General features: G+C 31.4%; 1 protein-coding gene across 1 annotated transcript; it reads right to left on the reverse strand.

Moving 5' to 3' along the window:
* Positions 1-7,036: 7,036 nt before the first annotated feature.
* On the reverse strand, positions 7,037-87,181 carry LOC113398313 (acid sphingomyelinase-like phosphodiesterase 3a). The gene is made up of 10 exons (XM_064215345.1): positions 87,070-87,181; positions 25,869-25,995; positions 21,239-21,304; positions 16,698-16,851; positions 14,304-14,509; positions 14,061-14,227; positions 13,776-13,974; positions 12,459-12,568; positions 7,941-8,113; positions 7,037-7,544 (listed from the first exon to the last, which is right to left on the reverse strand). Exons 2-10 carry the CDS (start codon positions 25,936-25,938, stop codon positions 7,334-7,336), a joined length of 1,356 nt encoding a protein of 451 aa, XP_064071415.1. The 5' UTR covers positions 25,939-25,995; positions 87,070-87,181; the 3' UTR covers positions 7,037-7,333.
* Between the last annotated feature and the right edge of the window lie 56,998 nt (positions 87,182-144,179).

The raw sequence follows: 144,179 nt of genomic DNA on the forward strand, positions 1-144,179 counted from the left end.
TTGGATTAAATTTAACATTTCAACACTCATAAGCGTAGAAGATGAATCGTACGTGTTAAGTGCATAGGTCATGGGGTCACGACGCTCAACTGACAACTTGAGCCGACAGTCAGACAGAATGTTTGCTTAGAAAGCCCGCAACTTAAGGGTGTCATGTTGGATGTAAATTGGGACAAATGTTTAAGCCAAGTATTTCTGCCTTTTTATATTATTATTTAGAATATGGAAAACTATTTGTTCGATAAATTTCAATGTGTATATCTCTTATAATGTATGTAACGTATTGAAACTGTTTATACAATTTGAAAATCTTCTTGTATGAGATAGTCCGTTTATTGAGGCAGTTTAAATGATAAATACGCATTACACATCGTAGGTCATTTTGTTGCGGCGTGGAGTAATTTTGCGCATGGTAATATTAAAACATAATCTATGTTAACAGATACAAAATTACAGTTACTAACGGAACGAACTCAATAGCGATTGCTTTGGTCTTGAAGACGTACCATTGCCAGTTACAGTGGCGTTTATATATATATAGAAGATTAGTTTGTTATCAATTATGCAACCATGTTAAATATAATGATATAACATTTAATGACATGTTTTAATTTGGTTAGGTAACATTTTACGCTCCAAAATGAAAAGTGTCCGTACATTGTTGATTTAGCTTTGGGTATAATACAATTAAACTTCGTCGGTTTGTTGTGTGTTTTTTTTTTAATTTATTTTCATGGATTCTATAGTCATTACATAATATAAAACAAAGTCGCTTAACGCTGTCTGTCCCTATGTATGCTTAGATCTTTAAAATTACACAACGGTTTTTGTTACGGTTTTTTTAAATAGATAGATTGATTCAAGAGAAAAGTTTATATGTATAATAAATGCACAATATAGTAGAGGAACTCGGATAATTTTAGAACTTTTTAAAGTGAGGTCGTAAACAAATACATCTTTTGCCTTTACATTGCAAACGCTGGCTGAACCCTACAAGACAGATCAAAATAATGTACTACAGTATGTAAGACATTCTGTAGTATATTTAATATCAGTACTGCACCCGTGCGAAGCCGGGGCGGGTCGCTGGTATTAAATTAACTGCTTTTGCAGGATTTTTGGATAAACAAAGGTTTGAGTTTACAGCGACTTTGAAATGTCCAAGGTAATCGTGTCGTCGCTTATTCACACGTCACAACTCCAGGTTCGCAGGATTTATTTCATAATAATTTACGCCGCGAAAACCAAACCGAGCTTTTCTTACGACATTAGTCGTGTAATTGAATAACAACGAGAGTGGGATGCGACGGGGTCAAATCTCATTAATTTTGCAACGAATTTAATTACAAACGAGGGTCAGTGGGCTAAATGTGCGTAATATAATAAACAGGGCTCTCGTAAATATATTGTAGTCTTTTATACATACTAATTAGATATCAGATGCCTCCGGCGTGGGGTTTCAGCTTCAGTGTTTGAATTTTAAATAGATTTCATCCTTTGTTCGTTCATGATATATACTCGCTGTAATCGTTTTGTAAAGTTTCGAAATTAACTCCTTTATACCTTTACTGTGTGTAGACAAATATGTTTTGTATAGGGAACGTTATATTTATATAATTTAAAACATTGTTCTCAATTTTCGTTGGTTTTAGGGATTTGTGCCCGCCTGGGAACCTAGTCATCAGATATTCTACTGCCATGTAATACTTAGTATTATTGTAATTGTTGTATGCAGGCACAAGGGATATAATGACTTAGCTCCCAAGGTTGGTGGCACATTACCTATGCAAGGAATGTTATTTAATATATTCTATAATATTATTAGCGCAAGAGTATATAGGTAAAGACCGCGTACTATCAGAGCACATTTGTTTCCACTTAACTATATTATAAAAAAAAAAAAAACAGTTGGAGTACCACGTATTACAAAGTCGAAATCGTTATTTATTAAAATAGAGCTATTATAAATAAGAAAAAATCGAATGTTACCACAGGACACGATCGTCAAGTTTCAGACAGTTGCAAGCAACATTGATTACAATAATTAAAAGCATTACGTCCGCTTTCAACATATCACGACTAAGATCTCTGTGTGAGTTCTGACAGAATATTTAACAACGAAAATAAACAAAAAACAAATTTAGTAACGATTTTTGTAATTCCATAGCATGAATACTGACGTTTCATTTACCTAGAAGCATAGTGGTATCAATTTGTGTATATTCATGTATGTATATATGAATACAATATTGTAATAGGTCATGTTTACCCACTTAAACACTTAATACCACGTCTTATTGCTTTCCGTAGCAACAAAAGACTCAGCCCAACAATACGATTCAATAATTTAATCCTACCAACATTCTTTCAACCATGCAACCATCAATAGTTTAATTTTTTTTTTAACTTTTCTTCTCAATTGATTCATTATTTACACACACGTATACATATGTAGTCTATACATAAGTTTTAAGGTAAATAAACCAACAACATACACACAGTTGCAAACGTAAATGTACTTAATACAAAGAGCAGCTCTTACTTTGAGTTTAAGTCTAAATTCTATAATCATAGACAAACTTGTTCTCAAAAATTATGTTGGAATGTTAAATTAAAATTAACTAATCTTTTGTTTTGGAACTCAACTCCTGAGATTTCATTTCGTTTTTCAACATGCAATATTATTAAAATTACGTCTACTAATAAGACACGTAACTGTGAAAAATTTAATTAGAAACAAAAAAATATTTCTACAAACAAATTATTATCACAAATATTCGCAGTTAAATTTTATTCTAATTCGAAATAACAAAGAGAGAAAATACGTACGACTCTATTTTATATATTTTTCCACACATAAATGCTTAGTAGCTTTTTACTGAATATACTAAGCCGTACCCTTCGTCCTCGAATTGTATTCGTAACGTTCATAGTTCCCACATGTTGTCCAGTCATTTAGACCCTTCGTCTGGTGCTCCAAGGGTCAATTTGTTCAAACATGTTTTGTTGCTCGGGGTCTTTGTAACTGGATAGTTATTTACAGAAAGAGAAAAGGTTGATTCGAAATATTTTGTAGAGGATTAGAAGTCATTAGTGAGAGCGCTCCCTAAGAATATTACTTTAAAAATAGCAAAAAACCGGCCAAGTGCAAGTCGAACTCGCGCACGAAAGGTTCCGTACCATTGACTAGGTAAAAAACAGTACACAAATTTCATATTGCAACCTTTTTTGAGTTTCTCTTGTCCCGGGGTCTCTCTGTAGCCATGGACTCTGGCTGTAGTCAAATCTTGAAAGCAAAATTTGACTCATTTCGTGGATTTTGGTATGAGAAATAGGTTATTAGGTAATATAAAGTAAATATTTATCAGATGGAGGTAAGTATATAGTAGGACCGCCCAGTTTTGTTTATGTATTAAAAATTATTACTCAATTTGAAATTGTATCCATAATGGGCTATAGTAACTAAATAGTGCACAGTATGAGGCAGCATTTAACTCAATATTGCTAAACATACAATTAAGTATTTTCATACATCGCGTTGCATTCAAGATGATTAATCAATTATATATTTCTATTTGACTAATATTTTATTTGACTTATAATATATATATATAAATTAATCGATATTGATATTGTGGAACCTCTTTTATTTAACAACATTAAAAAAAAAATGATGTATTAAATTTATTCGAAATGTGATACAAATTTTATTTTGTCAGACGAAGGAATTCAATTATTCAGCCACAGGCTAATCGTTTGGTATAAAAGGCAATAAAACAGTACGTAATATTATATATCTTTATTCATATACTTAATTACAATGGTTTTCAGTTCACTTATAAATAAATATATACAAAACCTCAAATATCACATTGAAATCAGCAATATATTTTCTAAAGACGAATATTTAATACATTTAATTATATTATATTCAAAGAGATTGTTTGGAAGAAGATTTTCTTTGACAATCATTGATTTTATTTGATTACGTTTATGTAATTTTGGTTAAAAAATTTGGACATTGTATTTTTTTGTATTTGTTTTTACGTATAATTTAAATAAATTTACAAGGTCGAATAGTTGCTGTAATTTTGGTCGTTTTGAGAACTTATTATCCATCTTATAATTATGTTCATTAAGAATTTTTCTTTTTTTTTCTTAAAGTTCTTCTATAATTAAGATAAGATCAATAGTTACGCCTACATATTTACCAAGTTGCATCGGAGCAAGGAGGTAGAATAAGCTTCAAAACCTTTTTCCGAAGACACCTTGATGAAAAAGATGCAAAAATGTGACGTTTACAGGTAGATACTTACTAGGCTACCGTTTATTTAGATTGATTTACTTGGGGGTAGGCCTTTGTGTAGCCTGTCTAGATAGATACCGTTTACACAACATATCCTACCGTCGAGCAGTAATACTTAGGTAGTATTGTTAGGTTTGGAGGGTCAATGAACCAGCAAAATTGTTACATAATATCTCAGTTCTCAAGGTTGTTGGTGCATTGGTTATGTAAAAAAAATATTAAAATTTTATACGGCACTAATATCTTTTGCAGTGGTGACCACTTACCATCATGTTACCCATGTGCCGTCCACCTACTGGTGCCATTTAAAAACAAAGATTACAACGTTGATTATTCTTCTAGCTTCCAAGGCGGCGAAAGTCAGTAAGAGTGGATTAAATTAAAATGATATACCTATTATTTTTCTAAATCTCTATTCCGAGAATTTATACTTTTATATTATTATATATAAGCCGAGGGTTTGTCTTATTTTAAATCCAAGGGTTTTGTATGGCGCAATTACCTACATATATATCAACATCGATCGTTTGTCTTTATTAAATGTATTTAGGATTTATCATTGAATTATTCGTATATGAATCTCCATATTTGCTTCTATTTTCAGTTCTTTTTTAAAATCTCTTAACTCACACGGTCAATACTTTTCATCCTCTTGTGGTACAGCAGGTACATTAACACCTTAAATTCTTATTTTAATATGAAGTTTCTCTCTACGATATATTTTTCAGATTTACAGAAATCCATCTCTTATTAGATGGAGATATCTCGTTAAAGTCAACTCCACGTTTCTTTAATGCACGCATTCCATATTTTGTCTATTATCTTCACTCCACACGAGCATCTCAAAATGATCTTCAACAGAATGTTTGATAAAGATGAGCCAAGATTACCGTTATGTTAGAACACATGAACTTATGACAACACACAACTCAGTTTTCATGTGTTTAATTTGTGTCTATACTTTATGAAGAAATCTGCAAGTGTTCGACGAAATTTTATCAAATTTTTACTCCTAAACGGTATGTATACTAATTTTATTATAATTAATATGTATATCTTGAAAAGGTACGGTCCTATTTAATGTATTAAACGTATAGATTGGTTCTGTACATAACTTGCCTTCATTACGTCATAGCTGTAATCTTTCCGCCGGCCCGACATCTGCTTTGATACTATTTTCGAATAACGTTTTTTACGGCAACATCTATCCTTTTTATGTTCACGGAAAACGCTGGCCTTTTTACTGAGGCCGTAATGAGATTAACCTTCAGCGTAACGAGGGGGGTGTACAAATTTTAGCGATCAAAGCCTGCTTTTAGGGTACCTTCTATATTATGTTGTAAAAATGTAACGAACCCGTTTTTTTGATGTTATATAATTTAGAAGGATTAATTGTCACATCTAATATAATTATTATAGATTTGAATTATAACTGTTTTTATGGAATCTATTGAGAGTGCCTAGAGCGTAAGTGTTTCGTGTGCCGTGATGGCAAAAAGCTGACTCATGATTTTACGATTCCTAGTCTATCTACCACAGCTCTGTACTGTCTATAATGTTAGGGACACGTTATAATAACATAAATGTAATTATTTTAGTAACCCCGAAATCCTATTAATTTCTCTGTTTATTTATTATACTCTGTATTTATTTGTTGGTTTTCTTTAATTATTTTGATAACCATGTTCTAAAATCTTACTTAGGTCTTTATATAAACCAATTGGAATACTTTATTTAATCGATGTTACCATAATTATAAAAGTTCTCAGGCTAAATTGAAAAAATATATTCGAATCTTGCACCGTTGCACCAGCTAATGTAGTTGACATAATATCATCATTGAATAGATTTTGTATTTAAAAAAACGAATATTTCAATTAATATTTATTTAATAACATTTATGAATTTCTTACAGAAGGTCGTGAACATTTTTTTTTAAATTAACAAAAATATATAAACAGTGACAGTAATGAATGATAATGGTTGTTTTTTAAAAAAAGAACAAAAAAGGTCCTCTTGTATAACGCGATCAAATTTGTTTTTTTCTTTACTAAGTGCCTTGTGCTGTTCACAAATTTCGTACAGTATCAAAAGAATTCTAATAAAATTCTAAACAATCTCTCTGAGAACAAAAGCTTTGCTATGAATATTTACTATTAATCATATTCTTTTCGATAAAATTTACTTTACGATAAAACTGTACATCGACTTAGTCTATGTAGATATATTTTTCTTTATGAATATTACTTTTACACGATTTGATTATAAATAGTTAAATTATTTACACTCAGCTGTCTTGAAGCTGTAATTTTACTACAAGAGCTCTAACCGTGGAACAAAGACTACAAGAGGATGTGCACAATAATATCTGAGGCCTGATGCTAAATGACCCTAAGTACATTTTTGAGTAAAATTCAAACGACATTTTGGCATTGGCCTAATCATTAAAAAAATATGTATATATTGAAGCTGAATAAGCTTAACTTTTTTCATTCAAAACAATCCATATTGCTTCTATTAATGATTGCCAAAAGTAATAGTGAAATTGGTACTTTAAGTTCGAGGCCACAGATATTATATTACACAAAATACAAAATTTTTGAAAAATAAAAAATGTAGACGTATTGAAGTTAAACATAATTAATATTTACCATAAATCATCTCTGTTTTAAGATTGTAATCTATGGTATAAATTGGGTTATTTGTAGGTAATATTTATGTTCAGAGATAAAAATAAAAGTTTTTACTTTTACATAGTAACGGTCATAAAACATTAATACGCAGATTAAGCTTATTTACAAAGGTTTGTCCTGACGTTACATATTGCTATTTTTTACTATTACTCAATATTATAATATTTTTTTTAAAGCATACCATATATACATTGCAATTTCACGAGATATTAAAATAAAAACAGTCTTTAAATTGTAACACGAATAAAAATATTTTATAACTTATATAAATCAAACTTATATAATTATATATTATACTATAATATTAATAATTTAAAAAAATATCATAAAATATTTATGACGAAATCAAAATCAATATGGCGTAAAGCAATATGGCGGCGGAGTTGTGACACGCCCGTGACGCAAGCGCCGACGCGGGATTATGCACACATGTACGAAACTCGTGAAAGTCGGCGCGTGTTATCGCACAGAAGTGGACGTGTACGCATGCGGCGTCGCAGTCGGATATGTCTGTAGTGTGACGAACACGCAGTGCTGTCAAGTACCTGGCAAATGTTTAAAATGTGACCATCGCTTAATACGTGAAAATTACAGGCCTATATATTTTAAATTATAAAAAAGATTACAACAATTCTACCTTTTTAAAATTTGAAATATCTACAATGTCTCAATGTCCATATGATTAGCAAACACAAAAAGAAAAACATAACCCACTATCAAATGGCAGATTACGAAAAAAATCTTTATATTTATGTATTAAATAAATATAGCAAAATTTTGTAATCATCGGTCGAATCTGTTAAGCTTAAAAACAAAAAATGCAGTTTCCTATTTAGAACATAAGATTCAAATTGAATTTTTTTACAATGTAAATGCAAGTACTGAAGAAAAATAGTCAAGTTTGAGATATTTAGTATTGCTTAATTAATAATAACACTTACTTGGCAAGCAGCCCACGGTCATGGTAGTTCCTTATCTTCTCCGCAAGTGTATCCAGACTGACAGCGCTTACTTCCCTAAGACCATAGTACTGTGTCACATTGTATTCTATCGCCCAATGCGCTTCTCCTCTCGTATTCGTTACGTCTAGATAATACTGGGTATAGTCCAATACCTGCAAAAGTAATATCTTTGTAAATAGTGTATTTAATTAGGGACTTTATTGCCAAAAAAAACAACAATTTAATATTTTTTTTCTGCCATTTTTTAAATTATACATATTCGTTTTACATATCTAATTTTGTTTTTAGTAATAGCTTACTATCACAGAATCACACACAATCTCAGCTGAGAAAATCAGAGAATCTTTGTGAAGGCTTAAGGTCAAATTATTTGATCAGATGTGGTGTCCTAGAGTTGCAAAATTTCTATTGCCGTATTTCAGCTTTAACTAAGAGTAAGCCGGCTAGAGTATTTTTTATTACAAGGAGTATCACATAATGAACAGTAATTGATTATGATTTGTGTTAACTGTATATATTAAAGATATCAGCAATTAACGCCTTAATGATCCAAGTATACCAACAGCAAATGCATACACAATGCGAATCGGCGTTAGGTAGGCCGGCATATAAAGTACCAAATCACTCAAACTGATACGATATTCCCATCAATCGAATGATGAATGATAATGAACGTGAAGTGATATGAAGTATCGTCAGAGCTAAAACAGTTCAGTTCAGTAATATAAAGTTATATAGCATATTTACACAGCAAAACACACTTAACTGACTCTCGAGGCGGAATTAGGTATCATTATATTTTTACCCTGTCAGCCATAAAAATTACATGATTCGTAGACAGTATTTATAATGGCTCGCGGAAAATATGTAAAGGGTAAAAAAAATGTCAGTAAATGTGAAAATCGAGTGTAGACTATGATCGACAGCTGTCGATATTTTGGATAATAATATTGTACATATATTTATGTGACTATTGACGATTTGTAGTCTAAAAAGTTACCACCTTTTAAATATTTCACTGCTTGAGAGAGGCCTTTCGTTTTGGGAAGGTTTTTGGCACATATTCCATAACCACCGTAATGCTGATTGGAAACATATTTTAAAGATGCCTTCTTTACCAATATATTTGTAAAAAATACATTGGTAAAGAAGGCATATTATTCGATACAAGATCATATTGATGATTAAAAAGCGTGGAGTTAATGCTTGTTGGCATCCAGACAGGAGACATAACATACATATATAATTATATTTAACTAATATGACTGTATTTATAGATGGTGAAAAAGAGTAACTACTGAGTTTCTTGCCGGTTCTTCTCGGTAGAATCTACATTCCGAACCGGTAGTAGCTTTACTTTAAATAGTTTGTTAAATGACGATTCAAAAGTGCTTGTAAAAGCCTACTTGAATAAAGTATATTTTGATTTGATTTGAAAGACTTACATCCAGCGCAATCCGCTTTCCTCAAAATAATTTCCTTGCCCGATTTTATTATCTCAACTCCAATATTAAAACAAACGCCAAAGAAATCATTAATTAAAAATTATAAAATTAAACGGAAACGTATTATTGAAATCACTCTCATAATAATTGTCGGGCGTTTATTCACAATCATTTGTTAATTAAGCGTCAATTAAATATGGAAATGATATTTTCAATTGGATTCGAAAATAGAACAACAATAAATCTATCGTCATATAATTTCAACACGATTCAATGAAATTAGATCTCGCTTTGAATATATAACATGTCGCTAATTAATCTTCGGCAATGGTTCAAATCTTAGTCGGATATTTGTATATTTTAAGTATTTAATCGATTTTGTGTAAATGCTATGCCAATAAACGGTGTGACAGATCAAATTTAATTATAATTATTTAATAATTCGCTGTTTAGTAAGTTAAAATTAGTATATTTTTTGTATTTCATACTAATTTTAAAAAGTTTTTTTTAAAATAAATAGTTTTGTTTTCAGTTATAATAAGGATTGATAAGACTAAACAAAAGAAAATAGGACCATTATTTAACAATCTAGAAACGGTAAAACAAAAAAAAAAAATCTAGAGCAAATTAAAATTATTCTATATTCAAAACATTATACATAAATTATATTATGGTTTGTATAAATTAGGTATTGTACAAAAAAACAATGATTTCATTACTTCAAAACTTATTCTTCACTTTCAAAAGGACGTCAGGAAGCTAATTTCTTAAACATGATTCGGGCGGAGTAGACAGCAGTTAAATATAGGCAGTTGGTTGTTATTTTATTAATCAGTCCTCGTAATTTGTAAGAAAATAAAACAAATAATTATAAAGTTTTTACAGAAATTCTGACTTATAATACAAACTGTTGTAATTAATAGTGTTAATTTTTGTTTATTTTTCTAACCGTACCAACCTTATAGATTTTGCTGCAATAGTATATTCTTATATTCTCTATATTTCATGATTCCGTACAAAAACACTAAATACTATAATTATTATTTGCACAAGGTCGTTGTTACGAATATAATACAAGTTGTGTATAATTTTTTGTGTTATAATTTTTCTGTCTGTACTTATTTTATGGACTAGTTTTCTTACTGGCAAGGAGATGAGCAGGTATCGTATGAAAAATTATTAAAATTACCACTTTAATAACATATATAAGCTGCAATATAATATAAATAATCCCTAAAATATGTCATCGAAAATGTTAGGCCGATGTTACCTTGAATGCGACGAGTTATACTAGTACTGGTTTTATATATTTCCTAGTAAAATCTGGCAGTCGATGTCTTGCTTGAATATAAATACAATTGTCACGGGGATCAGTTGGGCGAAATCGAAAGAAGTAAGTGTGCTGTACTGACATCTAATAATTAGTAGAGTTGAAATCAAGAAAAACTAAGAAAACTTTATCCATAAAAAAACACTTGTAAGTGCCGAATGTCATGGTAGGTGATCAAACGATGTCGAAATCTGTTAACCTCAAATACTGAACTGAGATTTAAGAATACTGGCTCGCTAAACAGTTATTCCGGAATACAATTTATATTAACTACAGCACGATCGAGTATCTTAATAACTGGTACCAAATCAAATCAAAAATACGTTATTCAAGTAAGCAAGCACTTTTGCATCGAAATTTTATAGAACTTTGTTAAATCTACCGGTTTGGAATGTAAATTCTACCGAGAAGAACCGGAAAAACGCAGTAGTCACACTTTTCCAGGATTTAAAATACAAAGTGATGTCAATCGAATATATTAAATTTATATAAAACATCTTGAAAGTCTAACACTAACTCTACGCTTTTTTATCTTCTTAAATATTCTCCTTCTGTAATCCTATGTTGAGTAATATATCTTATTTATTAATTTTATGCTAACAAGAGTTTATATTTTTATTAATGATTATACTTTAAGTTATGTTTTGTCCTTATATATAAATAACCTAAATTATTCAATACATTTCGCTTTTCTTCGAAGTTTGAACAATTACAGAACAATAATCCGACTCCAAATTTAAAACATCTTTTTATTCAATTTCAACGTGTGGTTAAAAGAATGTAGAACAAAAACATAAAATCCCATTTAAAGCGATCTCTGCGCTGGAAACTCATAAAGGGGTCGCGGTAAATGCTTAAATGAATATTGAACCGTGCGAAGATTCATGCCGGGAAAGGTTTAATAAGGTGAACTTTTTTTGCTATTCAGAAGAATAAAAATTTCGGTTTTTAATCATACTTAGCACTATCTATATTATTTAAAATAATAGAGAGAAGGCAAAACGGATCACATCATGGTAAGTGGATGATAACACTGGATCTTTCGACCCTTCAAAACTATTACACAATAATACTAAGTATTCCTAGATTAATTTCTCTATGTTAATAACGCTAAAAATAATAATAAAATAATCTATATATATATAAATGAGCCGTTACTAACAATAACTATAAGCCCTTCAAACAACAAAAGTGGTTCATATATATTTTCACGTTTTATTATAAATGATATCGTCATTAGTCAAAACAAATAATTCCTTGAATAACCAAACATAATTATTTCTATTAAAATTATAAAAAAAAAAAAAAAATTGTAAGTGTCTACGATTAAAGGTTTTACCTAATTAAAACTAAATATCTACTTCGATAATAACACTTAATTTTGAAAGTATATTTATTTATAAACCAAAAATATTTATAGCTGGGAAGTAAAGGTATTTAGAGGTGGGCAGCAGACTGAAACCTCGTCGCGCCCCGAGAACAATGCTGTTGTTTGTTTAAAAATAAAATATAAATATCCGTTCTGTTCAAGCAAAAAGCTTAATAATAAAGTTATTTTGTCGTATACTGAATTACACTAATTTGTTGAAATAAAACATTAATTTTTATACTTCTGCTTTAAAATACTATTAAGTGTATCTGCACCTTGCGTCTTAGCTGCGGTCTATCACCTTGACGTGCAACATCGATTTTCTAACAATGTGGAATGAATTAATAACTCACCTTTCCTGTATTCGACTCGAATTTGTAAAGTCTTAATCCAGGGTTTGATATGCTACCAGCACCACGGGGAGTCAACGAAGGTGCTAGAAGGGCCCAGGATACTGGTCGACCTGTAAAGAATGTGCTTTATAATTTCTAGTCCATTAAAGTACAAATAAAATTACACCCTGTAAATATTCAAGTACTACGCAAAGATTTCTCTTCTATTAATAACGTTACCATGTTACTCTTGGTTGAATTGGTGCTGAAGGAAAATATTATGAGTTAACCTGTACGTATCGGATAAAATTGTACCACATGAATACCTACAAAGCCGCAATGAAGAAGCGTTGCGGAATAAGCTCCAAATCCTCTTTATATAAGAGGGCGCCATTTTCTAGCAGTACGGCATTAACAGGCTTGTCACTTAAGTTTTAAATTTTAGGACAAAATATAATTATTAATGCCATATACAGATATTATTATTATTTAAAAATGTTTCATATGAATTATAATATAAAATACACAAAGTAAATAACATAATCAAATTATAAGATGTGACGACCTCCGTGGTCGAGTAGTGTGTATACCAGTTTTCATGCGTACGCCACTCCGAGGTCCCGGGTTCGATTCCCGGTCGAGTCACTTCTGATTTTCCATAACAAAAGTACTTTAGCTACTTAAATTGAGATCAGAGTAATGTATGTGATGTTGTCCAATATTTAAAAAAAATATATATGGTTTTAATTATATAAAATTATTACTCGTACTCATAAAAAAATATCTTAATTTATGTTTCCAGAATACTATTTCAATAAAATAAATAATATTTCAGAATTACTCCATAAAATGAATTAATTAACGTGTTGTTTGTGAACACGTCAAAGCTTTACTTGTCATTGTATTGCCTGCGTGACAAGCGAAAATAAGGATTTGTAAATATTTATTCGAATTCGAATATATATTTTTGCTTTTTAATGTTCACTGAAACTTCTCTAAAAAAATCTAAATAAGATTTACAGTACGTTACCATGACAGGAAAACTTTTTATTTAATCATTTGAAATAAACATAAACATAAAGCCTAGAATACATCGTATCATTTCCAATTTGTGTAATAAGTAACATTTAACGCACACACATATGCTAGTAATTTTTTTTTCATTATAATTTTAATTTAATTTTATTTTTATTGGTTTCTTGGTTCCTGTTGAATAATGTATAACATTATCCCACAATAGAATTACCAATCTTATTCATTGGCTAATGGAGGCAAGAAATTAATGACGTAATGATTAATGCATAAATACATACTAATTAAAAGGATCACATTACATACCTTCACTATAAATAAGTCTAAATGTATCCGCATGCCGGTGGCCATAAAATTGCCCAGCAATAACGTCACTGAAGGCTCTGATTACATGCAGCAGTCTTGCGTTTGCGGTCGGCGTGAGTTCACCCCCACCTGATGCTGAAGAACTACCAGCATTATGCCGTTCTTCAACACCAGGTCCTGCATGGGCTACCAGGTATACCTATGAAAATGTATTAATGATTAAAACACTATACCATATGTATATTACCATAAAGCTTACATGATTAAAGTGATTAGCAGTCTTACCATTTCATTTTTCCTCCTAGCCTTGCTGAGAACATGTTCCAGCCATTCCCACTGTGATCTTCCTCTATGAGGGCCATCAGTTTTTGTGGCTCCACCAGCCCAGAGCACACTATTTAGTACTACTATTCGTAATCTGCTATGTGACTGCTCAATTGTGTAATATCCTCCTAAAAGTTCAACATAAAATCTTAAAATGCACTTGATCTGTAGAAATAATTCCATTAAAGTTGGCGATAAGTTTACCAGTTTCAAAAGTCTGCAGCGCTTCAGTTGGCAACCACTGCATCCACATATCGACTAATTTTCTAGATGGTGGAGGATCGTTATGCCCTAAAGCTGGGAAAACGAACTGGCTGCTAAATGTACGACTGAGAATGTCGGTCACATTTCTGACAGCCTCCAACTTAATTTCCTCGTTCAGATGCTCCATCGATGAAGATAAGATGTCTCTGCGACAAAAAACATAACTTTAAGACTTCAGAGACTCAACTTGTAAAACTACTTGAAATGTTTTTACTTATGGCTAAAGTTTGCTTAAAGTGTTTCACAAATAGGTTTTGATACCCGTAAAAACTTTGCGCCATCAAACAAACTTCTCGAAATTTTGACATAGATATCTTCTTAGTATTCTGATTTACATAGTTCGGTCTAGATTTTACCCTTCAAACTGCTTAATTATTTTTTGTTTAATATAAACAAAACAGAACAATTTTGTTCATAAATAATGTAAGTCATATAACTTCATAAAATAAAACTATATGCTATTTTTGTTATTTATAGTATATTAATTCGCTTATGAATGTATTAAAACCACGAGATAGCCTCCTTTTGTTAACAGTATATTAGCTACCACAAACGATCGCATAAGCGGTCAGAAGCCAGATGTTGCAGCGACCATTACTCAGAATAATGTCCGTAATTGTGTGACCAAACATTATCGGCTGAATGTAGAGATTTATTAATGAAGATAGTATACTGACCATTAGCGAGATAAAGCTACGCTGGAGTTGGGGTAATTATTCTTTGGAATTGTGCTTGGGGTTTTAATGCTTACCGAATGAAATTATTTCAGTCGTTCCCCTTTTAACAACAAAGGAGCGAATGTAATTCAATATACGTCATTGAAGTGAAACGTTACATAAAGAAACGTTGCACTAAAATTAAATCTTGTAATTTTACTTTTATACGTTAGTTTTGAAACTAAATAAATTAGGTGACTTAATTATATCTTACTTCTCTGTCATTGCTAATGCGCTGTGGTTGGAAGGACATGGACCCAGGAGATACCAAAGTATACAAGTGTCCGGAACATCAAACACACGTGCACTTTTAATTTCATCACTCTCATAATCCGGTGGGACATCAATTCAGCATGACCGGAGACAGATAAGACTTTACATGATTTTCGAGGATGGGATTGGAGGGAGGGGGGGGCTTTGAATTGGGTATTTTAACCTACTACTGAGAATAACATGAAACAATTTTCAACTCTACCCAGGAATCGAACTCAAAACCTTTCACTCTTTGAACTTTATCTACGATTATATAAAAAATATATGAGAATATCTGTTGTCGATCAAATCATCACAGATACTTAGATGTAATAACTTAATAATAATAGTAAATATAGTTGTATCACAATACAATAAAATCAGGTCATTGTGATACTAACTACTTATTCATACAATGGCAATAGTAATCATATCCGTTTCAATAATATAACAATGCAGCATATTAGAAATACTTATAAGCTATACGTATTTTGTATTGCAAATAATTTGTCACGAGCAGGAAACCGATACGTAACCCTTGTCATTATGTAATGAAAATAGATCATCGACATCAATACTTCACTCATTTCATTCCGTTCATTCTCAATTTAATGAAATGAGTTATGTTATGTTTGAGAATGTTTTGTTTGTAACAGAGTAAAGCTAATATATTTACTAATGTTTAACGTCTAGATTCTACATTTAACCTTTGAAACTAATTTGGGTACGTTTATTCGAAACTAGCGGCTCTCCCGCGAAACTTTGCGTTTAATCAAAAGATTTTTTAGGAATTTCGAAACCTGAGACTGTTTTTTGTTTGATTTAATTTCATTGTAAATTGCAAGTTCGTCATTTACATTCGACGCCAATATGATGAAACCTCTTTAAATGATTTTTTTAATATTAAATAGTATACATTAGTTCAGTTAGAATTGGAGTTAGTCGAAAAAAATTTTCTTTAATTTTGTTTTATTATTCAGCTGTAGTAGTACCGCTCTCTAACCGGCCAATAACTTTTTTTTTCGCTCTGAAAAATTAATTCTTTGTTAAATCATAGCAATTTAGTAAATTTAAATCAAGAATCCTCTATAATTTTCTGCACATCTACGGCTTGAGCTCTTCAAAATGAGACTATAACCGATTTTTTTATATGCAGCCATCGTCTTATAATCACTGGGACAAAAATCGGCTTACGCTATTAATATATAAAAGATAGTTAGAAGAACGAAAGATCGAGTATTAAATTAAGGGATAGAGATATTTGCACACATTTTTCTCAGTCGGTTAACAGGTTTATATTTATTTTGTAAAGATACTTAAGGGTGTTGAGGTTCAAACGTTTTTTGAAGTGCATTATTATACAAACCCAGTCCACAACACAAATTCTAGTGTGTCCGGATGTCGCTCCGCCATGAATGCAGCGGCGCTTTGTATAAGTGGCCACGAGCTGTCACATGTGTGGTCGCGGTGGCGTCCGTTGCGGTGACTGTGTTCGCTATTACCACGATTGTGTTTACAACCTGGAATTCCACGTTTATAACTAAACATCTTAGTTATTATCATAAACTAAATATATTTTTAGTATAATTGGCTTTTAGATCTAGAAGATTTTTTAAATAATAATTTTACATGCTTAAGATAAATATATTCCACTCAAAAAACTTCGTAATTTTAGATTGCAATAAAAAATAAAGCTTTTCATTTGAAAACTAAATGATTTTTTTCTCTTATTATTATTAAAACTTGCGTTTGAAATTTATGACACATTGAAAGAAATGAAATACATTTATTTATTCAAAGATCTTTAAACACTGACACGAATCTATTTCCTTATTACGTACGATCATTTTTGCTATGTGAAAATATTGGGGCAAAATACCTCGATTCCACTTTAGGGCCGGATATTTCGAATATTTTGCAGAGGTTGTGTCATGCGTCATGAGCAAAAGTCATGCATTTGACATCATATTTATGTCTCAAGCCAAGAATAACATGGAAATATTTTATTTATGTACGTTTCTATAAAATACTTAACATATTTTATAGGAATATAAACAAGATTTTATAAAATTTGAGTTCCAGTAGAAATATTATTTGTGTAATCGTTTTGATATATGTGTAAACATTTTTTTGTAACTTTTGAGCAATTGTATTTAATGGATAAATATTTTTTATATCAATTTTAACTTATATCTTTCATTAATTAGTTTATATCAAATACAACGATTGTCGTATTATATAATCATATCTGCCTAACTATAACGTATCTATATTATAAGTAATTTACGAATTAATATTGCTCATTATGTAGAACTTAAAAGAGTTTTTCAAAAGAAATAAGTAGGGCGACTACTAATTATTACCTGTACATTCTCAGTTCACTAAAAACACTTAGACTCATTAAAATATAATTATATAATAAATGTATTTAGTATAATTGCCTAAAAGTAGTATAAATGCGTTCAATACGGTTGATTTAAATCTCCTGCTGGCAGTGCTTCGGTCGATTAATATCTCTTCCGATGCATGTGAGTGGTTTCGTAGCTACCTGTTTGGTCGTCAGCAATGTGTACGGATTAATAATAAATTATCCAGCCTCCAATCTCTCTCATCTGGTGTTCCTCAAGGCAGTGTCCTCTCTCCACTTTTATTTTCCATTTTTATTAATACTGTATCCCATCTCCTCTCGTCTTCCTTTCATCTTTATGCTGACGACTTGCAGGTCTACGTTTCTGCTCCCTTAACAGGTATCGGAGGGGCTATTGAGAGGCTGAACCAGGAATTGCATAAAATTTGTACTTGGAGCAAGACGTGCGGGCTTCTTGTAAATCCAGATAAATCGCAGGTCATTATTATTGGCAGCTCCAAACTACTTACTAAAGTTGATTACGCCAACCTACCTGCGATCATCTTTAACAATACGCCTTTGTCACTTAGTAGTTCCGTTAAAAACCTTGGTCTTCTTATCGATAATACATTATCCTGGACTGTGCAAGTTGCTGAAGTCAGTAGAAAAGTTTTCGCCACATTTCATTTGTTAAAACGTTGGAAACACTTTCTGCCCATTAAGACTAAAATCACGTTATGTCAAACTCTTCTACTTCCTATTTTGGACTACGCAGATTGTTGTTACACAAACATTACTGAGGACCAACTCAATAAGCTAGAAAGGTTACAGAACGTTTGCATCAAATTCATCTTTGGTCTACGGAAATTTGATCACGTCTCCGAATATCGGGCGCAACTTAAGTGGCTTACTATTCGACATCGTCGCAACTTGCACATGTTATCTCTTCTTTACTCTATCCTCTATAATCCTCTTCTTCCCGCGTATTTGAAGGAACGGTTCTGTTTTGTGGGTACTGACATCAGCTATCCACATGAACTGCGGTCACGCTCTGACAACAAACTGTCACTGCCGGTCGCTCATACCCACTTCTATAGCGAATCCTTTACGATGACAGCTGCAAAGCTATGGAATACGCTCCCTACCGATATTCGTCAATCTGAGTCAATTTATATATTTAAAAATAGGTTACATAAGTATTATTTATCTATTCAATCTGCGTAAATACTATTTCCTATATTATCATACTATTAGTATTTATTTATTAAGTATTATATTTTATGTACGTAAGTTTTATTTTTATTCTATATGTTTAGTATAACTTTCTGCTATATATATAATTTTATTTATATAATTATTTGGTATATATAATACATATGTATTTATTAAACTTATATATATCTATTTTGTTATATATTATTTGTATTATTTAAAGTTTAATTTTTAGTTGTTTAAGAATAAAACATGCTTGTTTGCACCATCCCGTTTCCCACAGACAAATTCTTACTCTAAAGGGTTGTCTGTAAGAGATTGCTTTAAGCAATAAGACCGCCTTTGCATGCTTCTCTTTTTTGTTATATGTTCTTGTAATGTTATGTACACTGTATCTTTTGTCTTTTGTGTGCAATAAAGTGTTTATAAATAAATAAATAAATAAAATAAATATTTATTTAGCCACGTCGTTCGATATATCTGATTAAAATTTATTTATTTCATATCGTTTATCTATTTAACAAAATGTCGAATAAATGAATCGAATGGTATAATGTCTCAGTGGACTTTGAACGAAGAACGAAAAGATCGTGATATTTTATCGCTTATACCTTGGCATCTGTATCAGGCTGCATTATTGGAACGTCGCTTCGACTTAAGTTAAAGCAAATCTCGATGTTACGAGTCAAGTTGCGCCACAACGGATACGTGTAATGAATGGAAAGCGTCGCCTTCTGACGTTATTGCTTAGGAATCTTTCACACACGACGGGTTAAAATTTGTATTGAAAATTTATTTCTTTGACTCGCTGATTGTGTACTGAAGCTAGTTTAATACAAATTTATTTCATATAAATTGACCTCTCGTTCTATATTTAAAATTGTAAGTAAATTCACCTTGCAATTTTTAATTCATTCAATTTAAAATACTTTAGTATTTTATCAAAAACCTAATCCTCTAGTCCTCTAATCCGTAAGGGATATTTGATATATTTATGTGATATTAAATAAATTAATACTGGTGACAGGAGGGCTGGTTCAATTTTTGCTCAGAGGATCGTAATTGCGATTCAATGAGGAAATCCTGTTAGTATTCTTGCCAACATTCCACGCGGTCAAGATTTATAGAGTAACTATTTTTAACTAATTTTTGTATACATTTAAGGACTTAATGTTAATAATTCTTATGTAAATAAATATATATTTTTGTAATAAACTAATGCTTATATATTATTGCATAATATATATTTTATTTCAGACAAGAAAAACCGAAAAAAAAAATCAACAGGCCATATTCAGGTTTTAGTATCAAAATCGAAGTTATCATACAAATATGGCTATGTTTTAAATTTAATGACGATACGATCAAATTTTAATATTTTTATCTTTAAAATGAATAGTAGAAATAAAATAACGAGAAATATATTTTCTGTGATACAAGTATATGTAGATACTATTACTTTTTGTTAGTTTCAAACTATCACAAGCGATAACAAGTACTGAACTTTCATAACAAATACTTCGAAATAAACAACAAAGAGAAAAACTAAAAATAACTTAGCAGTATCTATTTGTATTTTGTTAGTACATATTATATGTATTCGGTTAATATATACATATTTTTAAAATAATAATTCATTTTCAAAGTCAACGAAATTTATTTATTTTTAAACGACGACACGTGCTACCATTTCCAGACGTAATTTGTATTAAAAATATGTCATAAACCACAATTTTCTTATAAACATAAACGTAAAGTATGACAAACTTATAAAAAGATAATTTCCTGCGCTTCAAAACGCTCAGTGTCATTGATTCTTTACGCTTGAGTTGCTACAAGCGCTACAGTAAATTGTAGCGTCGCTACGTGATTTGCTACGAGATCGCTACGAGTGCCTTTTATACGTCCTTAATCTTACATGAATTATAAAGTATTAGTGAGCTTAGTTACTCTTAAAAGAAATTGATTAAATCCTGCTTTAGTTAAGTTTTAATATAATTCCAGTATTATTTTATTGATTAAAGTGATACAAATACACACCATTTTTATGTATAATAATTACATTTTAAAAATTCCGTTATTCAAGGATTATATTAATCGCTCACTAAAAGTTAGAACAACAAATAATTAAAGCATAATTTAGATTTAATAAAAAATCTTATTTCAAGATAAATAAAATGTTTTCACATACATTATGTGTTAAAAAATTATCATTAGTTAAATTAAAATTTGAATTCCTCCCCGTAATGTTTTCCTCTTTAACTCGCTATGAAGTTTACAAACAAAAAGACAATAATGGGATGGAGTTCAGTTAAAAATTTAAACAAAATTTTGAATTCAAAGCTTACCTCTATGTAGCTCCTGGGAATTGTGGAACGGGTCATAATGAAGATCTGTGATGTGCCAAAAGTACCCTGGGAAGAAAATTTGAATTTAGTACAAACAAAGGTCGTTTAGGTATATTCAACAATATATGGACTTAATTTAAATGTTTTTCTAAAGTTAATTATATGTATATTTATTTATTTTTTTATTTTCGAATGTTAATGTAATGAAAAAAATATTATGTCGTACTGATCCATTTTGGCCATGGTGTCCAAACTCAAGGGAGACCAGCCAACTACACAGGAAATATTAAAGTGCACACACACAAGTGTATGCGCAAATACAAGTGCACTCTTTTTTCCCTCTTTACACTCTTTACACTCTAAACTCTTTACAATCTTTACACTCTTTACACTCTTTACACTCTTTACACTCTTTACACTCTTTACACTCTTTACACTCTTTACACTCTTTACACTCTTTACACTCTGTACACTCTTTACACTCTTTACACTCTTTACACTCTTTACACTCTTTACACTCTTTACACTCTTTACACTCTTTACACTCTTCACACTCTTTACACTCTTTACACTCTTTACACTCTTTACACTATTTACACTCTTTACACTCTGTACACTCTGTACACTCTTTACACTCTTTACACTCTTTACACTATTTACACTCTTTACACTCTTTACACTCTTTACACTATTTACACTCTTTACACTCTTTACACTCTTTACACTCTTTACACTATTTACACTATTTACACTCTTTACACTCTTTACACTCTTTACACTCATAATTCTATGCGACTGCAAATCTAACATTAACAGAAAGAGTTCAGGCGCGTGATCAATGGCTTTACGTGCTCTCCGAGTCACTGGAATGTACACACGTCCAACTTCCATATTCCGGACTGTTAATTAGAATATTTCGGTAAAAAAACCCAATAACTTTTAATCGGACCAACCTGGTATTTGAACCCAGAGCCTCGGGGTCTGCACTCTTTTATCTAGACAAAAAACCAACGAGGAAAAAGTAATATTCTTTTACAATAAGTGTTATATTATTATAAGTCACTTTTTTATCTCATAGTTGTAAAATTTATTACATCTGCCATGAGTATGAACTTACTTTCAGATTTTTCTATAGTAAATCCTTCTGTAAAAGTAGGAAGAACGCCTTTACACAATAAATTTACCAACACAACAAAAAACGAGCGGATATATTAAATAAAACCGACTTCATATAAGTATGATATATTCTGTATTTCAAGTGTAAATTTAAAAAGTGATATTTTCATTCTAAAGTCGACGTGAATGACGTCGCGAGAACCATTTATAATAATAATACTACGTCAGAAATACAGAAACTCAAAAATGCTTCAACTTATTTGAGCAAGAAATAATTATTTAAAAAAAGAAAAAAGCTTTCTCCTTCAGTTTATGAAACTCCAAGTCAAATTAACTTATTTTACTTGATCTGATTGGTCGATGACAGCAGATGTCGCAATAGGCGGCCAATGAGCGTTGAGCGTTGAGTTAGATTAGTAAATCTGATTTTAATTTAGCGTTTCAGAAACTGGAGGTTAATTATTCGTAGAATATTACACGCATCAGAACTCTGTATTTTAACTTAAATAATAATTTAATAGTTAAATTAAGATAAGAATAATATATATATTCTAAAATGTAGTGTCATTTAAAAATGGTCGGTACACTTTCAGAGAATAACTTCGAGACAGATGCGACAGCCGTTAAAACAATATATTTACTACGCCTTAAGAATGCCAGATGTTTCTTAGTCATTTTATAAAATTACATTTTAAAAGAGCGTTATAAAATAATGTTACTAAATTATAAAAATAAGGAATATGCATTATACATATTTGATAATTATTATGTATATGTTTCTACGGTATGTAGTCGTAGAAACATGTAGTTTTTGATGCGATAGATTTTGATTATTTATCGTACTCAGCTGGCAAAGTCAAGCTGGAAGCTTGAGCGGGGTTGCCAATGTGTCAGTATGACGTAAAGAACATGTGACACCTGGAAAGTGTCATACTTAAGGATCGTCGATTGCGTGCGAACTGTTGCGTGCGAGAACTGTTGATCAGACGAACTAGATTCGTTACCAATCTGAGCTGAAACATGCTCCGTCTTGTCAGTTTTGTAATATTTGAAGTTATTGTGATTTAATTGTCGTTATACATATATGATTCTTATTGTTAAATTTAACATAAGTTTTACGCAAAATTAAAGGTAATTGGATAATTTAATTTTCTAATGTTTCCTTGCTTGCTTTTCTAGAGCGAAATTAAAATATCCTTATGAAATTTTTAAGACCATACTGACTCGTAAATAATAAGAACTAGATTTATAACATTTTCTTTATTATCACAAAAAGGTGACCTTCTAGTAGTAACATATACACGCGATTTTATCTTTTCTGCTAATATATAATCTATGTATTTTATGAGAATAGCTGGCTATAGACTAGAATTTATTTTTTGATTATTTTTTCTTTCGACATACTCGTATAAGTTTCCTCACTATGCCTTTCTGTAGTACCCAAAATGATATCAGAATCATTATGAGCACAATGTTTAAAATATCAATTCAATAGATATATTTTTTAAAGAAACCCGACCTCTTGTTCTTATTCGTGTGAGATTCTTAATATATAAAACCGTATATCGTAGCCGTAAAATATAAATAATTATTTCAGTATTAAAAAGTACTGCACACATAACTAAGAACTAAACTAAATAGTTTGAATACGTAATGCATAGTACTGCACTCACCCGACTAACTTTATACATTCATCTTACGAAAATCTTTTGAGATATCAAATCCTTCGTCTGTAATGCAAAAGTTACGGCTTGAATTTTAGATCGATCTATAATGTTAGTTTTATTCAATTCAAATGTACATTATTAATGTGTTAACATCCAAACTAAATACGGAAATATTAGTTATAAACTCATCTGAATAGTGAAAGCCTTTAAATTATTTTAAATAACATTTTAATATATATATAAAAAAGTATAAAACCTCGCTTTATTGCCTCCACTGGTGACAAGAGAGCTGGTTCGTTTCTTTCCCAGAGGATTCAATGAATTCACCATTCCACGCAGTCAAAATTTATACAGTAATTATTTTTAATTCATATTTGTATATACTTAAGGACATAATTATTGTGTAAATAAAAAATATGACTAATATATTTATAAATAATCATTAAAGTTTTGGTTTGAGTTTTTTATTAATGTAGAAAAATAATATTTATGAATTTGACATATGAATGCTTAAACTGTGACAAAAAATATAACGGATGATTGTAACAGAAACTGGAAAATATAAATCTTGCAAACTATTGTAATTGTTAATTATTCGATGTTCCCGATTTCGGAACAATGATGATGCGGACTAGCATATGGGCCACCTGATGGTAAGTGGTCACCACCGCCCATAGGCAATGGCGCTGTAAGAAATATTAACCATACCTTACATCGCCAATGCACCACCAACCTTTGGAACTAAGATGTTATGTCCCTTGTGCCTGTATTTACACTGGCTCACTCACCCTTCACCGGAACACAACAATACTGACTACTGTTGTTTAGCGATAGAATATCTGATGAGTGGATGGTACCTACACAAACGGGCTTGCACAAAGCCCTACTACCAAGTGAATATAAACATAATACAACCATAACCCCATATGAGTTTTCATACTATTGACCCTACTCCACCAATAGTCGTGATAACTTTTATCCTCGGTACATAGCTTATTGAGTAAAGAAATAATTATCAAAGTCACTAGTTTACAATTAACGTTGCTATGACGTTGAATAACAATCGAGGGACGTACTTAAAGAAAAAGACTGAATTGATAATCTTTCTTTAAAGTAAGCTAGTGTAATTTAAGTAAGTTGGATGATAAAATAAATTCAAACTCGATAATAACTGTCCAACAATTATATTTCTCAATCCCTCGCAGTCATCTCATTATTTCTCACACAGATTTATATTTTAAAAAATATATACGTATTTGTGCCAGTCTTATATTTATGCCACATAAAATAATATTACTTAAAGTTTAACAAATTATTAAACAACTAATTAACAATAATATTTTTATATATAACAATATAAAATAAATAGTTTCGGTTATAATCATTATATGTTATAATAATGTGATGTAATTCATTATCACATTCAATGCCAGAGCACCGTGTTGGAGGCTAGATTTACTCGCTAACTAACATCGGTATACATGAGGTAATGAAGAGGAATATTGTTAAAAATTATGAGTGTCGTGCAATACGAACTTGATTACAGAGGTCGAATAATCGTGCTGATTGCGCGGCTGTAACTGCAACAGTTCGTAATGAGTCGCAACTGCTTATTGCTAACAAGGTATAGCCATACCAGCATGCTATCATCATGGAAGAAGAAGTAAAGAATGGCAAGCTCTTCCTAACTCTCGGATTGATGGATCAAATGCCGTCAAGGATTTTCACCTTGTTGTTGTTCTTAGAATATTCGACACTAGTAACTAGCTACTCCAATGTGTCGGATTTTAATGGCCTTCAGGTCCGACCACCTTATTATATACATACCTACATATATAGAAACTCACCAATCTTAGCGTACGTAAGATCAAGCCAAAGAAGGCTCGTGATGTAAAGAGCGACTCTGCTTGGAGTCATGTTATGTTGTTACATCGTGATCACATCTAACAACTCCGCGCATCTTCTTCACATTATCTGGGAACAAGCAATAATATGATTAAATTTTTTAATAATATAAGCATGTCACTAGCTTACTTTTTGATGTCTCGTTGATTTCGGTCATATGCTCGTATATCATTTTAAAGAGAAATTGGAAAGGACTTAATATAGCGCATAGGTATGACCACTTCTGTTTCTTGATTCTCGTAATTTGATGGGACGGAAATATGAGTCAAATAAAAAGAGATGACATGCTTTCCAAGTCTAGTAAACTACTAAAACCTGATGACTTTTTAGTGGCCTAACGTTGGGTTTGAACCCAGGGCATTGTAATCTGTGGCCTTATAAGCGTCGTCTCATCTGGGTAACTTTTCCTTTTATTTCTCTTTCTCATTTTTTTATGTATATAAAACTGTATACAACATTAGAATATTGAATTTAAAAAAAAACAGTAAAATTAATTTGTATTTTTGTTTTAATTCACACATTACATATTTTTAATAAAAACATTGTCATTATAATATTTAATTATTTTCAAACGTTGTTAATTACATTTATCGTGTCTGTTATTTATTACATAATATAAATGTAAGCAATATATGTAATTTTATTTTATTTTATTTATTATATGTAAGCAACAAGTTCGTTCCAACCGGGGGTCCGACGATATCTTTCCGTTTTATTTTTTATTAATTGTATAAAACTTAAATATGTTAATTATTGTAAGATATATATGTATATCCCGGAGGTCTGAAGATTAATACTCGGTGATTTCATATACGCTAAGTATTATTCCACCTTTTTAAGTACTCAAATGCACGTATCTCAGTTTCTTCACAGAAATAATATACAGCCACAAATATTTTGACTTAATAGGTAAAGCGCTTCACTTAATTAAAAGCAAAATATGTTTTGCGTAAATTCCAATTTAATATGTGTGGAATATTTTAATATTTAATTTTTAAGTTAAAGCGCCGAAGCTAATATCAAATTTTAATTAAACTTTGAGTTTCAGTAGATATTTTTATTGCTTGTGGCTAACTTAATTTTACAACGAATAGGTTCCAGCGGATTTAAGTAGTTGAAGAAATCTTTATCCAAGTAGTATAACTGGTTCTTCCATTTATTTTATGATCCTTTGTAAATAATTTTAAATGTTTTGTACAAACGAATAAACAGGCTAAATTTCAATAAAACATTTAATAATTGTAAAAGTTTCTAATCAAATGTGAATTTATTTAGGATATATTAATTGAAAAGTTATAATAAATTCTAGTGAAAGACCGCGTGTAAATAGCTCCTACAACCCTTTGGAGGACAAAAGAAACTATTAAAAAGTGTTCTAATTAAACCGTCACTGTTCTTTATTTTAGAGTGTAATGAGTTTCTTTACAATGACATTTCAGACAAAAGAATATTTTAAAAATTAAACATTAATCTTTTTACGTTTGAATGTAAGAATTTATTGGTGTTTTTTTTTCGGTGATATTGTTAAAAGTTAAAACTATGTATCTACTCGTAACACGTCAATAATTTTATATGTACTTGGACACGCAAAGGTTATATAATAATTGAACAGATCGTTGTATTGTATTTCGATTCATATTTCCATAAAACAATAAAAAAACCTGTGTAATCGGATCACATAGGCTTATATTGAATATTTATTTTAATTGACGTACAATAATTGCAAATAGAATATTTATATTTTTATGAATATTCGGTATAGCTTACGATGGCTTAAGCTTAGTTAAGGTACACTTAATACAAATTACAATTGGTTTTCTTCCATTATTAGTTTATTTATTTCCTATATTGAAAATTAAAAATCAATAAAAAATATTGTTAATTAAACCAGCTGTCGGTCTTTTGCTGGTTGTTCTCAGAGCTCCGTATTTTCATTTCTGAAAACGATATTTTTATCGAGTATAACATGTTTCAACATTGTACTAAATTTACTATAAAAAAATGTATATATTTATTAGATCGATTATGTCAATAAATAATATTAAACGATAAGAATATTTCTTAAAGCATATTATAAATTGATATTTGTAACGAATTATCTCACAATAAAATATAATCACTTAAAATACACACACGAGGATTGGTTTAATTGAGATTAATTAGAATCAAGATCTCTCTGTAATACTTATATTTTTACGGGATATAATTTACTTCAAGGGCGTTTTTCATAATATGTCAGAAGTCAAGGTTGTATTCTATACATACATAATTCGTATTTTGTTAACATTATCACAGAATATGTTTTATTAAAATAATCGCGTGCTCAATACAAATAAATTATACGATATTGATAGCTTCCGACAAGCTACATTTAAATTATCGTATTACGTCACGGCAAGATACTTATCATCTCTATAGAATTTATCACTGTGGAGGTTTCCCTTGGGCCGGGCTACAAATTATAATTCCCGTATTTTTTTAGCGTCATTCATTGCTTCAGAAAATTAATTCAAATTACTAAACTCATTTATCATAAATTAAACTGGTGTTGTGTATTTTTAAATCTTGGTTTAATATTATAAGTACGTGGTTACAATAAATAAAACTTCAGCGTTTAATTTTGTATATTTTGAAACAAAACAAACAAGTGGATGAACGGGCAAATGGTTAGTGGTCACCACCGCCAATAGAAATTGGTTTTGTTAGAAATATTAAACATTCTTTACATCACCAATGCTCTGCCAATCTTCGAAACTACGATGCTATGCACTTGTGCCTGTTATTATGCTGGCTCATTCTCCTTTTAAACTGGAACATAACAATACTAAGTATTGATGTTTGGTGGTAGAATACGTGATGTTTGAGTGGTAAGCCCTACCATGAAGTAAAATCACTGTCACCAAGGTAAATTCTATTTAAAAAACGAGACTGCTATAATTTTGTTATAATAGTTTGATAGACACGAACAAAGCAATTATTGAATCGTAAGTAAAGTCAATCAGCACAAGGCGAGGCAATTGTTTTTATAATAAATTTCGCCAAAGAGCAGTTTATTTACTAAGTTATGTGTATAAAGCTAATTAAGCTAAGGAGAGCAAAACTGACTATTCCTAAAAGCAGGAGAACCCAGGACTTCATCTTGTAGAACTGATGATTTTTAAACGCTAATGGGCTATTTAATCTATAGAAGTTCTCTTCGAAAATATACCGACACTGTAAAAAAATCTAGATACACGCTCCATCCTATTAAGTTCAAAGATTATTCTACTATGTAGTTCCATTGCGGGTCAGTGGGCATAAACGTCATCTCTATTGATGTTTGGCTCTGAAATAACTGAAGCGTGGGTACGGAGCCTTAAAAAGGTAACAGCTTGTAAATGTGGGACTGTTGCGCTTATTCGACCAGGCTCCAATGCGGGCCAGTGGATAGAATCGTGACAACATTTCAGTACACATTCAAGTTTCTGCACGATGTTTTACTTCACAGTCGATTACGAAATGAATTATAAACACAAATTTAGCACATGGAAATTCAGTGATACTTACTCGGACTTGAACCCTAAACTTTCGTTAAGATTCATGAGTTTAAGCTCTGCTCACCCCAGATATATAGTACTTGCAAAGTAATATGAATAAAGTGTTTTTTTTTTTTATATTTATTACGTCTGATATTGCTACATTTACTTGTATAAATCGTGACAATGGCTGCGTATCATTCCATCTCTGCATAACATATATGTTAAGTGTTAAACGTAAATATAAACAGTAGACACACTTGAAGCACTCGAAACGGCCAGTGTGACGGACAAATGGGCCCTTGACACGAGTCAGTGGAACCACTACAACGGACACGCGGTACAAGTTATCAGAGGAAACGTTATGTTGATGCTTATATTTTATTTATTTAAAAAATGTTTTTGGAATACGAACTCACAAACATACAAAATTTAATAATAAATGCAGAATACGAAATTGAAAATAAATAGGCATTAATTGTTTTTTTGTATTTTAGCCCCACGTGGGCACAAGTAATACTTTGTCATTAACCTGATGATACGTGGTACCTTGCCATCAGGTTGCACCTGGCATTGAATAATAAAGAAATACTAATAAGTAAGGTAGGCCATGAACTTCTTCTTTGAATCTTTTCAAAAAATCGGGCCCATTTTTGATAGCGCGCTTTCACTTATGAATCGCGCCATGCATGACTGGCTCCACTCAAATAGCGATCGCTGTTCCGGCGGATCGTCGAACAACGGCTGCTGGCCACGCCTGAGTGCAAATGAGCTTTTTTGTTGACTGTACCCACTTTTGTATATGACTGTATATAGCCCGTATTTTAAAAATACGTTTTAGCATCATCGTGACAAGCAAAAATACACAATGACCGCGACCCATTTTTCAAGTTTTCCGCAAGTAAGATTCTAAATGAAAAAATAAATACGTGAAAGGAGATTGTTGTAGTAATTGAGTAGTCAAAATATTTTGGACTACATAGTTTTGTAATATTTTGCTATAAAATAGATAGTTAGTTATATTTGCTTTTTTTTCCAATCTGTTATATTTTTTAATTTTAGCATTATAGTTAACTTTACGGTTTAGCCAATGTTTTTTTTGCTCTATAATTCATAGTCTTTATTATATAATAATATTTGTTTTTATATTTGTGATATAATGCATACTTTGCTTCTGTTTTATTAATCAATGAATTATTTCACAGGGATCAATTTTAGGTCCTTTTTTACTTTTTATATATAATAATGACCTACTTTTTATGTTAAAGGTATTTCTGATATTCTGTTGTTTGTTGATGATACTTAATCAATTTAAATACATTAATAATACTTAATTATTTTTTGACAGCTAGTAAAAAAAAAAATATTATTAACGTGCCTAATGTAAAACAACAGCGATTTCAGTTCATGTTGTACAGTAGAAATCTTAGTTGACTGAAAATACAGTTCTTTGGGCAACAATACAGATTCAAAGTTTCAATAGGAGTAATATTTGTCATACCTTGGATGTAGGTTCATCTACAAAACACTTGATTAGGTAGGCTAGACAATTAACTGACATTGACACAAGTCAAATAGTAGGTAGGTTTTATACTATCATGTTCAATGGTACATTAATTATTTAGGATAATGCTGCAGACATAAAAAATATATATATTAATTCATCAAAGATAACTGTAACTATTTGTTTCTAAAAAGTAACTACTGTATTTTTGCCGATTCTTCTGGGTATGCACATTCCGAACCTTTCATTTTAACCGATAAGAATCGAAAATTAAACTTAATTCTCTGATATGATAAATATGATACAAAAGTGCTCGCTCTTGTGACCTCTTGTAGGCTCTTGACTACTTGTTTTTGAATTTTTTTATTTGATTAGATTTTAAAATATTTTTTGACTATTCAGTTCCAAAGAAATCTGAAATTACCTATTTGATAGATTTTGTTTTATTTGTAAATAAGTTAATGTCCTTGTAATTAAGTGCTAATATTAAAGCCAAATAAATATATATTCGACATAATGTTAAACCCTATCAGAACCAATACTACATACACTTTAGTGTATACAAATAATAATAAACTACATTTATAAGTAAAATTTGAATAACAATATGAAATGGCTACACCATAAAACACTGATTATTTGATTTTGATACTACTTAATACAGGAACAATTAAAAATGTTCAAATAGGAAATTAATAATTACCAAAAAGAATCACCACTCTTTGACTTCAACATAAATTTAAACTATAACGGAATACCTTTGTTGAAGTCTCATTAAAATTCTTATAAAGTACCTTCTCAGTTAAAAACTTAAACGCTCAGTTTCAGATAACTTTTAAAATATCTTAAAAAATATTAGCAGAAGGTATCCTTATTAAACGACAAAGTATTTCCATATAATATGGATTTATGACAATCCAATTAAAACTTTTCGGTCCACAATACAAAGTTTAGTATTCTTTGTAATATTTTTTTCTACTTGTACATACATGTGTTCATTATATTTTTCACGTTGCTAGTTACGGCAAAGTTTCACCTATTACGTATAAGTTCTTGAGAGCCTCGTTTACTTCTATCGATGAAGTTTTTATTACCAAGCGTTAAGATTTTCTTTGCGCATGTTTTTTAAAAACCATTATAAGAATATGTAGAATTGGTTGTCGTCCGCGGCTTCGCTCGCGTTTTACACGATGAAGACCACTTCAACCGTTATGAAATAGGCTGTTAGCCTACATCCAAACCAAATAAAAAAAAAAAACAAATACAGTTCAGTGGATTTGCCGTGAAATAGCAACAGACTGACGAACAGAGTTACTTGCGCCCTCATAACATTAGTTTATATGTAAGGAAAGCTTAAATAACTAAGATTATCTTCAAATAAGAAATGATTAAAACACGAATAATGTATATTGTATTGTTGTGATACATTTGTTAGATAATAATTCGATAGTAGTTGTCAATTCTGATTAAAAAATTATAATTACGTCATATTATTTTTCGAATTACATCGAGCCCTATCATTTGATACCTATATTGTAGAAGTGCATAAAAAATAACTATTCTGCCATCTCGTATGCTCCACCATATTGGACTTATAATGACGTCAAGCTTATCGTGTATTGTCATCCAAACTTAACGTGTATACAAAATTTCAGCCAAATCGGTTAAAGATATCTGCTTCAAAATTGAGTAGCAAGATTCCACCCGCACATACAAACGTACACATATAAACATACATTGCAAGTTAAATAGAAGCTTTTAAAATATGACCTTGTCAGTTGTCTCGCATGTTTTAAGACGTCGATGATATTTTGAAACATTGTTTTCTTGCAGTAGAATATTGTGTTCCAATAAACATGTATCCGAACTATTGTCATAAAATATGTTCATTTATCCGTTTAAACAATGAAAAATATATATATATAAACATACATATACGAGGTAAAATGTTTTCAAACTAAACACTTATGTCTACTTTTAATATTGTATGCCACGACAGTCCTTATTAGAAGTTAGCATATTTGTAAATAATGTGTTATAAAATTCCTAGAAAGCATACTCGTCAAAGTACCATACCGTACGTTGTTAAATACGGGTGTGTAGTGAATATTAACACAATTTATCCTTGATAGATTTTAAGCAATCGAATTTAGTTGTCTAAGTTAAAAAAGTCTATCTAACTCTTTATACATATTATCGAAATTAAAAGAAAAAATAATCAATCTAAGTTACTGTCTTTGTAGTGAAGAACGTCCGTGCCAAGTTTTAATAATTTATGAATTATATATACATTGTATAAATATTGAAGCTGGAAATATTTGACTCAAAAAATCTCCACAGAGTTCAAGAAGAGAATGAGAGAAGAAACACTTAATTGGTATGAAATCCTTGTCTTTATTTTTCGTAAGATACTTATTTTTAAATAATTTAGATATTTACGTCAACTTTTTAATTTAATACTTATAGATATATATAATTTTAAGATACAAAAAAAATGTTTTTCAATAAGAACTATAAGGGTTTGTAACAAAAATGAGTAAATAAATCTTATATTTTAAAAATCCATACATATCTTTTGTTGTTCAAGATAAGGCTACACCGAGTATCAATCTTATAGTCATAAAATTAACCTACATAATATATATGGAAATACTAACTCATTTATTCATGACCGAATCTACTAACGGAAATTTACCAGACATGTGTACATATCATAATCCTTTTCGTTTAATGAACTTCGACCTCTAAATTTCGTTACAATATCGAAGACAAAAATAACGTTCATGTGGTGTTTATTTTAGTAAGAGAATTTAATATAACTATGAGATTATAAACTAAAAATCCTTATGTAATGTCGGAAAAAAAGTATAGTTCAATCAGGTATGAATAAAAAAAGATAATAATTCGATTTATTATAAATACAATTTAAAAGAATGTTCCCTAGGTTATAATATTATACCATTATTAAATAATTATTATAGTGTTATGTTCTGGTTAAAATTTGAGTGAGCCAGTGTAACTACAAGTACCAGGGATACGATAACTAAATTCCCAAGGTTGGTTGTGCAATTACATTGATAAGGTTTGTTAATATTTTTTTCAGTGTCTAAAGGTGGCGAAGACTACTTACCGCCAAGTATTTTTTATTGAATACATTTGCCAGTCAGCCAAAATGTATTCAATAAAAAAAAAAACCCATTTTAAACTATCTAAATTCTACATATATAACAGTGGTTTTGAAATCAATTTCCATATAGTTTTACACACGCGGGCATAAAGTTAATACCATTTTATAACTACGAGATTTGAGATATTTTTATTATTTTAAATTGTATTTTATTTTTTGTAAACAAAAAGATATTTGTTATTGTATTTTCGACATCATAGCGTACCGCATAAAGGTTACAATTATATTCTAGTGTTATACCAAAATACTATACATAATATGCTATAATATGTATATTACGTCAACTTGCTGTATATCAAATTACTTGCCTTAAAAATAGCTTTAACTCTAGCTAACCAAGCCCTAAAGCAAATTCTTAAAACATTGGTAAGCTTGTAGTTATTAGAAATTACGAGTATTCCAATTAATAAAATACGAAAATAACGTATTTTGAAATATTAATTAAAACGGCGAGCAGCATAAATGGAATTGCGAGTAAGGGAGTAAAACGCTGGAAACAATTTTGTATTACGTATAATGCGTTATTATTATCGAGGTCAGTAATTTCTGCGCAGTCTTGGAAGTTTCGCGTTGATCTGGCTTTAAAATTACGATTTTCACAACGTTATGTAATTAAAAAAAAATGGTTTATTAAACGGTGTGTTAATATTCCACTACTGGACAAGGGTGTTCATTTATCCAAGGGACGGTATAGTCTGGTCAATTGCTTTTGGTGGTTATATATCTGGTATAATTACAACCACGATTTCCAAAGCTGGGCTACTTCAGTTCTTTACAATTATTTATTTTTATTATAAGACTGACAAGTTTATATTAACTTTATAGTAGAACGCTAAGGCGTAAGATTAAGATCTCAGAAACTATGAGTCAGTTTTGATTGATCTCTTCATAGACTACGGACTAGGTCAGCTTTCTATTCATGAGTTCATGCACCTTTCGAATCCAGAAGTAACCATAAATATCACGAGTGAAATAAGGCGATGCAGCTAGTTTAATATAATATCAAAATACACAAAAACTTCCAGCATCAGCACACAGCAACTAGTTTAAAATCCAATTGTTAGATTCGACCTATATTCACTAACAGGTGATGTTAAAAAAAGGCTTGTTACCCTTTCTGTGATTGTTGTATAAAAGTAACGTGTTTTGAATGAAAAATTATAGAATATGGTATATAAGATATTTAGTGTCTCATTTGCATGTCGCGGTTAAATTTCTTTTTTTATGTATTAGTGTAGTAGGTGGTCACCATCACAAATTTTAACCATTCCTTACATTTCCAATGCACCAACCAAAATGATCTAAGTAGTTGTCCCTTATGCCTGTAATTACACTAGCTCACTCGGTGGGTGGTGCTACCAAGACGGGTTTGTACAAAGTTCTACCAGCAAGTAAAGTATGGCTGCTGTGACCATTAGACCTCTTCTGTATACTGTTTAGTTTTCACTATTACTGTTACTGATGTTCGTAGTCCTAAATAACTAAATAAATAATTGGATACAGTCTTCGCAGATTAGGGAACTGAATTTTAAATGATCAGTAACTTAATAATTTGCTTTCCAAATCCGATTATCAAATTTGACATACGATTGATTAATGAAAACCTATGCAATAACATTTTCTGTATGTTTGTTGTACTTTAACTATTTTGGTGGGCATATACAAAACTGCATATTCAGATTTTGTGGGATCAAATCTCAGTCCAGGTGAATAAAAGGTATTTAAGAAATTTAGACAACAGCAGCTTACCTGCAACAGCAGACAACAGCCTGGAGCAGTATTAATCTTTCTTGGAGAGCATGTAAAGTTACTGTTCCTTCCAGTTGTGTCATATTACTATACTAACATATTATAAGAATATGGGATCATGGAATGTTTTTGGGTATACGCTTTTGTACTATAATATAATCTTCTCCGTAATTAGCTACTCCTTGCGATTTTCTGTCGTGGCCCGACATTAAGTTAGGGTTAGATTATCAATCACAATGTGTCAGTATTAAATATTGCAATATCCGTTGGCTGTCGAATTGTTTCCAAGAACACGATCTAAATTGCCAGATCAAATCTGAGTTCCTCAAATATTCATCGTGTTTCGAACATAGCTTATGATAGACAGTGTAGGAAATGATCTCGAAGAAACCTGTATGTATCAATTACTGTGAGACCATTGTTAACTGCCACGGATACACTAAAAGGAAAGTTTTTAATACAAAAATGTCATTAAAATCATGTTTAAATTTGTAACCTTCAAGACATAAAGGCAAGTTGAATTTCAAACGACTGTTTCAGTTATTTAAAATCTTTCACTCGTCGAAGTACCGCCTTGTGAAGACAAAAGATTTAGTAACAATAGCTTACGTTAGCAACCCTCTTTCTATTGAAGTTATTCCTGAATCATCGAACTGCTATTCAAAAGTTTTGAAGGCCCGAGTCCTTTGATCTTTGTTTAATAATAATGAAGATAAAACCACAATATATAATACTTAGTTGGTAAGTCGATGAAACACACACATTTGCATGTTACATACCTATGCCGCTAATACAATAGTGTTCAAATACGCACACATTCATAACACTAAGCCAAGAGTGCACCAACACAAACTCATTTATGCCACTACTTAAATAGCTTACAAACACATGTGTAGAGTCGTGTGTACGTCGTGTGCGATTATTAGATTTGATTAAAAACATTATTTATATAAATATGTTATGTCATGATATGTCATAAATTATTCAGTGATGTGAATAATGTAATATATATTTTTTTTAAATTCGTTATAGGGCTTTGTATAGTGTCCTGTCGGGATAGTTACCGCCCATTTACACCACCTTATACATTCTACCACCAAACAGCAACACTAAGTATTGCTTTGTTCCGGATTGACACTTATCCTGAATGAGCCAGAAAATATTAATTTATCAGTTTTACCGTATATACAGCTGATGTTTATATGATACTCCCTGTGAAGGTGAACGTCGTTTTGCGTGGATTTTAATAATTATATTATTATTTCAACGTTCACTCGCGACCTTTGATAACGTCAATCTTGGTCTTCGATATGACCGTGTATCACAATATTCAATCCTCTAATCCTATATTGCATTCAACAATGTACAGTCGGGGTAGGAAAAGGTTCGTCACCTTACGATCTATTTTCGTTTGCTCAGTATGAGCGATAACCTGCTTTACCGATGGAGTATAACATATTGCGTCGCAATGTCATTATAAGTCGCATCTAGCAAAGAGTATATAAGCGTTTAAAAGCTATAATAATAACAAGGAGAAGCCGTTAATCGGTATGATAATTACAAAGATGTTACACTATTTTGAACCAAGTCATAATACCATGTTAGTTTAATTTTATATGCAATTGTCTGTTTAGTGCTCTAGTTTCAAAAGGTACTAAGAGTTTATGACTTGATAAAGGAATGAATTTGAAAACTGACGAAGCTTTTCTTACTCTGACTGTACCTATATACGTATTTTATGTAATAAGACTTCTAATACTGAGATTATTATGTGATCTTTCGGACATCAAACATGTAGTGAAATAGAAGAAAAAAAGACGCTTGGAATTATGAGTCTTAAATTATATTACGTAGATATATACTATTTCTAAATTTAAATAAATAATTAAAAATGTCTTCTATTTAATGTAATCTATTTACTGAAATGCATTTATTATATTTTATACCTTATGTATACTATAATAGGAACCCACAAAAGTATCCCATATATTATACTTGTATAATACAACAGAATCAAATGAGACGCTGTTTCATTTGTAAGTTGTAATACAAAAAAAAAATACAAAAACGTTGATTTTAACGATACACGAGTATGTAAAATGTATGTGTCAAACGTGTTAAGTGTATGGTTTTATGTATATTCATAAATGATAATACTTTTTGTAATGCATATAAACTAAAATAAACCTACTAAAGAAATATAAACACCAGCGGCTGCATCGTGTTTTAGAGGTTTTAATATATAATAACATAGTAACAATTTTTGCCGACGTGATTGTTCGTGTGATTTTTCGTTGCATATATGTAAATACACGTAGCAAAATTAAAAAAACAAAACAATTAAACGGTGTAACACACATACAACCTTTGCACTCAATTTGGATGAAATTTACTTACATCCAAAAGAGTCACACCTGAAAGAGGTAAATAAATATAATGATTGTTTCCGTAATGTCGTAAGTAACAAAATAAGTTTTATATCACGAGGAGGCTGTTTAAAAGTTGCGAAGGGGAATATTTTTAATTGATTTAAAACAGTATAGACACGAGAAATTTCAAGTTATTTCGAAACTCATAAAGCAATCAACGCTTAATTAAGTTGAAAGTTGAATAACAGATTTCTTGAAACATCTAGGACTGAGAAGTGTCTGTGTAATTTAAAACTGACGAAAAATAAATATGCAAGCTCTTCTTGTATAATATGCAGATCTTGGGTACAGTCAGGAACTAAAGGCGTTAAGGCGAAAAAAAAACGGTCTAAAAATGGAAGCGACCATTAAGAGATAATTCTTTTATTTTCAATGCAAGTATGTTTTCAAAAGACAATATACTTGTATGAATAATAAAATATTTTTAATGATATTGTTCGCATTGTAATTCCGAAATGGTCGATATGAAATATCATATCGATATCATTAATATAATATATATAAGCGAGTAATTTATGACATATAATAATCTGAGGAATATTGGTTAAATGAAAATGGGCCGCATCTGTCTATCAATCCGCATTAGAGCAGCATAGTGGAATAAGCTCCAAGTCTTATCCTCAATAAGGAGAGGGACTTTTAGACAACAGTGGAATATTTACAGGTGCTACTGATATATATTTTTTAGTTTCATTCATGATATATTGGCAACACTTCTGTTTTATTAAATAAAAAAAAAACTCAAAATCCACACTCCTTGGCTCTTTTGAGGACATAGATTGGACTTTTTACTTGTTTCAATGCGGATTCGTAGATACATGTCGCGATATTTCACGTAAGACATGTGATTGTTTGAATGTTTTGAATACATAACAATGATTTATTAAATACCTAGTCGTGTACCCGAAGAGGTATCCCATAGGAAAAATTTAGAAATCCACCTCATTTTCATTTTTAGATTTTTTGTAACATCCAATGCCCATACTCGTGCCCAGTTAACTGCCACAAACAATAATAAACTAGTTATACAAATACTAGTTGTTACCCGCGGCTTCGTTCACGTAGAATATGAATATATTTACAAATTAACTTAAAATATTACGTAAATTTAAGACCTCCTTGTATACCACATTGGTGTGTATTTCAGCCCTTAGGGTAGAAGATCCAGAAACGCTTAAATGCGAATCAACTCATTTTTAATCGATAGCCAAAAAATAAAATGTCATGGTTCTAACTTTAAAAATGACAGACTTCCAGACTAACCTGTATATGAAATGTCAACCCAATTTCTCTCCTTAGGCGTAAAATATCCAGAAACGCTTAAATGCGAATCAACTCATTTTAATCGGTAGCCCAAAAGTAAAGTTTCCTGCATCTAACTTCAAAAATGACGGTCTTTCAGACTATCCTTTTATACGAAATGTATCTTTACAACATTTTTTCCAAATAAAAAGTAGCCTATGTCCTTTCTCAGGCTCTAGGCTATTTGTATACCAAATTTCATTGAAATCGGTCCAGTAGTTTTGGCGTGAAAGCGAGACAGACAGACAGACAGAGTTACTTTCGCATTTATAATATTAGTATGGATAGTATGGATTGTATTACACACTAGCTCACATAAGTTAAAAATTTTAAATAGTTTTTATTTATACTTCCCAAATTGATGTAACCTTTGTATATATTTCGTTCTGAACGTGGGTGCACATACCATGCATACACTCTGTATAAAAGATCTTGACTGTGTGATTAAGGAACACGCATTAATTAATTGACGCTACTTTATTGGTAGTCTGTAAACAAATGCACTCAACAATAATGATACAACTCGCACGAAGTGTTCTTTAAAAATATATCGCTGAACTTAAACAATTAGAACACTGTTTTGAAAAAGGCATTATTTTTGGAGTAACAATACATACTTTTATTTAATATCAATATTTCACGCTAAATATTAAATTTTATTCTATTCATTTGATAAATGACAAATATTCATATGAATATTTATCCCTTATTGAACTTGGATAATATTGTTTATAAAACACTGTTCTTAATATATTTACTTTAAATAGACGCATTAATTCTCCTTACTATCTTTATAATAGCAAAAATAATAAACTTCCGTAAAAAAAAAAAAAAATAGCTACATATCCTCTTGAGGGACGCATTTTTAAAAACGATATTAATTTTGTATTTAGTTCATCAGAAGCGAAAAGACCAATTGCAATATTTTTAAATATTTAACATTTTTAAATTCCAAAGAAACTTTCCTTTGGGTCAAATGGAAGAAATATTCCAAAATACACTTTTAGTGCTCACCTGTCCCATAGGAAACTCCTGTGCTAAATTTCATCTCATTAGACCCAACAGTTTAGGCCGTGCGTTGTAATTCAGTCAGTCATTTATAAATTTAAAAAATAGCTAAACACAAAAAGGTATCTTCATAATACCATAAATTATGAAGCTTGCTTCACCGAATTTGAATCAACGATCTTAAGGTAAGATTCACATTCTACCCACGAAACCACCGACCAAATATTTAGGACGAAATTAAACTCAATTTATTCATCCATCAGTATTTATCACATAAATGACTTTAAACAAAAGCAACTTAACCTAACTTTCTAAATGTTTTGCTATTGCGGGCAGTACTTACGGAGATACGAGATTAAAAATAAACCATAAAAAAAGCATAAACCTGGAATTGTTCCTGAGTACAAATGGAATGGTAGATGCGATACTGTTTGTAATAGTATATTTACATATCTACATGAATATTAAATGAATAGTAGGGTGAGGCCCGACCCTTTATTTTGCCTGAAATTTTGGGTAGTTCATTATAAATATAGTTGTCTCTATTTAATGTAATAACAATAAAATTTGACCATTTTTCTGGAATTTGACAAACATGAAGTGGAGTGAGTTACTCTGGTGAGTCCCCATGTAAGACTCACTGGCGCCGAGCGCGCTGGAACAACCACTAAAATACCGGTGGTACCCATGCTACCGTTACGATCCAAGGGTTGCCACTCCCTCCTAGGGCCTATAAAATTGGAGCCTTAGGCATTGAAACCATTAACGTCTGTTTTATTTTATTAGTTTAACTATCCTTTGAGAATCTGATTCACTTTCGGGGTGTAAGTGAAAAACAAAGAGCTATGTAATAAAAAAAAATCACTGTGTCAAACAGTATACAATTTTGAATAGGAATTTCTTATGTATATAGGTGATGTTTCCACCGAGGAAGAATTAACAAAAATACTTAAGGGAATGAAATAGGGGATGAAAATTTTAATTGAAGTTCTTATATTATATCTGAATGTAATTTTTCTTTTCAAAATTCGTCATCTGAGTCTGTGAAGTTGCTTGAAATTAATGAGATTTCTATGGAAGATCTTCATATTGAACCGAAAAATCATTTTTGAATTTAGAAATATGGAAACTGGTCTGCAACACAAGCAAAAAAACTGTCATAAATAATTAATTAAGAATATTCGGTAGGATTCGGTACCATAATATCCCATCAGGTACACGGCTATACACATATAAATAAAACTATAATATGGTAATATAATATGATCAATTTAAAAACTGGGTAAATATTTTTACTATTTTAATAGAAAAAATAGCAGGTCCTTTAACCTTGAAAACTAAGACTATTTCTCTTATGCTTGTAATTATACTGGCTCACTCACCCTTCAAATCAGAGCACAACAATAAATAGACTGAGGACTATTATGTGATGAGTGTATGGTACAAAACTCAACCGCCTGTAATCAAGTAATTTGTCTGTAACGTATACTCCACGGACTAACTTACACAATGGCTTATAAAAAATTAAACCGTACAAGTTAACGAAAAACATTATACACCAACCATGTTTTTGTAGTTCCCGTTTCTACTTATCACTTGTAATTTAAATATCACACGAAATCCGCAAGAGAATCCATTTGACCTGAAAAGCTCTAATTTTGCATAGATTCCAGTATTTTGCATATTAATGTTGCCATTCCACTAAGTAGAAAGATACTTGTCGCCTGCTAGCTAAGAAATTAACTTAAATTTCCTAGACTAGCTGTGAATTTTTGTCCCATTTTTTTTCGCTTTTTTCTTTATTGGATAATTGTATGATATTTACCGTCGAGTCTTGAAGATTCTTAAAATTTTAGAGTTCCGAGGAGTTCTTTTACGCCTCGGTTGTCTTAACAGAATATGGTCCCAGACACTTTTGACAAGTTCGTGGAACATTATTAATAGTACAGTGTTTCCAATTGGAGGTAGGGCTTCGCGCAGAGAGTACTGCTGTTTGGCGGAAGAATATCGGATTAGTACCGCAGTAGGTACCAACCAAACCAGCTGATATTCTTCCGCCAAAAATACCAATATTTAGTAGTTTTAGCAGTGTTGTGTGTTGTGTTTTGGTGTGAAGGGACATAACGTATTAGTTCTCAAGATTGGCGCTGCATTGGCAATGTTAATATTTCTTACAGCGCCTATAGACGCATTGCCTATATAAGGCTTAAATAAATAGCTCAATCGTTCATCAGTATTATAATATATTAGCGTTAACTGTTAGCTATAACGCATTTATTTAATAAAAATAAAATAAAAAAAGTTAAGGCACACTATAATGATTTAGATTCCAAATTCAAAAAGTTGTTGACGCGTATTTTTGTCATACAGTTTAGTCAGTATACTCTGTATTAGCGGGATTTCTTTAACAATTTAAGCAAAAAACTGCTGCTAGATTTATACTGTTCCATGAGTTAACATCGACCTTTTTAGGTACGGTCGAGAAGGCCTTGGATCGTTCGGAGGTCAAATTTGTAAATAGAATGAAATTTATTAAATTTTGGGTCTGTTCCAAATAATTATATTTTAACAAAAAAAAAAAGGAATTTGAAATAATTGTTATCAATGAATATATATATATTTTATGGAATTTCTTGATAAATTCTAGAATGTGAACCGTGATTATATTTAGTGACGATGCAAAACTGAGACTACTCTAATAAGATTTCTTATTAAAAAAATTGTTAATTTTATTTTTGCAAAACTCTAAGTTGTAATACCAAATAATAAACTCGCCTGCTAAATATCCGCCCGTGTATTTGATTTTGTCTCAGATGGTTTAGCGTGAAAAAATATTTTTAGAATGCTTTTACCAAGTTCCAAGTTTATAACACCACCTGGTATATCTACTCCATTAAATCTTTGTACTTCATTTCACACTCAATTTTGAAAAACATTATGTAAGCAATTTTCTGGCGTCAGATATTTTCACTGTGATTTTTTTTTTCATAAATATTTCATAAATATTGGACAACATCACATACATTACTCTGATCCCAATGTAAGTAGCTAAAGCACTCGTGTTATGGAAAATCAGAAGTAACGACGGTACCACAAACACCCAGATCCGAGGCAACATAGAAAGCCAATGAACTTTTTCTACATCGACTCGGCCGGGAATCGAACCCGGGACCTCGGAGCGGCGTACCCATGAAAACCGGTGTTTTACTCGACCACGGAGGTCGTCAATTCGTCGTGATTGTAACGTAACTAAATATTACATGAACACACATACATATAATGTTAGTCGTTATATAATTTATATATTTATTATTGCACAGGTGATGTGTATGTGTGTTAAACTATGTATGTGTATATTAATAGGTCCAGTGACACACAGTGTTTTGTTATTACATTTACGTAATATTATACTATATTGTCTTTTCGAAGATGATTATAATTAATTACGACTAGTTATGACTCAAATTCTGTGGCAAAGTCTACAAGTAATCTCCGATCAATGTCCTTTATAAATCCATTTTTATGATATTTATTCTTAAGAACACGATTGGTACATAAAATATAAATGATAAATGAATTGAAGGTAAAATAAAAAATAAAAATGTCATAAATAAATAAAATCCGTCATTCTGTCGCATTATACAATTTTAAGAACTTGTAAAGCCTGAATACGTACGTTATAAACACAAGATTTAATTCTATATAGATATTGATTAAAAAAATAAACAAGAAAATCTTGTGACATGTTGACGCGCAATACTTTTTCGTTTGTATTGTATACGATTTGAAAAGTATATACAAATGCTTATAAATCCAACGTTTATGGTCACTTCTCAATTGTCATGCCTTATCTAACTATCCTTAACTCAAGTATGTAGAGCGATTCATTATAATTAAGATCGATGGCGCAAAAACTTTTACTCGGCCCGGTCACAGGTGCTGCACCATGATTAATAATTTAGCTGCCGTCTGCACGAATACGTAAAGACCAGACTTTAGGACCACAGACTAAATAAAGGGTAGAGACGACTATTGCTTAATATTTCTGAGGCATTATTTTTCTTGTGATTTTTTTTGTCCTTTTCCACGTACCACATAGAATTACAAATTCCACCATAGCTTAAATTGATACTATTTGATATCTAGAGTTTTTTTTAAATATTTAAATCGTGTGCAGTTTGCCAATTAGACAATCTATTGTTAAGTTGTCACACACACTGGCTTACTCATCTTCAAATTGAAATACAAGAAAAGTATTACTGGTGGTAAAATATGCGCTGAGCCTCATGCCCAATTCGAGGTGCAAAATATCATACTAATTTACCTAAAAATATTTTTTTTCTATAAATCAAAAAATTTAAACACTGTGTCAGGGTAGGGTAGACAGTACGTATATTAAAGCATTTGACGCGTAAGTATTTTAAGAAGTAATACGAAACGCTGTGCCGTCCCACTTTTTCTTCACAATATCACGTGAAAAATATTAGGTTGGTTTTTATATTTTTATTTTACAATTCAACCGTTTGTGATGCGTTTTTCCATACGCTACTTCAGGGATGCAGAGATAGACATGGAGTAGTCTATCTCGTTACACGAGGTCGAGGCTGCAGACCGAAACTAGTAATTGATAAAACCGTTCATTACATATCTTATAACACTAAAGTTTTCGGTAACAGTAACTTTGTTAGCAGTTACTTCTCACCTAACTTTTAAGTGTCGATTAAAATGTATGTGTGATATGTAACGGATATAAGAAAAGGGCCTCGTAACTTCCTTATATAATATTAAAACTTCATATACAGGGCATTATTTCAGGTGTTTCGTTTACAATTTATTATTCAACGGAACAGCTGTGAAAATAGCTAACTTAGACAAACTTGGGAGTTCGCGGGCAAAAACATGAGTTGGTCGCTTTTGCTTGAATATTTTGAACTACGCTTACATTTTAATTTACTGTATATATATATATATGTATATTCGGTTAGAATTGTATTAAAATATTTATAAAATCAAGTCACATTTATTAATCTATTTATTGCGTTCAACCTGAATCCTACTAATATTATAGATGCAAGTAGATATTTGTGAGTCAATCACAGAAAAGGGGCTAAACAGATTTGGATTAAAGTATGCCTTGATTTCACACATAGGCAACCCTGATAAAGCAGCGAGTGAAAACTATCTTTACATAAACGTGCTTATAAAAAAATTGTAGAAACAGCCTGTACATCTGGCACTGCTGGGCTAAGGCCTACTCTCGCTTGGAGAAGAAGGCTAGGAGCATATTCCAACACGCTGTTCCAATACGGGTTGATGGATAGACATGAGACAAAATTTCATTGAAATTAGACACATGTGGTCACGAGATGAATTATAAACACAAATAAAGCACGCGAATTCAGTGGTGCTTGCCTAGGTTTGAACCCACAATCATGGGTTAAAATGTACACATTCTAGCCACTGGGCCATCTCGACTTTTATATACATAGTTAATATATTTTTTATAAAAGGCATTGTGTTGAATATTTATCAGCACGCAGCTCAATCTACAATATAATACAGAGGACGATATGGATATTTTGTTTCACAATTTTGCAGCGTAAACAACATGTAAATACGATCGTATGTATTCAAAAAAATATATATTTTTTATAAAATACAAAATATATTCAATATACAATTATTAGCCGTTAATACTTATAGTTTAATGTTTATTTCTTATTTTTAAAAAAAAGTTTCGAAGTTTGAAGTTATAAATCTTACGACGTTTTAAAAAATTATGAGAATTTTTTTTTACGATGCGTGTACAGGGTGACGTGCAAGCTATATGATGAAGTTTCTCACTAAAACAACAAATATCTATCACATCGCTCGAAATAGACAGGTTTACACCTCATTTTACAATGATCGTAATATTATTAAAAATTAAAATAGTAAGCGAGTGTTATAATAGAGGTGAAAAATAGAAAGAAGTAATATTTATCATAATAATTATTATGTTATAATCAGTTAGTAGATTATTATTAACATATTCTCACGCTGGAGAAGTAGAGCGTCTCACGCGCGTACATCAATCGATGCACCTTTTTTAATTTATGTACATGAATTGTTTTACATTTTATCATCTCTTATTTATTTAATTTTTTTTTAAACTTGTTTATATATTTTAGCTTATAATTTGATATTCAACAAAAACAAATACATTTGTCTAATGTTATTTCATATACGATTTCAAGTTATACAAATGTACGCCAGCAAAACTAAGTGTAAAGTTAGTAAAAAAATTAAAAGATTTTTTTTTAATTATTTACTTGCTTTAAATTAAAGATCTATTGGAAAAATCTTAAGTTGTCATTTACCATTATGATTTTTAATCCTCAGGGAAATATAGTGTTAAGTTCTAATAATTTGCTGTATTTTATGGGCTTAAAAAATGTTAAAAAAATGTTTTATTATTGATTTTAGTCCACACAAAAACAAGCAACATTGATAATTGCCGTTAAACATCAGTAGTATAAGAAACATTAACAGTGGTTAATTTTTCCAGTTTAATACATCACCATTGCGCCACAACCTTGGGGAAAAGATGTTATGCCTGTAATTACACTAGCTCACTTAACCTTCAAGCCGGAACTCAAAAACACTTATTATTTCTGTAAAGCAGTAGAACGTATGATAGTTGGGTGGTACCTACCCAGACGGGCTTATGCAAAGCCAAAAATATAACATTTAACGTAATCCATACAACATGTTACATAATAATAGAGAAAGAAACTTTATTTTAAGAAAGATTGTATTGGACTACCAAAATGCTAAATACAATCTTTATTTGTTGCGTTTATTGCTGTGCGTTTAGTGCGTAGTTGCGTTCGTTGCGATAAAAACCGAGTCCGTATTTATTAGCGCTATTGTTGCATGAAAAAGTCTATTCTATTCTCGTGCCTGTGTGACGTGTGTCCGGTGTCGCAGGTGCTTTCACGATTTATAATTTAGGCCCCCATTTGCTTGAGTTAACTTGGATGGCTTAAATTTAGAGTTGTGCAAACATTTTGTATACGGATATTTTATAAACGGGGGCTTATTCTGAATTCTTTATTTTTATTTTTATAAATAATTCAGAATTATCATTAATAATTAATTAAGCCTATAATTAATGAATCTTTTTACATTGATTTTTATTTATAGATTAGGAAAAATGTAAATCTATTTGATTCGATGTCTTAGACTACTCATAATATGTATGAATCATTGAATTATAAAAAGTTGCTCACTTCGTTAATCATACATATATGTTATTTTTTATTGTGTAATATATATTTTTATTTAATTAGATTAGTGCTCAGATTAATTAAATTTTTTGTATCTGCCTTACGTTCGTATCTTCAGAAAATGTATTTCTTATTTCATCAAATTCATTGTATGCATTTCATAACACAGTTGTTATATATTATTTATAAAAAAATATATTTAGACATAAAAAATAAGTTTTTGTAACTTATTGTTATATTTTATTATCATTCAAATTATATAAAATAAATTTTTAAAAATAGTTAAACCAGGAAGAACGTTTTAAAATTACACTTCATAACAAGTCAGTTAGGAAGCAATTACTGAGTGGAGTATAAATATTTCAAAGTGAAGCTCTCCGAAGTAATAGCAACTACTACAAACTGTTGGTGGAGCGCAAGTAAATATTTTCCGAGAGAATGTCGGAGTCGGACAGTTTCACTTCTATATACTTATATATTTTTTATTTAAAACTGTAAACTGGACGGGCAAAGGCGACCTGATGGTAAGTGTTCAGCCATAGATACTGGCATTTTATAAATTAATATGCTCTTCTCGATTGCTTAGCGGATATGGCCGCTGATCCCGAGGTCCTTCGTTCAAACCACAGATCGAGCCGATAAAAAGTTATTGGGTTGTCTATCGAAAGATTCTCAGTAACTGTCCGAACTCTGCGCGTCTGCGGCGCCGTAGAAGAAGCCCGAGATCACGTCCTATGGGAATGTGAGCTCAACGAAGATGAACGTTTCGAAATACTAAGTGACTGGCGGAGACCGGTAGAAGGACCACCATACTTTAAAGAAATGGTGAACAGCGAAGATGACTTTACAAGACTGAACGTGATAGCGCCCAAATGGCTCACTTACAATCAGATGGGTCGGTATGTAACCGGACGATGAAGGAACGGCAATCTAGCACTGCAAACTTAGCCATAGTTACTATTGAGAATTCAGAAACAATTTGGACCGATGCGAGATTCGAACCGAAGCTTCGACGTCACAAGCTAACCACTGAACAAACGACAGTTAGATATGAAATGTCTGTATTGGTGAAATATATCCTTACAATATAAAGGCCCTTTGTTGTGAAAAAATAATGTCCCTAAACACAATATTTAACTTTAACAGTTAATAATATTGTCGTATTAATGTTAAAATTATAATCAACAAAGTTTAAAAATATATTACACTTCATAAGAATACATGGGTCTGTACATGTACATGTGGGTAGTACTTTATGCAAGATGTTAAAGTAATCACTCTTGTTATTTGTATTATGTACTTGGTGATAGGGATTTGCGCAAGTCCGCCTGGGTAGGCACCACCAGCTCTTTAAATATTCTATCAAATAATCCTTATAACAATTAAATTCGGTTTTGAATGGTGAGTGAGCCAGTGGCTGTACTGGCACAAGGGACATAGCATCTTAGCTCCTAAGATTGGATATGTTAATGGCAATGGCTGTTAGTGGTTACCACATACCATTATATTTGAAAAATATTTGAAAAATGTTATTCAGCATAGATCCTATTCTTATATGTATTGTTCTTGTCTACTGTCAAATATAACATACTATATAAACTAGTTAATGACAATACGATTTAAATAAAGACAACTCTTCTAGGTTTTAATAATCTCATATCTTCGTAACATCACGAGACATGTATATTTTTATAAGTTAAATATATAGTGAGATTATACATGTTCTATATTAAATCACAAACGTGGGTACCCAGAACAAATCACCAAAGTATCATCAAACAATTCCAATATTTTTTTTATCAAGATGAAATGTTCAGAATTATATTATTTAATTCTTAATTTTTTTCAGAGTCATGTCTAGACGTTATAATAATTATTAATCCGATAACTTAAGCATGTCAGTCTACTAGTCTAAAGGGAGCGATGTTTACGCTTATAAATCAACATTTTATTTACTGACTAACTGTGCCCGCGACTTCGTGCACGTTTGAGTTTAACAAGAAAAAAGTTATTGTTCAGTTCGCACATTTAACTTATTAATTCTGTATTAGGCAGCTTTTGTAATATTCGGGGAACCCGACTGACAAAAATTGTAAAAAAAAAATTATTATATTTTATGCATATTTACATATGCATTGAAAGTAAAAAGCGTTTATTTTAATATTACAAACAGACACTCCAATTTTATGATATGTATATATAGATCGATTTGTGTCTATAATCATTGTAACGTATAAAAAGTGAGTTTCTTATAATTAAACATTTCATTGCAATAAATAGTAAAGTCATTTACCAAATGCTGGTCCAAGATATGTCATAATCTCTTCAGAAGATTTTGAGGTTCCACCCGTTAGCTCAACGCACTATCAGTTTATTTTATTCCAAAGTATTGTGGTAGATACGGTGTGAGACGATGTAAGTTCACGCACGTAAGGCTTAATATCTTACTCCTCAAGGTTGGCGTCGTATTGACAATAAAAGTAATGGTTCATATTTCTTAAAGTGCCGATGTGTATGGGCGGCGATAATCACTTTTTTTAGCATTAGCAGCCTGTAAATTTCCCACTGCTGGGCTAAAGGCCTCCTCTCCCTTTGAGGAGAAGGTTTGGAGCATATTCCACCACGCTGCTCCAATGCGGGTTGGCGGAATACACATGTGGCTGAATTTCGTTGAAATTAGACACATGCAGGTTTCCTCACGATGTTTTCCTTCACCGCCGAGCACGAGATGAATTATAAACGCAAATTAAGCACATGAAAATTCAGTGTTGCCTGCCTGGGTTTGAACCCGAAATCATCGGTTAAGATGCACGCGTTCTAACCACTGGGCCATAATCACTTACCATCAGGTAAACCATTTGCCATATCAACATAACCAGAGCGCATGAACAATTAGTCGTTAATTTGAATTGTACCTCGTGATCTTCAGACTCCCGTGATCTTCCATTGTTTTTTTTTTTCAAGCAATATCAAATAAGAATAATATTAATATCCTGAAAAACAGAATGAAATTATATTTTGCTTACCTCTTTTGTATGTTAATGTTAATCCGCTTAGCAGTAATAAAATGTGATATTAACTTACACGTTTTCTTATATTATAAATATATTTATTACCTTGACCTTGAGTCCTTTGTAGTTGGATAACTTATGTATTATTATGTAATATTGTATTTATTTATTGCGTGTTGGAGATAGACATATGTATTATAATGCACGTTTGATATATAATGCAAGAATCGTTTTATTTAAGCATTTTTAAAGATAAATTTTATTTTATTTAAGCATTTTTAAAGATAGATTTTAATTAAAAAAATATTTACATATCATAAGATAAATCAAGATGGGCCGTGGTTAGCACGCGTTATTATTTTGATGAGATTATTAGGAATATACATGTGCTATGTTTGCGTTCATTATGTATCTCGTGCTTTGTGTTAAAGGAAAGAATTGTGAGGAATCCTGCGTCACCTGACTTGCATGAAATTTTGTCATGTGTATAGTTAACTCGCATTAGAGAAATATAGTAGGATAAGTTCCAATACTTAGTCGGAACAGAAAGTATGCCTTAGCTTAGCAGTGGGAAATACAGGCAGTTACTTTGACTTCAAATAAAAACTGAATTGACGTCATTTCCTTATATTTCCAAAACAGATTATTTTCCAAAATATTCTCCATTGAAATATCTAGGATTTAATTTTGAACGGAAATTAAGCTATAGGTAAATGGGGTAGACTGGATTCCGTGACCTGTACTGTAGACCTTTTACTACCTTAAGTAAGGACGGAACTTACCTTTTTATGGTCCCCTAGTCAAATAGAGACCCTCATAATTTTGTCATTTCCGTCTGTCCTTTTGTGACTCTCATATAGTTTTGACGACTTTCCGTATAAAATTCAACGTTCTTTGCGTGTTTCTTTAATAAAGTTGTTTTTGTATTTTATCGATAAAAATAAAATATAAATAATTAAACAATTTTATTCTATAGAAACTTAAGATTTATAAGCATAAAGGATTTATAACATGAGTGATATGCAACAAATCGTTTTTTCAGTATATTGATTATTTTCATACATAATTTATGTACTTGCACGTTGTTCCTTTAAACCATCGCCATTATTAAACACATTTTAACGTACGCAATATTATTTCAGTTACGAATTATTAATTATATACTTGGTTTAAGGGCTTTGTGGGAGCTTGTTTGGGTAGGTACTGCCTACTCATTATATACTGTACCACCAAGCAGCAATGTTTAGTAACGTTGTGTTCAGGTTTGGATGAAGACTGCGTCAGTAACTACATGCACAACGGACATATCATAAGGTGCCAATATCCCATTTTTTCGTCCGTCTATCTTTGCTATAAAAAAAAGCTATAAAAAAAGCAACTTGGCTTTATAATAACGTTATGTCAACTTCATGATGACTTCATCTTGGAGGAGGCCTATACCCGCCAGGGAATTTAACAGAAAAAATCTTTTTTTTTACTTTCCTATGTATGTTAAGGAAGTAAAAGAAGCCTTTATTCATAAATTGAAATTATTTGTAAAAAAATACATTGATAAAGAAGGCATGTCATTCAAGACAAGATTATATAGATGATAAAAAAGCGTGGAGCTAATACTTGTTGACTTCCAGGCTAGATGAATTATATACATAGAGATATAATTTTATTTAATTAACATGACTTTGTATTTTTAAATGTTGAAACAGAGTACCTACTGAGTTTCTTGTCGGTTCTTCTCGGTAGAATTCGACCCGGTGGTAGCTTCACTTAATATAGTTTATAAAATGACGATTCAAAAGTGCTTGTAAAAGCCTCCTTGAATAAAGTATATTTTGTTTTTGATTTTATTATTATATTACATATTTCAACTGCATATACATAATCCGAGCCATAATTGAGCCGAGATGGCCCAGTGGTTAGAACGCGTGCATCTTAACCGATGATTTCGGATTCAAACCCAGGCAAGCACCACTGAATTTTCATGTGCTTAATTTATGTTTATAATTCATCTTGTACTCTACGGTGAAAGAAAACATCTGCATGTGTCTAATTTCAACGAAATTCTGCCACATCTGAATTCCACCAACCTGCAACCTGGAGCAGCGTGGTGGAATATGCTCCAAAACCTTCTCCTCAAAGGGAGAGGAGGCTACGGACTGGGCTACGGCCCAGCAGTGGGAAATTTAGGCTGTTAATGTAATGTATGTAATGTACATAATCGGATTTCGTAAAAATATTTCAATATAAAAATGTCTCTAACTTATCATTGTCCGTTAACAGCCTTTTAATATTGAGCTACAATTTTTTTTCATACAATTTTGCGAATAATTTATAGATCAGAAAAAGGTAACTTGATAACATAGTATCGAATACAAAGGCGCGTCCGATATTTTACATGAAAAAAAGTTATTTATTAGGCTTTATTGTAACAGAAAATTTACGATACAATATTTAAGTTTCCTTAATAATAATATAAGCCCTGTTTATATGCTCTCCACCTGCCAGGAAAGAGTTGCTTCTCATTATTACTTGGTGGTGCTTGGTCTGATATTGTGCCTCCAAAGAGCAATACTTCGATTCCTTGTTTCGGTTTGGAGGTTTAGTGGGTCAGTGTAACTACAGGCTCAATTAATATAACAGTTCCGAATGTTGGTGACACATAAGGTAAGGTAATAATCGTGAATTTCAGGTTTCTTTATTCAAAAATAAGAGTCAACTATTAATATCAAGATATTCCTCTTTTAAAATATGGTGACTTTGTAAATAAATTTCACCTTCATTTTTACTATTTTAATATGAGCTTATTAAATGTTTTGGTCAGAACTCAGATAAATGATTCATCACATACGTATCTTAATAATATAATAGGATTACAAATACAATAATGAATATTCCTAAAACATTCGAAATGAAATCTAAATTGCACCCATTCAAAGTCGATAGTCAGTTAATATTGTACGAAGACACATTGTATTCAATCGTTTCCGCTTGATGGCTGCACAGACAAATTGTGTTAGCCAATTCTTTTTTCTATTCTATTCTTCCAACCTATTTGATTTGATAAATTCAAGCTTTGCTGGAATTATATTCAATTTGGTATTAGAGTCTTTGGTTAAATTGGGCATATAAATAAATTGGCAATATTTTCAAATGTAACGGTTTTGTCTATTGCACTACAAATAAACATTATAAAAAAATGACTCTATTGTTGATAGTAATAAGACAAAGGTGTCATTAATAATTATCACGGTTGAATACGCAAGCAATTCCGTGATGAAGGCACTGTAGAAGACGGAATAAGTAGCGCTGTTTTTTCAGCTGATATTCTGGTATGCAGGGGCGCAGTGGATTTACTAAGTAAGAACCCCACATAGCCCAGTAGCGTTTTAATTGCGTGAAAAAAAAATGGCTCATTTTCCAATATTTGAACGGAATTTATACGTCATTTTTTTTACGACAAAGATAACACAAAAACCAATATGAGCTAAAATGAATTAGCTTCTTAATTAAATTCTTGTATTTTTATCGTTAAAACGCCCGTCTCTAATGAAAATAGTGCCAACCCGATAACCAATTTACTAACTTAGGCTAAACTAACTTAAGTAAATACTACGCTATTGCTGTTTGGTGGTACAATAGCTGATGAGTGGATGCGGTCACCAGACGGGCTTGCAAAAAATCCTAGCACCAAGTAAATATTAATGCTGATGAAATAATATTTTTGAATATAGAAGAACATTTTCATAAAATATTATGTAGTACTATACAAAAATATGTAAAGTGATACTGTCTTTAAAAATTCAACATAATCACATAACCTTTTTGCATACGTAGATGTATCTTAAAATGTTTTTGCATGAACCATTCCATTACCATTTTAAACCCGTACGTCATAAAGTTTCTTGAAAAAAGGCTAAGTCAAAAAGGTTGGGCCACTATATGCATGTAAAGTATATAAAGCTAAAAGTATTTACATAACGACGCCATAATGGGTTCAGGCTGTTAAATGTACGTCGGGCGTTGTCAGCGCAATGACATATGGGAGACACACGGAAATATATTGCATGCGGCCGCGCCACGGGTTGCATGGAAACATTACAATATTTAAAAAGAAAATGTTATAAGATTCTTAAATATTTTAAAGTTTTAAAGTGAGTTTATTTTTCAAATAGAATTAGTTTATTTGGTGCATTACGCTTTCAAATATAAGTATTGTTGTTTTCCAGTCCGAAGGATGAGTGGTCTAGTGCAACTACAGGTCCTAGGGACATAACATCTTAGTTCTCAAGGTTGCTTTCCCATTGGAATGTAAGGAATAGTTAATATATCTGATTAAAGTTTGTATTGCTGTTTCGATAAAGCATGAGAGAACCATAGTAATTACAGTCCCAAGGGATAAAATGTTTTAGTTTTCATTATAAATAAAAAAAAACTTACCACGTACGTTGAAGACTCTATAGCGCACATGTGCTTAAATCATACGATGATACGAAAATCATATACAAGCTGAGAGAAATCAGATTAACGACTTTACGCACTTTTCAACGGAAGAGTCGTATTGCCAACTTTCTAAATCTGGACCGAACGCAAATCATTGTAAACCTCGAGATCTCAATCTGATTCTTATAATTATTATCCAGTAGATGCTCGTTAGTACGTTACCAACTTAAAAAATATTTAATGAAATTTATTACTGTATCCAAAATTTTTAACGATTAACATTCATTTTGTATTGACACTATTTTTCATTGTATTTCAAAGTCAGCCGTAACATAATAGTTACCTAATATCTTATGTATTTGCAATTATTATAAGTATTTTGTATTGCTTATACTTACCACAAACCATTAAATAATAAGCGATTTGATTTCTTTATTAATCATTTGTATTGTAACTGATTGAATAAATAAATATAAACAATAATAAATAAATAAATATAAATATATAAATATTGGACAACATCACATACATTACTCTGATCCCAATGTAAGTAGCTAAAGCACTTGTGTTATGGAAAATCAGAAGTAACGACGGTACCACAAACACCCAGACCCAAGACAACATAGAAAACTAATTAACTTTTTCTACATCGACTCGGCCGGGAATCGAACACGGGACCTCGGAGCGGCGTACCCATAAAACCGGTGTACACACTTCTCGACCACGGAGGTCGTCGAATTTGAAAAAATTGAATGCTTTGATTATTTACGTTTTTCGGGCACATTATCGAATTGTATGTTTCTGTAGCTGTTCTACTCGGTGAAGTAATATGACCTTTATAATAATATCACAAGTGACAAAACCAGAACGGAACAAACGCATTACGGAGGTCGGGACTGGACGGCGATGTGATTTAATATAATCAGGACCAAAGATAAGGCTAAGGGTTTCACAAACTTATAATCGTGTTGGACTTGTCATTGTATACATATGTAATTATAATATATATATTCGTTTGATCTTTTGTTAGCTCTGACTCAATGGTTAAATTATGCGGATCTTAACAACATGATAATTATGTACAATAAAATATCATGATTCCAAAGCAGCAGCATCATCATTCCAAGCTATATCTAGTGAAGATGCTGCTACAGCTCTAAGCCTTCCCCTTGACAAGGAAAGATGCCGTTCAACTGTGTAACATACATTGGTTACTTTACTATAATTGTGTTTTTATGTATCTACTAAATTTCGAACTATTATTACGGGAAGGCCTCGAGTTTTCTCGGAAGGGCCGCGTCAGGCGATTCGATAAAAAAATAAAATTACCAGTATAATTCAGATAGTTAGCAAGAGTGGTACTGGGCCGGTCACATTCACGAGAAAATCGATAATTAATCATATAGTCGAGTTCTTAAATAGAGACTGAGTCTTGACAACAGTGTTATAGAACATTACGAGATCAACAAATACTAAGTGCACTTTTTTATCACTAATATTATCTTGTATTGAGTGATATGCCTCATTTTAATTTTTGATAATTGACTTTAGTAAAATCATATGCTACGTAATCATTATGTTATAAATATAAAAAATCCACAGAGGAAAAAAGGATTTGGTATCTTTTTTTGAAGTCTACAATATACATACACTTTACACGGTAAATGATCGTTTATACATTTAGCACTAAAGCACTAAGTAGTCCGTAGGTTGAAAGTTTGTGCAAACATTTGAGCACTAGTACACATTCTGCGCAGTTGGCTACTCGCCGATGAGAATATCCGTCGTGACTGAAATCGATCTAAAGCAACCCAAAGCCTTACGTTTCTTTATATTTTACGTAATTATCTTCATTATATGAAAGTTGATACAAATCAAAGCATCTATGTATATTTTATACGTATTATGTAAACGACACTTGTAAAGTAAGCCACGTATAACATTTCTATAGAAGGTATTTATATATATAGGTTCCAATGCTATTAATAATATGTTTTGTTTTGTATTCATAGCCTCTGATATATAATAAAGGCATTATTTTAAATTCTTATTATTATATTTGGTTGGTGAAAATTGATACACTTGCTTGGTTTAATGATGTTCCTTAACAACAGATTATATTAACGATATGACGATTCCGTATTTTAAATATTATACAAGCAAAAAGGTGTTCATATAATACGTATACAATCGAAATCAATAAATCAAATCATATGAAATTATACTTTATTCAAGTAGGCTTTTACAAGCACTTTTGAATCGTCATTTAATAAACTATTTAAAGTAAAGCTACCACCGGTTCGGAATGTAGATTCTACCGAGAAGAACCGGCAAGAAACTCAGTAGTTACTCTTTTTCAAGATCTAAAAATACAGTCATGTTAGTTAAATACAATTATATATGTATGTTATGTATCCTGCCTGGAAGTCAACAAGCATTAATATATATACAAGGTTATTGGTAATTCGACGTATTCCCGTTAGTAGGCAATAGGAGTGATTGTTTGCGATACTTTTCACCCCCATATGCAAAAGTGAACCATTTCTGAATTATCACGTTTTTCAAAATAAGTAAAAAATGCAACTTCAAAAATGTATTTAAAAAAAAAGTATCAATTAAAATCTATTTTTTTTCTACGTCGAAAATACGTCCAATTACCAATAAACCTGTATACATTATTCAAATAGGCTTTTACAAGAACTTTTGAATCGTCATTTTACAAAACTATATTAAGTGAAGCTAGTACTGGTACGGAATGAAGATTCTACCGAGAAGAGCAAGCAAGAGCAAGGAACTCAGTAGTTACTCTTTTCCAACGTTTGACATCGGTTAACAGATTCAGAAGTTGATGTTATATAGCTATCTTGATACGAGTTTTAATAATGTTCATAGTGTAAAAGTCTTCTACAGGAAAAAAAGCTTGTGTGTTTATTCATGGCGATCGGTCATACTGTATCAAAGTGTATTAATCTCTATCAAACAGAATGTATCAATATCCATTTTTATATTACATAGATAACAAGAAATAGATTTAAAACTTATATACATTATAGTTGGAGAACACTTATCAAATACATTACTGCAATATTTAAAGTAACTTTACAATATTGCGCAGTGCAATATTCATACTGGCGCATATATTTGTGTAGGCAACGATCGTTTCTGAGATATAACATTACATGCAAATTTGCTTAGAACCGTCTTTCAGTATAATGACAATGTAATTTGTTATCAAATTATCGAATAATTCAAGCCAGTTGACACATGACACAATGTTTACGACCGTCGCCATGACAACAGGTCATAACACAACCAACAGACCGCTCCCTGATACAAAAACCTCAGATTGCGAGTGAAATGGGTTTTATATGACAAACAGACTATGTTACAAAGTATACTACAAGCAATCACCTACGGCTTTACAAATATGAATTGATTTTTGCTATACGACAATGAATTTCTCTAAAATTATTTCTTCGAGGTTTTAGTAGCATACAGGATAGATTTGATAAAAAAAGTTTTTTAATGTCTTCAGATGAAATAATCAAATAAATTCATTTTAAAAATTTGTGCAGAACACATTTATAATAAGTTTATTATCGTTGTATTTTTTTAAGGTATGATTAATTTTTTTTGGGCGTCAATGTCTAGAGGCAGTTATGACCACTTAACCTCAGGTGGCTCATTGGACCGTCTGCCTGCCTATATTATAAAAATAATAATTCTAATATTTTTAGCAAAAAATCTATTGTGATTAGTTTAAGTAAACCTTCATAGTATCAAAACGCTGCTAACAATAAGCAAAAAAATATAAAACCTCTTTTACCTTTATTAAGGTAAGTAGATTGGCTCATTCGAAATTCAAACCGGAATACAGTTCTACAAATTATTACTGCTTGCCGGTAGTGACGTGATAAGTGGATGATATATGATATCCGAATGACCGATTTGAGCCACGGGGGCTATTCTCAAGGGAGACACAGCGCAGGACATTTTATTGAGCAAATGATTTTGGAAGCACGGCAATTTTCAGACTCTGGGATGTTGATGGGAATTTATCGACGGAAAAAAACTAATAACTTTTTATTGGACTGACCCCTGATTTGAACCCAGGGCCTCGGGTTTCGTGAGCTTATAAGCCAGCCATTAGATTAATAAAGCAGTCGTAATATATACAATGGCAAAGAGATACTGGTACAAAATAACATTCCATACAATATTATGTAACAGTACGGAAGAAGTAAAATAATATAACAAAAAAATCTGTTGACGCTTGTTACAAATTACAGATCATAAAAAATCTCTGTATTTATTTAAAAAAAGCAAGGCAAATGAATAGAGCGTCACTTATAAAAAAGTGAGATTTATCTTTCATTTATATGAAATATATGAAATATTTTTTATGCACATTTCAATCCAAACGGCCCAGTAACCAGAGATAAATATTCGTTTTATATTTAACTTGCAAAACAATCATTAAACAAATGTAAAAGTTGTGAGCTCCTTTCACTCTACAACGTTATATTTAGCACAGGGATAATTGAGGCACGGAAACAGAAAAAGGCTTTTAACTTATTCGAACTAATTGTATGAATCACGGTAATTTGGCTGTACTGATTTCTGGAACATAACCAAAGAAAATTTTTATTTAGAAATTATTTTATATAACAATTAACAAATTAAGCATTGATATCGAAAAAAATTTAACACTGGCTTGTTTGAAAATTGGACATGTCTGGTCTTCAACTAATATATATTATATTATATATGTATAACTATACATATTTTATAAGCCATCGTATTGATATTAATAATAATAAATGTTTATTTCATCAATAACCAACACAGTGCAATAACATCACAAAAGTTAACTGCTTCTTTTGAGTGCCATGTGTTCCCGTGCGAGAAGAAGTCGCTCTTCCTAGTAACGCGCGCGTGTGTGTCTCTCTCTGTGTGTGTGTATGTACGTGTGTGAGTACGTATGTAAATTTCGTTATGAAATTTTTATGTGTATAGATATCCAATCCAATCTACAAAAGATGATAAAGTAATAATCCAGTATCTTCATAATTCAAAATTCAAAGCCAAGCAATTATTTTCGCTTTATATTCATGCAGAGTTAAAGGTAAAATATTGTTACTAAAATGTATATTGAGAACTATGAATAATCTTTTTAAAAATTATTTCATTCAGAAAACAAAAACAGAAAAGACTAAGGATTAATAATCATTTTCACTTGACCGATTTTCGACCAAAGTGGTCAATTCCGAAGTTTAGCTATCCACAGGAGCTGGCACACATTTACACTCTCTACCCTCAATAGGGGAGCCCATGAGGGGTTTTGGAATTTACTCGAGCGCGGCAGATTAAATGACGGAGACATAAGGGCGGATTCCTCGTACCCTGTAGAGTACCTCCACCATATATGAGCTCTTTATACGGAGCAGCCTATTAGCTAAAACAACGTTCATCAGAAATACTCAAGCGCGTCAGATTAAGTGAGTAAATTATTAACAGAACAGTTAAATAATCTCACGATTTTAGCGTAATGTAAGGGAGAGGGGGTGACGTAATATACACAAAGTATGTTATAATCTATTTTTATAATAAAACTATATGCTAAAGATATATATTTTTGAAAGCAAAAATAATAGTCAAATTTCTTTATTTTTATATCCGATTATATCCCCTTTAAAATATGTCTGTGTGTGCGTTTGATTCAATTGAAAATTTGTAATTGATTTAAATTCATGAGCATGTTTACCATGTAATATTAACAACAGTGTTTTTCTAGTTAACGTACCATACAATTCCCAATATGCTTGATAGCCCGACCATTAGAACAAGCTCTTTAATTACTCGACCTGGGGAGCTCAATTTTGCGTAAATAGTTGAAATACGAGGGTACTACGGAACAGGGGATGGCGAATGAGGTCAATTAATGGGAAACTCTGATTACAGCAGACAAGGAGAAAACCTTTTTTAATTTGTACGTTTTCTGTTTAGATGTCGTTAGTTCACTAAACGATTGCAATTTTTACGTAACTTAGTTTTTTGTAAATGAAATATAATAGTTGTTTTTAGTGCTTTATTTAATGACGTGTGTTTCTGGTTGGATTGATTGATGATTGGCTATACGTGATTTTCTGCACTGTGTTATAATAAGAACATTGAATTAAAAAAAAAGAAACTCTTTTTAATCATTAGGAATATATGAGAACGTAATAGACCTGAAGTGAAGTGAATCCTAACCGATCATTTTAAGTTCAAACCTAGGACACAAAAATTCATGTTCTTAATTTGTATTTATAATTTATCTCGAGATCAGCAGTGTAGGAAAACATCTGGAGGAAATGTTAACGTTAAGGATGATCTGTCACGTGCCACCAAACCGCACTGGAGCAGCGAAGTGGAGTACGTAACCTTCTCCTCAAAAGGGGGAGGCATTTGCCCCGCAGTGGGAAATTAACAGACTAACACTTTAATATATTACTACTATTTTACTTCGAAACAATGACTACAATATACATTTTTGTAGTAGTTAATAATTCTGTTATCAAATATGTAAATACTTCAAGGGCACACTTTTGTCGCTTTGTACGGGTAACCATTACACACAATTATCCTTTTCGAGGTCGAGACCATTCGATTACATTTCAAATAAAAGCGGCTTCAAGCTGAATATGGGTTTCTATATATTTAAAACAATAAAATAAAAATAGTTTTTAGATACACGTGGATCTCAAACCAATTTTACGAATTAAAATCTGATGAAGTACTTTAAATTATTCTTTGTAGAGCAATATTTATGCAAGCGCCCGTGAAAAAGGACAACGCCAATACGTAGCAATTTTACAGGAAGGTACTATCCAAAAAATAAAAATATATTACTAACTATTTTAATAATATCAATGTAAAAAGACAGAGGTACTGCGACAAATCTGAAGTTAACAAACGATGCAAATATTCGTTCCTTATTCGAAAAATGTCTTTGTTACGTTTGCAGTTGAAACAGTTGGACCTTAGAGTAATAATGCATTAAACGTTTTTAAAAATGTATTGTATCATCCCATCTTATTGCCTCTACAGTTAACGTGACTGGTACATTTTCACCCAGAGGATCGGTATTGTAATTTAACGGGAAAATATTGCTTGTTACGATTACATGCCGTGATGATTTGTCTAGTAATTATTTAATTTTGATTTACATATATAATTACATAGTTAAATTAGTTACACGCTATTGCGAGATAATTTTAAATGAAGCCTGGATAAAAAAAGGCTTCAATTTATTTCAAATATTTTGCAACCAAATTAACTTTAAGTGCTTATAATATTATTACTGAAATTTATTTTTCCAGTTTCAGATACTTTATTCATCGAGATATTTTCGACAAGTATCTAGAAATAAACATCCAGAAACAAGGTTGTCACGCTGTTTAAGGGTAACCACTGGTGCTTCAATATAAAATATTCCTCGATAAATAACGTTACTGAATACGAAACAGCAATTTATACTCAACAATAACTTAAAATTAACTTAAGCAAACTGTAGATATATTTTAAAGACATTTTATTTGTATAAAGACAAACTTTAGTCGTCCCTATGCAAAGATACTTTAATAACATTTAAATATAAATTAAAATTAAGTTAACAAACTTTGTTATACGAAGCCTCAATATTTTAATGATCTTGTTTAAAAGTTGAAATCTAAATACATAAGAATCAAATCAGTCAAGAGCCTTAAAGGTTAAGAAAATCGAGATGGCCCAGTTCAGAACACGTTTGTACATCTTAACCGATGATTGCGTGTTCAAACCCAGATAAGCACCAATGAATTTCCAAGTGCTTGATATGTCTTTATAATTCATCATGATTGGTAGCGAAGGAAAACATCGCGAGGAAATCTGTATGTATATTATTTCTATGAAATTTTGCCGAATTTGTGGCCATCAACCCACATGGAAGCGTGGCGGAATTAACTTCAAATCTTTTCTTCAATCCCTTTGAAGGCCTTAGCACAGCATTGAAATATTTTACCTTCGCCCCCTGAGGAGAGCTCCGCCGAGCTACGAACTGAACACAGTACGGAAGGGGTCGCGGATGCGTCATATCGAACTCGCAGCCTCTCCATCATTGCATTGGCTGTAGTACGTAACAATTCCAAATAACCTTACCAACATACCTGTAGGTATCCTTCTATAGGTATCCAATGGGTGAAAAAAATGCAGTCGGATATTTACAGGCTGCTTTACTATACAGGTTATGGTCAAAAAATTTACCACCAGTTCGGAAAGATTCAGACTCCTTCTTTATTTTAAAGCAAGTTTTATTAGCAGTAATGTTTTAGTATTCGAAACTACGTAGATGCGATAGAGTTATTTCACTTCGATACTGTATTGTATATTTAAAAAAGGTGACTGACCTTTATATTTACGTTAACTATAAAAAAGAGATATCAGTTAAGATTAACGCTTAACGATACTTCCTTTAGGTTTCAAGATATCTTAAATGCGATGAGACGATGAAAAACAATACAACAGGGAATAAACGTCGCCAAATAAATAAAACGGTCTCAAAATATAACCAAGTTGTAACCAATTTACTTGAAGTGCACATTATTCATAACGATTAAAAGAGCCCTGGTAGGCTTTGTACGAGGTAGGTCAGCGTTAATACATGCACAAAAAAGATAACATCTTAGCTCCCCAGATTAGCGGCGCATTGGCGATATAAAAATTGCTTAATATTTTAAGAAATATTAAGCAATGTTGCTGTAGCATTCATCAATGTCTACGTGTAGTGGTGTTCATCATTGACCTATTTGCCCGTCCGCTTACCTATATTATATAAAAAATCACCAATGCGATGCCAAGCTTGGCTTCTAAATTGTTACATACCTTATGCTTGTAGTAACAAGCCACACGCTTCAAACTAGAATTAATTAAAGTATTTTTCTATAATATAATTATTTATTTAATTATGTATGTATATGTGTATAATATTTATACACATATTTAATAATTATTAAGGTATGTCACATACGCCAATTTATTTACCATTTATTTACCGATAACGCAAATATTTATTCAAGTATGCGTTATTTTTTTAAATTGAATAACCAGTGTGGTATATGGTTTAGTCAATTCTCTCTTGCTTTGTCCAACTAGCACGTATTTAACACTAATTTTAAAATGCTCATATAATTTCTTGAAATGACTCTGTTTTGATTATTTATTCTTCGTGTGTATGTTAATCTACTAAAACAATATATTTTACTAAATTGATTGACAATTAAATCTGAACCCATTATTTTTTACCTAAGATAGACTATCGCTAAACACTTTTGAATCGTATTTTTACAAGATTATATTTAAATTAAAGTTCATCAGTTTCCCTTGTAGATTCTAAAAAGAAGAAACGGCAAGAATTTCTATATATACATACAAATATTTTCAGATCATAGTATACATACTTTTCAATTAATGTTTTCCTTTAACTTGATGTTAATGCTTGGAGTGAACACGACAAATAAGGAAAGGGATCAGGATCGACTGGATGGAACTATTTGCTTGATTATTTCACAGTGAGTGATTTTAATAATTAGCTAGGATTCGCGTCACGGGAAATCACGGAATAGGTTTCTATAAAACCAGGGTAGAAATAGTTTATATCATACGCTACAAATAAAATCTCGCGATTCGAGGAAAATTAAATGATTCAAAGGAGAAAATGCAAAGAACCTTTTAAATTAAAATTAATTATCTATATTCATATATATGTTATGTAATACTTATACTATAAATAGGTAAGTTTCTTTAGATTTTTTTATTCACATTCATGCTATAAGAATTGATCCGAATAATATGAAACTTTTATTTAATAATACTTAAATAGACAAGGGAAAATATTATATGTATGTTTATAGCATATTTTTTAAAATATTGCTTGTTATATCAATGAATTAAACGAAGGGATTTATTTGTGATAAAGTAACATTCCATAAAAAACAAATTATTATTAAGTGCTCTACGATGGACAACAACACAAACTTAACTTAGTAAAAACTGTAGACGAATTTGTTGTTGATTTATTTTTCAGTAAAACTAATAAGGAGTTCAAGTTTTACTGAAAAAAATACAGTTGAAAATAATGGGTAGTAGTTTTCGCTTCCTACATAATGTATAAATAAATATTTAAATGTATACCCAAGATCCTCCACTAAATAAATATTTTTTTAATTTCGTCCGAAATACTTTACGCAATCATCATCAGTCAGTCAAGATAATTTCTTTTGTCAAATTTAATATACAAAAAAAGTCAAAACACTGACGTCCCAGAGCACAATATCCGTCCTTATTTGTAACATAATGACATTTTTATTTGTTCGTATAATAACTCACTCTCGACATTTCAAAGCTGACAGCTTAAACTCTCCCTCTTATTCGTCCTCAACATTAGTTCCCTTCATAAAAATAACCAGGACAATAAACCTTTTTTACGGCACAAAAATAAAGCCCGAACTCGAGCCAACTTCACCATTATGCTTCGAAGCCTTTGTTACACAAATTTTAGGTGGTTAGTATCTAATGTGACTACGGTTGTACACTGGATGGGTTATTTATATCTTTAAAAAAACTGTAGTGTATAAAAAAATACAATATCCTAAATTGCACTATGTAATTAGAATTTAATATAATATATTCGTAATTTAGAAAATAAATACCAGAACTAAAAGTGGGGACAATTGCACAATAATCTCGGTTATATAAGGTAAAAATTTATAATGCTTTCTATTTCTGCATTTATTTGTTTCGGTGTGATTGTAGCCATAACAATAATAACAGTAGAGTTATTCTTTACAATATAATTAGCGAGTAAGTTGGCTTTATAGATACAAAAATCTTACAGAATAAAAATACTGCAGGTTGATAATAATATTTTAAGATATATACTGGTTATACTTTACATTTCGTAATGTAATATGCAGATAGGCCAAGGTGCCTACTTAATGGAGAGTGGTTACAACTGCACCATGGACACTGCGTGTCAGTGGTTCCTTAATTATCCGTAACAATATCAGTTGTGGTATCTACACACGCCTTATATCAGCATGTATGATTGACTTAATCCAAATTTAGAATTGAAAAAGTCATATATCTCAATGTTGTTTACTTCATTATTTTAATATATATTATTTTTAAGTCCGATATAATATATTCATAGCGTCGTTTATTGGGTTCTTCTCTTATTATAATATTCATGTTGAAATTCTCGACATGGAATAATGTTAAGGGACAAGAATTAATGACAGCAAAGTCTCAAAGTTACCACTCGCAACAATCTTAATGGCGGAACCCACTCTCGCCGAGACAGGCACGGTCAGACGAGACAGTGTAGTGTAGTATTTAAATTAACCCCGTCCGATGTTTCATTGTTATCTCATTAAACCTATCATAGTTATATCTTATTTCTTTAGTATTATAAAACAGTAACAGGGACGGAATTTTCTTGAATATTTTTAACTTAACAATTGTAATGTTTTGTATTCATCCAATAAAAAACTTACTGTATTTTATTGCTCAAGTTTTAGTGATATTATGGATAGTGTTCTAACCCCTGGGGGTTAGAATACGTAAATCTTAACCAATGATTCCAGAGTCACACATGTATGGACATATGAGGCGCACAGAGGACACACATGTAACTAAAAGAGTGATGAGTGAGCATGAGTGTAGAGGAAAGGAGGGGATGAGGACAACCTAAGAAGGCATGAATGGGGTGTATGAACAGGGGTGTGAGGTGGATGTATACGATCAGATGACGAATAATAGATGTGAACGAATGAAAGGACATGCTGCGCCGACCCCAAATAGATTCAGTCATGGGGAGGGAGACGAAAAAGGAGAAACTTAACAAATATAATCTAATTTGTAATTTTGTTGTCTTATTTGTAGTTATCACACGCACACAAAGATATATTATAAGCTCGAGTACTTACTAATGCAAGCCGATGAAATAATTTAACGTATAGGGTCGCCGCTTCTTGAGTTATAAGATCTATGTATAGACGCAACTGAATTTTCAAGGCTTTAATTTATATTTATATATCATCAGCTCAATAGTAGCATTTATATGCAAATTTTCCACGTGTATATTCACCGCCAACCTGCATGGTGGTATGAAGTAGAATGACTGAGCCCAGCAATGGGTTATGTAAAGACCTTTACTTTTGTTCTATTACAAATAATAGGAATCATAAAAAAAACCGTAAGAATACTTGTTTAGGTTACGAAAGGTTTGAATTTTGATGCTTCTAAGGGTAAGGAACCTTAAGCGTTACAATAAAGCCTTCGGACTGTTTGTTTGGTCAAAAAAATATTATATCTCTACATAAAATCTTCGAGTAAAATCAAAGGTTTTATTGGACAACGTTTTAACATACATATTTATATGTTTTTATGGAGTACGTTTATAATTGAGGTTCTAGTCTTATATGTTTAATAAAAACTACTAGAAGTAAACTATTTAAATTCGAAAAGGATATTGTTTTTAATGAAGACGCTTATCATTACAATAATTTGTATTATTATTTTGTCTTTTTTAATTGACTTCAAAAATGATTAGAAATAAAAATATATATTTTTTTATTCTTCTGATTATGGAATCCATGAGGAATTAGAAGAACTTTTCAAATATTTCATGTCATACTAATAGTGATAAAATATTGTCATTGAATGCGGATAAATTTTTAATATAAATTAAACACTAACATAAATTATAACCAGTGTAATCACAGGCACAAGGGACATAACATCTTAGTTCCCAAGGTTGGTGGCGCATAGGTGATGTAAGGAATGGTTAATATTTCTTACAGCGCCTTTGTCTATGGGCGGTGGTGACCATTTATCATCAAGTGGCCCATATTCTCGTCCGCCAACTAATGCCATAAAAAAAACACATATTTTATATAAGTGTTGTATTATGTGTTGGTAATAACATTTTTTTGGAAAATTAATAACTAAAAAAATATATATAATTTTATTAGTTACAACATGCATCGCCGTTGATATGAACTAAAACAATATTTTTATAATTCTGATTTTTTTTTACATCGAAGTGTGATGGTAAACATCTTCATACTTGAAGAATTATAAGCAAGAAGTAAGCAATTGAAATTTATTACAATATTTTCCGTGCGCTTACAATTATTTATCGATATTTTATTCTTTCAAAAGGTACCATATAACTTCATAATACTAAGAAATGAATCGATCATATTATTATTTTATAAATCATAAGCTTTATTATTATTATTTATAATATATTCTTATGATATCTAGTACAAAGTTCGGCTCGAGCGTCTTACGCGAGAGTGTAACCTGCCATTAGACTCTCGGGAGAATTCTTAGGCGAAGGTAATGTTTATGAGGGCTTTCACCGTTTTAACCCTTGCCTTTTACTCCAGATATAGTATTTTTGTATAAACCTTGCTTGTTTTTAGGTCAAACCTTATGTTAAGTATCCCTTTTGTGCAATAATTATATATGCAATCTAGGCACGTATGGCTCTTACGTATTTGGCGTTCCACCATTATTCCACGTGGATAATAAAATGCTTTAAAATTATATTACATTATAAACTCATATTATTACTTTTAAATATACACATTGACGAAAATTTTATATGTATAAAGAACACGATGTATACACGACGATCAGTGAGCGTCATAGGACATAAAACATCAACATTTATGGTTATTGAAAGAATTTATAGTTAAATAAAACCTATAAATAAATATGAAGTATAATACATATATATATTCTTATTTTTATAATTATATATGAGAAAAGTACTTATGGTATTATGGCATGCACGCCACATACACGGAAGTGATAGAGAGCTGTGACGGAACGAGAGGATGAGGGCATTAGAGAACATCATTCCGACTGCCGTTTTTTTTTATTTATGATAAAGGTGGTAAATGAGGTGGCTCACCTGATGAAAAGTGACTACCACCGCCCATGGATATCTGGACCGGGTTGCTAGCAGGTGTGTTACCGGCTTTTAAAAAATGTGTACGCTCTTTTCTAGAAGGTTCCCAAGTTGTATCGGTTCGAAAAAACCGCCGGCGAAAGCTGGTTCCACAGAGTGCTTATGCAACGCAGAAAATTCGTTATAAATCGCGCTGTTATTGATTTTCGGATATCCGTGGTGCAGGTGAAGCTTAGAAATTTGACGCGTTGTCCGAAGTTGATATTCAAGAACAGGGATTCATTTCAATTAATTTCAAACAAAAAAATGCATTTGGACTGGGCTTAGCCAGCCCCAGCCCGAGACTTTGTTTAACAAAGACTCGATTTTAGGCACCAGATTTTTCCAGTTTTCGTCATGGCATACGAGTCTTAAAATAAGTTAAGTCAGAAATATACTCAATAAAAGTTTTCTTATAAATGTCGATAGCTATATATTTATATAAAGAAAATATTATTTAATATGGATATATTCTTAGAAAATACTTACGCATAAGTTAATATTATTAACGAATACCAGTATTTCTGAGTTTGACATCTTTTTGATTGAAGTCAAAAGGTTAAGTAAAAGGGGGGCGTTTACTTCAACTACACTTATAAATTGTGTAACATTAATTGCAATGATACATAGTAAAAGCTGGGCTTTTGCCTCCTTTTTGACGTGAATGAGCCCATTGGACTTGGTGTCAACACTGTTTCCTTTACCGTCGAACACGACGTCCATAACGAATTACTGGAATAAATGAAAAAAAAAAAAGTTTGGTCGAATCATGTTTTCCAGTTACTGGGACAACTCGTGTATATTTAACTTATATGATAGGGTTGGAAATATGATCTAAATCTGCTAAACTGAAAATAACTAATACTATTAAAAAAATAAAATCTATTCCAATGTATAAGAGGTTTTTGTTTGTATGTTCAAAGTTAACTTCAAAAGTAATGATTCGATTCTAGAAAAATAAATCACTGGTAGAAAGCTACGTTATGTTTATATCATATACTTTTCATTATTAAATGCATCCGTGTGAAGCTAAGGGCCTCACCAGTCTCTAAACAAACACACAGATATGCACTTAATCACAAATCCACAAAATAATACACACACTCAAAAATTGAGTCACTAACATAAGTATACTAAATTTATGAGACCATAGTTTATACTAAAACTAGCCTAGCGTGTAGTCTGAATGTAAGCCGCAAAAGATACCATCAAATAAATTCAACCCTTAACAACCAAACGAACGGTGTCCTACGCTTTCTTCTACAGGGAATACGGGAGCGTTTCATTCAACTATAACATAGCAATAAAAAGGTTATACGATGGCGAGGCAATTGATCAAACAATTCCTACTAAATAACTTGAATTATAATAATTTAAATAATAATAATTATTAATACAAAACTAATATCATAAATGCGAAAGTAACTTTGTCTGTCCGTTACGTTTTGATAGCCTAATCACTGAACTGAAGTTGGTCAAATTTAGTACGGAACAAACTTGAATTCCAAGGAAGTACATAGTCTAATTTTTTATACCTATCATCTGTCGACCAACTCCTAAAATTCGAGCCAAGCCGCGGGCAACAGCTAGTCTGTTATAAATATTATACACAATTATTATTGTGGCACAATGGCATAGTTTGATAAATGTTGAGAAAATTAAGAGTTATAATATGTTTATTTTTATGGTATAGATGGCAAACGAACGGGAGGCTCACCTGATGGACAGTGACTACCACTGCCCATGGAAATCAACACCGGGGCGCGTGCAGGTGCGTTGCCGGACTTTAAGAAATATGTATTCGGTTCAAATTACCTTTTTCTAGTCATAAATATGTTTGCGTGAGATAAGGAAAAGAAAATCTCGTTGTTAGGAAGTTACACTTTCACCCGTGAAAGACGTGGTCACGTTCCACAGCTTTTGCATCAGATACTTCTTCAATCGTGTCTCATCGAGCATTATGTTATCAGTGCACTTCTTTGAGAAAAGCCGCCACGGCCGTTCATTAATGTCGTGTGAACAATTATTATTTAACTGAATATTACGTTATAAATAAATTTGAAAATATAATCAAATTATTTTACAAGAAGTAATTGCGATGTTAAATTTTAAAATAAATAATTTATTATTAAATTGAACGGTGAATTTCACGATAGGTAAAATTAGAATTGAATCAACTTCACGAGATTCATTAAGGATTCATTAAGACGTTGTATAATTATGGGAAAACTTTCTTGGTATCGTTCTAAATATAAATTGGATAAATCTATGCAATATTGTATTACAATAATGTGAGGTTTATCGAACAAAAAAAAGCGAAATCTAAAATATACTTTTTAAAAAGTTAATTTTCATGTAGTACTATATACTTTTATTTCTATCAATTTAAATATATCCGTGTAATAATCAATATTATACAATTATATTTTTGTATCACTTATGAATAACAACGAATATTAATTCTAAGACCGAATTAATTTTATCATTTATGTAATACTTTAAAGTATGATAAGGCATATTTATTAATATCATATATTAAATTAAAGACCTCTTTGTGTACTACCTGGTGTGTATTTCACCCCTTAGGGGAAGAATATCCTGAAACGCTTAAACACATCTCAACTCATTTTTAATCAGTATCTCAAAAATAAAGATTCATGTTTCTAACTTAAAAAATGACGAATTTCCAAAATTCCTTCCTTCGAGGGTGTCTTCTCAATATAACAACCCTACTCATCAAATTACATGGCCCTAACTTTAATAGTTTACGCTCGGCGACGATGAATCAGTCAGTCAGTCAAGACATGTTATTTTATTATATAATAATATATGCATCATCAACCTCGGGAATTAAGATATCATGTCTCATGGGCTGGTTAATTCCTATATAGCATAAGTCTGAGAGACCGGAATACAATACTACTAAGCATTGCTGTTTGGGCAGTCAAGTATATGATGAGAATGGTGTCTGATAAATGGGCAAAGGGAACTGTTGCACTATTTTTTTTTAATGTTGGTCAAGTTTATTCTACTTTTGATTAGTTAGACAGAGTTACATGCACAATAACCAAGTAAAACAGTTACGATCTAGTGTGTTCAAAGACAACATTTTATATTTATTGATTGTAAGTTATATACATCTACGTTAGTATTGATATTATATATGACGACCTCCGTGGTCGAGTAGTGTGTACGCCACTCCGAGGTGCCGGGTTCGATTCCCGGCCGAGTCGATGTAGAAAAAGTTAATTAATTTTCTATGTTGTCTTGGGTCTGGATATATGTGGTACTTTTGATTTTCCATAACACAAGTGCTTTAGCTACTCACATTGGGATCAGAGTAGTGTATGTGATATTGTCCAATATTTATTTATTTATTATTTTTATAAACAATGAAAGACACTAAGTATTTTTTTAATTCAGCAAATAATCATACGGGCTATTGAGTAAAGTGAAGCCTGCGATACGATCGACCTTAAGCCTGAGAGATTGTGATTGTAATACTCAAATTAACGACGAGATTTCAACGTGTTATTAGCACTAACGTAATATTATCAATCCCTTTAAGAAGCGTAACAACTGTGGCTAAAATTTTCTTTCTGAGGTAGAACAATAACGGCTTCCCTTATATTTAATTCAATACTGTAACATGACGATTCAAAAAGTTCTTTTATAAACCTCCTTGAATAAAGAATATTTTGTTTTTGCTTTTTTCTTTTTAAAATAAAAAATGTATTTTTTTTTTACATTGAAAATAGTCAGCAGAATAACAAAAGCTACTATTGATGTTAAGTGGTACCATTTCCCATAGTCGTAGGAACTGTAAGCAATAATAATCATCCCACTGTCAAACTGAAACATAACACTACTAAGTATTACTATTTGGCGGTAGAAAACGTGATGCGTTGGTGGTACCTACCCAGACGGGCTGCAAGCTCAACCTCCAAAATATGTTAAAAGTAACATAGTCCCTGGGTTATTAAAATACAAAATAAAAGGAATAGAATAATTTAAACAAAATCAAATATAAATTCTGAATTAAAAGTCACAATTACAAAAATATTCACCATAAAATGTTATTATTCTATATTGAGAAAGTAACATTTTAAGAGAAAAAGAAATAATAAGTCTTATTTAACAATACTAGAGTATATTATAGTAAATATATATATTATAGTAAATCCGAGATGGCCCAGTGGTTACAACGCGTGCATCTTAACCGATGATTGCGGATTCAAACCGAGGCAAGCACCACATGTGTATCCACCAACCCGGATTGGAGCAGCGTAGTGGAATTTGTTCCAAACCTTCTCCTCAAAGGTAGAGAAGGCCTTAGCCCAGCAGTGGGAAATTTACAGGCTGTTAATGTATATATATTAGTAGAAATTAGTTGATTTCCATAAAGAGCAGACAAATTCATATAACTATTTGAATAAGTAACAAGATTCAACTATAAAATAGTATTCGAATTTAATTGAATATCAAATAAAATACGAAACAAAACTGATTAAAACACTAGCTTATACAAACGTCAAGAACACCCGCAACCAATTTTGCATAGCACAATTACAGTGTGTTCTTAAATTCCGTACCGTGGAAAATTAGATATATAAATTGCTGAAACTTCTATAAAGATCGATGTAAGAAATGTGAATTGTGCAACACAATTTATAAAAGATCAGCGATTATAATATCTTTGTGTTAATGTGTATTGCACTCATGTTTGCGTGTGTGTAGAACAGATATTAAATATTCCTATTGGATAATATGATATTTTAAATAAATAGCTTAAATGTTGGTTTTTGTTTAAAGCAAATAAGATGTTTTATTATTAAATCAACGTATAATTTATAAGTTATCGTTTTATTAATATATCTCTGTTTTACTCGAAACACAAATTAATAGAATGAAAAACAAATCATCAGAAATAAAAAAAAAATAACGTTTAAAATATACCAATAGCTTAATATATATATATATATATATATAAAAAGTATATACATACATAATATGTTGTAACTTTTAATCTTAATGTTGATAAGAAATAAATAATCACATGTATTCGTATGCTTACGAAAATTTTGTACTCGTTTTTACGAAAATGACGCGCACGGAGGAGTATGAACTTTGTTAATATGGAGGAATGCAGAAAGCTAATATTTCAATGCTATATACATTAGAAATAAATTAACTTAATTAAAAAAAAAATAATCACACACTCTAAATGCTTTTGACACACATGCACAAACACATACATACGTATGAATATTTAATACAAAACAATCATAGTTTACGTTCATACAAGCTAGTTTACGCTAATAACAACAGACGTCATGTCAATTATACGCTTTTTTGACATTTGTTTTTTTATTGTAAGCGTGCTAAGGTATCCTCCGGCTCAACTTTAGTTTTTGCTATCTTTGGAATTAATATATATCATATGTTCGTTAACAATTAAAGACGAATTTCGAGCAAGTACGTCAGTCCTTGCTCGAAATTGTAATAAATGTATAAGTAAATTCTTCAGATTCTCGAATAATGTTTCTACTCTGTTACTAAATCATAAAAAAAAAAAATTAAACAAAACTTAAATATTTGTAACTTGTACCAATCAACAAAATAACTTTTCATTTTCCCGATTGAAAACCAAAGAAGTCTTTGTACGGAAATGCTGTCGGTGCGACGCGACCGTTCCCGACTTGCCGATAAAATATGAATTTCATTTCGATTATGCCAACAAGATGATGATGGAAGATATAGAATAATCGATATTTAAAAATCGAACGAATGTAGTAATCTTTTTTATTTTCCATCTTAAGGTTATTGTAATGATTCAGATTGTTAGAAATTGTAATAACGTCAAGTTAAAAAGGATTGCAAGTTGTTTTGCATACAATTTTGACTCGGATAATTATTATTCTAAGTGAAAAAAAAAACATAAATGTATATAGGTGATAAATTTTATGATATCTTTGCAAAATTATAATAATTGTTATCGTTAAAAAAACATCAAAAAATAAAGAAGGTGATAAAAGGGCGTAGAGTTAATTTTCCTATATTTTCATTCAGAATAATTAAGTGTAAATGTCTAATAATCATACCTTGTGATTTAATAGGCGTGAACGTGTTAACATAATAATAGGTACGTATATATACATATACCGAGAACCGAAATGGCCCAGTGGTTAGAACGCATGCATCTTAACCCATGACTTCGAGTTCACACCCAGGCAAGCACTACTAAATTTTCATGTGCCTAATTTGTGTTTATAATTCATCTCGTGCTCGGCGGTGAAGGAAAACATCGTGGGGAACCTGCCTGTGTCTAATTTCAATGAAATTCTGCCACGTGTGCATTCCATCAATCCGCATTGGAGAAGCGTGGTAGAATATGCTCCAGATCTTCTCCTCAAAGGGAGAGGAGGCCTTAGCCCTGGGAAAATTACCGTGGGGAATTTGCTAATGTTATATATTAATTATAAGTCAAAGTTTTTAAATTATTGTTTATTAATTTTGTATTCATACTCTAGCTAAGACGCTATTTAAATAACTAAAAACAACAATACAAGAAAACTAAAGAAATCGATTGATTCTTTTATGATAGAATAAGGTCTTAACTCGTCTTCTACCGGATGGAAGTCCCGGCTTGGAATGAGTTCATCTTGGATCTATCCGTGAGCTGTTAATTCAACGCCGACTTGAGTTTATTAAGCTCGTTCCTTAGCTATCGATAATTACAGAACAGATAACGCTATTCCTTTATAATATGAAGAAACAGAAGTTATTAACATATTATAATAACCTATAGATGTACGTGGATAGAATGTGTTTTAAATTTTCAATTACTAGCGTAAAATAAATATTTAAAAAAAAAGATCTCTAAAACCAGTCTGGGTAATTCTACTAAAAAAGGATTTATATTAAATAAGTACACTATACTATTGAATGATATTTAAAAATTATATTAATATGAGCTGGTTTAATATTATCTCTTGAACATTCTAGATGTAAATTAATCTAGTTGTTTATTGAGAATATTTAAGAACTATATATATATATTTTTTCTAAAATAATAAAGAAACTTATTTTAAGACTATCGCATTAAATACATATTTACTTTTCGTATGAAAATATCATTTTAAGTTTTATAAGATTTTATAAATCTGCAATAATTTTATAGATTTTCGGTTCAAATGTTGAAAGTTTGAACCACTTCTCATACCAGGTCAAGCTAAAATGACTAATGCTGCAGCCAGAATTACCTCTTCACGAGAGAACTTCTCGACAAGCGTCGTTTTAAATTTGACACACACTTAGAATGAATAACGAAATACATTTACGGCTTAAACTATAAATAGGGGTGATTATATAAATAATGCATCTTTCTCTTTCAAATGTCAAATCAAAAATGACAGAAGAAGAGAGAGAGTTAAATCTATTCAATAACGAAGGCCCCTCCACGATTAATCATAACGCATTAGTGTGAGTGACGCCCGTGCTTACGAGACGTCATAGTGTGCGTGAGATGACTCATGTAATAAACACGTCAATAAACATAGAAATAAGTTTATATTTGTTAATGTAATGTCTGTGTAATGTCTGTGTTAAATAAACTACACTATACGACTTATATAAACAATAGCGTTAAATTTTAGTAGTTCAAAATTTATTTTGATATTTCGAAATCGTTCATAAGAGGTATAGTGTTTTGCTTGCATTTAACTAGAAACACTACAATTTTATTTAGTCTCATTTTATACGATCACGTGCAGTTTTATGTCCCAACAATAATTTTTGCTCTAGCGTTTAAAATAAGCTAGTAAAATTTAAATTGATAAAACGTCAAAATACATTTTAAGACTGAAATAATGTTCCAATAATATCATTTACCAACATTAAAATTATGATTGATGTTTCAAACATTTTGTCAGATTGGTTTACGTTAATTGTAGTTACTACTCCGCTCCTTAAGCTCGTAAAGCTCGTAAAGCTCCTCCATCTCACGATGTTTTCCTAAGCAAGAGATGAATTGTAAACACAAATTTAGTACATGAAAATTCAGTGTCAGAAATTGACAGATTTAGAATTTCCAATGTTACAGACACAACGATATTGAAATAATAACATTTTGTATTTCGAATTCAGAGTCAAATGTAAAAAGAATATTGAAGTTCAACCCAGCCAGTATTTTAAATGAGTTACTTTATACAACCTAATAAAAAAATATGGATACAAATATTGTTAGCTTGATGTTTATATATAGCTATATTAAAAACTATGAGAACAGTCTTTTAGCTCGTGATAAAAAAGTTAAACGGCTATAAAATCTACATATACGTGATGAAGCTTAGTTATCTCAGAATATAAGCTTAGAGTATAAAAAAGTTTCGTGTTATCGAGCACGGGGTGCTACATACGAGTGCTCGCGGAATCTCTTCATATAAGCTGAAGCTAAGCCGCAGCTTTGTTGCTTAAAAATACACATACATTTAACTAACGTGATTATAACATTTAAAATGAATAAAAGATTTAGATTAATTTATTAAATGTTTAAATAGGTAGACTGGCAAATGGGTCACTTCAAGGTTAAAGGTCACCACCGTCTACAGAGATCGGAACTTTGATGAATGTTAACCATTTATATTAACCCTTACAAGTTAATGCGTCACCAACCTTATGAACAGTGATATTGTGTATCTTGTGTCTGTAAGTTGATACTCTTCGGTAACATTTACAATTTAGATTTAAAAGGTATGTCATAATAATTATCAAAACATTTCACAATTCTCAACGGTTTGCTTACAAAATACATTATGCTGTCAAGTGTCTAGCCAGTTCTGAATTTAGAGATCAGTTTCGCTGGCGCGTCAGCTTTCTAACGCCAATTACAGCATTAATGATTACGGATTTGTACAGAAGTAGCTTGGATTGTAACAGGAATAGTATTTGTCTGATTTATAAATTTTACAATGTTTAATATAAATATACCTGATGTGTTATTGTTTGTGAGTTGCCTTAAATTAATGTAACATTTTATTATAACTCATTAATTTATAATAATGTAAGACGTGAACGAAGATAGCCCAATACTTAGAACGCATACATCTTAACCGGTAATCGCGGCTTCAAATCCCCGATGAATTTTCATGTGCTAAATTTGTCCTCTCGTGCTCGCTGGTGAAGCAAAACATCGTGAGAAATTCGTTTTGCACATGAAATGTGTTTAATTTCAATCGAATTTTGCCATACATGTATCGACCAATCTCCATGGTTAGTTTACTTGCTTTATGTAAAAATTACACGCATTAATAGCTAGTGTATCAAGTGTAATTACAAGCACAACAAACATATTAAATAAATAAATTTCCCTGACCGACTCCCGGCCAATGTGGGTCACTTCAGAGACAAGCTAAGCGTAGGTGGTATTGTTGTCCAGAAATGTTTGTACAAAAACGGTACACTATTCATTTGCACTCAAAGAAGAAGATTTGTTTACTTAAAGAGGCACATAAGTATAAATTACTTATTCCATATGTGTCAAAAAAAAAAAAAACAATAAATTTTATTATCCTGACCCGGGAAGAAAACTCACATCCATCAGTCAAACAGACATCGTCAATATAGTTATTTTATTTTCATCATTTACATCGAAACGTATATAATTGTGCCTAGTAAGATTATTAACACAAAACCTATTACACGTAAAACTTTAGTTCAAACAAAATTACTTTACAAATTTGTTGCAAACTTTGTGCGAGATTAATTCAAAACTCGCCCTTATGTCATTTAGAATAATGTAGAAATTTCTATACAGTTTCCACGACCAGCATGCCATATTGCATTCTAGTAACGTTATTAAACACGTGATTGTGCATGTTCCTGAAAGTAGGTTAACTGAAAACTGCATTGGTTATATGAAAAAAATGTGTTGCAAAATGACTTTTATTGCTAATGCCATAAGAGTTAAGGTCTATGCAACAGACCTCGTAATCGAGGTCATATCATTACAAGTTATTTATATAAATAAGAAAAATCTTTCTTGTAGCTTTTGAATTGACTCATAATATTTATATTTTCGTATTTTTTTAAATTATATTTGGAATAAAAAAAACACGAAATAAGTGCAAAAACAAAAAAACACTGAGGAAAAAAAAAAGTTTAATACGCACTTGGGTTGCCTTTAAAAAGGCTTTATGAAATATATAAACTTGGTGGTCGAGTTTTGTGCAAACCCGTCTGCGTAGGTACGACCCATTCGTATTATATTCTAACACCATACAGGAATTCCTAGTATTATTGAGTTCCAGTTTAGGGGGTAAGTTACCTAGCGTAACTACAGACCCACAAGGGGCATAGGGGCAAGATGTCCCATCTTAGTTACCGAGGTTGGTAGCCCTTGGTTATAAGAGAAGTGATTAATATTACAGTACCAATGTCCGTGGTGACCACTTATCATTAGGTATTCCGTTTTCCAGTACTACCTATACGCATATATAAATTATTTATTACATAACAGAATTAAATTGTACAAACGGTGAGCCCAACACGCCTACGCTCTCCTCGAGCCAACTTCAAACCGTATATGAAAGGTTATTAAAAGTAAGTATGCGTTCAAAATGAAAGTAAATAAAAAAAAAAAAGAAATAAAATCACATACATACATATTCTCTTACACATATATAGCGAAAAATGTTTTTGTGAAACATTAAAAAAAACTATGACAAAATACTCGTTAACTTTTTCTTACTTTTAGCTCAGAATATCTACCAACAGTCACCATCATCGTATAATTAATCATTTATAATTAAGCTAATTACATAATAACAGATACGATAATAATTTACTTATACGTTCTATCATTGGTTTATTATAAAAATAAATACAATACTAAAATAATTATCATCCCTAACATAACTTCTGAATTATTCATTTAAAAAAAAAAAATTATAATTACCAAAATATATGTACGTACTAACCTAACAAAGTTCAAGTTCTATAAGTTAATGAGTACCAATTTTAGTTACATTTGCATAACAGAATGTAACCTATGTTTTCAGAAGCAGATTAACTAACAGTTAGTTTTATGAGATTCACATGCTCAGTAACTATAATTTCAATTATAAGATCTTATATTGGTAATTAAGGCGCAGTGACTATCTTGATGACAAATCTTGCTTCTCATTAGTACTAACAAGCGCATAGTTTTAAGGGAAATTAAAAAAATAATCTATTAAGAAAATTAAAATCGGACAAGTGTGAATCGGAATCGTTCACTGAGGGTTCAGTACCACATATGAAACAAAAAAAATACGGTTTTATGGTTTTTTTCTACACTTACGTTGTATGACATTGCGGTCTGCCAAACTTAATTATTCTAGGTCAACGGGAAGTAACTGACTACCGGAAACATTTTGAACATACCTCGATTGAACTGGATAACTTAAAAATTGTATGTTTGTTCTCTGTGCGTTCCTACTATTTATTCAATTGTGATGAAACTTTGGCGAATTGGTACGGTCTACGGGCGCCCAATAAAGTGAAAAAAACCATTTTATGTAGGCCCTTATTCTATCGTGAAGAGCAGAAATTGGTAACTATAATATATATGATGTACAATCATTTCGTTACGGCGACCAACCTCAAGGGAGATTAGAAAGCTATGCAGGATATATTATAGAACAATTGTGTGCGCAAATACAAATGCACTCTACATTCCCTCACTCATAATATGATTGGAAAGCAATCCGATACGATTGGAAGAGTTCCTGTGTCCGAACTCGTTTTAGTGTAAATGGCGAGACTTAAGAGAACATCATAATCAATATTTAAAAAAAAATCTCACATATTTACCATAGCATACTAATTAGGCATCAACATTTTATTTTTCTAATTTTTAATGTTTTTTAATAAATTATCAAAAGAGTTCTGTAGAGATACTTCAAGCGATAAAATAGCTTATGCGGGCCATTATTCTTAACACAATTTTTTTTTTTTAAATACTAATATGTTATTTGTAGAGGTTATTCAGGTTGTCAACGTAGTAAAATATCTTAAGATTTACTTGGACACCCGAATTAAATATACAGAATACATTTACACAAAATAAATTATTAATATATTTAATACTTTTGATAGTTTAAAGTAATTAATAACATGTTAAGCTATTTTCAAGACACATTGTGCTTGTAATAGCACCGGGTACAACATCATTCAAAGGGTCAAGATTGAACAAGCGAGTTACACATCACCAGATTGCCTATACAGTTAATCTATTGTGGTTATATTATCATATAACTACATCACATACATACATATATTATATAAATTATAAAGAAAATTGTTAGACACAAAATAGTCCATACATACTTTCGTATACGTTCTTTACAACGTGTTTCACCGTCTTTAAAATCTTAAAGAGTTAAATTCACTTTTTGGGTACTATATTGTATATTATTATTTTATATACTAATAACGTATTCTAGCCGCAAACAGCAGTACTTAGTAATGTTGAGTTCCGGTTTGAAAGGTGAGTCAACCATTATAACTACAGCGCGAGGAACATAACATTTTAGTTCCTAAGGTTCGTAGAGTATTAGCAATGCAAGGACTGGTTAATATTTCTTACAGTGCCAGTGTATATGAGTGTTGGTAGCCAGTGATTTCAGGTGAATCACTTGCCAGTCTGACGAACTAATTTATATAGTATAATATATAAATTGGATTAGTATTTCTTTATTTCAAAATCCAACTGATCTGTTTTCAATATATGTATAATTGGGAAGTAGTCGGTTTTTATTAATAAGAGCGTACAGTCCCCATCATCACTTAGGTTAAATTAAAAAAAGTTACATTACATTTTATAATAATTGTTTCATGATTTTATTTTGTTGCTCACTGTTCATTTAAGATATTGAATCGTGTGAGAAATGCAAAATTGTCAGCAGTGTACGTGTGCGTATTACAGCGTTTTGTGTTGAGAAGTTTAAACAATCGTTATGGCTGCAGCTTAGGTAGTTAGCAGTTTATCGCTTCAACCCGTCTTTACAGTTGGTTTGTCAGGAGTGTATTATATTTATGTGTGACTAGAGCGAACTTACTAATTATCATGTACAAACTTCAAAGTAATATCTTTAAGTTACTTGGTGGTAGATCTTCGAGCAACCCGTCGGCTCTACTCATCACACAACATGCCGCTAAGCATCGAAATTTAGTATTGTTTTGTTCCGGTTGGAAGGTTAAGTGAGCTAGTCACATGCACAAGGGACAAAATATCTTAGTTCCCAAAGTTGGTGGTGCATTAGTGATATGAGGAATTAATAACATTTCTTGCAGTTTAAATGTAATTTGCCCGTGTTGATCACTTCGGACAGGCCACCGTCAGATGGCCTATTTACCATTCAGCCTACCTATGACATAAAAAAACATTATAGTGCCACCTATAGAGTCCAATTAAAATAACAGAGACTCCCTCCAGCACACACCAAAGATTTTATCAAATTCGGTCCAGCTGCACACGTAAAGAATAGTGATAGACATTTAAAGATAAATACATTTATAAAATATATGAAATTGGATTGAATTTAATTGAATGGGTTTTACAAAAAATACATTTAATTCGTATTTTTTCATCAAATTACTTACCAGCACTAACCTTTATCATCCGGTAAAATAATATATCATTAATTGTCTTGGTGTGCGAAATAGAATGACACTTTAAACGAGCTGATTGGATGAAATTGATGATAAATTAAAGCCCTCACAATCAAAATTTCACAAAACCTTCCTAAGTGCGTCCCTTACATTAGGAAACGAAGGTTCTCAAATCCCAAGGCTCTGTATAGCTTTACGTTCATAATAATCAATCTATCCGAACTTTGATTTAATAAATGTAAATCTTGTATTGGTTCTAAAAATGTTGATGTAAATTCAATAATAATTTCAATTAAGAATTTCTTTTTTTAGTTGACATCCAAATTCAAAGTAGGAATAAATCGCCTAGACATCCTTCTTGTAATACTATATGATGCAATCAAATACTCAAGAAAAAGTAAAGTAAACGAGACTTTGCTTTTACTAAGTCTAACAGTACAGGGTTAAAATTAAGTTAGAAAAAAGTACCATACTACAAGTACAATATATAAAATGCAAAAGTACAATCGCAATATTTAAACAAACGGTCGAATTCAAAAAGAGATATCTAGAAATATTATTTCACATTCAAAAGAAAGAAATATCAAAACGCTGAAAATGTAAACAAAGGAACGAATAATGAAAAGATTACCTTGACTTTTTTTCCATCAACTCGATTCGCAACGCACATTTGCAGCGAATTGCGGGCGACCTTTAGTAGTATAACGATTTGAATAGGATCAATTATACTAACCCCACGTTGGTATTCATTAGAAGCATAGTAGAGAAAAGTTTTTCCTCTATTAATAACTAGTATTTATGTGCGGTTTCGCTCTGTATGATTTTGATGAAATGTATTTTATCATATATATAACATTTTATCCCAAAAGTGTGAAAATCGCGTTGATAATTCATGGATGGACTACATTAATATCTTCAAGGACCTTTATGGTACTATTATGCCTATGACTGGATCCTTCAAATCTAATTTGCTTTCGAAGCGTAACAATTTGGCTAAATAATTTTTCAAATAGACCTTTATTCTATATCTAACGTAAAACTACAAATAGTCAATAATTAAATATTTTATAAGAAGCTTAAAAATGATTGTTACTGATATTATTTCGTTTTAGACCATAATTTATATTTTCGAAACGAAGTCATCATCCCGTATAAACACTGTTACTGTAAAGAGCAAACTTCATAGCTACCATCAGTGTGCCATCAACCACAAGATCTATGAATTTATGTCTCTTGTCTACATTTATAATGAAATGTACAAACATATATATATATATTATACATATGTATGTGATGGTTATATTGTAGCATCTGACGCATACGTTTATTATGATATATGTAAGTATACAATATTAGTTTAGTTACGATATAATATGTTTTAATGAGAATAAGGAAGAATTGTGGAAAGTATAAAAATTCCACGAAAAAGTACTTTCTTTTTCGTGCTGGGCTTTGTCGAACACGAGATTAATTAAAAAACTCAAACAGAGCATAGGTTTGAACCCGAAATCATCAGTTAAGATCAGCGTTCTAATGTAATGTATTCAATAAAACTGGGCCAAGAAGCTCTAAAAAAGTAATCAAATCAATATACTATGTATTCGAGTGGATTTGTACGATCACTTTTGAACCATCATTTGACCAAGACCGGCAAGAACCACTTTAATACAAATTCAGTTATTAATAATTGTAAATAGTTGAAAAACAAGAATACACTATAAAAGTGACTGGACACTCAAAAATGGCTCTAATATATTTTCAAATAGAATTCAATTTAATAATTATAAAAAGGGAGTTATGATCACATTGAAACTTGCAATATGTACGTTATGGGCTAGACTATCTATTATACTGGCAATGTTTTCATTGCTGATGGTTTCGCGGTCGATATCCACTCGGAACAAGTATTAGATACTTTAGTCTGTGTTACTCTTGTGCACTTTCTGTACTATTACAAAATACAAAGCTTGTGGTAGTTCATTTAGTATACAAATAAAGCTAAATTGCTGTGTGAGCAGGTCAATCAAAGCCAAGGATCAGATGTTTAAGTAGAGATAGGCACTACTGAGAGTAATAGGTGTAGTGCTTATAACTAATGTAAAACAACTCGTGCTTAAAGTAACTTAGATTGAGAATTTTATCGACGAATGATTCCACAAAAAGGTCTACATAAGTCTGCGAAAACACATCTGTTCTTAATGTATAAGGGACTGATTATACTCTCAAACAATTGGTATCAAACATTTAACTTCAAGTTGTTTGATTGCTATTCATTTATTTTCATTATTAAAGTTGTTTTTGAACAATAAAAAATGAAATGAAAAATATTACGCAAGAACCTTGCCAAAGTACAAAAACGTTTTTTTTTCTTTTTATTTACATTTTTGACACAATAGTTAGACTTAGACGAAATTATTGCAATACTTTTTTTTAAATTAAACCATGTTTTTTTTTTTTGTCTAGAAAACATCAGGCGCTGAATTGCTGTTTTTATAAATGTTAATTAAAAATATTTAAAAGAAACAATGACGTGAAAAACTCGAACTGTGCTCGTTCGAAATTGGAGTCTTAACTAGTCTTATATTAAAACCATTTTCTAAAGTTTGTTTGCTTGGAATAGGAAGATAACAAAAACCAATTTACGAGCGCTCTATGTAATTCCGGTATTTGCTCTAATTAGAGGTCAAAATGTAATTAACTCTGGGTTGACACAAAACACAAAATGTACGAAAAAAATTTTAGACTTTGACACAGATGATGAAATTAAAAGGATTATTATATTTCACTGCTTCAATAAGATAAAATTATAATCGTCGGCGGGTCGTTTCTATGGATTAATTAATTTTCATAAAGATTAATTGCTGGAATTATTATACACGTGCCATAGAATATTCTTGTGTAAAAATATATAAAACAGTAGATTTAAAGCTCATGCCAATTCGAGTTGAAACAAGTCACGTTTTTAATTATAAATAATACTTATTATATTATTATATTAAACTATTCCCAATAATATATATCTTTTAATGAGTATAATAACATTTAATATGCAATATATATATTTCAATATTACGTCACACAATTAAGACTAACCTAAAAATATAATATTCACTTATACGAATATATAAAATGTGTCATAAGATTACGATAACAAAGTAACTGTTAGCCATTTACGAGTATTTGAATACACATGTTAATTTGGAATTTAAACTAGGTGTGAAAACCACTAATCCTCTAAAGACAGCGAAGCGCAAATTACTAACAAGGTAACAGAGTTCGGTTTTCAAAGTGAGTAAGTAAATTTAATGCTGGCCAGTACTTGAATTTCTAAGAAATTACCGTTTAGTTTTGAGATTAATACAATGTTTAAATTTCTAAATTTAATAAAGATAAATGTCTCGCCCTTGCTCCATAAATTCTTACTAACATTGAATTGTTCATATTTTTTAAACCAAATTAAAATCGTAATATGATTAATTATATTTTATGATGTTACATCAATTTTAATCTTATAACTAATTTTAATTAAAAAAATCATAATTATTAAGCTAATGATGATTAGACAATAATTAAAAAAGATTTTAGAATATCTCATATCAAAGAACTCGTTACTACATTTCGTAGAACATCTACAGAAATCAACTAGCTACGACGTAGCTGCTCCGAGTATTACAAGAGTATCGTTAAAGAGTATGGTAAAAATATATTACTAAACTTTCTTTCCGCTCAACTAAAAACCCATGATATAATATATTTTTATATTTCTAAAACAACCGATGTCGCTAATATACTAGTTAAAAATAATATATTTGTTAATTTTACGTCGTCTGTATTTGCAAAGGGCAAACTGTTTAATTGTGCCTGATAAATTTAAATTCTCAGAGCTCCTTACAAAATAACCCCTTTCTATAAATCTTCCTAATAAAACTTCCAAAACAAAACGTGATTTATTTCAAAGGCAAGAACTAATAAAATATGAACGACACAACAAATCAAAAAATCTCGGTGAGTACAAAACAAAAAGGCATTAGCATAAGAAAATTCTCACTTTTATATTCCGCGCGTTGAGTTTCACCAAGTCAGTACATAAATCACGAAACCACTACACGCACTCACGATAACAGCAGCGACACGTCCGCTCGCCACGACGTCCGGGCGACGAATAACAGGTAAGGAGCGTCCCCCCACAATGATGGTGCACTTACGTTATCATTTTTGGCATCATTTCTGTTCACTTGTTATCACTTTTTGTTAACCCTTGTTAGTTTTGTTTGCGATATATTGTATTTTTGATTAATTTAATGATTGAATTATAATTTGAACGGTAAAATATTATGTACGTGTGTAAAAAACATATAAATTCTTAAGAAAATCTATAATAATTTAGTATTGAATTTTATTAAAAAAACAGCTAAATTGCTTTTTAATTCCTAAACTTAATCTGATTTAATATTAAATGGAAAAATTACGACATAATTAGAGCTACAACAATAGAAATCATATTACAATAAATATAAACAGCGAGTTTGAACAGATGAGTCAATAAATAATAAGCATATTATACATAAAAATTGGTTCTCTTAAATTATCTCCTAAATTTATTATCCATAGATATTTTTAGAACATTGTTTGAAAATATAAGCTTAAATCCTGGATAGCTTTTAAGCAGTGAGTTCGAATTTTAAAAATAATATTTTCTATCCGGCAGAGCTTCTATTTTTTCATCAAAATATAATACTCAATACCTATAATACTATTTTATTAATAAACGGATTATTTATATAATCCGTTTATTAATAAATGCGCACTAATATACAAAAAAATAACATATTATTATTAAATAAAGTGAAACCTTTTTCCTTATTACTAAATATAAAATCGTCATTTAAAAATTAACTCAACACTAACATTGTAACGATAGTGTCCTTTAGTAAAGTTATGTACCAAGAACGTCTGTTAATGTAATGAGCCAATATGAATACACGACCATTTAACATACGTGGGCATCCTAAAGGTTAAACTTTAATATATTGTACGATTAAATAAATATACAAAAGAAAAGCAATGATTATAACAAATAAAAACTTTGATGTAACTGTGACCAGAGAGACTAAACAAACTTTGTTTTAAGATCGCCAGAATTCGATTATTTTACCATCGGATAGTATACTTATTATATAATTATAATAAAACATCTTCAAAAGTATTGAAAGCGCAAAAAAGCGGAAATGGTGTTATTTTCTCTTGTCAAAGTATTTAAAATTTTAGTAAATAAATATGAATTTAATTTTTATTTTTGTCTTCTATACGTGTGTTAAATGGTTAAATAATCTGATTGGAAAAAAAAATTAACTCACTTACATCATTAATTTGCTGCTAATCATAGTGATGGCGACCTTAAACTGGGACGCAGCAATTATACAGATATTGATGTTTGGCCGTAGAATGATTAATGAATGGTGAGCACCGATTTAAACGAATCTGCACGAAGCCCTTCCAACAAAATAGATAATCATTATAATTATATCATAGGTTATAAATCTTATATTAAAATTTAGTTCAAATATATTTTTGATATATGACTATGCACATGAATGGGTATATTACAGCCACTATAAAACCCAACTTGATTTTAAGGGAACGATTTTCCTTAATATCAATTCGGAATGCTTAAAACCTCCTCTAATTTTGAAGGGTGAGTATGCCAGTATAACTACATATATCTTAGTTTCCAATGTGGTGGATATCGTGGCTTACTTTTTAATCATCAAGTCGTCCTTATTTCATCCTTATTTTCGATCACTTTGTGTTTTAAGAAATTCTTAAGAAATATAAAAATCATTATATAACGTAAAATATTGCAGTCGCATTGTACTGATCATAATAAGAAATAGACTTCTAAGATCCAATCCAACAGATAGCTCGGATTAAGCGTAACGTAACGTAATTGCGCTGTTCGGATCTGTAATCAGTTTAGTACATTTCAAAGGAATTGAAAACACATTCGAGATTAAACTGTAAGCTTAAATTTTATAGGATTCATTTAATATAGCTTATTTATTAAATAATATATATATTTATACCATTCTGGCCGTACAATGTATTTATAATTTATCTCATACTCTGAAGATTAAGGAAAACATTGAAAACGAGAACGCGTTGGATGTAGTTCTGCCATATGCAACCCGCACTAGAACAGCGTGGCCGAATAAAATAAAATCGATTGCTGGAAGGAGTTCATTTGAAAATACATGATCGATCGAACATTATTGCATCCATACTATACGTAATATTCGAACCATAAAGTGGTTAAACAGATTATAACCTGTACTTGTCATATATTTCCATTTTTAAAAAAGTTGTAAACGAAAACAATTTACAATTACGTGAAATAAAAATCTGAAATGGCAAAGAATTCCGAGTCTTTTCTTTTAAGACATGAAGAGACCTATGCACACTGTAAGACATTATATTCAAACGTACTGAATCTTTTCCATGATATTCTCCCTTGCAATATTGAGGCACGTGAATGTTAATAGCTCGAACGTGATCGATGAACACACCCCAAATCATTTATTAATGGCATTCTACTTGATGGACTGGCGTTTTTTAAAGAGCAAATGTAGAAATAGCACCGTGGTATAATATATACCAAATATATATATATATAGTTTCATATATTTTTTGTTAATGGTAATTATTTTTTCGTAAGTTAAATCCATTAATCCCAATAATTAGAATTACATTCGAATACAGAACATTCGACGTGGAAAATTTAAAACATTTTTACTTACAGTTAAAATAGAGTCTTTTTTTTTAAATTGAAGCTTATCATATAATTTGCCTACATCTTTATATGTATAACATTTATTTATGTTATCGTTGCGACACAGAACATACATATATTTTGATAAGTTATAAGAGCCTTATGTGTGAAATATGGGAGGCACGTCAGACACAAGTCACACATGTGTGAGTGCTATCAATTACAGGACATTAATCTAAGGTTTAATATGTCAGATTGCATGGATTACGGTTGACGTCACTGCACCTTGACAATGGAAAGCTGAACAATTATAGGAAATTGTCTTGACGTTAATATTAAAAGGATGTTTTAAACTATTTGACTATTAAAATTATCATTTCGAATGTTTTACATACAAGCTTTCAAAATCTATTTCACCCCCTTAAGGTATAATTTCCAAAATTCCTTCCTAAGTGAATTCCTACTCAATAAAAAGATCCTGTTCACAAAATTTCATGGTCCTAACTTTAATAGGTTACGCTCGGCGATGACGAATCAGTCAGTCAGGCCATGTTATTTAATAAGTATATAGGATTTCGAATCAAGAACTTGCGCCTGATAAATAACAAATTGCTAGCTAACCAACATATTTTATTTTATTGAATATTACTTTATTTATTCTTCAATCTCAGCTCTTTTAATTTGATCCTTATTATTTATTGCTCTTTTTCTAGTAGTACGTTGTAATTGTGTAGTATTCGTTTCTTATCATATAAACGGATCAGATATTCCGCTTAAAATAATACTTTTATTTGACCATGTTTTCGTTATATATATATATATATATATAAGGTGAAAATAAGCAAGTGCAATTAAAAATATATCTTATAAACTTCTTTTGGCAGACAATTGGTGTTATGATAAATGTTTATATTTCTTACAATGCCAATGTGAATTTGCCAGTATATAGGATGAGATAGATTCGACTATAAAGGCTTTTTTCATGCTTGTCTGTCTACTGTATGCTATAATAAATCTGAATATGTTTATGTTTTGTTCAATAGCGCTAATTTCTGGAACTACCACTTGGAATTGAAATATTATTTTGGATATTTTGATAGCCCAATTTTTGATGAATTTTATTACGATAAGTATATTTTGATTCGATCTCAGAAGAGCTATTTAATCACGAGAGTGGAGCAGCATCGTGGTTGAAACTGTGCTGAACAGGTAGTTAAATATAAATTCGAAAATGATTTTAGGGTGTGACTACAAAATCGATACTTCTAGTATTTTTATTTTATATTTATATTTATTTATTTTATATAGTATTTATATTTTTTAAAAAAGTTTCTGTATTTAATTAAATAAGGTTCTAATACTATGTTTTTGGATTAATCATGTTACTCGTTAACCCTAATATATTGTGTGATAATTATCAGTCACGCAACTTCGTAATAATATGCATATATACTAGGGTATATAATTATTTTTTAAGTTATTGATTAACTTGTATAATATCATTGTACTAAATCACGACTAGTTAGTTATACCTGACGACCTCCGTGGTCGAGTAGTGTGTACACCGGTTTTCATGGGTACGTCACTCCGAGGTCCCGGGTTCGATCCCCGACCGAGTCGATGTAGAAAAAGTTCATTAGTTTTCTATGTTGTCTTGGGTCTGTGTGTTTGTTGTTACTTCTGAATTCCATAACACAAGTGCTTTAGCTACTTACATTGGGATCAGAGTAATGTATGTGATGTTGTCCAATATCTATTGGATACCATCTCGACTTCATGCTATTTAAATAAGGATTTCAATCCGTGCTTTTTTAACATAACATCATTAACAAAATTAACATCTTTATAATATTGACTTGGTGGTTGGGCTTTGTGCAAGCCCGTCTGGGTAGGTATCAAGCACTCATCAGATAATCCGCCACCATGTAAGTAATAGTAATTTGGTTAAGTGCGTCTGGGTACCACCCACATATCAGTAATTCTAATGCCTAACCGCATTGGTGTATTAGTATTGGTGTGTTCCGTTTGCAAGGGTGAGCGAGCCAGTATGATAATTACAGGCGTTAGAGGTATATCTTAGTCATTAGATTGATAGCGCATCGATGATGTAAGGAATGGTTAGTATATCTTATGGTGACAGCGTCTATAGGCAGCGGTGACCACTTAACATTTGGTAGCCCATTGCCCGTCCGTCTACTTAAATAAAAAAAAGGTACAATTATATACAGCCAAAGAGTTTGTTTATTTTATATAGTCCATTTATTGAGAAAGGATATAAGCCATGACCCCTGAGAGTGGACCAGTAACAAAAATACACGGAGCAGCTGGTTATTATAAAAATATATTTAGATTATTTATTTATATAACGGTATACATGAAGGGCTTTACGCACGCCCAATCCTATGCAACCTGAATTGGATATACGTGAGGCAGCCTTTTTTGCACAGACCGTGCAGGCTTTCTCACGATGTTTTCTTTCACCACTGAGAACGAGAATTATTTTAAACACAAATTGAGCACGTGATAATTCAGTGGCTCTTGTCTGAGATACAAATATTTGAAATACTGGGCCATCTCGATATGACTTTAAAAAAAAGTTCAAGAATATATATAATGCTATATTTCAATCTAAAAAGTAAGATAACCATATATTGTCCGAACAACGAACATTGGAAAAACTTTGTAAAGGAAAACATTACATCTGTTACTTCCAGTCCACCGCCTTTTATTCCATAATTCTTTTCTAAATCGGACCGGACCGGATCCGACTTTCCTCTATTAACAACGTTCTATTTAGAGTCATTTTATTTTTTTACGCTCTTTATTCATCAAGCAATTTTGTCCTTTGTTACAAAAGACTTATTGGCAAATTTCGTATGTGATTAATAAAATATGATGCTTTTGTAATAATTGATAGACTTCGGTGTATTTAATTTTATAACCTATTATTTTTTTTTCATAATAATCATTTTCATATGAATTTTATTGTAATGCTTTCGTTTTTCTATATGTAATTCGTTTACTAATTAAAAAATGCGTGTCCATATTATTTTGGTAGTATTAGTTAGAACGTGCTTCAGAAAATTTAAATCGTATTTTTTTTATACTATACCAATAAAGCTTTATAATTTCACCGAACAAAATATATTAAACGTTTTCAATTTAATTAAATAAATATATGTGAGCCGAGATGGCCCAGTGGTTAGAACGCGTGCATCTTAACCGATGATTTCGGGTTCAAACCCAGGCAGGCACCACTGAGTTTTCATGTGCTTAATTTGTGTTTATAATTCATCTCGTGCTCGGCGGTGAAGGAAAACATCGTGAGGAAACCTACATGTGTCTAATTTCAACAAAATTCTGCCACATGTGTATTCCACCAACCCGCATTGGAGCAGCGTGGTGGAATATGCTCCATACCTGCTCCTCAACGGGAGAAGAGGCCTTAGCCCAGCAGTGGGAAATTTACAGGCTGTTTATGTTATGTTATTATGTAAATAAATATATTACATTTATTTTAAACTATCTAAAACCGCGGCTTTAACCGCGCTATATTTATAAAAGTTTACAGCACACGACCCTTAATCTCTGATTTTACCGCCTCAAGGGATGAATTAAAAATCTTGTTCTTTCTTGTACCAAATTTCGACAAAACGTGTTCATTGAAAGCCTAACAGATCTATAACAGACTACAGGTATTTTTGCATTTATAATATTTATAGCGTATCTACAACAAATTAATATCTCAGTGGTAAGTAAAGATCTTCTGATTAATCCGATTGGTCAAAAATTCACATACATTATTTAAGTTAACGAAATGTTAAATTATAATGAATTTGATATTCGTTATTTAGAAATGATTGATTTCCCTATACAAACTTTAACCCCCTCATCACCGTGATAAAAACCTAATCCTTAAATATGTCCTTTCCTGGGACTCAAACTATCTCTATACCAAAATTTCATCTAGCGAAGAGGTTACAGAGTTATTTTCCCATTTATAGTAATATTAGTGATACTCTTTGTTGCGTAATTGTTACAGAATACAAATTAGTTATTTTGAAAATTAATATTTCCAGTTTTGGCGTTGATATCTTCTTTGGTTTAATAATTATAGCAAGTATTTCTACTCGGCGATAGAATATATGATGAGTGGGTGATACCTACCCAGATTGGCTTGCACAAAGCTCTACTACCAGTAAAGTAATCTATTTATATGTTTGCATGCAACAGTTCTAAAGTTACCAATGTTTACTCTCGAGCTGAAATATTTAAAACTAAGTCTCCTGTATGAAAGAAATATAGAGAATTTTTGAACATTTATGATATCATCTTACAATAAAAACAACTGTTAAGCTTCCAACGTCCACTTAGAAAACGCCTGCATCAATTTTTCGCTCAAACTAACATAATCATCTATATTTGGAAAAAAAATACAACATATATTTCATAGCCTACAGTACAAAAAGTATAAACAAAATTATATATAAATATCGCATGGATTAGTAATTTATGCGTGAATCGGGAATTATAATTATAATATATAAATTTAATTATATTTATTTAAATATAATATAATATAATTAACTGTAATTATAATATTTACTACAAATATAATTTATGGATGATCTAGATGCTGTGATCGTTACAATAATCATTCATATATAATTTTATTAAACAAAGATTATTGTTCGCTTATAATAATTATATAATAGTATGTTGTCTTAAGTAGAATAATTTAATCCTTATTTACTCTGTCCAATTGATAATAAACTAAGTACAGTGGTCATGAGATTACATATTGTATAGGAAGTTAAGTTAAGAAGTAAAAACAGAAGCGAAGTTTAGTCAAAAATATTTGTGCACACGTGAATACCGACCGAAACTACCGATGGTAGGGAGGACTATTGATTTTTCGTGTACTTATGATTCATAATAATAATGAACAATGCATGCCTGCCCAAGTATTTTTCTCAAAAGGAGACAAGGCCCTAGATCAGCTGTTAGATCTTTAAAAGCTGTTTTTTTTTTCCTTTTTATACGTTATGAAGAACGGAATCGTTCTGTGGTAATATTCCTGTGAACTGATTTACTTGCACGTCAATCCAAACAACAAAGACATACCATTTTTTATTATGTTCCTGTTAATTCGTATTTTCAATTTTAATATATGTATTCCTTGTAATCGATATCAATGAGATACCTATTTTATATCTCGTCCATTCGTCACAGTCAAAGCCTTAATGTTATTTCTTATAATGGAATGAATATCGGAAAGGCCGTTGTTCAATTAACTTGATAAGTTAGTTCACTGCTCTCCCTAAGGAAAATTTTATGTCGGTTCCAAAGAATTTTTAAAATATTGCAAATTAAATTTTAATATATCGAAAAAGCTGATTTACATTTTAAGTTTTATGTATACACGATCCATGAAACCTTTTATCGTTATTGGTGTTTTGTAGTTAAGTGAAGAATTGTTGTTTTATGATATTAATAGTTGTAGGTTCAGGATATAGTCAATATAGGTAATCGGAGAGTCAATTTCCAGGTGCCACTCTGAAAAGCTGTTTTCGGGTACACTGGTACACTTACAGGAACACTGTTACATGAGATAATCTTCAAACCGCTAAAAGTTTTTTTTTTTAAATTTTGTGTAAAAAATTCTAATTCATTAATTCAAATTCAATTCTTATGTATATATAGAATTATTGACATTAATGTTATGATTATATATAAACAAAAATTAAAAAATGTTTCTGTTCAAATCATGACCGAGTGGAATGGTGGCAAGTTAAGATACTAAGGCATGGTATAATCTTAATGGAAGTTATTGCTGTAATGCAAAGATATTTCAACTGCAAGTGCGACTAATCATTATAGGTACCAATTTCTAGTCGTATTTGTCTGTAAATATTCCACTGCTACATTTGCTAAGACTTTCACATCGAAGCTTATTTCACAACGTTGCTCCAATGAGCCTTAGATGTACATATGTGGAAGAATTTCATTGACATTAGATACATGCAGGCTTCGTCACGATGTTTTCCTTCACCGCTGAGCACGAGAGGAATTATAAAAATCGATAAAGTACATTGAAAATTCAGTGGTGCTTGTCTGGGTTTGAACGCGATCATTGGTAACGATGTCCAATCACTGGGATATCTCTTTAGTATCTACAATAAAGATATTCAATGTTATTTGAATAAGCACACAAAAAGGCGTACGGTTTGCACGCCTTTGCACGACCGGTTAGAATGCATGCAACGCTACCAATTTGTTCTATAAAATATAATTGCATAAAATATGTATATCATAATTTAAAAAATTATAATATGGCATAACTTAACTTTACCTTTAGGAAATTGCGTTACGACAGCAAGACGATGACGTCACAGTTGGCATTAAAGAAAAAAACGTATCATAAAAAGTGTTGTTACTTAAATTGATAGGTATTTTATAAGACATTAACTGTCGCAATTTTAGTCTAGCAAAAGAAAATCCGGAAACGATCATTACTTGATAACACAGCATGATATAATAAGGAAAAACCTCTGCGGTGGCTGTCCGTGGTTCTTCTATTATATTTTCAAGTATGCAACGAAATGTCGTAACACGCACGACTCTAGTATTGTATTGAGCGTAATGAAACACTTTGTATATTTTAAGTTGGACAATAGAATGTAATTCACAGGCAAATTGGGCTCGGTGATTTAGCATAAAGTATATGGCATCGGTTCTATTGTTTTGAGAATAGCGGGCGGTGTCTATAAAAAAGTGTTACGCATATAAAATAAAGTATTTTATTTGTAAAACTTTCATGGGAACCACAGATCGATATGGACTGTGCATTTTCTACGCAAAGAGATTTGCAGCGATTTTTGCTGGATATTGCTATTAATCAAAATAAAATCAATTTACGTTGCGTTTTTGTTGAATTTTATAAATTTTATAGCCTGAAAATCGCAAGTGGAAATATTTTTTTTTTCACATTTATATTTTGTAGTGTAACGTAATTTACTTCAGGAAGGGATGTGTATAAATTACTTTGGGTTCAAAGTTAGTACGATAAGTATTTATCGCTAACATTTTGAAGGATGATAAACGGTACAATAATTTATAATGCCTTTTCAATATTAATAATAATAAATAAATTCATTGCAAATTTAATATATAATATTTGTTTTCCATTAATTAATTTATATTTGTAGGAATATTTTTAAATATTTATAATATACCTTGGCCGATAAATATTGGAATTATTAGAAATAACCATAAATTGAATGTTTTAATTCTACTATTTAATGCCTTCATGTCCGCTACGTCAATTATAATACATAACATGTAACCCTTTTATATCAGCTACGGTAGTACTACGACGTAGCGCTTTCATACTTGCTACGCCAATTTTATATCCGCTACGCCTATCACTAGCATTTCTACATTAACCAAAGGTAAAGCGGCAAAAACCTCAAAGCTACCCATAAAGTTTGATTAGATTTTGTAACAGGCCACGGTGGCGTACATTAGAATGCGTGAATCGCGACCGTCGTAATTGAATTTTCTAGGCCATTGCCCTGGATTTGGTGTTTGAGATTATGCATTGCCGCCGGCAAGGATTTTCTTCCGAGAAAGTTACTATGTGTGAACAATGTTGACGGGTTTTATGCCGTATGTGTGAGTGCAGTAATAACTTTAGCTGAGATTCTATCCTCATAACTAAGGCAAGAATTAATTTAACTACGAATTTAATACTTATGAAAAATTGTTTATGATTTTTTATAAAAATTATGTACAATAACTGTCCATCAATCTGCCATTGGTGGGAAAGAGAAGAGCCTTGCGGTGTAAGTTTTCAAATAGCTTATTGGTTGGTATACACGTAGCAGAATTCAAGAAGTGTAGGTTTCATCGTATTGTTTCCCTTCAATGCTGAGCGCGAGATGAATAATAAACACAAATTAAGCACATGAAAACTGTCGCTTGCTCGGATTTTAACTTATGTTCAAAGTATAAGCATCATCATTCTGTGTCCACAGAACTTCAATTGGATTTGAACTATTCAGAATTTATTATTTAATTTAGGATATTGTTTACTTTTGAGCTGAACTCTGTGGAGAGGGAGAAAAACGGATTCAGGTCGCAGCGTTGGTGAATTGGTAGTTAGGTTTTACCCGACTACGGTGAAAGAAGTATTTTTTAGGATTTCAGCATTTAATTTCATATTATGATTTAACTAATAAGGTATCGTTAGACGCGTCATGTTCGTGTACTAGTTACAGACTACGTGACGTCACACTAAATTTAATCTGGTGCCCTTTAAACCTCAGAAATCGAATAAGCAGACGGCAAATATATGTATATATGTGTAGCTTATATACATACAGATATTATTATATCTCAATTTTATTTGTATTAAATCAGATAAACGTTAAAGCTAGAGACGTTTATAGGTTCACTTTACAGGTTTATTTACTAGTGCACGCCCATTGGTCGAAATTCGACCGTAATTAATTGCTAATAAAATATAAGATGTGTTGATTCTAAAGATACGTGAAAAAATGAGGCTGAACTGAAACTTATAATTATAAACCATACAAACTTGAATTGTACCAAATTTCATACACCTCCATCCGCATCTTTTTATTCAAAAAGGGGTACAAAGTTATTGCGTACAAAGTACAAAAAAAAGTACAAAATAAACGACGGCGAATCTAAATGGTGACCATAGTGTGAAACCTTTTTTATTTTCCAAACCTACCAAAGAGTTTAAAAATGTTTAAAAGGTAATATAAAAATGTAATCGGACAACAAATAATAATAAAATAAATATTTTAACAACCCAAATTTAAATAAATAACACTTAAGTGAAATAGAAAAATCACATAAAAAACACTGCAGGGTTACCATATAAAAAAACCATGTGTTATTAATATTTATAAAAATACATATCCATTTATTTTTTTAAACGAATTTCGAACACAAAATATACTTTTAACGGTGAAGCTACACATTGCTTAATAAATTTCAACTGTCCATATAAACACTAGAACGAATACAAAAATGGGATGTTATTTTTCCCTGGTACATAAATATGACAGCTTAATAGTCACTTCGTCGATATATCATGCAACGAATGTTCATTGGTTTTAAATTATTTCTAATAGAAACTTGTCTTACGCGGAAAAATAAGCGAAACTAGTTACTTTATGACTTTGTCTATCTTAATTTTATATTTAATGATTTATTATGAATTATTGCTTTTCATCCCTTGTTTCGCCTATACACAATCTATATAAGAGCCAAATTTAACTCTGATCAGTTCAGCCGTTCTGGCGTGATTGAGTAACAAACATCCATACATCCAAATTTTCGTATTTATAACCTTATACATTTTTGACGTTCACGAGTTTATATATAGAATTTATAGAGTTTAACTCAAGATCGTGAGATCAAATATTAAAAAGAAGCACTTAGTAATTTATTGAAATGGGAAAACATTTGTTTCAATTTTATCCGTACGAAATTTGGACGGACAGGCTCTTGATGATATATGTATTTTTATAAAGTATGAATGTCTCGTTCAATAAGAGTTCAAAATTATTCTTGTTTGCCATTGCTTTAAAATTACTGCCGAATGGAATTGCTCGTCCATCTATAAGCAGGTTCTCTTTATTTATGCTACAACACGTGACGTGCATCCGGACAAATTTTACGAGGAAACAATTGCTTTTTATTGTAACTTAAATAAGTGAACTATTTTATTCATCTTTTTCTAATATTACACAGTAATAACCTTTTATATTAGAATATAGAAATCAGACACTTCACTTCACTCGGTGGTTATGATGATGTCGTCCTGACCGATTTCAGACACAGTAACCAATCTGAAGAGATACCCGGCAACTTGGTGTGCGCACGGGTCACACTATCCCTACCCTAACTCTCCGTTGAGACGGCAAATCTGCTACGTCCGGAAAGAGTTCAGGCGCAGAAACAACGGCTTTACGAACTTTTCAAGGCACGGTAGTGTACACATTTCCAACTTTCAGGTTCCGGGCAATTATCGCCTTCAGCCTTATATTTAGCCACAAGAACAACTGCAGTTAAGCCTGGCTGGATTCTACCCCCTCATCGCTTACAATATTGCGACTAAACAAAACGTTGTTTATGAACGAAGTAGTTATAGATTTTGTATTGTAGTTTGAAAGTATGAGTGAGTGAAATTTTATTACACGTACGATATAAATTACTAGAACACAATTCTATGAATATTATTTATTTTTCACCTTTTCAGAACGAATTAACTGTGGGGACAATACAATCTAAGCTTTGCCTGGCTATCTGAATGCAATCCCAATATAAACAGCGCTGGCTTCAAACTTCGTGTTGTGAATGAGCTGATACACATTTTTAATACGTGAAATGGAGACCCACGTAGTGGATTGTTCGTCGATGCATTTTTTGGCAATATAAAAATGTATTTTATTCCGTGACCCCGGACTGCAATATTATCTAAATCCATGAGTTAATCGGATCCATATAGCCTTCTAATGTTAAAGTATAAAGCGTTGATATAATATAATTTTTAAATATTTGTATCAATATTATCTTAGTGTATGTGTGCGTACATATGTTATGTGTTTCCGGTCTAGTTAAGCTAGCATGTTGAATATTGGATATTGTTGACACCGTTGAAATTATTTTGCGTAACCTGAATGAATATTATTAAATGCCAATTAAAAAGGGTTTTTTTATATATATATTTTTGTCAATGTTTATATACTTTATTGTAAACCACAAACATAAAATACAAAAATCATAGGACTAAAAAAAAAGAAATAATACTAAAAATAAAAACAAAAATATATAAAAAGATTTGACGTGTCGTACAACGGACGGACTTATGGCAAATTATTATTATTTTATATTATTAAAAAATACTAATGCTTATAATGTGTAAGTTCTTGAGAATAATCAAATAAACATTTTATATTCCATTGCCCACTAGATCGTGTTTATCCATTTATTAGATTTAAAAGTACGAAAACGAATACCGTCTAAGCCTATAAACTAAATCCATTTAACTCCATCGAAACTATCAGTACTTTCCTATTACAAACTTCGAAATGAATTCGGCCGCCCAGCATTACAATTTTATCTTCATCCCACGGGTAGAGTAGACCAACTTTCATAAGTTTAATAACTATCAGCTGTTGTCCTCACAGATTCGTTTATAAGGAACCCTTTATTATTTCAAATCTAAAAACTAACCATCCTTGCCGCCGTATAGCTCAATTGCAAGATTTTTGTATACTAGTGTCTGCATCGAAGTTATAACAACGCAGTTCCCCAGTTTAGTGGCGCATAGGTTACGACGGAAATCGTTAAAATTTCTATGAGCAGTGGTGATCACTTACTATCAGATAACATTTACCCACCCGTCTGCATATGCGATAAAACAATCAGGAAAATAATTAGCATGTTTAAATTAGCCGAGATGGCCCAGTGGTTAGAACGCGTGCATCTTAACCGATGATTTCGGGTTCAAACCCAGGCAGGCACCACTGAATTTACATGTGCTTAATTTGTTTATAATTCATCTCGTGCTCGGCGGTGAAGGAAAACATCGTGAGGAAACCTGCATGTGTCTAATTTCAACGAAATTCTGCCACATGTGTATGTGTATTCCACCAACCCGCATTGGAGCAGCGTGGTGGAATATGCTCCATACCTTCTCCTCAATGGGAGAGGAGGCCTTAGCCCAGCAGTGGGAAATTTACAGGCTGATTATGTATGTTATGTAAATTTTTTGTATGCTCTTATTTCAATTTTATAACACTTTCACACGTCAACAACTACCTACTTAATTTAAAAAAAAGAAAAGTCACGTGTGTATTTATATATTTATACGTAAATTTTTTTTCAGGCAAAGTTTTGCTGTTTCTTCCATCGTCTTCTTTATTTAAATAATAGTGCCATATTCTGCCACGTTCTATTGTAGAGAAAAGGAATTTATTTAAATGTTACATTTCCCGTTTTTAGATCGAACTCTGGTGAAGCTTGCATGCATTTCTAGGTACGCGTAGGCATTCGGATTATACATATGAACCTTCGTCTTTAATCACTTCAAACCGCAATCAAATCCGTTACATTTTTTAAAAGATCTAGCCGTACAGAAGGCGGGATGCGACTTTGTTTTATACTATGTAGAAATTAATAAGTTTACAATAAAACGCTGCTGCATTCTGTCTTCGAACATTTCAGGTGGAACAAATCGCTATAGAGTTTCGGATATTATCCTTGTTGACTCTTATCGATCTCGGCATAATAATGTTATCGTTCAAAACTGCCGAAGTTGATGCTCGTGATACTGGAGTGTGCTTCTCCGAGCTCCACCAAGGACTTCCATCACGATTGAGTCTGCCTCTTGTTGTCATTTTGAAGGTGCTATCGCTTATTTTAAGTAAGAATCGTATTTTCTTTGTGCGTATTTAAATATTTAAACTCTCAATGCAAAAGTATATATATTTATATATAAATATATATCGACTTATGGCTCCGTTTATCGAAAGAAGGAATCATGACAACCGGAAACAATATGTCTGTTACATATCCGTATTTATAATAAAAGTAGTAGATATTACTAAATTAAAAATGTTACGATATTATACGTGGTTCATACAATATAATTTTCTTTTTGTTTCTTGTTGATCATACTTTATATACAGGTTAAGCTCGTAATTTTGAAATATATTGAAATTTTGAATTAGTATGTGGAATAGTCTTAATTAATTAAATCGAAATTCATTTACTTTGAAATTTGCAGTATCAGGACAAACAAAGCGATTACCACGTGATCCCAGCACTGATTAAACGTGAGCCAATATCACTTAAGGCTGGTTACTTCATTTACTTAAGACATTGATTGTCAAACTTTGATCATATATGAACTATATTTTCTTCTAAATAATTTCCTTCAACCTTCTAAGTCCTTCGTGAAATAATATAAAAGTATTTATTTATTCCACATTAACATAATACTGTTTACTTACTTAACTCGGTTCTAGGTTATTACCCTTTAAGTTATTTTATAAAAGATTTTAAGGCAATATATACATATATCACTTATTATTTACATATCTATGTATTTATAAACTTCTATGTAAAATATTAAGGTATTCGGAAATAATATTATGTGTATATACTTCATTTTTTTTTAAATATTTATGTTCGAAATTTATATAACTGTGATTTATATGATCATTTACTGTTTTTACTATAAATGTATATAGTAAAAATTCCGTATTACGGCTCACTTTCTAGGGTGACTGGATGAAATCTTTTATAGAGATAACCTTTCCTTTATATCACAGTATATAATGTTTATATAGTATTTTAAACAACTATATTTTATGCAGACACAAAAATAAAATAAAGGATTACTCATGCTTTGAAAAATAGAATAGTAATATATATAAAAAAGGTCTGTAAACGTGTGACCGCGCGTGAGAATTTAAAATATTATATTTAATATCAAAAATATTAATAGTTTCGAATAGCACGCAATAATAATAATAAGGTAAGATAAGGTCTTTGGCATTTAACTGGCCGTTTATCTAGCAACTTCATCATGTATTGTTCAATTCACCCTGTGCACGTGACAGGTTAAGTAAGAAATTATGAAATAATTAAATGATTCCAAAAAAAAACGCTTACATTATTTATTTTTTATAATTAATTTTGTAATTATAATTACGATTTAAATTATTCTTGAATTGTATTAATAAAATTGCATTAAATAAGTCGCTACTTTGTAGTGAGGTTCATATAAGTGAAAGAAGCTACACTATAGTACAACCCCACCGACTACGTTCTGAGCCGAGGTGCGATCTCATAGGAGACACCCTCAGGACGAACATCACTCTAGAGCTCGAAAGAGTTCCATTTAAGGCTGAGTCTTGCACTCGCACTAACGTCCGGTGACGCTGTAAAGGCCAGCAGGGCCAAGAGCACTACATCACTCAGGAAAAAAAACAAAAAAAACTATACTACACAAATTCCTGGACCAGCAAGGTTAGCATTTAAGTTATGATGTAATTTTATAATAAAGTATGATTGTAATGGCTTGTTAAATTATTGATAATTTATGAATTGTTCTTTTGCAATTATCAAGATAAGTTATTAGGTATTAAGGTAATTAGTATATTAATTAATACAATATTAACATAACTATAATTATTATGATGCTTTAATAAATATTTACGCTTCATATAATCTCTTATTGTCTTATAACCTTAACATATTGTAACTATCACGCGTCACTATAAATATAAATAATATAAATCACTTATAATATAAGTCACCATAAAAAAACACAATTTTTTTTTTTCAACTGGACAAAAGAAGTAGAACTTAGAAGATTAAAAGTAAGTAAATAATTACTCAATTGACTTAGCTATTTTTACGTTTATATATAAATATATATTGTTCTAGTATTTAGGATAATGCATATATTGAAATGTTAATTATATTGTCCATGGTATTATTTTAAGATTTTACGTACTTCCCTTCTCGTGTGGGCCGCAGCAACGTGTGTATTGTTAGTGTAACGAATGAATATCCTTCTCACATCCTACAATAATAACACCCATCCCTTGGCTTGTGTTCTTCAAGTGTATGTAGACCAAGGGAGCGCACCCAAGAAGAAAGTGTCTTCGAGGGTACGAGCCCAGATTTCAAGGTAACAATTCCCCTTTCTATTTATACAGTATCTCTACTCTAATACACATAATATGTGTATAATTAATGTTGTGATTATATTAATATACTATAATGTTTAAATAAAAATGGCGTACATATTTGATTCTTAAATGATTTTGATAGATTAATTGGCGTCCGTATAATTATAGCTCAGTAAATTCAAACAAGCTACATAGATATAAATACCAGTTACTAAAAGTTCTACTATTACAATTATATATAAGTACATCCACTACTTTACGTTACGTGTTTTATTTCATAATTATAATATTACATTTTTAATATTGTCCTTATATTTAAAAAGGTTGAGAAGCGCTGCTAACGAGAAGTACTGATAATCACCCTGTGTTTAATAAAATCGATCGAGAATCTAAAACTTCTTTATTAAATTTAATATAATCATTAAAATATTACACACAAAAGATTTATTTTATCATTCCCGAATAGACACGTAGTAATATTATGAGCATTTTAAGAATTCATAGCACAAAATTGTCCATTTATCTTTAATTGCTGGATATTAGGAAGTCTTGCTATAAAGAGAGATACCCACCATTGAATTATTTATAATCCTCTTATAAATGATCTGTGGTAACAGTTTCCTGTTTTCGTTTTAGGTTTTTTTTTTTTCACCGAACAATATTTTCTCTGTTCGTGTATTCTTATTTTTCCCCCATATCTTATCATTGTTCTGTAAAAACTGTATGTAGATCGCAAAACACCCGTCTAAAAAGATTCCAGAAGACTTGTTCATTGACTCGTAGTGGGTCCTTTTAGCAGGTTTGGGGTTTAGTCTTTCCGACAGATGCAGATTTGCTCGTGATATCTTTCTTCGCTGCTGAGTACGATGAAGGAGAAAAAAAACCCAGAGTCAACACTAGCCCGAATCAGAATAAGATTTTCTTTAAAGAAATATTTTAAGAAATATAAAAGACTGTATAATGTTTCTCCTTTCAGCGGTTTGGGCAGAAACTAGAGATTTGTGAAAATGTAAAAAAAATATTGATAGTTTACATGCCTCTGATAACAAAGGAATGCTAATCTGCCAGCTTGCATGGTAGTACAGATACGGAAGGATAGAAAATGGAAGAAAAAAATATATTCGGGCGCTACACATATTTAGAGGGGATGCAAAGTGAACCCTGAAAATGCTCCCATTCAACAGACAGATGATTCGGATATTGAAATTCTCGAGCATATGAGATTTTTATGAAGATTTAGCTCGATATCCAAGTCGAGCTAGCCAAAAATCTGACGATTATTTGAGGTGGTATTTTTTATTTTTGGAAAAAAAAAATTATGTAGGTATTTAACTCGTTGGTTTTCTATATCTAAACTCATTTTGCTATCAGAGGACTTCCCGAGATTGTAATGGGTAGAAGTAAAAAAAATGTCCTATCACAAGTGCTGCCATTAATAAAAATAATGTAAACTTCCCAAGGAAATTCATTAAAATAAATTAAAATTCAAAGGTATATTGTAAGCATTTGTAAGTTAATGGCAACTATTACAAGTTTAAAAAAGAGTTCATCATCAATATTGCTATCGTAATAAAAGTGCTACGATAGATGGTAGATCTATGCTGATTACAATATTTTTACCGTAATTACGGTGCAGTTAGCAAGACCGGAGGTAAGCAATTTGGGGACTTTGCGATAGAGTCAGAGATAGCATATCACGTCCACCATATAATGGAGATTGATGGTGGTTACACTCCCATGCCTTAAGAAGCACGTACAGTCATTGTTCTTTGCAGCTGAACACGTGCGGAACCAGCTTTCATCGGCGGTTTTTCCAAAACGATACGACTTGGGTACCAAAAAAATAAGCCTACTCATCTCTTTAAGGCCAGCAACTCACATGCAATCCCTCCGGTCTTTTAGATGTCACAGTATTCTCTTTCCATAAAGTGAGATTCATGCCAGCTTGCCACATATGCGCAAAAAAAACTGATCACTATTGGATTGCCATCGCATTGAATTATGAGAGATACGGAATAGAGTGAACTTGTTAGTTTGAACGCAAACTTAAGACCTTTTATATATTTTGTGCAATTAGCTTATCTTTTGAGTGTGTCTACTGTTACTAAAAGGTATGCAACATCACACTAAAATAACAGCTATATCTGTATAACACACGTACAAAAAAACATACACGATTATTTTTATATGTGTACAATATTTTAAATAAAATTTAATCACACTCGTATATCATCAAAGTGAAAAGGTTTCCCCGTAGCATTAAATTGTTACTTGCCAAGTTGATATTACAATGAAGCCTGTGAGTGAACGCAATATACGAAGACTACAATTTGTGTAACATAAAAGCGACGAATGAATAAAATAACCGATCGCAGTTGTTAAATTTAATTCTGTAAAAATATTTATTTATTTGTATTTTAAACATTAAAAAAAAATATGTTACACAGTTTAAATCTTTTCAATAAGTCTATTTAATACGTCTTTAAAAAGAGTAATTAATTTAGCTACATGCTAAACTTTATAAAATATACAATAGAAAGTTAATAACAAGCAATTTTTTTTCATTTCGGTAGTCAGAATGGTAAATGGACCCGACGGATCAATGTTATCAATGCACCGTCCTTGAAAATTGAGATGTGAGGTTGTTTGTTGTAGTTATGCTGTAGTAGAGTTGAATGACTCTTGACCTTCAAATTGGACCACAACAATATTAAGTATAGAACTTTTGCAGTAGGAAATTGCCTAACGAAATAATAATAACATAAACATAATCAGCCTGTAAATTTCTCACTGCTGGGCTAAGGCCTCCTCTCCCGTTGAGGAGAAGGTATGGAGCATATTCCACCACGCTGCTCCAATGCGGGTTGGTGGAATACACATGTGGCAGAATTTCGTTGAAATTAGACACACGCAGGTTTCCTCACGATGTTTTCCTTCACCGCCGAGCACGAGATGAATTATAAACACAAATTAAGCACATGAAAATTCAGTGGTGCCTGCCTGGGTTTGAACCCGAAATCATCGGTTAAGATGCACGCGTTCTAACCACTGGGCCATCTCGGCTCCTGACGAAATACACTTGCACAAAGTCCCAAACAAATAAATATATCAAAATATACGTAATAGTATGATGTTATAATCTTCATGCATATCATTTATAGAATAACAAGTCATTCAAAGCATTAGCTAATCTTTTAATATAATATGTACCAACAAATAGACGTATGTTTTCAATATCAAAGAATTTATTTCGACTAACCTAATCTCGCACAAAAACGCTGTCTAAGGAAGTATTATTTTACGTAAAAGAGATATTCATTCATTTTACAAAGAGTCTTCTCAATCTGTAAGCGGCTTTTATCAGAGATTAAGAACTGTATAGAATATATGGAATTTAAAAAATAAATCATTATTACCTTTCTTAAAATATTTTAAACTATATTTATAAAACCAAAATACAACTCACTGATTAGTCATGAAATCTCAGAAACTGTAACACCTACAAACTTGAAATTTGGCAGGTAGGTTCCTTATATTATGGTGTAGACGTCCACTAAGAACTCGAACGGATTTTACGAAACTCAACGCCTAAGGAGGTTCGTGCAGGTGAAGCCGCAGGTTCAGCTAGTTTGTAATATTTTGAATTTACCGCTTTATCAAAAGCTTGTGTAACATGAACTAAAATATGTGTAATAATAATGTTTACATTAAGTATTAAAATACAGTAGGCCTAATCGTAACTGCATGATTTACACCAAATCTTGTGTTCTTGCACAATTGAACCTAAGCTATAAGACTTTTATAAATGTCAAATCAATTATATTGTAATGCAGTATGTAAATAAGTCTGGATGAAACAGTTTTTAGAACGCATGTACATAAAACACCACTCGTTACCAAGACAAAGACAGTTTATTAATTGATATTACAATTGTTATATAATTTTCTTTGACAAAGGATAGCGTGATTCAGAAACACGAATAAAATGAACCACGACATCTATTAATACATAATAAGAACTAAATAAATGTTTAAAAATCATACACATATATCGTAACCAAATACCGGAGTTTCAATTCAATTGAATTGCTCGGCGTTTTAGACAAACATCGTGAGGATACCTGCATGCATTGGACGAAAATCTACCTTGTGTGTATTACCAACCCGAATTAGAACAGCATAGTGGAATAATCTACTAAATTTCTCAAAACGCAAACCCTTCCCAATATCAAAACAGCATATTGGTACTTTAACATTTTAAATTGTAAATAACCTCTGAATAAATCTAAATAAATCTTAATATCCAATGACAATGGGCAAATTGAGAGCAATAACAACCTCGGTACTCTATAAATATTATAATAACCAGTACAACATATCAAAATCATATTTGCCCAGTAATCATTTATATTCATTGGAGAATCATTATCATCGGCCCGCAGATGTGATCTGATAGTTGTGCGGTTTCTATTATCAAATCAAGCTATTCAAGCAATATCAATATGCTGTTAATGCAGATCAATAGACTTAGTACGCTGACCCACGTCAGATTGAATTATTATTTAACTAAGATAATTAATTGAGGCGATATGGTCACCTTAAATTAGTTCTTTAACGTATGTATATGCTACTAGCTAATGGGGTCAATTAAGTCATTATGATTTATGCCCAAGATTTTAATAAGAACAGGCTTGCTTATTAATAATTTGTTTTCGTATTAATAATAATTATTATTGTATCCCCATAGGATTTTTCGTTTGGGTCGAGTTTGTTTTTTGAACTTTTTTTATACGCGAATTTCAATATAAACTTTTTTACTACATTTTTTTTTCATAATCTGATACTAGCCGTAGATCCCATGCCGTCGAATTTTAAAAATGACAGTCAGTAATTGTTTTAAGTGTCCTGTCAACTTTTGCTTCAATGCGGGTCGGTGGATACACGTTGAGGTTAATTACAGATATCTATTTAATACTGAATACTCCTATTATTTTCACTAAGATATTTCAATAAGAACATATTCAATAGCGTGTTCATTAGCAATAAAAATACCAGCCTAATCACGGATAAACGTTTAAATATTCATCGTAGTTCTATTTCTACCTTTGCTCTTTAAAAAACTCTAGTCAATCAAGTAGAATGCCATTAATAAATGAATCGGCGTGTGTTCATCGATCACGTTGAACTATTAACATTCATGTGTAGTTTTTACACAATATTGTAATGGAAAATGTAATTGAAAATATTCTGAATGTTTGAATTAACGTAAAAGACTGTAAATTTTCAACAGTTGGGCTAGAAATTCCCTGTATAGCCATTGATTTGAAAGACAAAGAAGGAAGTAAGATCTCGTTTAGTAAGTAATTCTCAATATATATTCTGTAATGTATCTCATGTATGTACGGAAAAATATTAACGTTTTTTGAAAAAATGTGATACTCATAGCATTGGTACAAGGAACAAACACAAACTTGTTACTCCTGTTACTCGACTGCATAGAGTCAGTAACTCTTTTATGGGGCAATATATACGGTTCTACAACAGGATCCCAGAAAGCGTACAAAATGCCTCTGTTGTGAAATTAAAAAAAAATGTTAAGGAACGCTTGTGTGCGAAAGTTATTATACAATTATTGAATTTATGATTGATACCACACCTTGGGAATGAAACGATCGCCTCCTGGCTATTTCTATTCATATTCAATTATGTAACTAATAAAATTGACAAAAAAAAATACCTTCTGAGTTTCTTTCGCCGGTTCTTCTCAGGTCATTTCCTTTTCCGAACCGATTCATTTGACTATCAATAAGTATGTGTAATGCTTCTATTTTGAAAAATGGGAAATTGAAATTGAGTTTGAGTTAAGTGAGATATTTGTAATGATTATTTAATTATTAATATATATTATTTAGGTACAGCTTAACAGGTACATGTAACGAAACAAAGAGTAATATTAAAAATATACGAGAATTAAAAAACAGAGTATTTGCAAAAATACAGTTCATTTGACGTAGTTACGAAGCCATATTTTCTGTTTTCTTTTGAAATAAACATTCCTCATGTAAAAACGTGTGACGAACGAAATCAACATGGCGGGCTGTCATGTAAAATTTCTGTATTGCTTTTTATATGAATATTTCACTCAAAACGCTTTATCATATTCCCAGACAGTATATTGTTTTTAAAATGATATGTATCGAGATACTCTAGTGTATAAAATATTTAAATATTCATTAAAATTTTAACGATTCATAACGGAAACAAGTATCCTTTATTATACGAATTCGCTGTGGTAAATAAATTCGACTTGAGAAAATGATTCTGTTTGTGATGTTTCAAATGATTTTTTAGAAATTATAGCATCAGCGTAGCAGAATAAGCTGATTATATTTCTCTGTAATAGGAAAATAAACGTATGTTCAGCGGTGAAAAAATTTCATTCAGTCGTAAAATGATTTTCGAACTCGAATAAAGCTGAGGTCAATGTCCTACAGATTTGATCCCACAATAAAAAATATAGCGGACAAGTCTTCACACAATAACGTAAACATTTTTTTTTGTGGGAAATTTCCGGCATTTCGATCAAAATGGATATCTTTATATCCTTTTCTTGAATTACGATATATTGCGTCAGTAATTGCCTCAAAGAAAACTAATGAAAATCAAGGGAATTTCTCGATCAATATACGGTTCGTGGCTTCAACCTTTCCTGTAAAAGACTAGACCAATGTTCAATACCATTAATAATTGAACAATGGAAGTGCCGCCAATCACGTGCAAGCATTTAACTTTCATGAAGTCTCTCACGTCAATCTGTTCGCTGACGTTGAATGTACATTATGTATTTACAGCGCGATCTATTCATTGGCTATCTATGTTTGACTACAAAAAACTATTTCTGTGTAACGAAGTTTTTGTTATTCATTCCATTTCACTCATTTATCACAAAAACGATGAAACACATGTTTGAATTAGGCATTCATGGGACTTCCGATAATCAACTGCGAAGTTTGCTTGTTAAGTAGAATAGAATAGTTTCCTTTGTGAGAAAATGACTAAAAATTATCAGATGTACGTTTTACGTGACATATATTTTAGCTGAACTATACAAAATATAAATAAATATACAACGTCGAAAGTTGCCCCTTAACTATAATGTAATACTTGTGATATATCTTTAATTTGTTTTGTAACTGTTTTGTCTTGGTGTGCAATATACTTTATTATTATTTTATGACGCAAAAAAATATAGAAAAATCTCAAGCAAGTACAATTCATTACAACTTGTGAAGGAAAACTATAATCGTCAACCATGTTACATAGAAACATAACCAACGAGAAGTTTCACACTAAAACGTATTTGATACAGATTAAAGTACACGCCCGTACGCTTTGCTTTGATTGGCTAATCTTGCCTACTCATTTTTTGATGAGAAGGTTTGGAATTTATTTCCCCATTCTCCTCTAACGCGAGTTGGTATATATTGATACTTATGTGGCAGTTTCTTTTGATACGTGCATGTTTCCTCACAATGTTTTCCACCGCCGAGTACCAAGTACGTGAAAATTCAGACATGCTTTGCTTTGGGCTTGAACTGGCGATCTTTGATTACAATTCATTTGTTCCATCCATTGCCATTTCGGCCCACAGTATAATTCAATCATCATTGTAATGGAAGGTAGACTATACATCTTAGTTTATAATGTTAGTGATGCGTTGGCGATGTGAGTAATGGTTAAAATTTCTTACAGCGCTAATAACTATAGGCAGTGGTCACCACTTACCATCAGATGACCCATTTCACCGTCCGCCTAAAACTTATAAAATTAGTAAACCTCAGTTTACAAAAGTACTATTATGGCGCTTTAACGTGTGTTCCTTTCCACTAACGATATATGATTAGACCCTACATATAAATACATATTTAATATATGTAGAGTCAAATTCAGACACAATATAATTTATGTGCGCAAAGCCGCGGGTGACGGCTAGTTTAATATAACCGTAACTGTCTTAATTAAAGCGAATTTTAATGATTAATATCGTGATCTATTACCGTCGGTTTTAATTAAACTAACGAGCTACAGTACTCTCACTTATGTTAAATTAAAGTTTGTTATGTTCAGGATCGTGAACAAAATAGCTGGCTGCTTCGTTTTTGATGGGACTAACTAAATTCAGCAATCGTTTTGCGATGATTTATTAATTTATTTCATCATTTTAACGTAGTGGTAGGACTTTGCGTAAGCCCGAAATAGGTACCACACACCCATCAGATATTCTAACATAACAATACTTTGTACCTTTAAGTAGTAAAAATAATTAATTTTATGGGCGTATCCGCTAAAATGATAATAAAAAGTAAAGTAGTACAATGTTTGGCAAAGGCGAGGAGGAAAAGCCTACGAGCATATTCCACTTTGCTTTTTCAATGCATCCATTATTGAATACATTTGAAAAGCATAGTGCATATTCCACTATGCTTAGATAATATTTTTGATGTCATTGAACTTAGGGTTTTGTTGTAGTCACTAATATTAAGTTGTAGTTTGGACACATTCTGAATATCCATCTGGAATCAACGACTCCTTTGAAGACAGACATTTATATTGCATATAAATACCATATATCGATAAAAAAGAACACAATTTAAATTGGAAGAAACTTAAATTGTGATGCTGCCTAGTAATAAATATGAAGACACGATAAAAATTTTTTTTAAATATAAGATGCAGCAAAGGCACATACAACACGTCTGTGGAGAAGAGAGAAGAGAGAGAAAATATCACTATTATTTTCATAGCTCCCTAACTTAATGTAAATTAAACTTGATTAGTTTTTTTTTATGTCCAAGGTACGCGGACCGACCAATGGGCCACCGGATGTTAAGTAAGCACTACCGCCCAGAGACAGAGGCGATGTCATAAATATTAAACACTTCTTACATCGCCAATGCGCCACCAACTTTGGGAACTAATATGTTTATGTCCCTTGTGCCTATAGTTAAACTGCCTCATTCATCCTTCAAACCGGAACACAACAATACATTGCTGTTTGGAAACAGAAAACCTGATGAGTGAGACCCTAGCACCAATAAAAGTAATAATAACATCGTCGCGAAAATATAGTAACCTAACAGGTGTTAAATAAAAGGTATTTGAAAATGTTAAAACATTTATATTTTTTCACATTTAATCAAAATATCAATCTCGAATCACAGAAGTATTGATTCCCGTTCAAAGTCACATTTTCTGTTGAGTCAATATAGAAAAATGTGCGTGACGAAAATGTGTTTTGCTTTTAATGAAAATCTTTTCAGTTCTAAATTTTTCAATAAGTCATAAAATCTGTTCTCTTAATTCCTTCTAGCCTCCGTATTTTCAACTCGGCTTTTATATCACAGTTAATAAGTTATTTTGTCACACCTTTACGTTTGCTTGGTAAAGCTGTGTGCTAGCCCGTCTAGGAGGTACCACTGTAGGTACCATCAGTATTCTACCGCCAAATAACAATACTTAGTATTGTTGTGTTTTTGTTTGAAAGTTGAGTAAGCCAGTGTAACAGGCAGGCACAAGAGACATAGTATCTTAGCTTCCGACGACCTCCGTGGTCGAGTTGTGTGTACACCGGTTTTCATGGCTACGCCACTCCGAGGTCCCGGGTTCGATTCCCGGCCGAGTCGATTTAGAAAAAGTGTTTGTGGTACCGTCGTTACTTCTGATTTTGCATAACACAAGTGCTTTAGCTACTTACATTTCGATCAGAGTAATATTTGTGATGTTTATTTATCCTTGGAGTAGTGGTGCAAGATTTATACAGTAACTATTTTGAATTCATATCTGTATATATTTAAGTACTTAATGTTAATAATTCAAATGTAAATTGCTTACAAGGTTAGTATTTGAATTTAAATAAAATATTATAATTGGTTTTGAAAAAAAAAAAAATATATATATTTATATCCCAAGATTGGTGGCGCGTTAGTGTGATAAATATAAATATAAATATTGGACAACATCACATACATTACTGTGATCCCCATGTAAGTAGCTAAAGCACTTGTGTTATGGAAAATCAGAAGTAACGACTGTAACACAAACACCCAGACCCAAGCCAATATAGAAAAGTAATGAACTTTTTCTACATCGACTCGGCCGGGAATCGAACCCGGGACCTCGGAGTGGCGTACCCATGAAAACCGGTGTACACACTACTCGACCACGGAGGTCGTGATGTAAGGTATGATTGTTATTTCTTACAGCGCCAATGTCTATGGGCGGTGGTGATCAATCACCATCATCAGTCAATGGCCCATTTGCCCTTCCTTCTTCCCATAACATAAAAAAACCTACATAATACGGATACATAGATTTAACAAAACATACTGTTCAGATGTTTTCGATTCCCGGCAAATAGTTTTCGTTTGAACTTTAAACATTGAAATGTGTTTAGTTTGTTTTATTATGTACTAGCTAAACCTGCGGCTTTACCCGCACGTAATTTATAAAACTTTGTAACACACAAACCGTTATCAAACATTTTAGACAGTCTAGGTGTGAATTTTAAAAAAGTAGCCTATATTCTCCCTCGGCAGTCAAACTATCTCCACGATAAATTTCATCTAAATCACTTGTTTTAGCATGAAGAGTTAAGCCGAGATTGCCCAGGGAACGCATACATCTTAACCGATGATTGCGGGTTCAAACCCAAGCAAGCACCGCTGAACTTTCATGTGCTTAATTTGTGTATATATAATTCATCTCGTGCTCAATGGTGAAGGTAAACATCGTGAGAGAACCTGCATGTGTCTAATTTCAACAAAATTCTGCCACATGTGAATCCACCAACCCGCACTGGTTCAGTATGGTGGAATATGCTCTTAACCTTCTCCTCAAAAGGGTGAGGCGTTAGCCCAGCAGTGGGAAATTTACAGGCTGAAGCGTGGGGCGAGTTACTTTCGCATTTACAACATTAGTATAGATAAATTGCACCAGCAATATACGTGTAGGAATGTAATTGAAATTGTTCTACTGTAATACTCCTCTTTAAATGATTATGTTTATTAATTCATTCATTTCACAGCATAACGTTATTTAATATATTATTTGTGTGGATACGTGAAGTGTATGTTTGTTTTTGTAAAGTGTATTGTATTTGTTTTGAATCTTAATTACAATATTATTATTTTATATAGATTTTTTCTCGCTACATAATAAAATAGTAAAATGAAAGCATTCGACATTCGGTGCACACGGCGAAGTGTAAATATTTTACGTCAAAAACGATTCAGTTAAACATAACACATGGAAACGTTGCATGAAATATTAATGTAATGATAAAATTGGACTCTTTTCAAAAAAGTAAAATAACAGCCTATATACATATGTTCCAATGTCTCCTAATTTCCGTATGACGAGAAGATTTTGACTTAATTCCACCACACTGCTCCATTGCGGCTCCAGTGCGAGTCGGACTCGCCCATGAAGGGTTCCGTAGCAGCAAGTAACATAATATAAAAGTTTTTGTGGTTCGTTGAAACTCTTATCGATGTTTTAATAATAGTATATTTTTTTTAATTAAGTTATTGCTAAGTAAACATAATAATTATAATTGGGTACCTAAATGACAGGATTTAGATCTAACTATATGCAAGCCCATATATGCTTATGATAGCTAAACAAGATTACTACAGATTTATTATTAGAAAATAGTGGTTCAAGGTTTATGTTTATGAAATTAAATGTTTTATTTTTTATTTTTATATTTAAGTTGATTGAATGCAAGGTAATTGCGTTTTACGATTTATGACGTATTAAAACAAAACTATTAGATCTCGTTCAAACCAATTTTCAGTGGAAGTTTGCATGGTAATGTATATTATTTTTTTTTTTTAAGGTACTGGGTGTCCCCCCACATTTTAGCACTTTGGAAGTGTCTCTCACGCTCTCTAAACTCTGTCGCTCTAAACTATTCAGTTTAGAAAAAATATATATTAAAATTCTTAATATCATTTTTGAAGACCTATCCATAAATACCCCACACGTATGGGTTTCATGAAAAAAATTTTTTGAGTTTCAGTTTTAAGTATGGGAAACCCCCAAAATTTATCATTTTTTTTTTCTAATTTTGTGTGAAAATCTTAATGCGGTTCACAGTATACATCTACTTACTAAGTATCAAAAGTATAGTTCTTATAGTTTCGGCAAAAAGTGGCGTACGAAGCGACATACGAACATATAGACAGACAGACATAACGAATCTATAAGGGTACCGTTTTTTTGCCATTCGGCTACGGAACCCTTAAAACCAAGTATATTATTGATTGATAATTGTGCTTGTGAGACTATATAGTTAAGGGTATTTGTAATTATAGTTATGATAATTGGTATGTTATTTGGTATGGTAATTGTATATAAGGATAATATAGTCATCCCCACTTATTTACCTCCTCGAGGTAATCATTTACAACATACAGTTCTCAAAGTTCACTATCCTTATATAAGCATTAATTGTGCTAAATTTAATAGTTAAAGATCCAGTTTCTGTTGTCTATCAATCATTTTTTTTAATATAATAATGATAAAGATTATGAATTCGACATGCAAAATTACTTTGTTAATTATGTACACGTAAACAAGTGAGAGTTCATTGACTTCATTGAGAATTCGAAAAAAAAAAACTGAAATAAATTTTAACAATTTAAAATTTTTATTTAGTGTTTTCGACGTTTGATAATAATTTTGAGAATGGACTGATAAAAACTCAACTGGAAATCGAATAAAATTGGATGTTTAATTAGAAAATTACAAGTCAAATTAAATTATTGTATTTTTTTCTTTATTTATATATTTTTGGAACGAAGTTCTTTTAGAACGAACTTATAGAAACCGTCACGTAACAAAAAAGCGTTTTGGTCCAGGCAAACTTTCCCTCTTTTTGTCTTTCTATTTCATATTGATTTATATAACACTAGTTGAACCTGTGGCTTTACGCGAGTGAAATTTATAAAATACAAACTTCCAACTCCGTTTTACCTTTTCTAGGGATGGAGTATCGTAAAATTTCGTAAAAGCGGATGTCTACACCCTATAAGGTACCCACTTGCCAAATTTCAAGTTTGTAGGTGTTATGGATTCTTAGATTTCGTGATTAATCAGTGAGTGGTATTTTGATTTTATATATGTAGATTATTAATATTTTATTTTTTTTTAATTCACACGGAATTTCTATGACTGTTTTGTGACTGCCATTAAACTATACTCAAACATTGTTATTTTATTGTGTCTGTATTTAATACATAATATATAAAAGAGAATGTTCACTTTTGTTCCAATCGGGTGCCCCCGAGACACCACACGCTTTTTTTAAACATAATATTTACTTTCGTTCGTCTAATCAAATAGATATACAATGTTACTAATCCTTCTGTAAGCATATTTAAAACTTACCAAATTCTCACGAGGTTTATTTTTGTTAAATCTGCTATACTTTTGGCAGATTTTGCTTCAAAAGCTTCTGGATCGACAATTTTCTCCGGGTACGTCATTATATTAAGCTATATCCAAAAAGATATACAAGACAATTATTAAAATCGCATAGTTGGTAAATTTCTCACTGGAAACTATAAACTAAAATATGGAAGTCCCATATCAATCGAATAGCAATATTTGCGTGAAACTCGTGAAGGCAAATGAACAAAACTTATCTCTTCATAATTGAACGATTTACTGAGAAATTGCATCTATGTTGTCAGTTTGTTTCCGAGCTCATAGTATTGAACAATTCTAAGAACAATCTACGATACAGACTACACTCCTGTGTTGACAAGTATCTTATGAACTTATCGATTTCTATTATTGTTTTTTTTTTTATTATTAGTGACTGAGAAATACATTTATTAGGAACAAGTTTTAACCCACAGCTTCACCCGCTAAAATTATCGTATTTCCTTTAATGGGTTTAAGCTTACTTCATACCTTAAATATTATCAAATTCGGTTCAGTGATCAAGCCGTGAATTTTATATTGTAACAATGCGTATTTAAGAGTACTTATAATTTATATAAAAATTTAGGCCAATATTCAGCAGCACAAGTGTACTCTCTATTACATCATTTTCGAAGTCGGGTGGAATAGCTACAAACACTTCACTAGATGTGAGTATGATTTAAGTGGCTTTAAACCCGCCAAAGTACGGGTACCACCCACTCATCATATTATACTCTACCACGAGTATGGCGTCAATTTTATGGGCAGTGGCGACTACTTATCATCGTATGACAACATCTCCGAACAAATTTTAAAAATAACATTCCCACATTCTGGGACTTTATCCTGGGCAATGCAAAAAACTAATCCAAAAATATTTATTATTGAATTCTAAAGTGCCATTACAATTGGCACGCAAACCGATAAATAATTGAAGCGTGCACAGTAAAAACGCCTGTCCAATAAAAACACAGTATTACCATACTTTTGACGTAACCCTTTTTATAAAAGACCGTCACGTCACGACAACACCGATGCTGCATAGTTTTGCGTTCAAACAAAACACCTTCTACGCTTCCGAATTTTAATGAAGCTATCGTGAGAGACACAATTAAAAGTTTTACATAATTGGCTCGTGCGTCTGTGAGACTTAAACCCGGAGACAAAACATGCAAAGGATTATGATGGGTGCAAGAGAGAGATTCAGAGAATATTACTTTTATATTAGTTTAGTTTGAAAGCTGGATAATATATATAGTTTATTAAATAATAGCTGATATCCATGGAAAGAATTGCCAAAGATTGCGGGTTCAAGTCCAGGCAAGAACCATTGTGTTTTAGGGTTCTTAATTTGTTTCTATAATCAAAATAAAAACATTATTTTTTAAAGTACGTGCATAAAAGTCTTTTTGAATTCGTCATATTACAGTGTGGAATTAAATGAGAAGCTGCCACCGGTTCGGAAAGGAAATTCTACTGAGAAGAACCGACACTCACTCACTCTTTCTCACAATTTTAATTACAGAGTATGCCAGTAAGGTACAATAACATTATATATATATATATATATATATATACTGTCTAAAACTCAACAATTACTAAGTCCACGCTTTTTTTTCTTTACTAAAGTCTTATACTGATGATATCGGTACCTTATTATGAATGCTTTTTGACATGAGATATTTAAATATTTTAATAGGCCAAGGTAAAAATCACTTTAGAATCTTATTATCGAAACGAATGCCGAGCCCCAAGAAGGATGTGCTTACTTTGCGAAGTCGAAAACTAGGTAATATTATCTGCTTGTGCCTGGATACTTCGTCACCGTTTTTTATGTATAATATGCTAACATACTGTGAAACAACTGTACTGCCAGGGACGATAAATGAGGATTACATTGAAGTTTTGAGTATAAGGTGATTCCTATAACTACATTAGTATCCTTTAGATCACCTTGAAAATTTGGTTTCTTACATTAGGTAAGGCAAACACCTTTACCTTTAATATAAAGGACGATCGTTTATATACAACAAAAATAAAAAAGGACCTAAAATTGATCCTTGTGGAACGCCGGTTCGCTGTTATAATATCTAAGGCAATAATTCGAATTTATAGTTTCAAAGGCATCATGTAACTTCCAAATGCAAATGTTCATATATATTTACGAACGTATTACAAACGTCCAAATCATCGCCACAACAGAAGAAGAGGCCTTAGCTAAACATTAACAACATTCAGCAGCGTTAGTAAAAAAAAGTGGATATAGGCCTGAGACGTATTTCTACTGGGAAGGTTATTTACATCTGGAAACTTTGGAGTATAATTTTATATATTGTCATCAGTAGAATTGTATGCAAAATTTAACCCAATCGATTGAATAAAATTAGTTTAATCATAATAATATCTGTATCTGTATAATAGTAATCTTTTGTAAGATTTTATCTACACACCAACACGGCTATTACTCTGCTCTACCAAATGCTTATAAAAAAGAAAACGCACTTGTTCCGCCGTGTTTTTATTTTTTTTGTATTACCGTAAGCCCCGCCAATCCTTTTATGGCAAAAGCTTAGGTCTTTTAAAATATATGGTTTTATTATATGCTTTAATACACATGTGTTTTATAAGGTATGATTAAATGTTACATTTCGTAAAAATTGTTTATTTGTAAAATGTATGAAATGGTATAGTGTTTAGACAAATCTTTTCATTCGATAAAAAAAATTACTTGTTGATAGGAGAAAAATTCTACCACGGAATTCGGAAAGAAGCACTTCAAACATAAATTCATCAACATGAACCTCGATCAATGCCATTTGAATAATTATTATTTAGCTGCTGACATTACTTTCCGTTTTTCGTGAAACGTCAAAGCCAAATAAAAATCCTCATTTTAATACTATATTTTTTCATATTACGTACGTATAAGCAAGGTAGAGCTCAATTTATCAATTTCAGTAAACCGGGCACACATATTAAATTCGACAAAAGTAATGTACTAAAATTCGCACGAAAATTACTGTTTTCATGAGGCTCCCAGTTAATGCTCACATTGACTATGTCAAAATTAAACAATGCTGGCACAATACGAGCCAGGTTACCCAGAACCTTTCGATAAAACTCGTTATACGTTTGTTGTTGAATAATTGAATAAATCACAGTAATGGAAGCAGGTTTTAAGCAAATGGGGTCTTGTGTTGAAAAAATTCATTAAATCACCTGTCCCTTGTAACAACGCTATTATGTTTAAAATTTTCACATTCACTATCAAATTTGAGATTTTACTCGATCGATAATTATTAATTCCATTGGTTTCCCTTCAAAACATATAAATCTTTGATTAATTTTTCCGTGAAAGGACAAACGATCCTAAATATATTTTTGTAGCATCACTGTAGCGGGAGATAATTATTTTCGTCACGGCAGCATGCAAAAACAATCCAGTGGCGCCCGTCAAAAAGACAAAGAGGGTACCGCTGGTTTTTTAGTGAGTATTTTGATGTACTAGGGCGTGCAAGGCATTCTGGGCACTGGCGAGTCCCACAATTCCCCCATTTCGTGTGGGAAAACGTGGAACACATTATTCTATCGATATAAAAAAGCGTGTAATAATTTGTTAAGTTATGCTTGCATTAGACTAATTTTTTTTCATACTGTCTAATAAGAAACGCATATTACTAACAGTATTTAAAACGGGATATTTACCATGTTTTATATTTTTATTTGGTGGAGCTCGATATTTCGACATGAGTCTTGTCTTGTTCACGCGACATGAGTCTCGTGAACAAGACATTCGTAGATAATGTCGAAATATCGAGCTCCACCAAATAAAAATATAAAACATGGTAAATATCCCGTTTTAAATACTGTTAGTAATAAAAATAACCATGTTAATTTAAAATCTTATAAAGAAACGCATAGTTTACCCATAAGATATGTCTTTAATGATGGCGTAAATAGAAATGGTCTACTATATTATATATACAAATAAATACTGACCTAAAATATGAACCAGCATTCTCAGTTGCGGTTTCGCCGCGGAAATTAAGTGTACAAATTTTAAAGCTTGAAAATTGCATTACATTAATATTAAAATGAAAATAAACATTATACGATTATGTTTTATTAAATAAACATATGATGACATTTATAATTATTTCGTTACAAAAACATGAAAAAGCGTGACACTCAAAAACAGGTAAGAAAAGTTTGAAAAACAAAACTCCCATTTCTGAATTGAAATTAGCAATACTGGAACTTGAAAACTTAACCTTTAAAATATTGGTTTATTGATAGGGCATTACTCAAACACTCAGTGGTAGAGCTTTGTTTAACCCCATCTGGGTAAGAATAACCTACTTTTACTTGGTAGTAGGGTTTTGTGTAAGTCCACCTGGGTAGGTACCACCCACTCATATTGTTGTGTTCCGGCTCGAAATGTCAGTGAACCAGTGTAATTGCATGTACAAATGAAATAACATCTTAGCTCTCAAGGTTGAAGACTCATTGGCGAAGTAAGAAATGATACATAACAAAAATAATTAGTATTGTTGTATTCCGGAAGGAAGAATGCCCGAGTGTAATAAGAGCCACCATTACAGACACAAGAGATAAAATTTAATGTTGTTTCCACTCTAAACAAAAAATTCATAATAATATATGCCATTCTAAGTTCATCCTTGAAATTTAAGACTGTCAAATTACAGCTCTGTCAACTTCATTTCCTCATCCTTTCAAATTTTTACAATAAAGTTTGATGATAATTTGAATTTAAATGCGGAATGCTTTTAAATCTTCCTACCAATGATTGATTGTCTTAAAGTCAAAAGTAAAAAGAATTTTATAATTACTGAAAAGAAGTCAATACATTTCTTAAGAAAGTCTAGTTGAGCAAAATAATTTTCCATCAATTGCTATTGTTTAAATATTTTTGCTTGTGCTTGCTAAGAAAAACATCGTGAGGTAACCGTCACATGCCATTAGACATTTTGGAATTAGCAAACACGAATATCTAGTTCACAGTTAAGTAGTAGTCAATAGGTTTCAACGTATTTCAGTAAAAAGGTGTATCAAGTGCTCTCAACATATTCATATTGTTTTAAGGACAATGCTTAGAATTTATAATGCTAGTTAGTCAGTCTAATTATAGATTGAGTGGCGAGGAGCCTAGGCGGTTCTTTATACACTAGGAAGATTGTCTTTACCTATGAATGAAAGGCAGACTACTTGTATGAGAAGTCACAGTAGTATGAAAAAGCGATCACAGATGCAAACCCGATTCATTCAGCGCTGTTAAGTCCTACATAGACACAGTCAGGAGATGGGAAAATGATTTGAAACAGACAGCGGGACCATTCTGGATGAGAATAGCAAGAGACAGGACCCATTGGAAGGAATTGGAGGAGACCTATGCCAAAAGGCACACTGAACTTAGGGACCTCTTGTAACCCCAAGTTTAGAAATAAAAGGCTATTATTATAATTATAATATATTTTATATAAATTATATATATATAATTATATTTTATAATCTATCGAATTATATTGAAGGTGCTAACCATTTACCATCAGATCATAAATTAAATCATATCATGATTATCATCCAGCTTCAAAATATCTTGTATTTAACTTCGTACATTTACCATTATAAGTGACTATTGTATAACTAATCGTAATCAATCAATGCAAAACAATGAACCATAAAACAAGGCAATCCATTGCACGTAGTCTGCTAGCGACATTTCCACCTAAACGATCTTAATAAGCAATCAGCGAAACAATTTCCCCGACGATTGCTATCTCTATTAGGTCTCGAGATATAAATAAAGGAGGAAATAAAGACACCCTGTATTAATATCTGCTGGCGTCTGTATAAATTAATCCTGTACGGAGCGCAACGAACAATAATAGGTTAGTGTTAAACTCTAGTTTACTGTGTGACTGTTGGTGTTGTGTGGATTTTATTTAATGTTCTTTATTTAAATGTGTTCATAATACAGCAACTACTCGATATTCCATTTTATAAATCATATCACAAAATTTTTGCTGTTGATGTAAAACCTCTATTTTTTGTAACTTGGGGGTAAGTGCGCTCTTGTTATTACTGGACTGTAGAGACACGTAATATATTTGTTTTTTTCTTCTCTATAACGTTACACTTTAACGAAATCGTAATTATATTTCTACTAATTTCATTTTTATAGTATTTTGTTATTTTTTACATTTTTCTCTATGTAACCTTATATAGTTATATAATAATTATTATTTATCGGTCCGTCTTCTTTCTACCTCAGTCAGTTTAATATACAAAGATAAAAAAATCACATACATCATAAAACAATATTACTACGTTCATCCAAACGAAGGAAAATGTTACAAGCATCTTAAATCACGTCTAGGTATATAAATCCACCTTATTCTATCTCTGAATATTCCAAGGCATCCCCTTAATTTGTTGACCGTCTCTCGTAATATACCGCCATAAACATCAAATATCTAAAGGACCGCCTATGCCCGTGAAATTAAGCTGTTACACCGCCTGTAATTCTTATTCTCGTTAGCTTTAATGTAGTTTTACGGTAAAGGTGTTAAACTTTATTGTGACTCGTAACAGACTTAACTTTTGACAGATTAATGTTGGGTTTTTACTGACCGTATGTTATAAGAATTTTCTATTGTGTGAATGGTCTATTGTGAATTAGGTGTTTCGGTTCATATTAAAGTGTATTTCTCTTAACGTCTAAATGTGTGAATGTCTCTTAGAACTCTGTTTTTTTTTTTTTTTTCGAAATGGTCCTGTGTTTGCTTTAACATGCATACAATAATATGAATCCATTGGTCTAGTGGCTAACTTATACCTCTGTCCTATTTTTTTACTTAGATCAGGCCAAAATTTTAATTATTTTTATGAAATTGCCAGTATGATCATGATTCTTTGAAAGAACGTAGAGACTTGATGGTCGGTGATATCTCTGGTCATGGATTACTATTCACAATATTATTTTTGACCACAAGTGATTAACTTTCGTTGATATTCAGTCACGGACTTTCGATATTAATAATACAAAATACGCAAATCCTTTAAAATAAATGAAACAGATCTTTACTCTATACACCGTGGGTCTAGGTCTTCTTTGTATGACATAACGAGGATTTTGCTGTGATTACACACTTATACTATGAATTCATACCATTTTGTAGTTCATTTGTTAATATTTTTATTATAATAATATAATACTACAACAACAACTACAAAAGGGAAGTAATATTAAATTGATATTATTCAATAAAAATGTTCGCTTTAAAACAATTTCACGTTGAACGCAAAATATTTTTTTGTTCAATCACAAGGTGAAAGTTTCCATACAATAACTTTGATACTTCCAAAGGTTTCCGAGAAGTGCTAATTAGAGTGGAGTTTGCATAATTTTAAATTAGGATCAAGTTCCGACCGAAAGGAGTTTCTTTTATTATCAAGTGCAATGAATATTATGATAAAAATAGAAATGAACATATTGTTGTTGTAAAATAATTAGAGTCCTGTACTTTGTCCCAAAGCTTTCAAACCTCTCAATCCAACTTTATCTCACACTTGATCTTCTTCCAGTCATTTGGATGGCGGTCTTACACCATTAGAAGAGTGAGAGAATAGAGAATAAAATTGTGCTTGCGCTCATACATGTGCCATATTATATGTTCTGCATTGATGACTCTTTGAATAAAAATCAAAATATGTTCTATTTAAGAGACCACAGTATTTCCTCTTAAGGAAAACGTTACAGAGCTTAATCCATCATGCGGCTTTGCGATTGACGTCAAAGACTAAATCTTTCAACAAATAACCATTACTTTTTTTTTTATAAAAGACAATAAACACTTTATATTTTATATATTCTTAGTGTTAATTTAGTTTCTCCACAGACCGGCTATCCGTGCTACTGTTGCGTCTTATTTATAATTTGATTTACGTTATTTTAATGTGCCTGCATGATCTTATTGGCAGGAAAAATTATAGTCAAAATTTTTGGATTGCATATTGATTGCATTGAACTCTACTATGTCGACGTATTCATTGACTCGAATACTTGTCTTTGTTAAGTGTAGTCTTCCTTGGTGTTATTGGTCTTCATGGGGTTATGAAATTTTCAGCTGGTCTTGATAAGTCTTTTAAATAAACGGTTAAAGGAATTAATCTATTTACATTGTTGATAAAATAATATATGGCCATACGTTACGTCCATAGTATGTTGCGAAATTAAAAGATCTATACTAACATCATAAATGCGATTTGTCTCCGTCTGATACGCTTTCACGTCCCAACTAATGAACCTAATTTGATGAAATTTCGTATGAAGCAAGCTTTAAATCCAAGGACGAAGGGCTACTTTTTTATACCTAATAATATCATTCATCCACTGAACCATCACGGTATGTGATTTTCCTCACACCTGTGTAATTAATTACGTAAATATCCCACATAGTGTGCAAATGCCTTGTCCCATAAACAATACTGCTGAATCCGAAAATATTTATTTTTGTAACATTTTATACCCATTACGAATTATAATGTAATATTAGAAAATGTAATGTTCAGAATACAAATTCAGAACAGTATTCAGATCTGATGATCTGAAGCCGCAGCTAATTGGTTATAGCCCGATCTGGTTAAGGTATTTTTAAAGATATTGGTCAACCGGGTATTAAATCCGGAATGTTTATTAACCTGTAATATACTACTCTGTTGCCTCTTGGAGATCGTTGAAGCTACACCGCTTTTGTTTTGGTCTGGTTCCATTAAGTTTGCTTCCGACTTAACGGCAATGTATCTGTGTTTATACTACACACACTCCGATAAGTATTCATGTATGTACGTTGAACTGGGTTGCTCGATATGTTTGTCGTTTATATTGCAGCATTTTCGTTTCTTTTTTAAATATATGTACATATGTATAATGAAAAGAGTAGAGTTTACATAATTATGTTAGCGTTTTACCCGCGAAAATAACTTTTTTTAAATTATTATATGACTAATGTATTTTTTGTAAAGTATTTTGGTGGATTCTTTAGACGATAGTAAATGGTAACCACCTGATAGTAAATGGTAACCATTGCCCATAGATATTATGGTTCCACAATTTTTAACCATTCCTCACATCGCCAACGCGTCACGAACCTTGGGAGCTGAGATATTATCCCTTGTATAATACAACTTACATACATACATTTAAACCGGAACAACTGTATGGTCATAGAATATATGATGACTAGGTAACAAAACCCTACTCCCTAGCACTTTTACCATAAAATATCTATGCTTTATTTTGCCATCGTATTTAAATATTCAGTACTCCGGAATAAACACATTCACTAATCATACATAATATAAATAAACAACACATACTAGCGGTATATATATTAAACAGTATTGATGAAATATAAGGCATAAAAAATATAATATACATTTATAAGAAAGGGTGAACTGGTTTAGTTGAAAACGGGGACACGTTGAGTTCTTTATAAATATATTGTATTTTTATATTTACACTTATGTTGAAGAATATTTTTATTTATTTTTTACTTGCATCGATCATTGAATAACTAAAACACGTATAACGAATCATATTTTCTCATGAAATTCTCATCATCTAATCTCATCATCAAATTGTTCTTTAATCTTAATTAAATCTTCAATAACGTCATCTACTTTACCTCCTATAGTTCCATCATCTAGCTAACAATCATTTAATTTAGATTTTAAATTTGAAATGCCGTTATGAATACCTAAGCTTAAGGAGCAGGACCTAGTGGATCTCCTTGCTGAACGCCTACATTAGAATTAATTGTATCTTTGCCAAAAAAATATTTCGAAGGTGAACTATAACATTGCCAAAAGTAAAGGTAAATTTCAAGCAGATCAGAGAAGACTTCGTTAAGCAAGGTTGTCCTATCTAAGGAGTTAAAAGCATTCTTTACATCAATTTTCAGAAGCACCTCAGGCTCGTTTCGTTTTAGAAAGGTACGAGTGGTGTGTATCACAACCACCTCTGCTTCCAAAAACCAGTTGGACTGATTGAAATTTGATTTTTAGGGTGGAAACTATGTGACTACATGCAAATTTAGTTGCCAAACGGCGAATAGTTGTCCCGATTACTATTGGACGGATACTTCCGTCTGTTTTATTAAAGGCTACAAAGTCTTGCACCATAAAAATGTGGTAAAAAGAATGATGTCACCTTATCAAATAACATAAAATTGCAAACATTAGTTATATCACTCAATAGGGCTCTGCCAGCGCCACCGGGTGAGGCACTCATAAGATCTTTAAGATGTTGTGGAGTAATACCATCAATGCGACTAGCAGAGCCGTTAGAGAATGACATAATGGCGGCATAGGTGTCCTCGTCTTTAACCTGTAAAAAAATATTCTGAATAGGCCGAACTGGAAGTACAGATGTTCGATTTGGCAAAGGATGCTTTTCTTGCAAGGATTCTAACGTTATATAATTAAACGGTGCGAGGGTGTCCATGCAAAAAATAATGGAGCTGCGTTCTTTAAATCTCCATCCATTGCTTTATTTTCCACATTTTTTTTAAATCAAAATTTTGAGGTCGTGGTAAGTATTTTGGAATTTGGGTATCTAATAAACTATTTTGTTTAAATTTGGTCGATAAGGATCCATTTTTGGTTTTATCAACATCAAAAAAATTATAAGAGAATGTAAAAAGAAGTTGCCATGCCGAATTACTATTAGAAAGACATTTTTGAACTCCAATGGATAAAGATCTAGTTAGAGATATTCTCGCCTCCCTAGGGATTCTTTTTATTAATGGAATATATTGACATTTTGTTAATAGATTTTCAAAATGGGTCGAATCTGTGTCACTGTTTGCATTAGTAGGTGAATTAGAAAAATTATCAGTTGATTATCCTAATAGAAGGCTATGACAGCGGGTTGTATGAATTTTTAAGGCTTCTGAAAAGTCTTCCATTAGCACATTGGGGACATGTTAAGTGGTCCGGCTGGGAATTAATGCTTATCCTTTCATAATTAGAATATAACATTTAGCTATATAAACTTATAAACACTCTAAACACATAACGTCATTATAATAGCGTATAAATTTATATTATATCGTGTTCTATGTGTTTACAGGCCTTAGTTCCCTAAGTCACTAGTCTCGTTGGCTTAGTGGCTCATGCGGTGGCTCTCGGCCGCGTGTGTTTAGGGATAAAGTATTTTTAAAGCTTTGACATCGTTAACATTTTCAGCACTTTACCCTCTGACACTATAAGACAGTGCTTATATAATATAGAGTAAATATAGAGCGGTAGTAGTAGGCTTTGTAGTGGGGTTTCACAGGGGCCAGTTTTTGGGCTTCAATGACCTTGCATACGACGCTGTCCTGCGTGTCCCTCAGATCACTGCTTTGCAATTCAGTGACATATTGGTGCCCGAACCGTGGGAGAACTTCAAGAGAACTCAAATAGCTTCGTTGAGCCATAAGCAGAGCACTGCATGGGACAGGCAATATTAAATATTAAAGATTATCAATTTCAAGAATGACCAGGTCGCAGATGGATTAAAATCTCGCGTAACCAGTGGAATCAACTGCTATGATTGAAATTCGTTGAAATAGCTGTGCATGTTAGTACTGCCTCTATAGTCTATAGTCTGACTTAAAATGCTACAAAATGTGAGTTCTATGAAAAACCGTTATTAGAATAAGAAGAATAAAAAAAGTTTATTTGAGACACAAATATTCTACAAATGAAAAAATATATACATATCAGACAAAAAAATAAGTTTCTGTTAATTCGTTAGTCAGTAGCAACTCAAAGTTGACAGATACATTTTCATGCCTCAGACAGCACGTAAAGCCGCTTGATTAGCGAAATTCGGTCAGAAGAACGTTAATATAACAAGTAACCAAGAATTATATTCATCGATTTCACGACATAATTATACGACCAAATTAAAATTCCAAATAAAATACAATTACGCCGGCAATTCAATTAGAAAACAAAAGAAATAACGCAATTACGTGTGAAATGTTATTAAGGGCTTAATGATTTCTCAAGCATGTGCTATAAAATAATAAAAACTTCAAGAAAACATTTCGACGTCGGTATATTTTACGATTTCACGAGATCTTGCTTTCGTCTTTATTACATCGTATAACCGTTAGCAAAGCTTTACAGAGAGAAATGAAGATAATATCGGATAGTTTGTGGCTCATACTGTCTTTAATAATAAAGACAGTATGAGCCACGATCCAGACGACGAACTATATCTTGAACAGCTTAGTAAGTTTTATTTATAGCTGTATATGAACTTACGTACTTTAAACTATAGTTTGGGTGTATTGGCAGAATCATATATATTATACAGAGGTGTGAATATTAGACTTTTTTTTTAATTAGTCATCTCGAGTATAATTTCAATTTCTACATTTATTTGAAAAGTAGAAAACTACAGATTTTATATTTTCATTTCGTCATCTGTCTGAAATATAAACAGATAATAAAAAATATATTTGTAAAATTTTATATGTAAGAAGCTGTTGACCATAGCTTTGCTCGCGTAGAAATTATTCATTTACAATATTACGTTAATTTAAGACCCTGTAGTTTTTAATGGATTTATATAAACTGATTAAACAATGCGCGGTGGATACAATTTGTGAGAATATGAGTTGATAGCTTGTAAGCGTACAGCTGACTGCCGATCGGCCGGTCGGCCGGTGCATCGGCGCAAGCGCCGCCCCTCGGTGACGTAGCTACGGTAGAACAATGGGAACGGACTGCGGCCGATCTATCAATTCACTACTAACAATTGATGTTTGCGTGTCCGCCTTACATATAAGTTTAATATAACTACAATATTTATTTTTATATGAATATAATAATAATTATAATAATAAATTAATAATTACGCTACAACCCCATTGAATTTCACCCTTTAGGGGAATAATAGACAGCATATTCAGAAAGGCTTAAATACGTATCTATTCATTTTTATAATTTATAATATATTTTAATTGGCCCTAACTGTAATAGTTTACGCTCGGCGGTGATTAATCAGTCAGTCAGTCAGGGCATATTATTTTATAAGTATAGATAAAAATCGTATCAATCATTTCTGCGTAAGAACTAATCGAACACTGTTAATGAATTTATTTTCATTAATTCAACTAATTAATAAATGCGAAACATTTCAAAATAAACTTATTGATAATAATTTGTATTTATTGCCTCATCAAATAAATTAGATCATATCCATGAATACACAAATAATGCCTCCCCAGAATAAATATTTCACACGTATCACCACCACCCTTACCTTCCGCTAGGAATCTGGTAACATTTGTCTTCAAACCGGGTGTACCTTCACGAAATCAAGCCGGAGAAGTTTTCAAGTTATACTTCGAATACTGGACTTTCGTTGAATTAAATTAAAATGTTACAATTTATGGGTGGGAGGGCGTCATAAATTTCTGCTCCTAATTGGCTTTGCAGACTTGCTGCCACCGTAAACTCTTTTACAGCTCAATAGCGTACTTTATTAAATTGTATCGTTTTGAACCGTGACGATGTCTGATTTTAGTTTCTTTTAGAATATTTAATTATGTTTTATAAGACACGAGATGGCTAAAAGATATAAGACGTCAATCTTAACTGAATCGATTCAAATCTGGAGAAGCATTGAGTTTTAATATGTTTAATTTGTATTTATTATTCTTAATCTCGTGATAAGCGGTAAATGAAACATCAAGAGGTCATCTTCACGTGTCGAATGAAATTTTATATACATACATTCATCAACAAGATTTGTATCAAAATCTGCTAATTCATAGGAGAGGCGATTATTTCCCAGTATATACACTAATTATATTTACAGGCTGCAACTTTAGTTTATTTCCACTGACAATACAAATACTATAAAAGATTCGAATAGCTTTTATTATTACTGATCATAAACCAATTCAAATAATTCAAGAATCGTCCCAAAACCCTCTCAAAATATATCGAAGATAAAAAGCATTCCTTAAGAATAAAAAGAGAACTCGCTAATCCAAACTCAAGCTGTAATCCAAGTATCACAAAAGAAACTGATTCGAGTGTCCCGATGGAATTAAAATTTTTCAACGTCTCATTGAGACAAAATACAATTTGTCGTGAAAAATAACACCACCTCAGTTTCAAGAGTAATCCAATTATGTGAAATAACAAACAAAGAAAGGACGTCTGAGACTTACGGTACACAGACATTTTAGAAATCTTATAATTATATCATTGAATTAACGTAATATATTAGATATTTACTAACGATTTTTTTCAGTTTAAGGAAAATAGTTATGAGTTTGTTTTCGAACAGTGCTACAAAGATGAAAAGTTTGTGAGAAGTCAAATGATCATAGATTTAATATTTTTATTTATACATATATTGCTAAAAATATTATCTCATAATCACTAATCCCTATTGTCAGTTTAATGTCATTAATCTTCTATGCCGTAGGTTCTATACTGACATCTTGAGTTTTAGGTGTATCTACTTCTATCAAGCGATATAATGAAAAAAATAATATTAAAATTGCCTGTAAGATTTCTTCTACGTCTAAAAATGCAACAATTTCCTTTGTATTGCTTAGTTCCGTACCGTCCGTTTCATGGAGAAGAGTGAGTCCAGATTAATTAGAGACACAAGGGAGAGCAACTGAGATCACACGGTTGGCATACTAGTAATGCAGAATGACTAATGTATAGTAAGTGGTAACTTCAACTCATAGACTTTGGCTTCTAAAGCGACATATAAGAGTCTTTGATCCGTACCATAATAGGAACTTGAGTACGGTGAACTATCGTTTAGGAATTGTTGGATTATGAAGTCGTAAATTTAACAGAAAATTGGGATGTTTTAAATTTTATCGTTGATATATCACTTTTATATTTATACGATTCAAATTTCATATAATATCTTCGTAAGTTCTACCATTTTGTTTTTAAGATGGCGATTTTTATCGTTTAACTTTAAGACGTAAAGTGATATTATGCTAAATTTTAATGCAACAAGTGATTCAAGAGAGCGCTTTAAATGTAGTGTCATTTCTTTTAAGTCTTATTTATTTTCTGGTGAAGCGTAATTTTCCTATTAAATATAAATTCCTATTTAGATATATATTATTAGTATTCAATCTTCTACTTTGTTGGTTTTTAATCAGTGGGCAGATATCGTGTTTTTTTGGTTAAATTCCAAGGTCAGCCTGATAATAAAGATATTGAGGTTCTATCCAAAATCTTCAGTAATAGTCCAGAATTATAATTACAGTGTTACGCTCCCGTGCTTGGAAAATCACGTAAAGCAGTCTTACGTCTGATCTATCTTTGGTTTTGTCGAAATTCCGTCCCAACGGACTTTCTGATTATATGTGAGTATTAAAGCAAATGCAGATTGCTAATTTTTAAGATTGGCGCGGTAACGGGAATTCGGTCAGAAGGTCATTTTTATTATGTCATTGAAAAATCACATAGTAGTTATTAGAAAAAAAAAAATCAAGAATGTTTTTTAATGTTATTATATTTTATTGTTTATTTTGGGTAATTGTATAAATTAAATATAATAATAAATTCCTTATACATCGAGACGAACATTCTCTTTTATATAAAAAAAAATCCTCTGCTAATAAACTGAATGAGGCGTTCGTTAAAAATTTAATAAACATTTTAGGGATCGGCTTTACTTTGACGTGACCTTGAATTCTAATAAAGATCGTGAACATTTCGCTTAATCATAAATGATTAGAAATTTTATATCACTTCGATTGAAGCCATTTAATAATTTGATAAAATTATCTTCTGATAAACTTGTTGCCTTAATACTTAGTACGAACTTTTGCAAGTGTAGGTTCAGACTCCCGAAGAATTGAGTGTCATTATCAACGTGAAACTGGCAAGTTGTTAATGTTCCCGTGCCTCGCACGTGATGCTGTTTTTCTTGAGCCTAATAACACTCTAATCAATGAAATTTATGGCATAAAGAGTGCACTAGTATCTGTAGACCTGAGCATAGTTGACAAGTGTCCGGGAAGATAAGCAGCTGCTGAAATCCATCAAAAGTATGTTATTACTAAAGAAATATGATTTGTCGTTATTTGATCTATTGATTACATGTTCCTTTTGAATAAAATTTAAGTAAGAGTAAGATAGTCTAACTATAGGTCCAAGACACATTTTAGTTTCCATGGTTGGTGGCGATGTAAGGAATGGTTAATATTTCTTGCAGCGCTACTGTCTATGTCGGTGTTGATCACTCTCCATCAGGTCCATCCGCAATTGGCTGCCAATACGCCTAAATCATAAAAATAAGAGCTTAGGACGATATTTCTGAAAAATTATAATGAAAATCAAATATTGAATGTAATAAACAAAGAATTTAAATTATTGATGGTTTTAATTAAATTTACAAATAAAATTCTACAACAAAAATACACTGCATTGAAAGGCAATTTTAATTAACATAAAAAGTTTAAATTAATTTTGGTATTTATTTTTTATAATAGTCTGATATTCGTGGTAAATTATTTGAAACATTTATTATTGTGACTTGACTTTTAAGCACATTGTATCCCATGATGTGAATAAACCTTGTCTTTTTTTTTAATTAGGAATTAATAAACTAGAAACAACGAACGTTAACATTATTATACTTGACGAAGAACTTGAATAATAATAATTTAATCAATGCAGCCAAGATATGTCCTTCGAGATTGTAATTACACTGTTTTATTCTAACAATTCGTCACAGACATAAATGTAGCTAAACTAATAACGAGCACGTCATTTGTCAGCACGGAATCTAATTTGAGTCTCATTAGGACTCGTCAACGTCCAACGGATGGGTGTCCGTCAATTAGACCGATATAAATAGCTCTTTGTTCGCTATGTATTGCTTTGTACATATGTAATCATATAACACAACCATATCTAGAGTTTTATATGTTATAAAGGTAATTTCGTAAATGGAATACTAGACTATAATCATCAGAGTAACTATAAAACTTTATGCAATTGAGATATTTTGATATTAAGGAACGTAACCGTATGTAATTTATCAGTATGCCACTAGCCATAGATTTTAAGATCCTTATGATTATATTCCTTGCGTTTACATTGGGTCTGGACCCTTTAAACGATAACATTAGCAACGTAATATAGCGGTATAATAAATTATGAGTATGTGGTACTTACTAGTCTTATTAAATATATAGTAACGGCTTCACACGAACACAATAAGGGTATATATATATTTTTTAAAAATAAAGAACAAATATAAAAATAATAATTATTATCTCTATATCTAATACGCACGTATTCTAATAGATATATTTATAAACATATAAACCTTCCTCTAGAATCACTTTGATAATTAAAATCGCATTAAAATCCGTTGCGCTATTTAAAAGGTCTAAACGAACAGACGGCGGGAAGCGACTATGTTATTCATACTTGTAGAGATACAGGATATGAAAATCATGTCCAGATCTGCAACTGTACGAGGATACTAGATACTATCTATATCATTCACTAAAATATAACATTTAACTATAATTTTTTTGTTATACTTTATATATTAACTAGCTTATTCCCCGGCTTAACCCACGCGAAATTTATAAAACAGTGTAGTTAAATAACTTATTGGTCAAAAATAAATAGACATTACTTAAATTGACGAAAAGTTAAATTATATTGATAAAATGACATACTTAAGAAATCTTTAATTCCCCGTACAAATTTCAATCCCCTTTTCACACCCTTGATGAAAAATTTCTGCGATAAAAACTAACATACCTTCCTCGGGCCCCAAATTATCTCCATAAATGAATATATATATATATATATGAAAAAATTTCATCAAATTGGTTCTCCGGTTTAAGCTTGAAGAGATACAAGACAGAGTTAGTTTCGCATTTATAAAATTAGAATAGATATCATTCTAATTGGTGAAACTTGTGATGTTAAAAAATGTACAAAATAAAACTAATAATAATACCAATATTTTTGAAACAGTCCAAGTATTAGCTATATCGAATAGAATCATTTACTTTTATGTACGTTTGTCACACGCGAGCGGGCGTGAACCCCTAACTTTTGTTTCGAAATTTGTCGCTGGTGAAATAGTTTTTCATATAGATTGTTCATTGAAAATTGATCTCTATCACAAAGTGAAAAGGATCATCTACGCAACACATCTGCATAGAGTGTATTAGCGTTTTGTGCAACATTTTATGCCTACGAGCAGTCCACAGTCATTCATTCGTGTTACGGTTCGTTCGATTAACTTTGAAGCTGCGAAAAAAAATCAAATTCTAAAATTCACATTTAAAAAATCAGTTTAGAAATCGAAATAGAAAAAAAAAATAATAAATTGAAAAACAAACAATTTTTTTTAATATTGAATGAAACGAAACTTTGTGGAACACGTTGAAATAAAAACAAAAATCATATTTTTCGTGAATAGGAAGGTAAAGTAACAAATGGATCTTCTGATGGTCACCACTACCCTCTTTGGATATTGGTGACCATCAGAATTGATGCAGTAAGAAATATTAACCATTCCGTACAGCGCCAAAGCACCAACTTTTGGAACTAAGATCTTATGGACTTTACGTCTCTACTCGTAGTTACACTGGCTCACTCAATCTTCAAACCACAACAGCGTTTGGTAGTTTTTCATTTCAGACGGTCATTTTTAATTTGTATTTCGCTTTCATATAAATAATAATATGTTTGCGAAAAATATACAAAAAGTCAATCATGCCAGATCGAAATTTTTTTTTTTATTGTTTTCGAAGAAACTACTGGGTTGAGGTGAAATTTGACTTGCTGAAAGATTATACGTATATGCTGAAAGATTATACGTATATGTTAAAAAAAAGAACGAAAAATAATGAAATAAAATAGTCGAGCGCATACGATCGATTTAAAAAATGAAATTTGTCATAAATGAAATTAATAGTTATTTCACTTTACTTACGTGTCTTTATCGAGGAACTGACGTGCTTTGGAAAGGGTCATTAGACTTTAAATCGTTAATATATTGTGATTATTAAAAGATTTAAATATATTTAAAAAGGTAAATAAAAGCCTTCTCCAAATAATATAATCTGTATAGTTGAATGTGATTTGAATAGTCGTTCCATTCAGCCATTTTGAGAGCAGAATGAAAAAAAATCGCTGAACGGCAGAAATGCCGCCATCATTTCATCTCGCGGTCACCGAGCAGGCCGTGTCGATTGCCTTTATAAATTACTTTTTTTTTTACCTGCATCGGAACACATTTTTAATTTGCATTAATTATACTTATATAACAAATAGGTAAGTTTAATTTGTTAACATTTGACACACTGTGTAATAGCTTGAAACATTTTTATATATATTTCTATATATATATATATATATTTCATAAATATATATTTCACTCTGACAGAAGCCTGCCATTTATTTTTGTTGTTTGTATGGGTACTATTATACAGAAATCAACTGAATTTACTTAAGTATTACAGTTGTTTTTAACATGCATCGCCTTCAATTGATACACTAATACAAATATAACAAAATAGCTAAACAAAGAATTTAGTCAATAACCAAATTTCGAAAGCAAAGTCCCGGCTTCAGCTATTTACGTATAAATGTAATAATTAATTTATTATCGTGATCATAACGTCGCAGGATTACAAGTGTTATATAATTTAATACATATATAACATTAGCTAAACATCGCTAGAACGTCGTTGAAAGCAACCCTCGGTAATCGGATTAAACCAAATTGCGTCAGGGACATTTTCAATTTTATTCAAAAGTTACTTTGAGATGTAATACCTTTCGAAATTGATTTTGTAAAATTAAGTACGTACATAATAAGGCATTTTGTTGCATGGTATTAAAATACTGTTATTAAAAATATATTAACACAAGGTATATAATGTGATACGTATATAATAATATGCTTCTGATAATGTTTATTGCCGAGAGAAGAGCCGAGATGGCCCAATGGTTAGAAGACGTGCAGCTTAAGCAGGTTGGCTTTAGGGTGTTGACAGCCTTTTCTGCTCTGACTGGCTGACTGACTGTTGCTGACCCAAGCTCGGTGGTAAAGGAAAACATTGTTTGTAACCTGCATTTATTGGATGAAATTTTGATATATAAATTCACCAACAAATATATTACATGTATAACGGTAGCGTGGTGAAATCATTTCCAAAATCTTTTGCTTACCAGCGAAAACATTTATTGTTAAAGCTGTTATAATATATAGCCGGCCGAATATATAGGCTGTTTTTCCCATTTTTGATATTAAAGTACGATATTTCAATTGAATAGAATTAAGAAAAAAAAAATCATAAAAGAAAAAATTCTATGAAATGTTTTCGTCAAAATAAAAGTGACGTATCTGACATCAGTCAATAATTGCTACCGTTTGCTGATTTTATTTTAGTGTTCAATTGATTAAACTGGAATTAAATAAGAAACTCTACTTTAATATGCTAAATTAATACATATAGGAACATTTAATCATTTCTAAAACAGTTTTCATTTCAATTATTTATCTGGGCCTAAGCGTTTGATTATTAATATTCAAATCATAAGTTCCCCAGACGGGTCTGAGACTTTGCAAATGTCAGCAATTAGACGAAGTACCGTCAGCGTAACAAGTAAGGTTAATTAGACGTGACGATCCTGAATTAATGATAACTAATACTATATAATTATATTAGTACGTGAAATTATTTGACAAGTCACTTTCCGTTAGAGGTGACTGTGTGTACTCACTTGAGTATTGCCCGTTAAATAAAAATTACCTTAAATTGATTCACGATCGCTTAAGATGAAGATAATATACAGAAATAATATCACTATAAATAACCTCTTCATATCAAATAAAATAAAATCAAAACACTTTTTATTGTACACCAATAAGTTATATGCAAATCACATTCAAGAATGATGCATAAGAAGCGTCATTATGGCTAGAACAGCGGTCTCCAGCCAGGCAACCTTACCTCATTCTTTTTTTCATGCTGTAGACATACTCACTAAAACAAAATGATTTATTTACAAAAAATACATACAAAAATTACATAACCTCTTTTTGCATACAATTAGATTATTAGTTTACAGTAACTCCAATGATATTTTTTATGGCATAGATTGGCGGATGAGCATATGGCCTAACCTAACCTGATGGTTAGTGGTCACCCCCGCTCATAGACAATGTTGCTGTAAAAAATATTAACCATTCCTTACATCGCTAATGCACCACTAATCTTGGGAACTAAGATGTTAGGTCCCTTGTGCCTGTAAATACACTGGCTCACTCATCCTTCAAACCGGTGCACAAAAATACTGTGTACTGTTGTTTGGCGGTAGAATATCTGAAGAGTGGGTGATACCCCCTCAAACAGTCTTGCACAAAGCCCTACCACCAATTTTTTTTTTATTAATAAAATTGAACATACAATTGCTGTGTAGTACATTCACTTTACTAATATTGAAACGAAATAACGGACCAATACGCGACAATTTAATTGACTGTTTGATGCAAATAGCCAGTTATGTCATCACTAATGACATTTAAACAAATGTATGAATACGTAATTAAATGCTAACATTAGCATCGAAGCGTCACGCTGTATATATGTATATTGAATTAAGTAACTACTTATGACCTCGATAGACCATCGAGGCTTAATAACCAAAATTATTTCAGTACTTTTTCTATCAATCAGTAGTATTAGAAGTATAATGTATACGTGCTTTCGAGATAACCTAAATTATCTTTTGTTTATCGGTTTATCGTCCCAAGTGCATTTTTTTATGTAATAGGCAAGTTGATATACAAATGGGCCACCTGATGGTAGGTGGCTACCACTGCCTATAGACTTTAGCTCTGTAAGAAATAACCATTCCTTAGATAACACCTTGGGAGCTAACTTATGTCCCTTGTGCCTGTAGTTACACTGGCTCATTCACCCTTTAAACTGGAACACAAAAATACTAAGCATTTCTGTTTGGCGGTAGAATATCTTATGCGTGGGTGGTATATATCCATTGCAAAAAGCCCTACCACCAAGTCAACTTTGTATTTGCATAAATACTTGTGCTCCACATCCATCACAAGTGGCCATCAAGTTCGACAATTGTCTGGAAGACAGTTTGAAGTTGCTATTCAATACAATATTTCATAGAAAACCTCAGCAATTAATTTTAATATGTAAATGAATTATTTCTGACGTTAAAAAATTATATGATCTGAATGAACAATAATAATAATACATTTTGTTAAACTGTATTTTTTTCTCTCTCCACTATTTTGATCAAATATCATGCTTAAGACATATGGTTATGACAATTTGATTGATCACTATAAGTAAATTGATAAGGTTTCAAAGATATTTAGTGTGAGTGACTTTATTTTGGATATAAAACCACATTTTTATCATTCTTTCGATCATATAGTATTCGTTGTTTATATTAGATACGTAAAATAAAAAGTTGCTTTATTGGTCCAATTTCTAGCCTGTTCACCGATTCTTTTACACCTAAAGTGCGCCAGCATATTGGGTGTAAAACCACCGTTCGGTTGTGTATGGTTATAAAACTTTACTTGTAGCAGTCGAACTGACACTCAAAATTCTACAAAAGGTAAATTAAAAAATTGTAACTTATGTTTTCCTGGAACTCAAACTATCTCAATACCAAATTTCATATAAATCGGTTCAGCGGTTTAAGTGCGAAGATGTAACAGACAGAGTTACTTTCACATTGATAATATTAGTATAAAAAAATATTTTTTTAATTTGATATATAGGTAATTAAATAATATGGTATAATAATTTATATTATTTATATATATTGACGACCTCCGTGGGGGGGTCGATTCCCGGCCGAGTCGATGTAGAAAAAGTTCATTAGTTTTCTATATTGTCTTGGGTCTGGGTGTTTGTGGTACCGTCGTTACTTCTGATTTTCCATAACACAAGTGCTTTAGCTACTTACATTGGGATCAGAGTAATGTATGTGATGTTGTCCAATATTTATTTTTATTTATTATTATAACTTTTTCTAATCAATTGAATCAAGTCATGTTTCATTTTGTTTAAAACTAAAGTTATTATTTAACTAAAATTAATGGAATACCACAATTAGGTAGAGGTGTTCTCTCTTCTTAAGGAGAAGTTTAGAGTCTTATTCCACCACATTGCTCCAAAGCAGACTTTTATTTGGCACATTCAGATTTCCAAACCGAGATTAATAAAATTATATACAAATTAAAACTCAGTAGTGATTGTCTGCATTTTATTCACTGGGCCATCTCGGCTATTTTTATAACTAGCTGCTACCATGAATACTACTACTGTTAATATGAATATATTTACAAATTAACTTAAAATATTACGTAAATTTAAGACCTCTTTGTATACCACATAGGTGTGTATTTCAGCCCTTAGGATAGAATATCCAGAAACGCTTAAATGCGAATCAACTAATTTTTAATCAGTAGCCCAAAAATAAAGTTTCATGCTTCTAACTTAAAAAATTACGGACTTCCATATAAAACGTTCAACCCCTATTTCACCCCTTTAGGGGTAAAATAGGCCCCCTATATATATAAAATAACCCCTTACAGCACTTTTCCAAATAAAAAGTAGCCTATGTCCTTTCTCAGGCTCTAGACTATTTATGTGCCAAATTTCATTTAAATCGGTCCAGTAGTTTTGACTTGAAAGCGAGACATATATATTTTTTTGCTTTAATTTAAATTATTTTTCTGAGGGCAAGCGTTGGATTATTAATATTCGAATCATGATAAGTTCCCCAGACGGGTCTGAGACTTTGCAAATGTCAGCAATTAGACGAAGTACCGTCAGCATAACAAGTAAGGTTAATTAGACGTGACGACTTCGAACAAATGATTTCTAATATGATATAATTATATTAGTAATTGTAATTGTTTTTATTTCTTTTCGGAATGTATTTAAAATATTATATAGTTTATTAGTTTTTATTTCTATTTTTTTTATGTTAAGCAACTGAATAATTACTTTACCTATTATTAAATTAATTATTAAGTCAATATTTTAAAAGGAACAACTACAAAATTACTATAACGATACGTATGTATATGTAATTGTAAAATAATAGTATACGGATGATATATGAAAAATTATGAATATTTTGAAGTGTATTATAATATTACATTTAATGAGTTTTTGGAGTTTGTCGCACTCACTGGCTTACTAAATCGAACTTAATAAGTAATTAAATCTTAGCTGAAATTAAAGCGCACAATAGTGCACAGACGAATCGCTTACTTAATAAATTTGGGGATGAAATTATGAGTGAAACAAAACAAGTTTTTCACCGTTCATGTAACTTGATTTAATTAGATTAATTGGTGGTAGGGCTTTGTGCAAGCCAGTTTGGGTAGGTATAACCCACTCATCAGATATTCTACCGCTAAACAGCAGTACTTAGTATTTTTGTGTTCTGGTTTGAAGGGTGAGTGAGATAGGGTAACTACAGGGACATAACATCTTAGTTCCCAAGGTTGGTGACGCATTGGCGACATGGTCCGCCAACCTAGACCTTAAAAAAGTATAGACTAATTACCCTGTCCTGTAGGCTGTAACAGCGGTACAGACAGATATGACGTAGTCGAGATAAGGGCGACAAGTCTTGTGACAGTTCAGTGAGACAAACGCACCTTGGCTTAGAATTTTGAAGGAGAGGTTATTATTTAATTGTTATTCAGAAGATATTATATAATGGCAACTATCCACATAGCCTCTATTCAAAAAGTGAGATAAGCGCCATCTATCCGTACTAGGTTATAACTTACTTCTTTCGCTTTGCGTAGAGATTTTGGAACACTCTGCATTTTCTACTGAATTTTTTTAAGAGGGTATTTCCAAGGAATTGTTTTTATTTCGCCTTCAGATATCGCGACGTAATTCGAATCTTCGTCTGCACCACCGACCTGTCCACCCACCTGTTTGTCTAAAAATCCACAACGTGCGGTTTTTAAAGCATTTTCTGCCTCGCACAACCACACTGTAAAAGAAAAGATCCTACACATTTCTTAAAGGCCAGCAACGCATCTGCAAGGCTCCCGGTGTTGTAGATGTCCATGGGCGCTGGTAGTCACTTTCTATCAGATGAAGTTCTTGCTAGTTTCCCACAAATAGCATTAAAAAACGCAATTATACCGTTTTTTTGGTAAGTATACTAATTATATATAAAGAATGCTTGTTTTATATAGTTTGTCTTATTGGATTAATCTGCAGGACAAGTTTCATAACGATTTTTTTTGTTTTTAAGGTATTTTTGTGGAAAAAAGTAATGAAATAATATCTTTTTCCGTCTCGCATTTTTAAATTTGGACCGATAATTATTTTTTTAATATTGACAGATAACCAATGTTTATTTGTTTTTATAAATCAGAAGAAAAAATAGATTTTAATCGATACTATTTTTTAAATAAATTTTTGAAGTTACATTTTTGACTTATTTTGCAAAAATCTTAAAAACCTGATAACTCAAAAATGGTTCACTTTTGCATCATGCATATGGGGGGTAAAATTATCGCAAAAAGTCACCCCTATCACCTCCTAACGGGAATACGTCGAATTACCAATAATCCTGTATAATGTTCTATATGTCAGATGGATGTATGCATTGCTGTTGCTAATCACATAAATACCATAGCGAATTCTCCAGACTCATCTCCTATCAACTGTCACGATATTATTAAACTTCACTTACTATCAGAGTCAACGCAGGACATGATTGCACAAGTTTTGCAAACGGCATATTGTGGCCAACAAGACGCTAAATGAGAAAAGTTATGTATCGGTGTTGTGATTATTTGGATTTCACTATGTGCTAGATTTTTGTGCGGATTTATTCAAATACAGATTTGTGATACTTGAATCTGTACTTTTTTTATATCAGAATAAATTTTGATGACCGATGATCTATACTAATATTATAAAAATAATTCTGTGTATCTCTTAAGCTTTTACGGTCTTACTGAACTGAGTTAGATAAATTTGCTATGAAGCAAGCTTGAAACCCGAGCATAAATTAGCATACAGTACATTTTCGTGCT

This window comes from Vanessa tameamea, chromosome 7 (assembly GCF_037043105.1).
Source record: "Vanessa tameamea isolate UH-Manoa-2023 chromosome 7, ilVanTame1 primary haplotype, whole genome shotgun sequence".
NCBI lineage: Eukaryota > Metazoa > Arthropoda > Insecta > Lepidoptera > Nymphalidae > Vanessa > Vanessa tameamea.

Coding starts and splice junctions, on each gene's coding strand:
- LOC113398313 (XM_064215345.1), bottom strand. CDS start 25,938: ATGACTCCAAGCAGAGTCGCTCTTTACATCACGAGCCTTCTTTGGCTT. Junction 14,510..16,697: donor GAATTTGTGTTGTGGACTGG/GTTTGTATAATA, acceptor TTTTTGTCGCAG/AGACATCTTATCTTCATCGA. Junction 7,545..7,940: donor GACCGTGGGCTGCTTGCCAA/GTAAGTGTTATT, acceptor AACATTTGCCAG/GTACTTGACAGCACTGCGTG.